General features: G+C 38.7%; 3 protein-coding genes across 6 annotated transcripts; 1 reads left to right on the top strand and 2 right to left on the bottom strand.

The window, feature by feature from the left end:
• Positions 1 to 20,859: 20,859 nt before the first annotated feature.
• On the top strand, positions 20,860 to 21,824 carry LOC139717950 (transmembrane protein 53-like). Its single transcript, XM_071629433.1, has one exon. It carries the CDS (start codon positions 20,934 to 20,936, stop codon positions 21,822 to 21,824), a length of 891 nt encoding a protein of 296 aa, XP_071485534.1. The 5' UTR covers positions 20,860 to 20,933.
• Positions 21,825 to 38,720: 16,896 nt separating this feature from the next.
• Positions 38,721 to 64,768, bottom strand: LOC139717974 (ceramide glucosyltransferase-like). The gene is made up of 9 exons (XM_071629457.1): positions 64,340 to 64,768; positions 55,130 to 55,268; positions 51,361 to 51,463; positions 48,886 to 48,987; positions 48,121 to 48,233; positions 46,972 to 47,150; positions 43,220 to 43,306; positions 40,309 to 40,498; positions 38,721 to 39,347 (listed from the first exon to the last, which is right to left on the bottom strand). The coding sequence occupies exons 1-9, from the start codon at positions 64,564 to 64,566 to the stop codon at positions 39,186 to 39,188; spliced, it is 1,302 nt and encodes a 433-aa protein (XP_071485558.1). The 5' UTR covers positions 64,567 to 64,768; the 3' UTR covers positions 38,721 to 39,185.
• Positions 64,769 to 81,562: 16,794 nt separating this feature from the next.
• On the bottom strand, positions 81,563 to 124,978 carry LOC139717997 (uncharacterized). Of its 4 annotated transcripts, XM_071629487.1 has the most exons (12): positions 124,790 to 124,978; positions 111,175 to 112,158; positions 103,226 to 103,315; positions 102,444 to 102,618; positions 101,047 to 101,498; positions 98,133 to 98,196; positions 96,450 to 96,745; positions 92,767 to 92,985; positions 88,539 to 88,811; positions 87,289 to 87,545; positions 84,486 to 84,588; positions 81,563 to 81,811 (listed from the first exon to the last, which is right to left on the bottom strand). In XM_071629487.1, the coding sequence occupies exons 3-12, from the start codon at positions 103,301 to 103,303 to the stop codon at positions 81,668 to 81,670; spliced, it is 2,061 nt and encodes a 686-aa protein (XP_071485588.1). In that variant the 5' UTR covers positions 103,304 to 103,315; positions 111,175 to 112,158; positions 124,790 to 124,978; the 3' UTR covers positions 81,563 to 81,667. The 4 variants fall into 4 exon arrangements, with proteins under 4 accessions (XP_071485588.1, XP_071485585.1, XP_071485586.1 ...); XM_071629484.1 differs by lacking the exons at positions 111,175 to 112,158; positions 124,790 to 124,978 and having other exon boundaries at positions 103,226 to 103,788; XM_071629485.1 differs by lacking the exons at positions 111,175 to 112,158; positions 124,790 to 124,978 and having other exon boundaries at positions 87,289 to 87,542; positions 103,226 to 103,788.
• Positions 124,979 to 144,179: the final 19,201 nt, after the last annotated feature.

Here is a 144,179-nt window from a genome sequence, read left to right as displayed (position 1 = left end):
ATACTTTTCATTAGATACTTTTGCAATGACTCCATGTATACTTTTAATCGAACTAGGTATACAATCACCAATGACTTGTACTTGAATAACGGCAGAATGATTCGGTGAGGAAAGTTTTCTGTCGCGTCATTAGGAAGAAGGGAACGTGTCAATATTATGCTATTTGTTCCGTAGTTATTTCTGAGGTGGTTAAATGTATTTTCCTAAAACATTTTTCATTTTATATATACCTACGTTGCATCCAGATGCCTAGTCGTTGAAAAATGTGGGCAATGTATTCAAAGGTCAAATATCATACATTAATGGGCCTAGGGTATACAACATTTCAGTAGTTGTTGTTGTCGTTGTTGTTGTTTTCTTTGGGGGGGGGGGGGACACGGTTCAAAGTGTCCTGAAACCTTGTATAATACATGTATTTAGTTATGTATGATGCCAAACTGTTCCCGCTCATACAAATGCAACCTTTTCAAGGAAATAACATAAGATTATTCTTATACTCCATGATTTGGTAACGCTTAAGTGGTTCATAAGAGTCCAGTGAAACTGTGTATAGAACAAAAAGTGGATTTGACAATGATATACGATATCCGCAATTTACTCTTTGACGGGGTCTGTCATCCGATTGATATGTATAAGCACGGTAGTCCCCTATTCGGAAATTACAAGTTAGATAAGCTGCATTCATTTTGCACGCGACCATGGCGTTATAGCCAAATCACTGTGTGCCTACAGAGGATTGGAAAACGTAACAACTTTCTGTGTATAGAACAACGACACAGAAACTGGTGCATGTATTATTCTCGGTCACTTTGTTAGTCATTATGATGATTTGCTCATTGCAGTTCCGGAATCTCAGCTCGAGGGACTCGAATTGATCCCAAATCAGTCGGAATGCGTGTATCACCCAAAACAAAATCTGAATACATAACTGCGATTCTGCCTAGTCTCCATTGGTAGCCCATAAGGGCTGGTATCAAGTTCGATTTTCATATTATAATCATACCTTGTATTTAGATGTTTTCATCGAAATGCCTGTATACCTGTATACGGTATGCGAATGTCAATTAAGTATATCTAAACCATAATAAATTGTAGTCGTAATCTAAGTGCCAAGAATCTCATGATTTAAATAAGTGTGAACCCCAAGACATGTCGTGATAAGGACTTTAAGACAATTGGCATCGTCATTATAAAACAAACTCCTAATTGTAAGACAAGTTTTAGATTTTAGATAAATTCATGTCTATGCTGGAAACATATCTTTTTGATGATTCATGATGACGTCACTGTTACATGAATATTGTACGCATGGAAATATGTATAGGCCTATTCGTTTAAATGCATACAAACAACTTGTTAAATCCTCTTACATATTTTTTATTTTTAGATATGGTGCATACTTTAGAAATATAAGCAGCATGCTCTTGTTTTTGAGGCTTTGTGTACTGGTAAGAAGCATGTCGTATTCTTATAGATTATGTGAATAAGTACGTATTCAAGTACGTTTTGAATAAAACGTATCCAGACAAATGTATATCATATTTTTACCTCTTCCTTTATATGCAGATGTATACTCTTGCCTATAGAGGGTTTGTTTGATAGATAGTGATAGTGCTCACCTTATTGGAAAGGTAATTGGGTAAATATTTGGTTTTAGTATGTCATTCAAACACAACTATAAGTTGACTTCTACATTAACATTTCAAAACTCACAAATTACACACACACATTTCATGATTCACAGGATCCAAATTACGCCAATCCTATTAATACTTTGCAGAGTGCAACAACAGCATAAGTTTGATATACTGAGCTAACAGGCTTGCATTAGTTCGCACTATTCAAGGTTTAAAGTAGTTAAGTAAACAAATTGTACCCTGTTATGTGATGCTAAGTATATATACCTTATAGGTATAATGTTGCAAATATGTGGTGCTTATTTCATCCATAACTGCTGCAAAATTGCTTCTTTAAGGAGCCAATCAGTGTCACTGCCTGTTCCTCTAGAGACGCAATATTGCCCAGTAATCTCAAGGTGCACTTGAGGTTACTGGGCAACATTGCGCCTCTAAAGGCGTAGACAGTGACACTGACTGGCTCCTTTAAAGAAGCAATTTTGCAGCAGTCATGGATCAAATAAGCACCACATACATGTAGGTGCAACATTTTACCTATATATACGGCACAAAATTGCACCCTTAACAGAGGCTACAATCTTGGAACTTTGGGTGCTTCTTTGCACCCTCACGAAAGGTGTAAAGTTGCTCCAAAAGTAGAGGCAAGAAAGGGTGCAAAGTTGCGCCGAAAATTAAAGGGAGAAAGATCGCACCCTCAAGAAAGGTGCAACTCAGCACCAATTAGTGTGGGTGGAAAGATGCACCCTCAAGAAAAGGGTGAAACTTAGCACCACTTAGTGTGGGTGGAAATATGCACCCAAGGGAAGAACTTCGCACCCTCAATAAAGGGTGCAATGTTGCACCCTCTATGGAGGTGCAAAGGTGCACCCACAGGGTGCAAAATTATACCATTGCACCATGGCGCCACTTTTGCACCCATTTCTTGAGGGTGCAAGATAACACCCATAGGGAGCCACCAGTGTGACATCACTTTGCACCCTTAAAAGGTGCAAGAATGAATCATTTTTTCTTAGTGTGAAGATTTACCTAAAAGTTTCTCACTTTAAACGAAATCACTTTCATTCATGCCCGATGTTACTTCACAAATTCAGCCTTCTCTATTTTTTGTTTGTGATTGATTTTTTTTTCAGATGTTCTTTATAATGATTCACAGCCGGATGAACGTTGATTAAAGGCACATAATTATTCTTCATTGAACTCATCCATTGTATTTGAAAATCCTGAAGTCGGACAACTCTATTTTGACTGCATTCAGAATATCAATGTCAGCAATACAGTTTTCAAGTTTGGACATTGACTCAAGGTTTCAAGCAGTCTCTATTTTCTCTCAAACAGTTTCTGTGATACATCAAATCAAATGCATCACATGACAGTAAGATGGCTCATTGAGATTTCCTAATGTTATTCGACCCTTGACGTCATGGGTTTTGATTTTGATGGCTTCTATTGATTGTCTCATTTTCAACTCAAAGTTCACTCATAACTTTTAACCGGTGAATATCCAACAGTTTATCTCTGCCAATGCGCAGTCATAACATATAAAATATACTTCATTGCCCCATGATAGCGAATCTGATCAAGGCTGCCCTTTTTACTGGTAAAACCTACAACTGTATACAGTGTACTATAGGTGATAATGATTATGCATGCTTCCATAAATTTTGTTCAGAATTCTGCAGTTCCTTAGTATTTACAACAATCTTACAACAGCCATGATAGTAAACTGACTGAAAATCTTGCTTTTCCGAAAGACTTGTTGTCCTCTCATAGAGGGGTGAGAATTTTTTTCCCCCCAAGAAGACGATGATCTTTCCGACCTTGAAACATATGATGCGTTTTCTTTTTGATTTGCCTCTCACCTTTTCACCTGAAACACAGTATTTGCATGGTAAATTCGGGGAGACTTAGCAAAGTAGTTCGAATTTGTTTTGCCTTTGTGTCTTTGACAAAATTAATGGTCATTCAAACCAAATTGCCTGTGTCTTGCAGGACCAATTTGCCACTTCTTGGACCGCATCTGCCTTCTCTGTTGCTTGCGTTGCCTCCTCCAATATACTTTTGGAGGGCCATGTTGGCATTCTGCAGCAACGTACTTTACAGGAGGCCTAGCGGATCGAAACGTGAGGAAAACGACAAAGTACAGTACATATACAGGAGAAAACGTGCAACTAAAGGACAAGGGTCGGATCGCGCTATCCGTTTTTGGCGAGGAAAAACTTTGTGCATGCACAAAGTTTTCTGGTCGCTTTGACGAACATCACCGGAAGACAAACGTCCATCCAAAGGATAAAAAGGACATGAAACGCATTTTAACGGATATCAACGGATGCCAAAAATCGACCTTCGGTTCCCATGCGTTTGCCTTATCCGGCAAAGTGTGACAGGGGCATTAAGCATACCTGATGGGGACGCTCCACAGCATCTGTACACGGACAGAGCCGAATGGAGGACTTTTGTTTCTGCCCTACTTGCCTTTACGACATAATGGGCAGTACAAGTAAATGGAGAGCATTCAAATTCGCCACCGTTACATGCTGTTGTACGCGGGGAAGCGCGTATCTTCGAGCATTCGATTTGAGCATGCATTTTCAGGGACTTTTGTTCTTACTTGTCTCTTAATAGTACAAAGAGATTAAACTATGTACGCATGCCCAAATTCTATTCCAGTCTTTTCCGAGAACTTGCAAATCAAGTAACACCAAGTTTGCATTATTTCATCTTATATACAATATAGTGGAGATAGTCCCTTTAATCATGGACCTACTACACATGAACATTCACTACTCGTTAATGAATTCGTGCACATGACTGTTTCTGTCAAAATCGTCACAATAGGCGTTTTCACATCAGCCCGATAAAAATCCAAGCTCCAGATATTTTTCGCAGAAAATAGTCAGCAAAATAGCGCGCTATTTCGAAACATCGGGCTGATGTGAAAACGCCTAATAACATTTTAGACATGCTTTTCTGCTTTTATCTCATACATTACCATAACTATGCACCAACAACCAGACTGGATAAAAACAAGACCGTGCTTTGAGAAATTTCAATTTCAATTTTTCATTTTCAATTGATAATGATGACAATGAAAAGGTGTGCGCCTAGCTAGGTAGCCCCTTCGTTTGTGCTCCTAATGAGTTGGTGATTGTGGCGTACATTTGTGACTTTTTGTTTATTCTACTTGAGAAACTTGTTCGGGATGCCCTTCTGACAAGATGGGACAAATTCTGCTCTATATTTTTGCGGATTTAGACGGTAGAGAGAGATGGAACTTTTTCTTGGACCGAGCTTGGATTTTGAATCTTGGCCACCATTACACTACACAGCCCAATGTTTTTCTACACCTCTTCATACTCTACTGATCATCTATAGCTTCTTTACCATTACACTGGACTGAGGTCTCTGGAGCACAATGGGGTGTTTGAAAGCCTGGACTATCTTCTTCATCTTCCTGCTGAGGAATGCTTTGTCCAGTGAACTTGAATATCACTACCAGCCTTACTGTTCTGCTATTCAATGGAAGGAGATCCAAGAACCAGCAGCAAGTGTTAAGCATTATGGGGCGCCAGTATCCTATTATCCGAACTGCACAGCTGTACTTAACTCATCAATACTGGTATGCGGTGATGTTGATCCAAACCCTGGACCTATTCAGAAGGAGGACAGTGAATTACCTGTCAACCATGATGAGATTCCTCACCGTGTGTCTCAACGAATTACGTATGACCCCCCTACACTACATCTTTTGAACACGAATAACCAGTGTCATAGATTACAGCCTGATGTATATGGAGACGAATCTGCAGTCTTCGGATTGGACGACGCAAAAGAACACATCGCGGTAGACGGGCCAGAAAAAGAACGCTAAATCAGAATACAAGTAATTTTTTGGAAAAAGCTAGTGATACTGCTGATGAGGAAAATGATATGAATGAACAGTCTACTGTATCTAATTTACATTCATGCACTCTAAAAATTGCGGGGTTGGATTTTGCGGGGTCAAAATAATTTGACCCCGTTCGGGGTTGTTTCGTCTGATAAAATTTTCGATCGATTCACTAGTGACCAGAAAAAACGGGGTTATTGCGACCCCGCAAAATCTCTGGTCGAATATTCGGATATTGATAAACAGGGTCACAATGCTTGCGAATCTAATTGCAGTTAGGAAGTAACAAGATGATAAAAAGTACAACATAAAGTTGTTTCATTCAGTAATTCAGAGAAGCAATATGTCAAAATTATGATTTTTCTTGGGACTATTTAATTTCGCGTCAGTCATGGAATTCTATATGCAGCGCGCAGTGATACATAATGTATGTGTGCTGCACGGAAAGATGAGGGGCCGCGACGCGACGCGCCTCGCGCAGTTACACATGTATGCAGTTGATGTACTGTATAGTGGGCCGGTGGGGCATGGTTTGGGGATGAGGATCGTGTGATAAGAAGAGCAAAGTGAAAGGTAAGCCTGGATCTGGAGTGAATCTTTTAGTTTTTTAATGACTACTATGTGTTTAGAAAAGTAATTATCGGTACTATTTTCCTCTTATATCTCTTTCTATGTTGTTCATTCACATTAACTGGCGTATAATGCCTAGACCCCTTGTCTATATTATTTATTTTGCAGCGTTGGTGTTAGGGTTTTTAGGCTATGTATGAAACTGTAATGGTAGCTAGGGCCTATAGCTATATACTAGTGGTAACACGTTTCTATAGCATATCGCGTGACCGAATTCTGATCGCGATGACCGTATTCTGGGGGATTTTCAAGGTGATATCTTATGGGATTTTGTGAAATTCTGTGAGATATTTAAAAAATGAAAATTGAGATTAAAAAAGTTGATATATTTCACATACGTTGCTGTAGATATGATGTATGTATGTATTATTTTAGTTTATAAAATATTGCAGAAAAGCTTAAATGACCGAATAGTAATACTGGGGGGTTTTAACGTTACCCCCGTAATGTGACTGACTCTAACTTGTTAGATAATCTGAGTTTGAGATACTAGTATAGGCAGGTATCCTATTACCGAACAGTATCCTATTACCGAACGCGTACATTTTCAATGGAAGCCCGTTAAAACAACTCGTATACGCGCGCATCCATTGCACTGTGCACGCGCTGTTATCTCACAAGGGAGGCCGGTGCAGAAAATTGCTAAACTGCAACAAAAAACGTTATATACAGAACAAATTTTAGTAATAATCGCTGAAATGTTGATGTTTGTTATTCTGCGTTAATAACATTGACCGAAAATGCAATGCCTAAATTTCCCCATACAGAGGGGGCATGTTCGGTAAATACAATACGATTTGCGTCGGTAAAAAGACACGGTTTTTGTGGAAGGGTTATTTGAAATACAGATTTTGATAAGTGCGTGGCTTAGTTTTCAAATAATACTGTTACAGCTAAATTTATCAGAATTTTAATTATCTTCTGGGAGATCTTTAGCTAAATTGAAGCATAATGTTGCCCGTTTGGAGAAATGAAATAAAAATCGTTCGGTAATAGGATACACCTCCATACATGTACTAATAGGCCTACATGACCTTTGTTATTTGTTCAATGTAGCCGGCCTACATAAATGACTTGGAAGATCTATGCCCCGGCAAATAAGCAGAGATTGGTGCTTTCTTGATTTTGTTTGTAGGTATTCTTTTTGGCCTAGCCAGGCAGACCAACACTGCAAAAGTTCAGATGTAGAATATATCTAACGTTAGGGCCTAGATAACTAGGCCCACGAAGAAAAGAAATTCTAGAAACTCTCTAACTGTAAGGTAGGCCTATGGCTATACGCAACGTAGCAAAAATTCCCTCTATATTCGCATTGCGCTGTACACCATTGCGCATTTCTAATTCTAACGTTAACATTATAGTTCCAGTGCTGGAATGCGTGAATGAAAATTGGTGCTTAAAAAATTAGAGTTCTAACATTAGATCTTTTTAGATCTGGAAAATCATGACACAGCTCTATTTACAAAGTGCAGATAACTCAACTTTGGTTTTACGGAACTATTGGGCTCCTATTCTGATTTGGAGTCCTATTAAACGTTAGACCTATACCATACACATTTGTGAAAATAATTCGTTATTTTTGGCTGCCCATAAAAGGTCGGATTAATGACCCCGCAAGTCATGCGGGGTTATCTTTTAAATGACCCCGCAATCACGCGGGGTCATTTTGAAATGACCCCGAAATGGTTCGGGGTCATCTAGAAATGACCCCGCAACGGGGTTGAATTTCAACCCCGGCGGGGTTAAATTTTAACCCCGCTGCAGGGTCATTTTGGGTGACCCCGCAATGCGGGGTTAAAGTGACCCCGCACGGGGTTAGTGCATAGTTGACCAAGTATGCGGGGTCATTTTCAACCCCGTTCGGGATCATTTTTAACCCCGCATTTTTTAGAGTGTGTATTGAAGTAAAATCTAAAGGTTTGAAGTTTGCTCATTTAAATATTTGTAGCCTTTATCCCAAAATTGACCACATTAGGGGTAAGTTTGCAAATAAGATCTTTGATGTGCTAACTTTTTCAGAATCCCATCTAGATGGAACAATAGGTGATGCTGAATTGTTTTTGGATGGTTATATGATTGAACGTACAGATCGCAACCGCCGCGGAGGCGGTGTTGTGGTGTATGTAACAGATAAGCTTTCATATACTCGCAGAGTCAACCTTGAACAACCTGGTTTGGAAAGTTTATGGGTTGAAGTCAAACTACCATGTACAAGGCCTATACTAGTTGGGACATTTTACAGACCCCCTGACTCTGATGTAGATTATTTCAACAAACTCGATGATGCAATATCTTCAGCCACTCAAACTGGCTTTGAATGTTTTATTTTGGGGGATTTCAATTATGATGTGTTAAGTGGTAGAGGATCCCGCTTTGTTAACCAATTATGTAATCATAACAGTTTGCATCAAATGATCAAAATCCCGACTAGAGTAACTGATAGGAGTACAACATTAATTGATCTTGTTCTGTCAAACACTCCCCAAAATGTATGTGAATCAAATGTTGTTCCACTTGGTTTAAGTGACCACCGCCTTGTGTATGCTGTGCGTAGACTCTTTCGACCTTATGTACCACCAAGAATGATTACCGCACGAAATATCAAACAACTTAATGAGAATATGTTTCTTACAGACCTAGCAGAATGTTTGAAAGATATTGTCTGGTCGCAAGATATTCATGGAATATGGGATATGTGGAAAGATATATTTGTTCAGTCATGTGACAGACATGCTCCACAAGTCCCAAAGAGAGTTAGAGGGAATAAGACACCTTGGGTTTCACCTGAGTTCATATCTCTGTCAAGTGAAAGGGATCGGTTACGAGAAAAGGCCGAAAAGTCAAAGACCAAACTTGACTGGCAGTTGTACAGAAATTGTCGTAATTATGCTAATAACCTCCGCTTCAGATTTAAGAGAGATTTCTGTAAAACTCAAATAGTTTCAAATAAAAACAATCCAAGGCGATTGTGGAAAATTTTGAAAGAAATAGCGCCCACCAGTGTGAGGTTCACCCCATTGAGTCTGTCACTTGGTGATGAAGTAGAATGTGATCCCCTCAAAATTGCAACTATGTTCAACAAGTATTTTGTATCAATTGGGAGAGAACTTGTTTCAAAGTTCCATTTGCAAAATCAGTCACCTGTTTTATTGTCAGATAGAGGGCATGCTATGAACACATTAACTTTGACTGACATTGATAAAGAATTTGTTGAAAAGGAACTAAAATCCATTGAAGCAGCCAAATCCTCTGGTCTAGATGGTTTTAGCAGTCATTTGCTCAGGTTGGCAGCACCTGTCATAGCACAATCAGTTACAGAGATTTTTAATTGTTCCATTCGAGCAGGTGTTATCCCCCCTTGTTGGAAACGGGCAAAAGTAACCCCAATTCACAAAGGAGGAGACAAGACTAACATTGACAATTATCGACCAATTTCAGTACTACCTGTTATTGTCCAGATACTTGAAAAAAGTGTACACAACCAACTCCATGATTACTTTGTTGACAATGGTCTACTTACCCCCCATCAGTCGGGTTTCAGAAAGGGCCATTCCACTCATACTGTTTTGACTTTTGTTACTGACCTCTTATTGAGGAATATGGATAGAGGAAGTTTTACTGGTCTTGTCTTCCTTGATATAAGGAAGGCATTTGACACAGTAGATCATGCGATATCACTTAGGAAGTTACAAATGTACGGTATTGAGGGAACAGCTCTTAAGTGGTTTACTTCCTACTTAAATGAGCGAACTCAGTATACTGTTGTTCAAAAACAGAAATCTGCCATTCATGAAACAAAGGTTGGAGTACCACAGGGGTCCATATTAGGACCTCTGTTGTTTACTATTTTCATGAATGACCTGCCAAGAGTAGTTGATGAGTGTGATATAATGATGTATGCAGATGATACTGTTATGATGTTCAGTGATCCAAATCCTGAAAGAACAGAAATGGTTTTAAACCGAGAACTCAAGAAAGTGAAGTCTTGGTTAGATGAGAATCACCTCACACTCAATGTAGATAAAACACAGGTACTTGTTGTTGGCACACAACAGAAGTTTGTTCAGTCCAATCTCAATATGGTCTTTAAGGTGAATGATGTAATTATCAAACAGGTCCAAAGTGTGAAGTATTTAGGGGTGTGGATGGACCAGCATCTTAGCTGGCAAGAGCAAATCAAATATACCTCAAAAAAGATAGCAACCAGATTAGCATTACTCAGACGAGTTAGAAAATATCTAACTCTTGACAGCGCTAAATTGCTTGGTAATGCATTGGTCTTACCTTACTTTGACTATTGCTGTAATGCCTGGACGAATTGCAATCAGCGCAACAGGTCGATACTGATCAAACAACATAAACAAATGGCAAGGATAATACTGAAAGCAAATCCTTTAACACCCTCTTCTCAAATGTTCAAAACTTTGCATTGGATTCCCATGGAGGAACGTTGGCGGTTCCATCGGGCTAAGCTCTTATAATTGATGTAATTAATGGTTAGTGCTCCATCCGATTTGATTGATCGCTTCACGCTGTGCAGTAGTACACATCGGTACAGGACAAGAAGGGCGGGCACCCATGGTCTTGTTTTGCCCAGAGTCACCTCTGAGAGTGGGAAAAGGGCTTTTTCTTTCTCTGGAGCTATGCTTTGGAATGCACTTCCTGCAATTATACGCAGTTCTCCTTCAAAAGCTACATTTTGCTGTAATTATTTGAAACATTTCGCCTCATAACCTGGGTTATTTGTTATCTGATATAATTATGTAGATTTTGTTAGATCCATTTTCTGTAATCTCTGTTGTATATGTCTGTGTGTTATTTGTCTGTTTCGTTTGACTTTTATGAATGAGTTTGTGACACAGGGCCTCTAGGGAGAACAGTGCATTGACTACTGATAGGGCCACCCTGTATAAATATGACTAAATGAATAAATAAATGAATAAATAAACAACTTACTTAAATCAAGAAAATGCGTGTTCAGTTGTAGTGCATTGGGGAATCATCGCTCAAACAATTTCATTTGCGAAATGCATACGTGTCACAAGAGAAAGCAATATTTTGGCAGGTTGAGTGTAATATTATGTACTCTATAATATTATTTTCCCATTGTGGCACATTGTTTCAGAATAAACATGGACAGCCGTAACGGTAGACGACATGTATAATAGGCCATATACTGCCCTATAACGTCTAATTATCATTAAGCAACGTTACATGCGTGTCCACAAGCAGTGTCCACTTTAGTCATGTTATAATTGCCAATTTTGTAACAACAAATCTGTCATGTTTGTGGTTTACTGCTCCCTATCTTTGGTGCTTAGTCAAAGGCATGAGTCTGAAAAGACATCCCTCTTCAGCCAAAAGACCGAAATAGAGGAAACGGTTCTTTGTCAGTGACGATGCACGACTACGCAGTCGTCATTGTCCAAACATAATCAGGTGGCGGCGGTGATGATGGATCAAAGGAAGACCTCCATTGTAGCTCATTCTCCTCAGCAGGGTGACCAGGGCCCTGTTGCATACAATTACCGCTGGACTTACCGTTCCTTTCTAGTGGTAAGTCTTCAAATTAGCGGTAAATTTTAAAATCCTTGATGCTGATTGGCTGTGACACCTAATTTTGACGGTAGTTACCATTGAAATTCAACGGTAAGTTTTATGCAACGGGCCCCAGATGTCCCGTATTTCCCAGGATCGTCCCGTATTTTGCTCCTTTGTCCCGGTGTCCCGAACAACCCTTCCCGGGACGCCTGTTTGTCCAGTATTTCGCTCCATTTTCATCGTCTATTTCTTATGACATGGATTTAAAATCAACCAGCGAAGTTACTATTGATCGGGGACGTTTTTGATTAGGATCAATGGCAACTATGACGGAGTGTATACATAAGGACTTCGGCTGCTAGCAAGCGCGCCCTGGCCCTGCACACAAACAGAAAAGTTCTTCCAGAACTTATCATTCTGTATCTAATTAGGCCTACACCAACAAATTTTCCGACACCTTACCCTTTGTCAAGCGATTTACAGACAGAAACGGAGTGCAATGATATTGTTTGACCAACACGTGGGCTATATACGAATTACTTAATATTTATGATAAATGCTGTGTTCAGAATGAACGAATTAAGGAGAAAAAGATGAATAAAACTCAATAAAAACGCACAGACAAAATAAACAAAACAGATAAAACGTAGAGCTATGCAAGCAATAGGCCTAAACGGCACTGATATTAAGAAATAATGCATTGTAACGGTGGACTCAAAACCCCTTAATGTGATAAGCATATCGTGCCAAGCACATTATAAACAACGAACAAGTCTAATAGGGCGGATTTGACCACCAATTGCTTGCATGTCGATCGAGTATGCTGCCCTGTCGTGCGGTGCACAAAATGGAAGCAAACCTCTAGGTCGTTGTTATACATATACATTTACCATTTGCTGACAACACCAGAAGTGAAGCCACGAATTCAAAAGTGCTAATAATGTTCATGACGACATTGACTCCTGTTGGACACTTCTTCTCCTTTATTTGAATCAACTCGTGTGTCACTCAAGATGATTTTATAGAATAATTTTGAAAGTCCACTGCCTGGGTGGGGACTTCGTAGTTGCAACGCAGCCTACTGTTCGACTTCAGCTTGCACGGGTTCCGGGCATTGGTTTACAAGGCTTTAAACTCTATTTATCAAGGGCGCATTGACGTGTAGTGGCTGTCAGTCTGATGTCATGTGACGGTACACGTACGGAAACAATAAGCCTTCCCTCGGAGGCAACTTGAGCGCTGATCTAATACATTTGGTTTATGTTGTTGGTTGTGGTTTCGATCTATGCTACCTATTCATTACATAATAGGCTCACTGATAAGTGGATAGATACGCTTTAACTCATCCGTTTACAATGACCTAAACCATGTACTCACACCTGTCTATGTGCGTAATACAATAAGTAGGAGAGAATTTAAAAAAAAAAAAAAAAAAAAAAAAAGGTGGACCGGCAACATACCAGAGCGGGGACGTGTGCTACACTGAAGAGAGGAGCAGCTATACAGAGAGAGGTGCTCTCCCCCCCCCCCCCCCCCCCCATTAAAAGCGTACGCGAGATTTCAATATTGTGCGAGTAAAAAAAGTGACAGAAATACGTGACACTTTGCAGCACTATGTTAGCATGGAGTCCTAAAAGGTAAACAAATACTGTAGGTCGTAAGTCTGCATGTGTATGAGCTTATATAGGTAGGCCTATACCTCATCTCCTTGACCTGGAAGATCAGTGCCATTGGGCATCACTAACCCACGAACGGACGCTGATTTTTTTTTTCGGTAGTATTCATTCATTGCCATTCAAATAATAAAAAGACAGAAACTGGTGCTGTTGTACAAAGTCACATATTATGGACAAAAGTAACAAAAGTTATATTTTCCTTTCTGTGTATTTTTTTTTTCACAGAAGTAGAAATTAAAACTTGATATAGTTCTGCAGCTCTCCGCAGCTGCCCCTCCTAGCCCGGCATTCAATTATTTTGTCCAATCCCCTTCGTCCTAACTTTTTCCTCCCTTGCACACGTCAACTCCCCTCCCCCCACCTTTCAATACATACACACACACAACACACACACGCGCATCATTCACTTTTTTTTTTTTTTTTTTTTTTTTTTTTTGTGGTGGTGGTGGTGGCCCCCGGCAGGTTGGGGGCATCTGGGCGCTGCTCAGGTAGTTTCCTAAATTCACATTTACAGAAACAAAACAAAACAAAACTAAACAAAAAAATTATGCAAAGAAAAATGCATTATACAAACATTGTACATTATGTCAATCTTACATTATGACTCATTTGACCAAAAACGAAATCCGGTTTTCTTTTTTGTTGTTGTTGTCTTCTTTAGAAACATTAAATATTCTCCCAAAGTGCCCGCAAACGGGGACACGATACTGTAGTTTGCTCAAGGCAACTGGGCACATTCCACTACTTGCTTCCTTCCCCCCCCCCCCCGAAAACCAATCAATTAAAAACCGAAAAAACATCAGAAAATAGAATCAAAATCTAAATTCAGTTTAACACAATCATAAAAAAAAACAAGAACCAGGCTCCACACACGCCACAAACACACACACACACACACACACACACACACACACACATACACACACACACAAATTGGTATATGACGTAAAATGGACTGCTTCTGCCCGCACTTATCAGCTTACAAGTAATAATATTATGTATTACGGATATCAGAGGATCCCGTGCGAAGAAAAAATTGTAAAGAAAGAGAGAGAAAGGCAGACAAAAGAGGAAGAGAGGGAGAGAGAGAGACAGCCCCGCTCTGTAAGCAACCATGTCTCCTCCATTTCCACCAATTTTAATTTTATTAATTCAGTGTAATCACAAAGGCCTCAGGATTAAAACATTTCAGTTTACAGTATCTTTTTAAACAACATTGCACTGATTCGTATTACTATAGGTTTTCCCGGCCAATTTCGCACTTTTTTTTCAATCCAATTCCTAATTGCTGCATTCAATTTAGCACGATTTAGCCTAGATGGCATGTTCGGTATTTCAATTTTATAATCTTTTCATTCAAATTCATTTTGAAGCATTCAAATTATCATTCGAATCAGCACTTTTTCAGTTCAAATTCATAAGACAAGCACCATTTCGAAAATCGTTCATTCAATTTAGCATGATAAAGTCACGTGATCACATATATTACGCTGCGCTCGTTCATTCGAATTCATTCTTGAGCATCCAATTTCGCATTTACTGCAGTCAGTTTAGCAGACACGTTTATGCTTTTATTCTTTTTTTTTCATTTTCATTCGTCACAGGTGTTGTTTGCAAGCATCATAACATTTCAAATTTTCGTATTCATTCTTTATTCTGATATGATCTTTGCAACAGTACTTTCAATATATGTGTATGTGTTTATAATGTTCGATAGCATTATTTCATTCACATATACATTAATCTTAAGTTTGTTTTGACATTTATTGGGAGAAGGAGGTTACAGTTTACATCGTGATTATATCTTTCATCTACATGTTTCATTATTTTCATTTGGTGCGGGTGCTATATGGCGTTAATCATCATTAGGAATAAAGTTCTTGGATCAGCTCTAGCCACCAATTTGTCAAGGTTATTACCCTCAAATGTTTTTATGATTCCTTCCCTGTCTTCTTGAGTGATACGCCTGTATCTAACTCGTGCTGCCATGACTGGACATAAGAAAGTGAAATGAATCTATGATACTGGTGCATGTATAGTTCTGATGACATGTATGAAACTAGATATGTCGCTACGGCGACTGATGCCTCCGCCATAATGCATGATTCTCCCAATAGGTGTATAGTACAATGTCTTCACAATGTGTGATGACAGTTTCACATTACTGGCAAAATATCGAAATAACAGGTTTGTCAGAAATATCTTGAATGTTCACTTTCCACGAACTGGGTTTGCTATAATTGTCTATTAAAGAGTGCAGGTACACATATTTGGGGAATTGAAAATTTTTACTTGACTTCTGACCGACCTTATTATAAGTTTATGCATTGAGTATAGTTTTCAAGGTGTGAAGAATGAGTGTAATTACAGTACAAAATATATCTTTTTTTTAAATTTAAACCTAACCTTTGACCCTTAACCTTTGACCTTTGACCTTCTGGCTGGAAATTTCCCGGAGAATCTCCATTGAGTAATACATGTACATATATTAAATTTTAAAACTAATAATGCAATCATTGCATATACTATGAGGGAAATAGTAACATTTTGAGGAGTTGACCTTGACCTTTGACCTCCTGACTATTGACCCATGACCCCTAAATTCCCTAGATAATCCCTGCCAGTCAGTACATGCATATGTACCAAGTTCCATGAAGATACATTGAACCATTTGCGAGAAAAGTGATATTGCAACATTTTTACCTAACCTTTGACCTTTTGACCTTTGACCTTATGACATGAAACTCTGTTTGGAGAATCTTTATGCAGTAGTACATGTCTACACTAAGTTTCAAGAAAATAACTGCGGGCATTGCATAGATATGGGGGAAATAGCAACATTTTTAGCATTTGACCTTGACCTTTTGACCTTTGACCTCTTGTTAATGTCACTAAAATCTACTCAACTAATTGTCCCATCATACATCATCCTTGGACCAAGTTTGGTGAAAGCTGCTTCATCCAGTTTTGAGTTATCACGTAAACAGATAAATTTTAGGATTTGACCTTGATCTTTGACCTTTGACCTCTGTTTGATTTCACTGAAAAACTGATCACGTAATTGTCCCATCATACATCATCCTCCAACAAAGTTTGGTGAAATTTGCTCCATACAGTCTTGAGTTATCGTGTAAACGGATAAATTTCATGATTTGACCTTGACCTTTGACCTTTGACCTTTAGCCGATTTCACCCAAAATCTAATCAAATCATTGCCCCATCATACTTCATACTTAGACCAAGTTTGGTAAAATTCCAGTAAATATTACTCAAGTTATCGCGTAAACGAAAGCGGACGGACGTACGTACGGACGTACGGACGTACAGACGTACGTACGGACGTACGGACGGACGTACGGACGGACGGACGGACAACCCGAAAACATAATGCCTCCGGCACCACTTCGTGGCGGAGGCATAAAAACAGAGGGGCGTTACAGAACGGCTTGTGCCGAAAGGGTGGGTTGGGTGGTGGCGCTCCGCGTTAATGGGAACACCACCCTTCGTCCAAAGCCCCCCCCCCCCCCCCCCCCCCCCGGTTTTGCCGAAAGGGTGCGTTGGGAGCGTTGGGTCGCGTCGCGTTGACTGGAACCCCACCCTTCGTCCAAAGCCCCCCGGTTTTGCCGAAAGGGTGCGTTGTTACTTTTTCTCATGTAATATTAAAAGACGAGTTTTGAATTTATATTTAACCTTCAAACAACCATTTCAAAGAGACTGTGTATCGTCCGGATCGGTTTACACTCTATTACCACTTGGTCTATAGCCAGTTGATCTAATAGACTGTTGAATATCAGTTGGTCTAATAACCAGTTGGTCTAGTCATCATTTCGTCCAATTACTGTTTGGTCTAATTGTTATTTGGTTTAATTACTATTTGGTCTACAGTCAATTCGTCTAATAATAGCCATTTGGTCTATTTTTGGTCTAACACCAATTTATATCATCAAATACCGATTTGGTCTATTATGAGTTGGTCTAATTCCATTTCGTCTAATCATCAAATGGTCTAAAATAAAACCAAATTTGTCCAATGTAAATTTGGTGTACACATCATTAATCTTGGTCCATTGCCCAGTTGGTCTAGCCTCTGTCTATCATCATTTAGTCTACACCCAATTGTCATTTGGTCTAATAGCCAGCCTCCTGGTCTAATCAGGTACCATTTGGTCCAATCATCGTTTCATCTATATGACCAACTGGGCTATTTTTTTTTTTTTTTTTTTTTTAGGGGGGCCTTTTTCTACGACTACGGACTACCCTCTGACCTGCATTGAGGGAGAAAACAGATGTTCATACACATGAAGTAAGATTAGGGTAAAGTTTAGGGTCCCTCGCCCCTTCCCCATGGTGCCAGGCCAGCACCCCCAGCAGCTGGACTATAGATAAGTCACTGATTATCCACATGATCCATGCCCTGTATAATGTAAAACAGAAACGGATATTACACCAAATGGATATTGGACCAAATGAACATTGGACGAACTAAATATTAGATCCGGACGATAGCCTCTTTGAAATGGTTGTTTGAAGGTTAAATATAAGTTCAAAACTCGTCTTTTAATAGTACATGAGAAAAAGTACCAACACACCCTTTCGGCAAAACCGGGGGGGGGGGGGGGGGGGGGGACTTTGGACAAAGGGTGGGGTTCCAGTCAACGCGACGCGACCCAACGCTCCCAACGCACCTTTTCGGCAAAACCGGGGGGGGGGGGGGGGAGGCTTTGAACGAAGGGTGGTGTTCCCATTAACGCGACGCGCCACCACCCAACCTACCCTTTCTGCACAAGCCTTACAGAACAACAAACTTGAGTTATTCTTATTATACTTAGCAGTGTGTGGATGAAACAAAAATTCACATTTAAATACGTATAAATTACGGTTCTCACCTTTACAAAATAGAAATAACATTACGCCAATTTGAATGAACATGTTCGGAATTTGACTGCCCATACGCGAAATTGAATGACTGAAATACCGCTTTCCGCCACTGTACTGGCGAATTTGGCTGGCGAGAGCACGTGTCAATTTGAATGACCGTTTTACAAATTCGAAAGGCACATGTGCGAATTTCATTGATCGAAATGCTAAATTGAACGAACAAGTTGCAATTTTGAATGACAGAATGTGCAGTGACGAGGATTTTCGCTAAATTGAACGAATCTTTGATCAAATGGACTGACAAAAGTGCGAAATTGGCCGGGAAAACCTATATTTGTATGCAAATTTCTTTTGCTGTGTGAAAATGCAAAAAAAAAAAAATGAAATGAATTGAAATAATAAATAGAATACATAATGGAAATACCATTTATGACAAGCGAAGTACCAAAACATTGTACTATACATAAATTATCATTTCCACATCGTTGGAGGGAAAATGTCTCCTTTTAGTTGCCAGGAGCACCACTGGCCATGATTCCAATGAAAGACTAAGCAGTCTTTCGAATAAATTGGTTCATTTTGGCAGATTGTGTAAAGTTTTCTACTTTTGTTGGTAAAATAACTTCACAGCTTTGACCGCTAATAATTATTCTTTTCCGTGTTTATCAGCTCGAAAACTAAAATGCATCGGTTTTTTTTTCTCTAGTTGGCGTCTTTTTGTATGCGTCCTAAATCCCAAAATTGTATGTTTCTTTAACATTATCAAACTGTTTACACATCCACTTAAAGGTCCTGTTTACCTTTGGGAGCAGTGATTTAAACAGTTTTCAAGATATCACATTTGATGCATGTACGTGTAGGTCTGTTGTATCACAAAACATCCTACCATATATAATGCTCACAATAAAGCCTAGAATATAAGGAGATATCAGTAATTTTCTCAATGAACCATAACTATAGACGGTTTAGTCAGGAAACGTTTTTTGTTATAACTATTGTTCACATTCTGTGTATTTATTATACGGATGCAAATTTTTACAGTGGTTATTTTTATCCCTAACTCACATTTTAGAACTATTTCAAAGCACTAATGCTGGGTTTTTGTTTCATCTGCAAACGGTAAATTATGCCTTTAAATCTATTTCAATAACCCGAAATTCCAAAGAATATAATAATCTCTCTTGGATATGTCTTCACAATGTTTCAAATGATGAATTACAAAATATTCCCAAAAGAGTGTTAAGCGCGTACACACACACGCACAGCGTCAAGAGAACAAAAAAAAAAGTAAAGGCAGACTTTCCCTGCTCAAATTTTAAGAGTTCCAAGACTTTTAAAACGGAGTAGACTTATTTTTTAAACAGGGTCATGATGTACATGTATTATGAGAGAAATATATTGGCTACTGTATTTGAATGAATTTTCTCCACTGTTACAATGTGTTTGCTGCCCTCAATCGGCTCGATGGCCGGATCATAATTCCGAAGCTTCCCCAGTCATGCACTGCCCAGTAAGTGCATGCAGTGAGTGGACGACGACCTGTAAATATGTAGCGCACACCGCACCGGAGGACGGACGCGCGACGCCGCGGAACGTGCCGCTTGCATGATCTGAATTGCATAAACTATACAGTGTGCTCGAGACTTGTAGAGCTCTCAGTTTCTATTTTGATATGATGAATTGATTGCCAAATAGAATATAGAGTCTAGAGAAGTATGTGTGACTCCGTGTGGACAACATGATATGCCAATTTTGAACGCTGTATTTGGGATATTAGCTTCGAAAGGACCCGCCGACAACGTCTCATCGATCATGTCCAGCTAACACTAGCTCCCCGGGAAAGGCCCATGCAAAGCAAGATCGAGACCAGCCAGGCAAAGACTACGTTAGTCTAGTCAAAGACACATTTGGCGTCGTTAGAAACGGCCGGCTTCGGTTCGCAAGTGCAAGTCACGTCGGTATGATCGTGTAAATCCTCATCTCATTAGATCACTTGTCATCCGAAAGAGAAATAAACTGTTACGCCCTGAAGCAGAGGTATTCTGGCCATAAATCCACACCTATGTCGGTTTGTTACGTTATCGAATATCTTTTTGAATGCTCCTCCAACTTGCTTCAGCGACAAGATTGACGAGATTGTGCCAAGCCGAAGCAGCAATCTAACGAGAAGGTGTGGTGCGGTGATGGGGGCCGGTAGCACCGGCAGCATGTGCCATGTGGTTCGGTTTGGTTTCTACATCTACTGAATGAATGTCTGGCTTATCGTACTGAGCGAGGTCTCCGTCATCCCCTGTGTTTTCTCTCAGGAACCGGTGCCAAGAGTATGAATAGTCATCGATGCTGCAAGTCTATTGTGAATTGTCTGTACTGTGATCAGCCTGAACGTGAACAGTGCAGACAGTGGAGTGCCCTGTGCTGTGCCATAGCTAGTGCTGCCTAATGGAGTTCTCAGACTTGCCCTAGATCTAATTCCCCTGCAGCTGAAGTTTCTCAATTGTAACTGCAGAGCTGCTAGGTGCTAGACTACTAGAAATCAAGTACTACTGTAGTATTACAGTAAATTTAGACCCTCTAAGTACTATTGCATGCAAGCAGTACAGAAACTGTTTACTTGGAAGTGGGACTTGCAATAACCAACTAGAATAACAGTGAACACTTCAAAAATACAAGTAAGACAGAAAAGATATGGCTGACGAACTGGAGTACCATGTAACATTCCCAACCAAATTTTCAAATGTTGGGTCTCCTCGAAGTTGTGAAGCTGCAGCAGCTTGTGCGGAGGTTGAACTGACTGAAGGGGGGCTAGAGAAGGAGCCGGTTGTCTTTCTCCTTGGTTGGTATAATGCCGATGACAAGGAACTTGCCAAATACAGTGCCATTTACATGTCTGAAGGCTATGTCACCATCCGATATGTTCTACCAGGTGAATACCTGTTTGAAGGAAAGCTAGGAGGAGTGCACAGCGTTGCAGAGAAAGTACTTGAAGCATTTTTCGATTTGGGATTGGAGGAAAATCCCATCTTCTTTCATCTGTTCAGCAATGGAGGAACATACATTTACCGTGCAGTCACCGAAATTCTGAATGGGCGTGATCCTGGCCAATTTGCAGCGTTAAAAATTGGTGGTGTCATCTTCGACAGTGCTCCATGTCGACCAACATTCTTGTCTGGTTTTAGGGCATTGTCTCTCTTCTCTCCAAGTAGTGCTTCACGTTCCTGGCCAGTTTCCTATGTCATGACTGCTCCCTACTGGGCATGGCTGCTGCTGAAGCACATTGTCCTACCTAGCTACTGGGAGGCAAACAGGCTCATGGATTCCTTCCTCACAGCCATTGCTAGTGACAAAATGGAATGTCCCCAGCTCTTTATCTACTCCAAGAAGGACTGTATTGCATCATGTGCAGACATACAAGAGATTGTGAGGCAGCGCAGAGAGCAAGGTATAGAAGTAAGGGAGGCCTATTGGGAAGACACTGATCATCTTCAACATCTGGCTAATCACCATGACAAGTATGTTGATGCCTGCTTGGATTTGATTTTAGCAGGATTAGATCACTTGGAGCTTGGTAACGAGTAAGATTTACAGACACACAACATGTATAAATCATGTAATTCATATATGATGCTGTTTTTCCATGTGAATTTGATTCTGTTCTGAATTAATCAGCCCTGCAGGGTCTTTCACACTAAGAGGTTTACAATGTATGCCCCTAGATATTAAAGAGAACTGTGTAGGCCTACATGTGTATGTATTGCACACTGTTAATACTGCTTATCATTGTTTTGCTTGTTCAAAGCAAAATCATTCATTGTTGATTATGAGTTTATCAAATGCTGGTACCCTCTTCAACGTGTTATAATGATTCAGCTGTGCTATCTTTGTGTCAAGTGTACCAAATTAAGATACTGTAGAAACAATGTGCTGTTGTTCCCAAAATCTCAGTACAACTGACTCTCATCAAGCAATCAACCATGCTGACATTGTACAAGTGTCTGTACGTGCACCCCTTCTCAAAATCCCCTCAAATGCGTCCATACAGTATCTCTCTCTCTCTCTCTCTCTTAATCACTTGATTGATATTCCATATGTAACATTGATTTTTCTTTCATCTTGTAAGCTAAAATTATAACTTCATATTGTATAATTTGTATTCACCAAATCTTCTGATACTGAAACAGGCTATTCAAACTGTTTATGCACACAAGACTGTGGTAGACCAGTAAAATACAAAGCATGCTTTTACCCATGACCTCAACTGTGTAAATACTGGTACTCTGTATGTTATGGTGTAAATTGATTGTTCACAAAACTTTTTGAGAGATACTAATTGGAATTTTACATCTTTATGTAGGAAAGTCAAATGCTGATGAAATGTTACAGCATTTTTGGCAATTTAGTATCATTTTACGAGTGAAGAATGAAAACATGAATTCAGTGTTACCACTGATAAAAGAAATAAGGAGTATGCTTCTCTAAGCCATACTGCATGTCTGTTTTTTCCACTGTATTTCAATGAGATAGCATTCCTGACTGCTTAAATTACATGATATGAATCTCATAAATCTAAACCATTCTCTTTTGTGATTTCCTTGAATATTTTACTCAACACAAAAGAAATAGACTGCTTTTTCTTTTTCATTACAGAGCAGTACATGTATGTTTACAGCTATACTTTGATTTAATCTTAAAATGTGTTGAAGAAAATATCATTGCAATACCACACACAATCATATGATTCATGACCCAAATTAGGTATCACCTAAATGTATATTATGTACATGGTGTACATAATGTGTTAACACTCGGATGGGTTTTGTTGTGTATTCATAGTTTCTAAAGCTGTTGATGGCAGATTTGTTTTTGCTGTACTATACTTGTGGAAATATTCTGTGATTGCAAATTTGACCACAATCCTTTGCTGTGTTCAAGACAGAAAAAAAGAAGAAGACTATTTGTACAATATTTCTTGTGTCCATTCCTGTGTATTACAAGAAGTGTCAAGATACAGTGATTTCCACTATGCAAAGGTTTGTAAGTTTCCAGTAATGTTCACTTACAGGTCGGAGTTTCTGTATTGGATACATCTGTATGCTCATGATTGTTACTGTCTACATGATATAAGGACTGAGAAGTAATACCAGTATGTCATATTCATAAGTATGACTTAAAGTGACAATCAATGTCATGTTTAAATTCACCTGATTTCATCATGAAAAGACATCTCAGGTATGCTGTATCATGAGGGTTGCAGTGTGCAGTTTGCATCTACAGTATGTACAATATGTACATGTACTTCCCAGTTGATGTCCTTTAAGGTCAAAAGTAGGAGAAACCTCATCACTCCTTAATCTCACATTACATGATCTGTATTTAGGCTTTCTTTCAACAATACAGTGTATATATAATGATAAGGATGTTTCATTGCCTTACATTCTTCAAAGGATCTTAATAATTGCTGTAACATCACAATGTTATGTTTTCTTTAAATCAGAAAGCATACATACAGTAGAGCATAATAATTGGTACACAAATGTATGGAAATTAGTTCAGTAAATACGTACAAAGTTGTACAACTTAATGCTTTTCTATTTTATTTGGACCACAAACCTATTGCTGGAAAACATTGTTGACATTGACTAGAGTCATCATTACGTGTTTGTTATTACTGTTGTTACTTATGATGGATATTATAAAACTGACCACATGTGTGTCATCAGTGCTTTAAAAGTGCTGTCGCACAGCTGTAAGTACACTCTATGATAGCCTGATATGAGTTGACAAAGGGTGGTACAATCTTAATGAAACCAGGGTAAGTGATGCATAATTGCAGAACATTATTGAGGTACTTCAGTGTGTACTTCAATGTATACAAAAAGATTCTCCATTTACAGATACAATGTACATTGTAATCCATTTAATGAGTGCTGCACATTAATTTTGAAGCCTGTTACAATAAATGCTGTTTCCCTAAAAGTTGAGCAGAGATGGCATGCTTGTAGAAACCTAGTTCTGTTTCTTTTTTATTTATTAGTGGAAAAGTGAGCAAAGAAAATGGGATTAATTTGTTTTTTTTTGATACTGAGTGAAAGCTCAGCAAAGATTGACCTGAAATTGTGAAAGTGTGCAAGTTGAGAAAGTACCTGCACATATTTTGAGTCAATTATGGAAGAGTCAAGGCAGTTTTTACAGAGTGAATTATTATTTTCCAGTTAAAGTGAATAAAATCTGTGCTGAGAACTTGGTTTTTTGAAGGTATCAAGACGATCTCTATTTTTGCACTACTCAGCAAATGGCTGATGGCTAATTGCTGTGTAGTTGCCCGAAGGTGAACACGCAAGTCCTATTTACGCGCAGCCAAGTTTAGGCCCTGTCATACCTTTCTGGACAAGCTACATGGGCTTGTTGTGTGTATGGATTTTCCAGCATGCAGGATAATTTATGCGGGTGGACAAGGATTTGGGTGAGTTTTGCATGTGTCTTACCTGCTTGACATGTGCTACTTACATTCTACTTGTGTGTATTCCTTGTGACCTGTGTGTCGGACGCATGGGTGGCGCGTGAGGGCTGACAACTCAGTGAAGGAATCCCTGAGAAGGACTTTCCATGTGGCAGAAGTTCTCACAAAATTGCATTATCACCTTGACCGCAGCCAACTCTCAACTACATAACCAGCAGAAAGGCAGTAACTGACCCTCAGCATGCACACAATTTGCTCGTTTGTAGCTTGTTCCATGCCCACAGAATTGACCAGCTACTTGGATATTGGCAGTATCGACATCATTCCTTACCAGTTAAACACCCATATTATGCTCATAAAACACCCGCAGATGACACACGTTTCCTGCGCATAGGCACAAATCCATGGACAACCTACATACATGTACCAGTACTTCAAGAGGGTTAACTGCCTGTGACTTGCGGGGGTTGCGGGCTTCATACAGTTGTACTGGTGTTCTGCATGGACCTCTGCAGGTAATCCCCTGCGACTCACCTGGAACAAGTTTTGACCATGCTTAAACCTTGGCTGGGTAAATCTGACTTGCATGTGCACCTCCAGACAACTACAGACAAGATAGCTGCTACAGGTACTGTCAGGTGTGGGCTATCTGCAGGAACCTCCAGGCAGCAAAAATTGCTCACTGCAAGTCGCAAACAACCGTCAACGCTTGCCCGGAAAGGTGTGATAGGGCCCTTGAGCATGCTCAAAACTTGTTCTGGATGAGTAGAGGAGGATGCCCGCAGAGGTCCATGCAGAACACCAGTAGGAGGCCTGTAGCACCCGCACCTTGCTGCCCGTAACTAAAGACGGATCAGTCTCAAAGCTCTTACACGCCACCCATACACCTGACAAACAGGTCGCACATGCAAGTAGGAACATAAGTACATGTAGCACGCATCCAGCAGGTAAGACGCATGCAAAACTCACTCAAATGCTTGTCTGCCCGCAGAAAATTATCCAGTGTACTAGAAAATCTCTACATGCAACAAGCCTGGAATGCGTGACAGGGCATTTAATAATAGTGAAACGGATTGGCCACTTTCAGGGGTACGTTAATTGCTTATTAGTAGTGTGGAATCTTATTTTCCCAAGTTGAAGACTCCAGCAATATGACTCTACTTCATGATATACATGTAAATGTACCCCCCTCAAGGCCAGTCTATATTATACATTCATTGACATTGCATTATACAGCATGCAAATATGTAGTTCACTTGCTTGTATTTTCATGGCAGTTTCATGTCGTACTACAAATATCCACCCTGCAAAAGTTTCCACTTTTACAGTACATGTGATTAGTAGCATACTGTCGCACCCTTCCTCGTCATTATGTTGGGATATGACAGGTAGAGAAATTAAATTGTGGAGGGTATTTTAATGTGCATTTGAAGCATTACTGTAAAACCAGAAATGACCGCATGCTTTTTAATTTCACAAATTTTGCGAGAACCAAGATTCATGAAATTAAATGTGCCCCAAAGTTCTTGTCTACACTACGTATATATGCATTGTAATGTCCCACTTGGTAATATTAGTCAATTTAATGACATACATGTAACTAAAAGCTTTCAATTTTTTCATTTCTCTCAATATAACTACTGTACTGTATAGCATAAACTATTTTTTTTTTCAAAACTAAGTCCAACAAATCAGCACCTTGCAAAAATCTTGCCTTTCCTAAACAGATGCATTGTTTATATACATGTATATTGTATATACACACACACACACACACATACACATACACCCACCATGTCTTGAGTAATTTATATAGTGCAAACTTCAAGTACAGTGTGTATTTCAGGGGTATCACACATCTGTTTTGACTTTGTTCCCTCCTCGGGTTCATTTTTCCCCCTTCTCTTTCAGTTGTACAATTCTCTGACATGGCAATAACAGACAAGGAACCAGTATGTACAAAAAACAAACCAACATAGTATATTTCCTTCCATGAGTCAAATTCATATGCCAGTAATAAAAAGGTGTGCTTCATATGAAGTGAACACATTGATAGCAATATATTCATGATAAAGTTCTCAATATATATACCATATATTACATGGAATTCAAGAAATAAATGTTTGTGTCAGCACAACATTGTACTATACACACATTCTACACAACATACAGAATGTCTTACACACATTTGCTCACCTTTGCACTTGACAACCTAACAAAACATCATTGATACAAAACTGCAAAAACAAACCACCTGGAAACCTGTTTAACCATTGTAAAATGCATGCACATACGGCAAAAATTACCATACTACAGTTATGTGAAGATAATGAAAAATGGGTCCGCCAGAATTCTCACCGTCTCATATTTTACAGCATCATGTCAATGCATTGCAGTTTAATGTATTGTCCAAATATAAGCAATTCAACCTTACTTATCTGGATATATGTACACACCATAAATAGCTAGATTTACATTAAAAAGTTGTCGTATATCCATTGCTTCCTCTTTTGACAGCATGCCAGTGCTGTAAAACACACATCCCACTTTCTGACATGTGACTCATGAAGCCAGTTACATGTAGCTACACACTTAACTATCAACATGCATCCATGACATCTGATCAATACACTGCAGCTTTCAAATAGATCACAAGGTGTAAAAAGGAACACAGAGTGCTCCTCCCTCCTTTTCATATCTTGTTACAAACAAAACTTAACTGTCCCCGTATGCACTTGAGACTCGAATTGAGTACACTTTATGCAAGCTACATTGTATACAAAGAGTAACAGGGAAATACATGTATCATCTGAACAACCTACTATCCATCAAAACTGATTTCTATGCTCTTGAAGAAAGGCATGGAAATCGTGTCCTTTGAGGCAGTGTCTTGTAATTCACCACTTACCCAGGTCAATCAAAAACCTTCAGTTTTACAACATTTCATGAGTGTGGGGCTCTTTCCTGCCATTTTCAAGTTATTAACTACAAACATGTACACAGTCAATCTCTCTTTCCCTTCAAGCTCACTCTTTCAAGGTGAAAGTTTATGAAGAAATATTTTATAAATCTTACTAAACTGACAATACTTGAAAGATAATACCAATGCAGGGCAAACTGCATTGCCAAATGAGCTATCATATGGTACTTTTTTCTATACCAGAAGCTATATCCAACATAAAATCCCTACTGACTTCAGGAATTGTAGGCTTTTCTTGTGAGAGTGCTCACATACAATTGTACTTCACATCAGAGCACGGAAGGTCTTCATTACTTTGGTCTCCAGTGGTGCTTAATACATGTACCATGCACTCAATAAAAGCTGGAAAGAGGCTCATTTTACCAATGCTGAATTATCTACCTCATCCTCCATTATGAAATACAAGAGTGCAATAGTAATAACTGTATCATTTTAGTTTATGTACCATATTACAGATTACCACAGCAGGGTCTAAGACAGCAGTACAGCGATCAGTTACACATCCGTATTATTTTCTCTGTCTGATAGATCACTTTTACACTTATGTGTGTCGACTGAATACTAGTATGAAGGCATGGTATTGGGTATTATGTACTGAAAACATACAGTGGACTCTCGTTACAACGAAGTCCTTGGGACCGGCAGTTATCTTTCATTATATCAAAATTTCGTTTTAATCTAACAAATAAACAATAAAAACACATAGGGAGGAAAATGTTTTGTTATAGCCATGTTTGTTATAACGGGAGTGCACTGTACTACCGGATAGGTTTTGGGTTTAGCATCTCATATGTACCAATGCATTACACACAGTAGAGTAAAGCGATTGCACCTATTAAACCTAAAAAAAAGAAAAAGAAAAAAAAGATGATTTAGAAATGTCGCTATGGCAACTAGTATGCCTCCACCATATGGCATTGTTCTACCCAACAGGTCTAGAGTATGTCTTGACAGTGTGAGATGACAGTTTCACATGATTGAAAAAAAATTGAAATGACATGTTTGTCACAAATGTGTTGTTTTACTTTCCTTTGACTATGTTTCATTTGGACAGATGGCTCAATTGTTTAAGAGAGCCAATATTTGAAATGTGAGCATTTTCATGTGATCTTTGATAATTGCCCTTCACCTTATGACCAAAAATTCTTCAAATAATCACTAAATAGGAACATCCAGTTTTCATTACAATACTTTGAGCTTTTTTTCTTTTTTTTTTTACAGAAAAAAACTGTGACATATTAACATGTCCACTTGACTTTTGACCTCATGGTCCAAAGTTTTCCCCACAGAATCATTGTGCAGTTATGCATGTACATACCTAGTTTGATTCTGTTTTATGCATTGAATAATTTCTAAGGTATGGAGAGAAAGTGTCATTTCAGCACTAAATAGTAGAATTTTAGCATTGACCCCATGACCCCAATATTCCCAAGAGAATCATTGTCAGGCAGTACAGGTATAATGTACTAAGTTGCAATGAAAATACCTTTAGCTATTTCCGATATGGAGGAATAAAGTTGAATTTTAGCATTTTCATTTGACCTCTGAGCTTTGACCCCATGGCCGAAAGCTTTTCCAACAAAATCTTTAAGTGCTAATTCCTCTCTACACTAAGTTTCAAGAAAATAACTTCAGGCATTACATATTATATAGATATGGTGGAAATACTGAATTATCAGAATTTGACCTTGAACTTTGACCATGAGCATGTGCCCCCCCCCCCCCCCCCCATACTTGATAGGCACAACTTCGTCACTCATACATACATATGCTAAGTTATATTAGGATGCCTCAAACTGTTTTTAAGTTACGCTGTCCACAAAATTTATTACGGATGGAAAGGCGGACAGACAACCCAAAAACATAATGTCTCTGGCGACACTTTGTGGTGAATGCGTAATAAAAACAGATACAGTGTTTTAGGGTCAAAAGAAACACACACAAGAACAGTTTTCGGTTTAAAGGGATCATATAGTTTTGGTTGAGACCTAATTTCAGGTTTCTCACATTTTTCGGTGAGATAATGAGAAACCTCTTATGAAATATGAAAGAGCATGTAATTCTATGAGGAATTCAACGTTTATTTGATGAAAATTGTTTTTAAATGGCTGAGATATCCAAAAAAAGAGCGATTCTAATAAAGTGTGGGACCCACACTTTATTACGATCGCTTTGTTTTACTTTGTTTTTGGATGTTTCAGTCATTCAAAACCCGATTTTCATCAAATAAACTTTGAATTCCTCTTAAGATGGTATGCTCTGTACTATATCATAAGTGTTTTCTTGGTATCTCACAAAAAGTTAAAAGCCCAATTTTCATCTCCACCAATACTGTACTATCCCTTTAATGCCTACATCTAACCACTCAAACACCCAAGGCAACAAACATGTACCACTGTCCCATAAACATTCATATGTAGCTGACTGCAGGTTAGATAGATGCATACATGAAGGATTTGGGGAAAGATGTGCCATCTAAAGCATTTTCCTTGGCATACCATAGGTGGCAGCATTCGCCTAAAGTTTCACTTGACACTGATCAAAAGATTATAAATTATGGTACTTGTTCCCATAGGGTTAAGCTGAATGAGTGGAAGTGACGTAAAAAAGTAACATCAAACACGCACAATAAAACCAAAAACATTACAATCTTTCCCAGTGTTACTGCTTACAAAATGATAACAAAATCTGATCACTTTAGCCTTTGCTGAGCATAATTTCAAACAAAACAAATAAAAAAAAAATAATGACAGCAAGGACTATACGACAAGTACTATGGATACCAGTAGTAGTTGAAGTAGAAGTAGTAGTGGGTAGTAGTAGTAACAATAATAATATGAACAACAATATGATAATCATGATTACAATAATTACGATAATATAATGCTAATCTTCATCATCATACCAAATACTGTAGATGCCAAATATTTCGCAAGTCTAACTTTTTGCGAATCAGGACTTCCCAACAATTTCACAAGTGGTTAAATTCACAATTGTGGAGTGCAGTGCTGAACAGAGAAATGTAGTCATGCACATTACATTCATGTCGGCAACAGAGTTCATATTTGTGAGTGTGTTTAAACTTGCGAATAGCACAGTCTAACTTGTAAAATACGTGAAAATAAAAACCTCCCAAAAATATTTGGCATATACAGCACATCAGACCAAGATCAATTATTCCACAAATTCTCACAATCTGCAAATGTATGTCTCACTCAAGAAATGAATCCACAAGCCATCAAGTAACAACTGCACAATGTCATCAGTCTTTCTGACTTCATCAAAAATTCACTGAACAAATTTAAATCAGATGTTTCTTTCATCAGCTCGTGAATAGAGACTTATTGGAAACAACCAAAAAGTACTTCTTTCTGCTTTAGCAATTCTTTACGCTTCACACTTGTGCCATAACAAGGAAAGACAACCAGGTCACAATGTATACTTGAAAAAAAAAAAAAGCACTAAAAGCTTACATCAAGAAAATTATGCAATCAACCCAATTAGTACTTTACTACAGCAGCTAAAAATTTAACAGATACATTGGAGGCAATGTTCTCTCCAACTTCTACACAGACACAGGAAGGCTATCATGCAGTCACCAAGGTGGAATAGTGATACATGGTAAAGACCATACAAATGGCTGGTGCAACCATTTGGAGTTATAGGCTGCAGATATCAGTGGTGATTTTTATGGTTAATATTTCCTTGAAGAACATCTGCCATGACGTTTGGTAAAGTTGTACTCATTTGTAGTTGCAAAATTAACTTAACCCTTTATACGTTGCATGCCTAAGCATTTATCCTGGCTTAACTTGCCAAGCTCTTCATCAGCATCAGCAAGCCCACTCAGGTGCAGCAATGTGCAAATCATCAGACAGGAAGACCATAGTGGCACAATAGGGACTAGGGGGATTAGTTAATATCAATCAACAATTAGAGTCAGAACATTTCCAGTGCCAGTGCCAATGCCAATCAGCAAAGAAAGCACTCCAGCTGCAGCATGTGTGCCAATTGTCAAACAAAGCACATTACAGGGCTGCCAACACTGGAAACTTGTTGAGAGTGAGACTCCAATAGGCCAATGCTATAATTTAGGAGTCAAAATGAGTCAGATCAATAGAAATGCATGCAAATGAGATAAAGTTTTGGAGTGAGAAAGGACCAAAATGCGTGAGTCTCACACTCAATGCGTGAGAGTTGGCAGCCCTGACATTAAGGTCAACAGCCTTTTCTTGAATAATGTGAGGCATTGTAAATACGTGTACTACACTCTGGAAATACGGTAATGCTTTATCAGTAGCATTCCCACGGAAAACAGTGCTACACTGAACATTACAACTTGACTATATAGGATGGGTTGCAAGCGTTTGCAGATTTGTGCAGTTTCACATCAGTATGTACACAGACACTTAATTATTTAAAATTCGAATGTTTGGTCATGTTCTCTATACATGAAGTAATCCACAGAAAACTGCAGAGGTTATTTTGACAATCATAAATCTGGGTTAAAGCAGACTTCATGTCAAAGTTGATCATAGAAAGAAACATTAGAGCTCGCCACATCCAGTCATGATATACCTGTGTCATTGGCCAGTCTCATTATAATACACTCTGTCACCAAAGGCTGAATGGTGAAATCTAGCATACACATTAAAAAACAATAAACAAGACTCCAACTTACTGACTATTCTCTTGTCTGAGGCCTAACCCCTACATATTGTACCTCTGATACTTCCCTAAGACTTGCACTAAACACACATCGTCGCTGGGGCGACAAGACCTCTTATCTGAAATTTTGGTGAAAATGACTTTTTTTGATTAATGGTTAGATTATCAGGTAAATGTTGTCCTGTCCAAATCCTAGCTGTCTTACCCCAAAAATGAAGCCACCACAGCATGTAAAAGGAAAGGCTCTCCCATTTGATACAGTGCTTTGGCTGCCATGATTTTCTGCTCTCCTGAACATTTGTCATTTTGTAGATACGAGGTCTTGTCGCTCAAGCGACGATACAGATTACTGTAAAAGTGGAAATTTTCGCGGTGTTGAAATTTTCGCGCATTTCGCGCCACCTGAAACTAGCACGAAAATAAAGGCACGCGAATATTTTTGCTTCCCATATGTTCCAGTAGTTGATGCCTTGATTCCGCGGGATTAAAAACACGCGAAACTCTTCTTACCCCGCCGAGTGCGAAAAATTAGTCGCGCGAAAATATCCACTTTTACAGTATACCTTTTGCAAAATTCAGCTGTCAAATAAATATCGCAAATAAAAACTAGTTGAACATCCTCTATCATCAGCAAAAAGTTTGAGTATTTCCCAAATGAGCATTAACAAATGTGGGATGAACGGCAAGCACAGGTAATAAATGGGGGCTTGCTTTATGCCTTTTTCCAAACAATGATACATGCTACTCAGACTCGGCATTCAAATCTGAGTCAAAAATTATGAAGCAAGGACATTGGACTAAGAGTCACATAGTACATAGCCATGTGAGTACAGTGGACTCCCGTTACAATGAAGTCCTTGGGACCGGTATTTTTTTTTCATTATATCGACATTTCGCTATAACCGAACAAATAAACAAAAAAAAAAAAACCAAGAGACCAAGGGGTCACGCGCTCACCTGAGTATCGCAAGTTCACCTTCCATGCATTCTTGCAGACTCTTACCTGAGAACATTGGAAACTTACGGTGGGGGTAGCTTTGAGAGCTGGGGGCATGGTGTCCATTTACATATTCGATCACACTGATAAAAATACCTGCCAAGTACACTGTACTTTATAGAATGTTGGATTATGCAGCTTGGGGAAAAAAAAGACTTAAAGCCCTATCACTTTTGATTAGAACTAGAGAAAAATATTATCGAATATTCATTAATTTAGCAGGTTTGGAACCCCTGGGGCCCCCAAGGAAAGCATGGTGCCCATTCAAACACTTTGAGATCTTATCCCCATGGGAATGCTACTTGCCAAGTTTGATGAAAATCCATGATGTTGTTTTCAGCAAGAAGATGAAAATTTAGGATCGCATTTGGACCCCCCCCCCCCTCCATCCCATTCCGCTTCCTTGGGTCCCAAAGGGGGGGGGGGGGGGAGGGCAACCCTGATTCTCCCATGAACAAACTCGAAACAACAGTCATCAATATATACTGACTCATTGTATTAACTTAACTCAATCACTTCTGGTTCTGAGAAAATCTGTAAAGATTCCTTACAGGAGGGGGGGGGGGGGGTGGGGTGGGACCCCTGGGGCCCCCAGGTTGGGCATGGTGCCCATTTGATAGAATTGAGATTCTATCCCCCTAGGGATGCTACCTGCCAAGTTTGGTGAAAGTTTGTGATAGAGTTTTCAAGAAAAGATGAAAATTTACAATTCCGGTCCAAATTTAGGCCCCCTGGGGCCCCCCCAGGTGGGGCATGGTGCCCATTTGATGGGAATGAGATTCTTTCCCCCTAGGGATGCTACCAGCCAACTTTGGTGAAAATTCATAATGGCATTTTCAAGAAAAAGATGAAAATGTACAATTTGGGCCCCATTAAGGACCCCTCCCCACCCCCCTCCCCTGGGTCCCATGGGGGGCACTGCTGATTCCACCATGAACAAACTTGAAACTACTGTCATCAATATACTAATTCATAGTACTACCTTAGCTCTATCACTTCTGGTTCTAGAGAAGAAGATTTTTTAAGATTCCTTAATTTTGGGGGGTTTGGGCCCCTCTGGGGGGCCCCCAGGTGGGGTATGGTGCCCACTGGAACAAATTGAGATCCTATCCCCCTAGGGATGCTACCTGTAAAGTTTGGTGAAAATCGGACAAGGGGTTCTCAAGAAGAAGATGAAAATGTAAAAAGTTTACGCACAACGGACGACGGATGACGGACACCGGATGAAGAGCGATGGCAATAGCTCACTTGAGCCCTCCGCTCAGGTGAGCTAAAAAACCCCGTAGAGAGGATAATGTTCTGGCCTCAATTTTTATTTCGTTGTAACTGGAATTTCGTTACAACAGTGCTCATCATAATGGGAGTGCACTGTACACATCATACATAAATTTTGCACATTGCATCAATGTAGCAGAATGACAACAAAGTCTTGAAATGCCATCCAAAAACACAACCCTTCCCGGATATATTTTTGTGTCCACATAATAAATACACAAATAGTTCAAATACTGAGAGAGTAGGTAAAGTGCTAAATGTGTCTCTAAAAGCATCTTAAATCAGTCCCGTGATATCTCCTATTAGGTACACATTCATTGAAAAGAATAAGCCCATCACAATTACTGCATATCAATGACACAAGGAACAACTAATCCTCCTTTATACTTATCAAGAACACTTAATCATGTCAACATAGCCAGCACTAGGGGAGTATATCAGGCAAATAAGAGTCATACAAAACATGTGTAGCAAAACTGTCATTAAAAATTTACATTCATCATGTAAAACACAAGATAAATAATCTATTGGTCTTACTCATTTTTATATACACATTTTTGACAGTGAGCATGTACATGTATTTATAAGTTACAATGTTCAACTGACCTCTTCAGGTAATATCATTCTTTAAACTACAGAATTCAAAATCTGTTTTCCAGTGAGAAAAAAAAACAAAACATTGTATAAATATGCAAAATCTATTACTAAATACCACAAATTACGTTGTTCATAAAACATGAAAGCAGTAAATATGAGCTTTGGCAAGACAACACAAGAGACCAAGGGGGTCTAGCGCTCATCTGAGTAAAGTTCACCTTCCACACATTTTTGCAGACTTTTACCTATAAAGAAGAACATTTTGGGGCAGTTGGGAGGGCATGGTGTCTACTTGTACATTCTATCACACTGGCAATAATAACTATCAATTTTGAAAAAATCTGACCATGTGTTTTCAAAAAGAATATCAAAATAAGAAAAATGACCTCAAATTTGGTCCCAGCCCCAAGGGGGCCACAACTGGATAAGCCATAAAAAACTTGGTAGAACACTTACCAATGTATACACTCACACCATTCTTTTTTTTAAATATATATATGTATCATTATTCTTAAATTTGGGGTTTTGAGGAAACCGTATGACCAAATACATATTCTATCACCAGCCAAGTTTATGTGAAAATTTAAACACGTATCTTTAAAGTGAAAATGGAAGCGTGAAAATTGGCCCTTAATTTGGTACTCCAAGAGGGCCAGCCCTGGTTCTGTCATAAACAAACTTGAAAGTACACTCATTTTGATATCTATTTTAATAGCATAAACTACCTCTTTCAATTCCAGTTTTAGAGAAGAAGATTATAAAAATTCCTCAATTTGGGGGCATTAGGACCCCCTTGGGGCCCTGGGTAGGGTGGGGGTGGGGGTGGGTACATTGTGCCCAGTTAAACAAATTGAGATCACATCACCTTAGGGTTGCTACTGTTATGTTTGGTGAAAATCTGTCATGAGGTCTTCAAGAAGCTGTAAATGTAAAATGTTCACACACGACACAAGGCGGACGGCAGATGATGAACGATAGCGACAGCTCACTTGAGCCTTTGGCTCAGGTGAGCTTAAAAGATTTGCTTAAAAAGAATGAAAGTCTATTTTAATTTTTTCCAGGATAATGTCAATGTTTTTTTATTAATGGTTTTGTTCAAAGATTATAAGGATTCTGGTGGGGGGGGGGGGGGGGATGGGAAGGAGAAGTGGTGTATTCAAATGACAAAGCAGACATCTTCCATAAAAATATCTCTTTGATTACAGCTGGATGAGCAGTGATATGGTAAGATATCTTTTGGTCCTAGACCCATGTACTCCTTTGTACACACATAAACAAAAACTTTATATTAAGATTTTAATACCAGTACCTTAATCAAGATACATTTGTAAATATGGAAGGTAAATCATAATGACTATGACAAGTGACATGTAATCACAACTACACAGGATGGTGATTGTATCTGGATGTTGAGTGTGGACATTTCTGACAGATGCACAACATTGAGGTTAAACAGAGTATTTTCTATCAAATATTTATGGTGAGAAAAAAAAATCCCCATAAGAACAAAAGTAGGATCTCTTGCAAATGTAATGTACTCTAAATATGTGTTATTTTCATGAAAGAGATATTGCTATGGTCTATCAATATCTTTCTCTCTCACATAAAGCTTTTCTCTGAGCATCAACTATGTACTTCACAGTATTCATACATGAATACCCATGTATACAGCAAAACCTTTAACATAAAGTTTCCATCACTCGCACTTTCCTAGATGTGCCAACTAAATGCTTCACATTCTTAGGGATAGGCAGGCTTGTTAAAAACAAAGTCCTCCCATACAATACTCTTCTGACTTAACACAAACATCATTCTCTCCAGAAATGATGCCTGACAAGAATCACAAAGTATTACATAAGCAAGTTTGTTCAACCACGTACCAGAAGAGGCTGAAGTTGTGTAGAAGAGATAGGATCATTGGGAAGAAAGAAGCCAACATGTGGCATGTATTGACTGATACACAGCTGAAGACAAGTGATGGTCATTGCCCTAAATTAAGATGCCCAGCAGAGGAGTCATCTCTTCAGAGTCTACATAGTGGATACCAAGAAGTCCTCTCACCAGAAATATATATCACTAAACAGAGGACGTAAGTTGTCATTAACAGCATGTCGGTGGATCTAAATACTGTGAAATATTCTCTTCAATATCATCAATAATATGAAGACCACAGAAAGATCACAGTGGCCACTTCAGTTATAATTCTTGTTTCTTTGTAAATGAAGTTGATGATTCAAACATGGCACTTCAACTCTTCCTCCTTTGAACATGAAATGCATATCTATTCATTCACTGGATTGGGTGGAATGTCACAACACATCATCGGGTGAGCAGTTCAGAGGGGAGTGTTATATTCCTTTTCTCTATATACACACATGATTTGCAGTTTATGAGTTCACAGAGTTGTGCAGAATTGTCATACTTTATCAAGAAAAAGTATGTTTGAAACCTTGGAGATGGATTTTGATGTTAAAACTACTTTGAAAAGCAGACGCATTCATAAACAAAAATAGAAAATCCCCTTTTGGGAAGCATTGATTCAGTCTGTGGTAAAGAGTTGACAATATATTGCAATCCCTGAACAACAACAACAACAACAACAAAATATTGAATTTTGGTATTTGGCTTTGACAATACTGTCAAAATAGACAAAACAGTAGTCTACACATTATCCTGCTCAGCGAAAAACAAGGCAACTGCCATAATGTGTCTCGCCCATTCTCGTACGAGAAACTGTACGCGAATGGGATATAACAGATAAAAAAAGAAATATAACAGATAAAAGGAGATATAAAAGGGTAAAAATTTATGGCAAAAAAGAAACAAGCCAAAAAACTTAACATTGGGCCCTTAAAGTTTGTTGACCTCTGCCTGTGACCTTTGACTTTGTGGTGATCATCCACTCCCCAAGGGACATCTAACTATCCAAGTTTAGTCACAAATGGAGTTATGGATCAAAAGTTATGACCCATAATAGAAATGCACAATAAAAACTTAACATTGGGCACTAAAAGTTTGTTGACCCCTGCCTGTGACCTTTGACCTTGTGGTGACCATCCACTCCCCAAGGGACATCTACCATCCAAGTTTGGTCACAAACGGACCTATGGATCAAAAGTTATGACCCATAATAGAAACGCGCCATAAACACTTAACATTGGGCTCTAAAAGTTTGTTGACCCATGCTTGTGACTTTTGACCTTGTGGTGACCATCCACTCCCCAAGGGACATCTACCATCCAAGTTTGGTCACAGACGGACCCATGGATCAAAAGTTATGACCCATAATAGAAAAGCGCCATAAAAACTTAACATTGGGCTCTAAAAGTTTGTTGACCCATGCTTGTGACCTTTGACCTTGTGGTGACCATCCACTCTCCAAGAGACATCTACCATCCAAGTTTGGTCACAAACGGACCTATGGATCAAAAGTTATGACCAATAATAGAAACGCGCCATAAAAACTTAACATTGGGCCCTAAAGTTCATTTACCCCTGTCTTGTAGCTTTGACCTTTATAATATAATTAATGGTAAAATGTGAAACTTTGTGTGACCCCTCTTCCCTCAAAGTTTGATTGCAATTGAAGCCCAGAGTAAAGAGTTATTGAAGTTTTTGTAGCGTTACGGACAGACGACGGACGGACGGACGGACGGCCAACGGACGGACAGACGCCGCAGGCGATCCCTTAGTCTCCCCTCACCTCCGGTAGGCTCGACAAAAACCCTGTATTGCCAGTAAGAACAAAATGGGCGTTTTGACATGACACAAAATGTACATAGGCAAATCAATGAATATTGATAACAAACATGCATTTCTCCCAGGTTCTGGAAAAACCTCATTGAAAAATGTCAAGGGCTTACTGAAACAGATCAGACTAGTATTCTTCACAAAGACCAACCAGCAGAGTGTCCCACTGCAACCAAACACTTGATGTGGTCTACAGACATGACAATGCTCCTGTCAGCACTCTTCAAGATAACCTCCCCATCGCAGTCGATATGTGCCAGTCCGCCATGTGACATTCTGACTAAAGGCACCTTCCCAGAAGTAGAATATTGTCATGACCTCACGATACAGCCATGCAAGTGCATAATCCACTTTGGTGAAGTTGAGCGGCCCTCTCTGAACATTAGAAATTGAAATACAAACATTGACTCTGCTTGATTCCACACTGAAATAGGATATCTTACTGTAAATCATTTATTCATCTCAATACAGCATCCAACTTTTTATACACCTCATTGCAATTTTAACAATTGAATTATTAGAGTAAATAAAAAACATACACAATACTGTTTATAGAAAACTGAAATGATATTATGGCACACATTTTAACATCTGTATGAGTAAAAGAAAGAAAGAAAGTGAGATAAACCAATGAAGTGAAAGGAGAGACAAACACAAGAGTAAAAGTGAAAGAGAATTCAAAGGGGAGGGAAATAATGATAAAGAGGTAGTTGGTGTATTGTTTTCAAAATGTTGCTGTGGATGCTACATTCATCCAGAAGAGAGTCAAGCATGAATAAACGTCAATCTTACAATCAGTAGCAACAGAGAATAAAGCAAGGCCATGAGCTGGTCACTAAAATGTGGGCACGGGAAAAGAGCTAGTTAGTGTACTATATGTGTAAGGGCATCTCTCATGAAATCCTGGCTCAGTTTCCTTTCTTCACTTTTAATGTACAATTTATTCCATTCAGTATGGAGTATGATTAACTTCAATGTTATGCTAGATATCACTAGCACAGTACTGATATACCCAACATTAAAATCCTTTAAGGTCTGTCACAAGGATTCTAAACATGCAAACATGAGAAAGATCTTGACACATTATTCCACTGACACTGACATTTATCAGTGGGACATACCGGTATATCTCTACTCCTATAGGATGGCGAACCCAAAATCAAAATTTACAACTGATGTAAATGCCGGGATATTTATGTAGTATGCTAAGTTTCATACTCAAAATATGAAAGACCTATCTTGGTTTCACAATCTCATTCAAATGACTTAACAGAGCCAATGATCATACAGTGTAGTCCTACACCATCAATGCTGTGTCAGCACATATAGCACAAACCTGGAGGACTTTGAGTTGCATGTAGTCTAGAGCGAACCATTGCAGTATATGGCATATGAAGAAGATGATGGGATCCCAGCTGAAAAGATAGGAGGCTGCCCAGGAGGCAGCCACACCCAAGACGAGGCACTCCGTAAGGGGTTCTAGGATGAGGGTAGTTGGAACAGTAGATATGCGCACCATAGTCCACCTGCCATCACAAGGAAACATGGCAAATATTAATAGTATTATACTAAATGAAATATATCCATCTGACACCGAGGATTACATGACATTTGCTCCAGCGACAATTGTTCCCATGGAATATCTGCACCTGAAACCAAACATAAATTCCATCCACAAACATAACCCTAACCCTAACCCACTTACGACATGTTGTATAAAAAAGAAATAAACTTACAATTGGCTTTACCATCTGTTTTTCATAAGGAAACCTAGTGTCATCTTCATACAGAACACAGACATCTTTGAAGCCCTTATATGAATGTGTGTTGATTCATTGCACATATGTGACCCGCGACGACGGTTTCAGGCAAAAGTCGCAAGAGCAAATTCCCTTCTAAGCGGGTTACAAAGATTTTGACGATTATTTTTGTCGATTTTGGTTTTTTGCAGAAATAGAATCCTTGATATGTTTTCTACGTACACTAAATCTCATAGCATAATATTAAGTTTTTCCAAGCGAAAATGGAATTTTAAACACCCTATATTGGATCACACTCGTCAATTTCGATCTTCTTTCGAACGCCGCGCCAATGTGCCCAGTGTTGCTACGGCGTGGCGTGGCGTGTCGCGTGTGATTGGCTAGTGGGTTGCACACACATCCTTCTCAGCAGCTGCCCCACGCCTATGGAATCAGCTCCCTCAAAGTATCAGGGAATCACCATCTCTGTCAGTTTTCCAGAAGTCGTTGAAGACTTTCCTTTTCAATAACTAATTGATTCCTTATGTACTTTTTTTTTCTTTCTCTCCTTGTTTGTTGTATTGTATTTTTTCTATCTTTCTTTTAGATTTGTGAAGCGCTGTGATACATATGTACTATTTGTAAGAGCGCTATAGAAATACTAATATTGTATTGTATTTGTACATAGTCTGGCTTTCGGAGACACGTCTCGCAGCATTTTGGGAATGTTTTGTCCACGCGTGCAAGCTCCATTGTTGTTGCTACAACAGATACGCTCGCTCGCACAGTGTACGCTCTTAGCTTTTACTTTCCAAGCTTTTCTACCGCTATGTTCGACAGCGGAAGTGAAACAAAAAGCGAACAGCAACGCTAACTTCCAACGTGAAAAGAGATACATGAGGAACATGGTTTGAACCCATCAGAGTCGCAAATGGCCACACAAATGGTGCAACATGCGATCGAAAATTCACATTTCAATTGCAGCAAAATGACATAATCTTGTCAAAAGAAAACGTACAATATTCTCGAAAATGCGTGCTAGTGGTAAATAATTATGACAGAAGATTGACTCAAGAGACAGCAGAGGAGAGAAAAGGAGTGGTAATAAATGACCAATATAAATTCTAAACGTCAAGATTGCGCCAAACTAAGTAGTTGTGTGTGCGTGTGTGTTTTTTTAAATGATAAACACCATCGCACAGTGCACGACTTGAAAAAAAAAATAACAGGAGGCATGACCCTTGTCAGCTCTAACTGTTAGCAATTTTTTCTGCCTTCGAAAGGGTCCCCAATGATAAAAGTACAAATCAACCAAAATGAAAACACGATTTATAAAGATGTGGACACGAGTGCGCCACCCACTCCTGTTATGTGTACACACACTGGCGGGGCGTGTGGATGCCATTGGGTAATGCGTGCACCATACACACATACACCAGCAGGCTTGCAATTACCCTATCCGCCATCTTGAAAGACGAAGTTGTAAACAAACCCGAGCGAAACCCATTTGTGTTCGGCTCCGCACGCTGAGTTCCAAGAAAGGTGAGCGGGAAATTTGACTCTCTCAGTGAGCCAATCAGAAGGCGCTGTGGTTGCTAGAGGCGGAGCTTAATCTCGATTGGCACCATCGTACGGATGGGTGATTCTCACCTTGCATCAGTGCTCGGACATTGTCTTTGAGCAAGAGGTGAATCTTCAAAGCCCGTTTTCTCGCTATTTTGTCAGGTTTACAAATTAAGAAGTGCATTATATTTCGCTTTATATGCCCACTTACGGTATCGGAAAATACAAGTGTTTCATATCAATGCAAAGCTTAGGAAATGGGCAATGTGATTCAATGAAAAACTGGATTTTCAAAATTCCTGACTTTTGCCTGAAACCGTTGTCGCGGGTCACATATTTTCTATGACTATCATGAAAAATTATGATTTACTTTTCAGTTGGTGATGATACCACCAGTACCTCTAATACATGTACAAAATTATTACTACTATTACTACTACTACTACTACTACTATTACTACTACTACTACTACTTCTACTATTACTACTACCAACTACTACTACTACTACAACTATTACTACTACTATTACACTACTACTACTTCTACTACTACTACTACTACTACTACTACTACTACCAGGTACTACTACTACTACTACTGCTGCTGCTGCTGCTGCTGTATTGCTACTAGTGATGACAATAATGATAGACCTAATAAGAATGATATAACTGTACTTGACAGAGACAATGACATCTGGTATCAATCCTCTTAGTGTTTATAATTTGAAATATGGCCAGCAAGTTATGAAATTTATGAATTATGAACATTCCTTTCTACGTGTCAGCCCAAATACACTAAGGCCGAGACCAGAAAAGGTAAAAAAACATTTCTTTTTTTTTAAATTGGAATTTGTACTTTTTTTTCTCCTGATTGACATAACATGGTTTATACAGAAAGTCTCAATATTGTAACCGTGTACAATCACACATACATACAACCATACCTGACCATTCTTTTCCTGAATGACTTCAGGGATGAGCTGCCTGAATTTTGCATTGCAGGGAAGGGGCTCAATCTCTGTACATATCCACTGAAGAACAAAAAAACACACACACAAAAGAGAATGCTAAGGGGATGCCATATGAAGTTGATCTTGCTTTAATATCTTGCACAACATTTTCATTTATTAGTGAAAGTATGGACATAGGTCCCATTTCAAAACAAGAGACCTGGGGGTCTCGTTCACCTTCCATGCATTCTTGTACACTCTTACCTGAGAACAGTGGAAACTTGGGCCGGGGGGGGGGGGGGGGGGGGGGGGGGGGGGGGGGGCTGGGCAACTTTGAAAGCTGGGGGCATGGTGTCCATTTGCATATTCCATCACACTGGTAAAAATAATACCTGCTCAGGACACTGTACGTTATAAAATGATGGACTAAGTAGTTTGGAAAGAAAAAGACTTAAAGCTCTATCACTAAGTCCCAATTTGGACTCATCCCATCCCACTCCCCTGGGACCCAAGGGGGGGGGGGGGGGGGGTCACCCTGATTCTGCCATGAACAAACTTGAAACAACAGTAACCTGGGCAACTTTGAAAGCTGGGGGCATGGTGTCCATTTGCATATTCCATTACACTGGTAAAAACGATACCTGCTCAGGACACTGTACTTTATAAAATGATGGACTATGTAGTTTGGAAAGAAAAAGACTTAAAGCTCTATCACTAAGTCCCAATTTGGACTCATCCCATCCCACTCCCCTGGGACCCAAGGGTGGGTCACCCTGATTCTGCCATGAACAAACTTGAAACAACAGTCATCAATATACTGACTCATTGTATTAACTTAGCTCAATCACTTTTGGTTCTTGAGAAAATTGAAAGATTCCTTACTGGGGGTGGGTGGGCCCTCCTGGGGATCCCCAGGTGGGGCATGGTGCCCATTTGATGAAATTGAGATTCTATCCCCCTAGGGATGCTACCTACCAAGTTTGGTGAAGATTCGTCACAGGGTTTTCAAGAAGAGGATGAAAATGTACAAATTAGGCCCCATAAGGACCCCTGCCCAGCCACTCCCCTGGGTCCCAAGGGGGGCACCCCTACTTCCGCCATGAACAAACCTGAAACTTCAGTCATAAATGTACTACCTGGTAATTCATGGTATTAAAGGACAAGTCCACCTTCATATACATAAGGATTGAGAGAATGTAGCAATATTAGTAGAACACATTAGTGAGAGTTTGAGGAAAATTGGACAATCCGTTCAAAAGTTACGAATATTTTAGGTATCTGCACAGTCACTGCTGGAAGAGAAGACTACTACAGTGTATGATGTCACATGCGTACAACTATATAAGGAAAATAAAAAGAGAATTTCACAAAACTTTACTTTTTTAACAAAGTGCACAGTTCTTCGACTTGAACCTGACGTATGTTAAGGGTAATATTATTCCCCCTGCTTTCTGAAAGAGAGAAGTCGAGTGTTCTTTTGTTATGCGAGAAAAATGGAAATATGTTGAATTTTCTTTATTCTTTCTTTATATCGTTGTACTCATATGACATCACAAGCTATAGTAGTCTTTTCATCCAGCCGTGACTGAGCTGAAACTTCGAAAATTCATAACTTTTTAACGGATTGTCCGATTTTGCTCAAACTCTCACTGATGTGTTCTACTAATATTGCTGCATTCACTCAACCCACATGTCTATGAAGGTGCACTTGTCCTTTAACTTAGCTCTATCACTGTTGGTTCTAGAGAAGAAGATTTTTTAAGATTCTTTAATTTTGGGTGATTTGGGTCCCCTGGGGGCCCCCCAGGTGGGGCATGGTGCCCATTTGAAAAAAATTGAGATCCTATTCCTCTAGGGATGCTACATGTACCTGCCAAGTTTTGTGAAAATCGGTCATGGGGTTCTCAAGAAGATGAAAATGTGAAAAGTTTATGCACAACGCATGCCAGACGCCGGACGAAGAGCAATCGCAATACACGTATCAGTTAAGATAGCAAATCTTGCTGGAATGGCAACTTCTCATGGCAACAGCCAATCAGGAAGCTGGATTCTTGTCATTACCATGACTGCTGCCATTCCAGCAAGAGTCGCTATCATATCAACTTTTAATGAAATGGAAAAAAAAAAAATCTACATGTAGCTTGTTGGAGTCTCTGGTGTCCATTTAAAGTTTTGGGCTCATTGAGATTTTTAAGCAGTACTCTTGTAAGTAATGATTCTTAAAATCTTTATAAATGAATGCCTACTGGCCAAGAATATGTTCATCCTGTTTTTGTAACTTCATGACCACATCTTATGAAGTTTGATGAGTACCAAGGCTGGTATTTAAGATGCAGTGATCAAACCTTTGTATCAGACCATTCATGACATTTTGACTAGTACCAGCACTATTAATGAAATCCATAAAATATACACTAGTGCATGAGTACACAGTGGCACACAATATGTCTGAGTTTCCCTTTCCTCACCTACAAACACAGTGACAAAAAAGAAAAAAGAAATAAAGTAGCTGGTGCTAAACGTTGATTAATCCTAGACTTGTTATAATCAAACATCATTGGAAAGTGGAAGAAAGTTTTTCTCCAGCCAAATCATGAAGAGCAAGATGCAGCTTCAATTTCAAGTATGAAATTGCATTTTCTGTCATTTTGTCTCCTGAGGTGTTTCTATTCATGCGTGTGGCATGTGTTAGAATTCCATACATCACCATATGTTTCCTTGCGAGATTTTTAATGCCATGATCAATCTTACCTAGACAGGCTTTCACAGCTTATACTCTAGTACAAAGTGAAATATGAAAAAATGGATAAAACATCTCGAAAGCCCTCATTCAGCTCTGTGTATGCAGGGAAGATGAAAGCACATTTGGCTCCAGTCATCATGTGGAAAAGATCAGCCATTCAGCACTCTGATAGGCACAACTATCATTGTATGTATCTTATTTCAGAGTCACTGCTTTCAGAGACTGAGTTGATTCCTTTATTCTGAAGCTTTTTATTATTATTTTTTTAATACAAACCACATACCAAGCATGAACATGGCAAATGCAAAATGGCCAATTGTTTAACACGCAAATTGCATTATTTTGCAACTGAACATGAATGACTTATTCTACATTAGTTATCAGCTAGAAGACAGTTGGGCACTAGCAAATGTTATTCAGCACCTAAAAAGATTTTAGCTATAAATCCCATTGGTTGACAACTCATGATGTGACATGCAGTTAGAAGTACCACTGCATGCTGTCGATGTTGAATCGTATATGCAATTTTTGTCTTTCAAGTTTTGGATATTGCACTCTAACGTCACCCACTCATATGTACTCCCATGAAAAAATTGAGGCTCATGGCCAATTCACAGTTTTGTACCATCACACTCCTCTGATATCCTAATAAAATCAGACACACTTTTGCTGTGCACTCAATCATGTATTCACTGCCAACAAATTCAACAGATTGCTAAATTTGTGTATGGCTGCTGTACAATGATACAGTAGTACAGTTCTCATTGCATTCAAAATAACATTTTAGGTTGTGATCAGGATTGTGACTCAAATTTTGAAATTTTTACCTGGTTTGAACAGAAACGAAATGTTAGGCGTATTATTCATGTACATGTGCGGGTCAGCTCTATGCATTTCTTGTTGATGTAGTTTGTCAGTGAAAAGCACCAGAAATGACTAAAACTTTTCTTGGAGAGATGAATACATTCAAATAAAAAACAAATCTGATCTACTCACTACTCACCTTTTAAATGTAGCAATGCCCATGTAGTAATCTTCAGAGATGTACTTTGCAAACTGGCTCATTCCCCCTGCCTCTTCAAGAATTGATTTCCTGATGATATTTAGCATGCCAGAGACACAGTTCACTCCAGCCACACATGCTGTGATATACATCCTGGCATGAGCACCACCAAAATACACCTGAAAGAAACCAAAATTTAGATCAGTACTTTATGTGATAATTCATTACAGTACCTCATGTGCTCACATCATCATTCATGATTTTATGGGGTAATAGCTCTGTCTAAGGGATTCACTGAAAAAAAGAAATCAGATTCATTTAATACTGCTTTTGATGATTGAGGTGTTTCTGAGCAATCTGAAAATTCGTTTTGAACGCTAACATAATGTCAGATATATTTTCTAGTTTACTTATTAAATGAAATGAAATTTCACATAATGATATTTAAGCATATAAAACTAAAGTAAATCCTGTTCAAAAATATATGCAAAAATGTGAATCCGAGATTAATATTGTGAAAGTATTTGAAACTGGAAGTCCGATTTTATCATTTTTGCATTCACTTCTGACAAATGATACTGTTATGGTATAATTTTCAAGCATACTTTTTTATTCATTGGAATCTCAGATTACTGCAAAAACATTTTAAGTCAGGTAATTTTGATTCCTATTTTATCAATTTGCTTGCATATCCCCTTGTCTGCAGCAGTATGTATCATGCAACTTTTAGAGCTACTAAGTGGGGACGGCGAAAAGTAATTACCATTTGTACCATCACAGAAACATCTTCCTTCAAGAATGGCTGGTTATAATGCAATGATACATGAATCAACTGTCTTCCTATCTGTGGGACAGCTGCAGGTTTTTTTTTCAATACTTCAAATTCTTTATCTTTAATCTTTTTTATGTTTTTTTTTTTTTGTGGCAGCTTCAACATGGATCACAGGGAATAAGAAAGTCTTGAACCTCCTTGGGCTGGTAGAAGACATCAAGAAGTCCTTGTTTCGAAAAATAGTCATGAAGTATTCAGAAAGCAGAATCCCCCAAAGTTAGTTGTTAGATAATTTTAGGATTCTCTATCACAATTAAATAATGTTAATTGATCTCTAGAACAACCTGACATGAGTGAGAACATACTGTACCCCTTACCTTGTCTAATGTTGATGAAAATCCAGCCCTATCATGAACAAATGGTAGCCCATGTACCATGCCAACCTTTGGGGTCATCCTTGTTACCATTTCAGTCAGTGTGGTTGGTGAAACTGATGTACAAAATTGAAAAGAATAATCATCCATCATATCACACTATATACATTGTGTAAGTAGCAATACTTTTGCATGCATACATCATCTACAGTCTAACGTAAAAATTCTTTAAACATTTTGGCATGTTTAAATCAAACATGAGAAACATGACAAAACATTTCTGTCAAAGGATACAATACATACCAGGTGTCACTTTGCCAGTATAATTAATATATGCTGTTCTAGATACTCCTTGCTTGTGAAGTACGGGTGCACATTCCTTACATAATATCAAAAGATCACATTACAAGCTTCTAAAATCTTTAGGATACATGTACAATTTGTATATTCAAAGAAGAAAAATTCCTATCTCTTACTGCATTTACAATTTTTAATACCTGGGCACTTGCAATCATTGCTACAACAGGTTCTAGTGTGTGAGGATGTCAAAACAGGAACACAGGACCCTGGTGTACTGTACATATGCATGTAATACATCCCCCTCCCCTTGTCCAGGCTTAATGTACCACAATCTTCAGTCAAATTATATCAATGATGATAAAACCTTGTACACATTGCACCCTGGAGTAATCTCGTACCTGACAGCAATACATGGGTACTGTGATCACATCATTATTACAGCACCCTAGTTATATCAGGTTTACTTACTTGAAATACCACTGTCACTAATCATGATGATGTCATACTTGGATACTTTGTAGCCTGGTAGCATATTGTTCACCTTAGGGTTGATTCCTACCTTTGAACCACCTACATATGCAGGCAAAAGAAGGTCAAGTAAAGGAGGAAACTATGACAACACAGTATAAAAAAAGAAGTTTGCACAGTACAATGTATACCAACACTCAGTAATATTATACACAGCATTGAATAGCATGTGAATGTATATTTTACTGCATACTGGTGTTTACTGTCTCATCATTAAGAGATAAGTCTTATCAAAGAGCCAAATAGAAACAATTTCATTCACCTGCCATAAATCAACAGAGTACAATGTAATTTACACATTCCATTACAATAACAAAAAATGCATTTGAAAGCATCACAGAATAAATGAGATGTTGGTTTCAGATATGCCATGTTAAAAAAAAAAAAAAAAAAAAAATTCAACAAATCAGGTGCCAATCTAAACAGTTAGCTATGATTCAGGCAGTGAAGCTGCATGATATGAACACAAGATCTTGACTCTGTCGAGGTAAGTTGACGTGTATGAAACCAAATCAAAACCAGTACAAGGTTTGTGTTCACTCAAACGACTTATTTGTGTACTCTGCCCTGTCGGTGATTGTACATACATTATTGGTGATGAATGATGTGATTGACGTTGATCACAAGTTATCAAGAGTAAAGAATAGAGATCCATAAATACATGAACATAATTCGTCTACACTCGATAGTTGTGACCATGTAAAAAACCATGGACCTACTACACATGGACATACAATGTACCTCGCTCGTTAATTAATTCAAACACTTGTTTCAGTCAAAACATCATACATAGAATAGCATTCTAAAGATGCTTCCTGCTTTGATCTCATTGTGCACCACAGACAGCCAGCCTGGATTAGAAACAAGACGGCGCTTTGACGTATCTTTCGAAAGACTACACGCGCAGAAGAAAATAACTGCAGTTGTAGTATACATTAGGAAATCATCGCTCAGTTAATTATTCAATCAATGTATTTATTTAATCAATACTTTGGTCATTTCTCGTAATTTCTTTATTGTTGTTGTAGTCAGTTGTATTGTATTACATATGTATTTTCTCATTGCATTGTTATAGAAATTGTTGTAAAGCGCATAGAGACTTCAGTGTAACATGCGCTATATAAGCAGAATGTATTATTATTATTATTATTATCAATTTCATTTGCGAAATGCACATAGTTTACAAGAGAAAGCAAGTATTTCGGCAGGATGGTTGTAATTTGTAATCTAATTTTCCCCACTTTTTTGCATTGTTTCAGAGTAAACATGGACAATTTGTCATGATTTGAGGTTTGCTGCTCCCCATCATTGTTGACTTTTCAAAGGCAGTAAGCCTTAAAAGGCACCTCAGCGTAATAAAACCAAAATGAGGGAAATAGTTCTTATGTCAGTGACGATGTACGATTACACAATCCTCATTGTCCAAACATCTGAATGTACTCATCAAGATGCACATAATTGGGTGGCGGTGATGCAGGTCGGATCAAAGAATTACAATAAAGACCTCTTTTAATAGTCCATGTGAATAGTAGGTCCATGAAAAAAATTATAGTGCTTGGATATGCAATGCATTTCAATTTGAACTTCACAATTCTTTTTTGGTGAGATAATGAGAAACCTCTCATGAAATATGAAAGAGCATGTAATTCCCCTGAGAGGGATTCAATGTTTATTTGATGAAAATTGGTTTTGAAAAGTCTGAGATATCCAAAACAGAGCAATCCTAATAAAAGGTGGGACTCACATTTTACCCACCTTTTATTAGGATCACTTTGTTTTACTTTATTTTTGGATGTCTCAGCCATTCCAAATTGAATTGTCATCTAATAAACTTTGAATTCCTCTAGAATGGTATGCTCTGTATTATTTCATAAGTGGTTTCTTGGTATCTCACAAATATTCAAAAGCTAAATCCTCATCTCCATCAATACTAAACCATCCCTTCAATGCCACTCTTCATAATTAGAGGCTTAATAGGGCCATAGCCTTCCTGCTGAACTGGGTCAATTGATCAATATCTCAATGAGATATCCTGCATGATATAAAGAACACATAAAATGCTCTGCTAGTGACTTCTAGCTGGTCTATTCTGCAAAACATTAGGTATAGAGGACTCACATTATAACGAAGTCCTCGGGACTGGCAGTTTTCTTCGTTATATCAAGATTTCTTTATAATTGAACAAGTAAACAATAATAAAACACAGAGCCGATAATTTTGAGACCTGGATTTTCATTTCGTTGTAACCAGAATTTCGTTATAACCATGTTCGTTATAACGGAAGTGCAATGTATTGACTACATTCTCAGATGGTGACCTGTAGTTCAAATTCAACACAGGTCAGCTTACAGTAGTACACTTAAGTCTAAACTAACAATTCTGTTTCTGATGACTAGAAACAGGATGTACACTTGCCTAGAAACAGTCTTGCATCAATGTGAGGGTATTTTTCCATAAGTGGCTCCACAACTTTTATTGCTGGGTCCCCTTCATCTTGGATGCAGATGAGAAGTTCATACTGCTTGCATGAAAAGGAAAACAAAAAACAGCATGGATTACAGCATACAATATTGATTGATTTGTGTGTGTGTGTGTGTGTGTGTGTTTGAACATTCCCAATGTGTTGATACTACGTATTCCTGGCAACTGCAATGTGCTGCAGGATTTTCAAAAGGGTACGTAAATATTCTGTGATGGCAACTTTGGGAAAATAACAAAATCATAACAAAACTCATTCTCATTACAGTGCCGAGCTGGGGAGTACTATCTTAGGGCCATAATGCACTACAGTGAAACCCCGTTATAACGAGTTCGGTTATAATGAGGAACCGCTTATAACGAGGTGATCGCATTGGTCCCGTTTTCCTTTGCGTGTAAACCTATGGCAGAACGACTCGGTTATAACAAGTTCGGTTATAACGAGATTCCGGTTATAACGAGGACAATTTCAGAGCATCACGATAAAGAAAAACATAAGCAACCTGATCGGATATAACGAGGTTCAATTTTTAGACTAAATTGCCGCTTTCAAACACGCGACAAACAAAACACTGACAACCGAATTCACGCTATCCACGCCTTTTTCCCGTTTTGCAGAGAACCGTTCCTTCCATGTTTTCTTCTTAATCACGCGATAAGACACAGGAATGCCTTCCGATGTTCCTACTAAATCATTAAACATAATCATTCGATTTTTTTTTTTCGCGAGACACGCGTGCGTGATATTAGGGCAGAACACAGCGCAACGAGAAAAAAAAAGAAAAAGATAATGCACTCAAAAACTTTTCATGTAGCGACACTTGTGGCCAAAAATGGACAATTGGAATGCGTGTGCAACTCATCATTATATCCTTTCCATTTTTAGTTCCAACTTCCAGGTCTTTTGCTGGTTAGCAAATATGAGTGTCGATGATTAAAGCCGAAATAATCAATGAAATCATCGCGATCTCGCCAGGTGATAGTAGCGTAAAAATAGTTGAATAACGCATGTTAACCTACTTAATCGGTGTTCAGAAAAAGAAACAAACGCATTTATTAATTTGAAAAGATCTGGATTTGTTCATTATCATTCAACAAATGATAATTTAAATATGAGTGTGTATGATTAAAGCCGAAATAATTAATGAAATCATCGCGATCTCGCCGGGTGACAGTAGCGTAAAAATAGTTGAATAACGTAAGTTAACCTATTTAATCGGTGTTCAGAAAAAGAAACAAACGCATTTATTGACTTGAATAGATCTGGATTTGTTCATCATCATTTAACAAATAATACTTTAAATATGAGTGTGTATATTAAAGCCGAAATAATTAATGAAATCATCGCGATCTCGCCGGGAGACAGTATAGCGTAAAATAGTTGAATAACGCATGTTAATCTACTTAATCGGTCTTCGGAAAAAGAAACAAACGCATTTAACAGTTCAAGGATGTACAACACGCGAAGAGATTTTCGAAAGAAAATAAAGAACGCATTTTTAATCCCTTCGGACGCAACGATCATACATCGTATAAAATTACGGCCGAAAATGATTCATGAAATTATCGAATTCCCGTTGGGCACCAACAGCGTAAAATACCTCGCAAGTTAACAGTAAACAACGCATGTATTGTACTCTAAAATCATCGCGATCTCGCCAGGTGACATTAGCGTAAAAAATGGTTGAATAACGCATGTTAACCTAAATCAGAAAAAGAAACAAACGCAAATTTATTAGTTTTAATAGATCTTGGTTTGTTCATTATCACAATTTTAACACTGCATTTCACAATGAAGATTTTTCTTTCTTTCAGAATGGTCTACGAGGTACAGATTTGCGTAAAAAGGATCTTAACCTTCCACCTTCAATCCTGTCGCATATTTTTCAAGAATGGATGTACAAAACGCGAAGAGATTTTTGGAAGAAAATAGAGAACGTATTTTTAATCCCTTCGAGCGCAACGATCATATACATGTATTGTACAAGATTACAGTTGGAATGATTCATGAAATCATCATTCCCGCTGGGCACCAACAGCGTAAAAATACCTCGCAAGTTACGGAAAACAATGCCTGTAATATTTGCGCTGGTATTAGAAAAAATTAACGAACAAGAACTACAATAAAGAATTAACTCATTTCAACCCTACTTTTTCGTCTAATTCACAAATAATTTCCCTTTATTATATCTCAATAATGATGATCCATAGTTGTGTAATAACAAAGTAAAGATTGTTCTACAGTCTGATTGATAGGTACAATGTATATGATTTCGTGCTTATGTTTTTCTTTGTTTTTGATGCGTACGGTTATAACGAGGTACGGGTAATAACGAGGTAATATCGCCGGTCCCACGGACCTCGTTATAACGGGGTTTCACTGTATTCCCACAGCAACACATTTTCTGCTACTCTCAGAAATTGTGTCGAACACATCCTCATATGAAGTCAAATGTGTGCCAAAATTCATTTGAATTGCATCAAAAATTGATAAATTCTATCTTCTTATCATAGCTTGGGGGCCGTAATGTGATGTTTCCATGGCAACATACATTCTGCTACTCTTTAAAAATATGTCTCCCACAACTTTACACCACAATCAACATGTGTGCCAAAATTCTTCAGAATCGCTTACAAACTGAAGAACTTAAATCTGTGCACAGGAAAATTATTTCAAGAATCTACAAAACCAGATGTACAGTGTATAACACAATTGACACAATATGAGAGTCTTTCAAAGAGACATGACAGTCTGCATCAAATTGCTACTCATTACTTGCCTGTATGACCACATCATTCGCCCAAAGTCTCTCTTCAATGTCAGTTCAAAACAAATTTGGTATGAACTTGATGCAAAGTTGTACAGGGCAAATTTTCAAGAGTAGTGAAAAGTACATTACCATGGCAACAGAGCAGTATTGCCTAAAAAGCCCTGTAGATTAAAATTCTCTTCCAGTTTGCAGGTTATTCACACATGGTAATTGTGATGTAAACTTATGCAAGACATATTGCGAGAGTAACAGAAAGTATGTTGCCATGGTAACAGCACATTTAGTTACTATTGATTACTTATGGCAGTGTACCAGTACAGACATGTTAGGCTGGGGTATTAGTCACCTTCATTGATATTTCTAGTCTCATTTTATTTCATTTCATTACAGCTCATTCACAAAATAAAGCCACAATTGCACCAAAGATCATCATCTCCCTGGGTCAAAGCCTCACACTATGGCATTTTAATCACACAATTGGGATACCATATTCCTGTTTTAAATTGAATCCAACTTGTACTTGACTACAAGTACATCTAAAATGTTGAATTAGAAATATATGTATGCCTTTCAAGGGTTGTGAACATAAATAAACTCAGGCTCTCATCATGTATTGGTATTTGATTTATTAAATGTATTCTTTTTTATAGATAGACACTACACATTTCTAGTCTTCACAAGCATGAGTCTTTTGGAGGTTAGACTGAGAGTATTAGATGTGTAAGTACTGTGACAGTCTCACCCTCAATTGTTATAAGCCTTCAACATGACACAGAAGAAGTAAGAGTTTACAACAACCAGAAGGACAGGTTGCTAAAAGCCCTGGAGGTCCAAATGACCACTCCCTGATACATTACGTCTCTGCTAAAATGGGTCTGATCATGTCTACAATGGTATACATTTGTACATTGCATAAGGTTTCTTTTGCCACCCACCCTGGGATAATCAAGTTGGAAGTAACTTTCTAGATTGGAAGGAAGGTTGACATCAGTGCCACACAGGGGCTTGAGGATGGAAATTCCTGGCAGCTCATCCCGCAGCACATTGGTCGGTTTCCTGAACATGAACAGCTTCCTGTATTTCAGAGAATGCATGACAAGATAGATATGTTAGATGTAAACAGCTGTAATGAGAAAAATCCCTGTTTGGGTAGTGGAGGGACACAAAGACAATTTTTACAAAACCTCACGCCCTGTTGCATAAAAGTTAAGATCAAACCTACAACATATTAAAGTCAGAACATCAAACATACAATGTTAGTCTGTGAATACTCAATTTTGATTGGCTGATATCTGACACAGTATGTTTGATTTTCTGACTTTTTGTTATGTCTGATTACATCTTCTCATGCAACAGGGCCCTGCCCTAGCCTATGTATTAGGCCAAGTAAAAAAAGAAAGTAGTTTCTCGTCCGGGTTTTTTGAGCAAGGCGATGAGGGAGGTCCTTACTATTTGATATCTTACTATTTTTTCGAGGATTGTCAAAATGAAAGTAACATGTGTTTCTCGTCCGGTAATTTTGAGAAAGGTAACGAGAGAGGGCTTTACTATTTTCTATATCCAATTTATGAAGACTCTGGTATGCGGTAGCTGTGTTATGAGAGACCAGGTCCCAAGTGTATGTCTTACCAGCACTCTGTGCATTTTCAAACAAATAGATATAAATATGTACCATACTTGAAATGAAACTTCATGCATGCAGAAATACATTTGCTTTTCCTTTCCACTACAGATGTCAAGGGAAAATGACCATCTTGATACTGGTACATGTATTTAGTGTTGTAATGGCATTTCTGATACCAGTGTACTTGCAATTCTGATGTATTGTGCTATTAATTGAAACAGGTATAAAACACTCTATCAACAAATGTACGACTGAAATAAATTCCATGATATTCAAAAGACTGCTTTATTTATCATTGGTGTTTGTGACTTTTTGTGTCCACACAGCTGCGCTGTAAGCCTATCTGCATCTCTTCACAGTACAATTGTAGCACATTCAACCGGAAACTGGCCGGTACATGGATGTCAAAATGATACTAATATGGCATTATAGCATTAAACATTTAAAGATGTTTCTTCATGTTCTAAAAAGACATTTGATAATCACTCATCATTTGGATGATGAATGATTCAATCACACTTCAGGTGATAGGCCTACGACTCACGGCCGTGTCTATGAATTTACATCGTAAAGAAAAGTATCCCGCAGAAATACAAGACAAACCAGAATCCGTGGAAAAGTTATTCATTTTGTAGATACACCCATTTAATGATTCTACATTTGCTGGAAAAGCGCATTCATATTCTCTTCAAAATAGAATACAAACTAGTATATCGCTGTCAGATGCAACGTTTGTACAGAGCAGTGTTTGGGCCTCTACACATTCGAATGTGTTCATGCGTGCGTGCAGATAGCTGAAAGACCAGGGGGATGGGACCAAAGACGCTTAACTAATAAGACACGAATCGATAAAAAGCTAAGATTATAATTTTTAAATCTTTTTAAGATAACAAAAATACCACTACCTTTGGAAATGAATGATGTTCCTAGGTGTACTGAGTTTGTACTTAGCTCTCTTTTGTATCGTCATGTAGGGTAGCCATTTTGTGTCCATTGTTATCGCGCGCCTTCGTATCTTGTTATCTCTACTACTTCAGTATCTTTGGATGGGACCCTGACAGCTACAGACACGCATACGCGGCCGGCACGGCCAGCCACTGCACTGGCACCGTACCTTCCGACACTGCACACACATGCACATAGTCACAATGACATGAAAATGTATACATACAAACTCGATACAATCCTCACAAGCATTTGCACAGTACAATTCATCCGCTTAAAATATGAGAAACGGGGAAAAATACGAACAATGCGCGAAATATGCGTGGAATATCAGCGATTGTTCGAAAAAAATGTTGCCGCTATCGCGTTCACGACGTACCGAGTGCGCTGTACATATACATCACACAGCCAGCCCAGGCCCGCCGCGCGCCCATCCAACTACAGTTCGAAGCTTCTTGCCGAGCTCGCATTGCAGTGGTGAAATGCATGCGTTATATTACATACGCACTACATAAGCTACAGCTGTGCTAAGTAGAGGACGCAAGGCGTATTTAGCAATGAGAAATCACGATTGGCGGCCGAAAAAATAGTACATAAATATCAAAAAAAGTCAATGCGGCAACTGAAATTCGATGCGGGCGGGGAGCGGGCTGGGACGAGAATTATGAATTTCTTGGTATTTTCAGCGCCATTTTGAAAATAGTAAATAGTAAAAAAATCGATGCGGCGGCCAAAATCGATGCGCGCGAGGACGAGAAACTGGTTTCTTTTTTTACTTGGCCTTATGTATACTCTACACGTGACAATTGTGCTACAATTTAATTTGTTTGTACAGGAAGCAGTGCATTGTTAACTTGGCATACAAATTTATTGCAGCACATGTGTTCATAAACAGGATGTAACATGCAATGTAACATTTACTGTATGGTACCTAACTATCTAGTTTAGTCTACCCTCTATCAAAGTCACACTTTATTATTACCTCTGCCAAGGAGCTGTATGTCTTTGCCAGAGCTGGTTTCTTTGTCTATTTGCAAAATAACTAAAAAAGTTGTGAACAGATTTGGATGAAATTTACAGGTACAGGTGATAATGACACAAGAAAAAGATTTATCACCTTTTAATAACCATCCAGATCACAATCTGGATTCAGTGATTTGTTTTTTTAATTCTTTGAATGATTCTTTAAAATTATTGGAAAGTAGGATACACAAGAGGGAATTCAAGCTGCTCGTATTTCAGGTGCACTTACTGTACATGCACTGCTGAGTGCCCACTCCAGGCACAGACAGCAGAAAGCTCAGGTCGAGACACTAGAAAGGGTCTTTATCATTGGGAAAAAGTTGTAAGGACCACTTAATAGCATACAGGCTGTAGGTGATCTATACGCTACAAGGCTGCATATGGGTGGAAATGAGCTGCTTGGTAGAGGTCTATATGCTCTCTGAGTGCTTTACTAGTTTCTAACTGGACTGGAAAATGGAAAGTTCTCTAGCTTTAGCCAAAACACGCTAGCACAAGGCTGTGGATGTTCATATTCACTATCTCGTACGTGGTGGCAGGGTGGCGGTATTTGACATGAAATACAAATGTATGCTTCACAAAATGCATTATTTTTAATTTGAATAAATAAAGATTTAGGTCATATTGTAAGTCATGACAGGTAAACTTTGGTTCCTCCAAAAGTCCTTTACTGCCTAAATAAACAAATTTTCTTGGTTGTGTCAAATATATTACACTGTAAACCACCATGATATCTTCACACTTTGACTGTGTGAAATAAGTGGTTTGGAAACTACACAATTGTACATATACATTCGCTAGCCAATCATGGCTTGTGCTATAGCACCAAAGACATGCCTGTGGCATACAGGCTTTCTGTTGACTATCAAGGGTCGTCTGGATTTGTGAGTAAATTTTAAGTTTCTGACCCTGTTTTGTGTGCATAAGTCGTGCCTCTACATTAATGTAGCTGTAGCAGCACACTGAGTCATGCTTTCACTTTCTCACTTTACTATTCCAAGAATCAATTTTTTTTCGTCCACCCATATCCACTCATGGTCACACTACTTAGTACAAGCACCATTTTATGACCGCTCTGGTCCACTGCATTGCGAACACTCATCTATCTGAAATTCTTCGCGACCAACGTAATTACACCTCCAGTCACTCCTCCGGTCACCATAGCAATGTAAGATGGACATCCTTTCCAACCAGTCTCCTTCCTTCGCTCCGTGTCTTAAAGAATTTTCACACGCCTGTTACAACTATTCATTCAGAAAATTCAATAATTCACACTCACACCCTCATTGACCAGCTTTTGATGTGAAAGCACGGAAACGTCAAGTTGCTAACTCACCCAACGTCGTCTAAATCCAAACATCGGACTCACAAACTTCCCTAGATCTCTCAATCGATCTATCCCTCTGTGCCTGTAAATTCCATCTCTAATATCGCCATCTCATGGACCATTCATCATTGTGCCACTGTAAAGTACCTTATTTGCCAGAATTATTTGTGTCACAATGTATGTTCATGTGTGTCACCTACATACGGCAGAAGTGCAATAATTGAACTTTCAATTGGAGGATCATTTCCAGTAACATCAGTGACTACAGATGCAGCCCAAAAGCGCGGAGTATTTTATCATGTATTAGAAATGAGTGCTGAGTAGATGGATAAATTATCTACAATTTACTTGTGTATTTGACATCCTATTACGAAATCCCTTCATAGCTATTGGCGTGGCACTGGCACCAAGGTTTGACCTCCCATGCCAAGGTTTGACAGTGTAGATTTGTCATACAATTTACTGTATACGCTATAATTTTCGCGTACATAAATTTTCGCGAATTGCCGCTGTCACACATTTTCGCGAGTGGTTAAATTCGCGATTGGGGGACCAGAGAAAATATGAAGTGGCAAAGAAAGTGTGAATTTTCAACTTAATAGCATATAAGAATGATACTAGTTATACACTGCATGAAAAAGACTTGGCAAACTCTGCGAACTAGTAAGTTAGAATTCAACATTTTTGAAGTGGTTAAGTCCATCGTGCTAGATTTCTGACGAGTGGTCCCCTTGCGATAATGGATTGGCTCTCTACAGTATTCGTAAGTAGACGTGGACGTGCGTAAACAAGCTTTAGTCAGTATGGTCTGTTCGGTAAGCCGTGACATGTATTGGTATTCTAGTACTGAAATGTTCGTATCATCAAGGCAAGGGATTATTTTGGAAGGTAATATTTTCGCGTGTTGTTAATTTCGCGAATAGCTCCCGACTCGTGAAATTCGCGAAAATAAAACCCCCGCGAAATATATAGCCTATACAGTACATGTGTACATCAAAGCAAAGCTGGGCATTTTCTCTACAACTTTGCTCATTATCCACAAAATTAACAGACATAGATTTGAAAAACAGAACGCTTTCCCAAAGCTTGACAAGATCTACTTTGCTTTACCTTTACCCTTACCCGAGATTCTGGAAGAATGCTGATTGTTACAGCAGACAGGCTTCCAGTTTCTGCTCTTGGGAAGTTGTGATTTTAGTTTAACACTCCTTTCTATCCTTTTCATTTCTTTTGGTGTTATTTTCTGTCTGTTTCTGGCTAGGGTTAGGGTTAGGGTGTCTCACTACTGGTCTATTGACTCCATTGGTTGCAAACAATTTATTTTAAATAAACAGTAACTGCAGGATACCATCCACAAACTTAAGGTCCGGTCCCGGACATGTTTTTACGTGCTTTGCCTATTGGAGCGCGGGTAACGAGTTGCGGGCCCCTTTCTTAGCGCACAACTATATTCTGCATCGTTCGCGTTTGAGGACGATAGCTGCAAATTTCCAGTATCGATCAGTGAACTTGTGGTTCTACTGGAATCTTCAGCATTTTTCCTGTATGTGAGTGGGATTTCATAGAATTTCAGTGATAAAACGTGAGTCAAACATGCATAAACGTTAACTATGACATCGTCATGGGTGACTCAACCATCATACTTAGTACATAGACTGACGGTATTTTTCTCTTCACGTTGGGCTTCTTATCTGAAGTGAATAGGACATCAGGGTCATCTTGATCTTGATCTTGATGGTGTACGTTGATCAGCCCTGGTAGAGCAACACTCAACTTTGGTTCATAGGTCATGGTAGAAGGGACATTACTCAAAATGTTTGAATAATGTATCTTTAAATGAACGTGGATCAGCTATATTGGTTATTGCTTGTGGTAAGGAATTCCAGTATCTGGTGGTTCTTGGGAAGAATGAGTGTAGATGGAGATCAGTTCTGGAAGTAGGGAGCTTGATTTGAAGAGGCTTCCAACTCCTGGTCCTTCTAAGTGGTTCAGGGTTGAATTCACCATGTCTTTCGAAGGGCAAATCAACCAGGCCATAGATTATTTTATGCATGGATATGATACTGTTCATGTGACGCCTATGTTCCAGGGTAGGTAGTTTGATATTCTGGAGCATAGTTGTTACAGAGCTTCCATAATTGTAATCGTTGGTTATGAAACGGGCAGCTTTCCTTTGTATAGCCTCTACTTTTTGGATAAGCCTCAAAGTGTGCGGGTCCCAAACAGGGCTACAGTACTCCAGGTGAGGGCGGACTAAACTCTTATATGCTTGTACTTTGACATTAAGAGGGGCTCTATGGAGGTTACGCCGTAGAAATCCGAGCATACTGCTTGCTTTGTTGGTGATGTTGTCAATATGTGTATTCCATTTTAGATCCGATGACAGGGTTATTCCCAAGTACTTGTGTTGTGACACCTCTGCAAGGCGATGGCCGTAGAGTGTATATGAAGTTGGGATAATGGTACGCCTTTTTGTGAAGTGGATCATCTGGCATTTTGGCAATTTAAATGACATTAGCCACGTTTTCGCCCACTTTTCTAGGCGCTGGAGGTCATTTTGGAGAACAACACTATCTGACGGTGAGCGGATTTCATGGTATAGAATACAGTCATCGGCATAAAGACATACTTTGGACTCAATTCCAGATGGAAGATCATTGATGTATATTAGGAATAATAGGGGTCCAAGGACTGTCCCCTGTGGGACACCTGAAGTTACCTGAGCAGGACTGGACTTTGCCCCTTCGATAACTACTGATTGCTCTCGTTTTGTAAGAAATGCGGATATCCACTTGTGCAGACTCCCTGTGATTCCATAGTGGGTGATCTTCTTCAATAATCTACGGTGTGGCACAGTGTCAAAAGCTCTAGCGAAATCCAGTAAGATAGCATCCACTTGCTTGACACTTGGGTTATCACAGGCATCCGAGATGCTTTGGATGGTGGTAATCAGTTGGGTTTCACAGGATCTTTTGGATCTAAATCCGTGTTGATAATCAGATAAAACATTGTGGTCCTCAAGATGATTTATAACATGACTATATACTATATGTTCCAGAATTTTACAGCAGACTGATGTCAGTGATATCGGTCTGTAATTTGTTGGATCTGAGCGCTTCCCATGTTTAAATACTGGGGTGATGTTGGCCCTCAGCCATCCGCTGGGAAGTGTACCTCTTTGGATGCTAGTATTATACAATTTTGTGAGTATGGGTGTTAATTCTGGAGCACACTGTTTCAGCACGAAGGGTAGAATTCCGTCAGGACCAGGGGCCTTGTGTGGTGATAATCCCTCTAGTAGCTTCAAGACTCCATCAGGATTGATCAGGAGAGTTGTGATGGGTGGTAGATTCGCACCTCTTAGTCCAGGGATGGGTCCACGGCCTTCTTTTGTGAATACTGATTGGTATTCTTTATTCAGTAGTTCAGCTTTGCCAGCAGGGTGTGTGACCAGATTCTTTCCTTTTTGCAAGGCAGGGATTCCGCAACGATTGCCACGTTTGGTTTTGATATACGACCAGAATTTCTTAGGGTTGGAACGCAGTGACTCATAGATGGTGTTCGACATATACTGTGCTTCTGCCTTGCGAAGAGCCTTACGGACATCTGATCTCAATGTTCTGTAACGTTTCCAATTGACGAGAAGATCTGTTCTTTTAGCTGTATGGAAAGCTCTTTCCTTTCTGCGGATGAGGCGTTTAAGTTGAGAGTTCATCCAGGGGAGATTATATCTTGAAGAAGATAGTTTGGAAGGTATGTATTTGTCAGTGATATTCTGAATAAATTTTTCGAGGCTTTGCCAGCTTTCCTCAATGGAGTTAACTTCACAGTTTTGGATGAAGAGATCTTGAAAGTTTTTGATATCCTGCTTCATACTGGTAACATCTGCCTTGTGGTAAAGGTAGACCTTGTGTCTGGTATGGCGTTGTGGAGAATGGTCCACATCCGCTTCTGCAAGGAGGATGGAGTGGTCACATAAACCAGGGGCTGTGAGAAGTGGCACAAAGATGTCTGGGTTGGAGACTAAAAATAGCTGAAGAATGTTTGATACATGATGCACTTCTGTCTGATGAACATGGTTGACTTCTTTAGCCATTTGGTGCAGTGAAAAGTCATTGATGATGTCCAACAGGGAGGTGGATATGTCTCTGGGATACGTGCAGGCATTTGCAGATTTCCGACACATACTGTCCCAGTCTATATCAGGGATGTTAAAGTCACCCCCCAACCAAATAGTAGGGTTTTTAGAGAAATCAATCTTTTCGAGTGAGGCACGCAGCTGTTGCAATGGTTCAGTACCAGAGCTTGGGGGTCGATAGAAGACTCCAATATAAATTGGCTTCCTATTAAATATCTGTATTTTTATCCAGAGGATTTCAGCATCTACATTCAGCTCTTCGATTTCGATGGCGATTAGGTCATTTCTGACCGCAATCAAGACTCCACCACCTTTCCCCGCTCTCCTGTCTTTTCTGTAAGCAGTGTAGTCAGCGGGAAGAAACTCACTTGTGTTGATACTAGGTGTCAACCAGGTTTCAGTCATGATGATAATGTGTGGTTTGTGAGTAATCAGGCTTTCATGTAAAATACATGACTTATTGACTACACTCTGACAATTTAAATGTAATTAAATGTATGGTCACCTCCCCCCCCCCCAAACAGGGGGGGGGGGGGGGGGGCTGACCAGAAGTTTACATCATGTCCCAACATCAAATAAGCCTGCCGTGAAGAGAAAGATACCATTGGTCTATGTATGGAAATAGGAATACAACAAATTTAATTCAGATTGCATAAACTGACCATCCTGTGGATAGAGTCTAACCCTATAATACGCTATATCACATGGAACTCCTCAGGCTAAGGATTGAATCCTAATTTTAATGACCCTCTATCTTCTTCGTCTTCAACTTACTGGGCATCTGAATCAGTCTTGGTAATTCAGGTGATTGCCTACACTACGCTGTAATTTATGCTACATCACACAGCTAATTTCTGGCAAGAGTTGCTATCCTATCAACTTTTTTGATGAAATGGGGCCCTGGTCTGCACTACTGCACTGCATGCCTGCATAGATTGTTAATTTATACTGTTTAGTGTTACAGGTTTTACTCGTTAGTGGATTGTTACAGACAGTGTTAGGCTACACTAAAGTTAGTCTAGTAAAGTAGGAGGTAGTACAGAACTCAGAAGTAGGCCTACATCATTGTACATTGTACATGTACTTACGCATAGAGTATGCCGATAAGGTGGAATGTCAATAGAAGCATTTCGATGAACATGAAGACGATTGCCAAGCCCGTGATGAGGTAGCACCAATATGACATGTCCGGGAAATAGACCATAATGGTAGGTGAGTAGAAGGCAAGCTTCGACGAAGATGTCCGCAAAAGAACTGGAATTCCTATTTTACCACTGGCACTACTGCTGATGGGACAATCGCCGCTCAACAACATGGCGATGACATATTCCGTACCATGTCCATGAAATCAGGCGTTCTGCAGAGTTCTTCGGAAGAATCCAGCCTGGATATTTGTAACACACTGTGGGTAATCTTTCAGGCTATGATTATAACTATGCTTGGGTGATGCTATTCGACCTGAAAATGGTAATTTTACAATACATTCTACAGGTGACTTGGGGTAGTGGTGAGCCAATATTGACTGTAGCTAATCTGCATTTACTGAAGCCAGCTCCTGACTCGCGTATGTATCGCGACGCCGTGCCCGGTCCGTAAAAACTTTACACCGTTACGTACTACGCGCTGTTGGTTCTGCTGGGTGAGGCTGTGTCCGTCGCGTGCGAGCGAGCACTACAGTCCCCATCCCAGTGCGGTAGGAGCTCACATGATCACTCATTCACCAAGTATCACATTCGCAACAGCATACAAATACTAGTACGAGAGGATCTACGAGTAGATCGATGTTTTTCATCGCATCACGCATACCGGACGTGTTAGTACACAGCTCCTAGAGTACGGTATAACTCACGTAGGTAAGGCACGATACCACCTATGATCACCAAAATCGCTCCACTTTAATAGGGGCGGGCGGGACGCGTTTTTTTAAAGACGGCGCAGATTGGGGCTCGGCGCGTGTTAAACCTGTGGGAAAAACGTTGGGTTAGGGTTTTTGGTTAGGGTTAGGGTTAGGGTTAGGGTTAGGGTTAGGGTTGGGGTTAGGGTTAGGGTTAGGGTTAGGGTGTGATGGTTAGGGTTAGGATTAGGATTAGGGTTAGGTTTAGGGATAGGGTCCCCAATAGATTTTTAGGGTCCCCAATCTGCGCCGTCTAAAAAAAACACGCCGGGCGGGACACTCGTCCGTCCAATAACAGCAACAACAAAAAGAAGGAAAAAGAAGAAGAAGAACAACAACATTAACAAGAACAACACAGGGGCGGATCCAGGAATTCCGTGAAGAGGGGGCCCGTTTACAAAATTAAAGGGTGGTGCACGCACCCCTCCACCCAGTTTTTCTTTTTATTTCTTTTGTTTCAACAAAAAAAAAAAATAAAGGGGGGGGGGGGCGTGCGCCGGTTGCGGTCCTCCCTGGATCCGCCCCTGCAACAACATCAACAACAAAGAGAAGAAAAAGAACAACAACAACATCAACAACAACAACATCAACAACAACAAACAAAAACGAACAACAAACAATGAAGAAGAAAAAACCAAACAAACACGTAACAACAAAACAGACACAAAGTAATACCAGGACAGCAACAATGTACTCGGGCGCAAACACTATGTAAGGCACCTGTACAAGCGGGAGTAGGGCCTACTAATTAAAGTACTACGTGTATTAAGTACACAGCTTGTCGAATAATTGTGATATACTTTCTTTGATATGCACAGCGTCAAAAAAAAAAAAGCCCCCCCCCCCCCCCGGGGGGGGGGGGGAATCTACCCCCTCGGCCTCGACAATTTTCCACGACCATTCCGCCCCCGCCATTTTTTTTTTTTTTTTGACCGCGCCGCGCCACGTCGTATGACACCATTTTCGTGAAAATCAGGCATACCGTTACGACGCTGCATGAACGGCTTTACACATGTTCGTTAGACCGAAAATGGCTCAAAAACATGATTTTGTGTACAAAGTCAATACAAATGGGTCTAGACAAAATCACAATTTTGATTATTTTCACTTTCATTGGCTGAAATCAATCAATTTTAACATAATAATGCTTGAAATAGGTTCTGAGATAAATTTTGCGAAAAAAATAACTAAATAGATTGAAAAACAAAGAAATAAATAAGAATATAAAATACATAAGAAATAGATTTTTATCAATTCAAGCGCATTGTTAGGAATGCTACAAAGAATATTTACACCAAAAAATTTGGATTCTAGGAGTTCTATTTTCTGATTGAGAGCAATGTAAATGTATGATTTTACGCATATCAACATTATTCATTAATATAAAATGTAACAAAAGGGAAATGTTCATTTTTGTAATAGTTTGGTATACCACAGGAAGCACGTATGTGCAAATTTTTATGGAGATTGCGCGATCGACGGCCGATATGGGGGGGGGGGGTGGAAGGGTGGTGATTCAACCCCAATCCCCCCCCCCCCAAAAAAAAAGATAATAAAATAAACTAAAATCCGGCCACAGAATTTTACAGATAAAAAGAAAAAGGCCTGCCAGCTGGTTATGGTTAAAGGGACTGTACAGTACTGGTTTAGGTAGGGATTCATGTTTTGAACATTTATAAGTGAGATGACGAAAAGCCTCTTATGAAATATGAAAGAGCATTTAGTTTTAAGAAGGATTCAACGTTTATTTGATGAAAATTGGTTTTCAAATGGCTGAGATATCCAAAAAAGTGCTAATAATAAAAGGCGACATGCCCCAACTTTATTAGTATCTCTTTGTTTCACCTTGTTTTTGGATATCTCAGCCATTTCAAAACCGATTTCATCGAATAAACTTTTGGTACCCCTTAGAACCGCATGCTCTTTGACATCTCATAGAGTGGTTTCTGAATATCTCACAAAACGTTAAAAGCTAAATCTTCACCTCGACCAGAACTGTACACACCCTTTAAATCCAGCGTTAAGTGCTTTCATAATCTTTTTACAGGGGCGGATCCAGGAATTCCTTAAAGGGGAGGCGGCTTTACAAAATTAAAGGGGCGCATGTGCCCCCCCCCCCCATTTTTTCTTTTTATTTCTTTTGTTTTAACAACAAATAAAGAGGGGGCGCGCGCCCGGTGCGTCCCCTTCTGCATGGATCCGCCACTGTTTTAGTTGTAGACGGCTCGTTGCCAGTCCAGTACTTGAAATGAATAGGGCCTATGATAAATCAAGTGCACTGCGGAACGGGGACGTGGGCTCGGCTAGACTGCAGCTCAGTCAGCTCAGCTCAGTCATAGAAAAGGTCATTTGTACAATCAAGCATATTTTCTTTTTAATTCAGTGAGATAAGCATCCCTGATGTAATGATTATTCATGCTGTAATCCTTATAAATGGTGCTTACTAACATAATATCCACCTGACAACAAGCTATGTTATTTAGCAATGTTGGTCGAAAAAGTTAATTTATACATTCTACACAAAACAATATGAATGCCTGCCGAAGTCTCAATTGACAAACCATTCTTGCCACCTTTTATTATAAGTATAGTATTAGTATTAGTATCATTATCATTTTTATTATTATTATTATTATTATTATTATTATCATTATCATTTTTATTATCATTATTATCACTTTTATTATTATTACCATTGCATATAATCGGTATAATCATGTCATTAGCATAATATCATGTGCAATAAACCAGTTTACCGTTCCACTTTGCGCATGAACAGAAAAGGACTGGTCATTTGTACAATCAAGCATATTTTCTTTTTAATTCAGTGAGATAAGCATCCCTGATGTAATGATTATTCATGTAATCCTTATGCTTACTAACATAATATCCACCTGACAACAAGCTATGTTAGTTAGCAATGTTGGTCGAAAAAGTTAATTTATACATTCTACACAAAACAATATGAATGCCTGCCGAAGTATCAACTGACAAACCATTCTTGCCACCTGCTCACCGTAAGTTCATTCTTTGTTTGAACATGAATTCCATAATTTTATTGTGGGCATGCTTATGCATCATGCTGCTTTAAAAGCGAGTGAAGTGCCTAACCAACTGATAAAAAAGAAAGGTCATTGTACCAATGCGCCCATGAGCTATCTGTGAACTGGCTTTATGTAATACTATGTATATTGCAAATTATATTGTCCAGGAAGCCTGAAAACAAAGAAAATAAAATCTTTTAATTAATTAAGGGTTTTCTAGAATGATGAATCCATAACACCAGTTTCAGATGTTTAATGCTTAATGGCCCCCTCCCCTCGACATCTCGGCCATGAATAGCCCGATTGCCTGAAAAATTTTGCGCGAGGGTAAATGATGAAATCCATGGCTGAATTTCCTTTTCTTTTATCATAAATGACTTAATTTATGCTAATTTATGCGAGAAATCTAGCTTTGTTTATTTTTCATGTAATAAAACTTCGGGAATAACAACTTTTGGTACAATATATTAGTAACTTCCTTTCTTATTCTTCATAGAAAATAATTAAATAGGTTGTGATTTTCTTTTCTTACGTATTTATAGTTAGTCCAATTTTCTTCGGTTTTATCTTTGCTTTTTTCCCAACCTATTTTGACTGTGTGAGTATGTGTGTGTGTGAGAGAGAGAGAGAGAGAGAGAGTGTGTGTGTGTGTGTGTGAGTGATTTATTTGCTGTACACTTTTTGAGAAAGTAACGATACTTTATAGAAAGTATCTACACAATTTTGAAAAGTTTCTGATTTTGCACAAAGGTGCAGTCTATGTTTAGCGAAATTTCAGCGACATGCCTGTTTTAATAATGGCACCCGTATACTGTATGTCTGATTACCATTGGTACCAAGACATGCAGGAAAGATCACAGAAAAAAAGTAATGGAATTTCGTTTCGAAATATTAAGGCATCAGGAATCACCGACAAAAATTCGACAAGAGGGTGCATTACTATAATAAATAGGCAAAAGTTCAGTAGATGGCACCGTAGGCTATGCCTCGCATGTATGACACGGAAAAGTTTTTTCTTTATTTATTTGTGTTTTAGATGGGTACTATAGTACTGCAGTAAGCTCGGTTGCCACCTTGTCGGGGGCATCCCACGAGACCGACACCCATACGGCCCACGAGTTCGACATTGAAAATACAATAGTGTATAGGTCCATGAGTCTGCAACGAGTTATACAGCCCACCAGTCATACAGCCCATGAGTTCGACACTGCATGGGCAAATAAAGCCTATAATGCAAGAGTTCGACACTACACTCATAAGAGGCTCACGAGACAGACACTATGCAAACATAGTCCACGAGTTTGACACAACGAAAAAGGGGAACACGAGATCGACACTCTAGAAGGCCCACGAGTTCGAGACACGTTCGACAGGATACAAAGCGCCATTTATAAGCCAACCATGTATCTGTAGAGGTTGTTGCATTTATCACAATTAAAGAGGAAGATACACTGTATCATACGCACTTTCATCACACTATTTTTTTTTAATGATACAGTGCATGATATTGTATCATAGTAGGCTTACTCTTCAGTAAATCCCCCCCCCCCCAAAAAAAAATAGATAAACAAGAACGATGTTAAGGGCGCTGTGGCATAGTGGTTAAGACTCTCGACTCCCGATCGGAGGACCAAAGTTCGAATACCGCCCAGTGCTTACGTCCTCGGACAAGATGCTTTTACCCACCCTAATTTTATGTCCCTCTCGACCCAGCAGTATATAAATGGGTAACTGGCAATGCTAGGGTAATAATAATGGCAGGGCCCTCTGGTAGAGCAGTGCCAACACTGAAAAGGTTACCCTGGGTAAATAAGACATTATGATTATGATTATGATTATGATTATGTATGGCTTCAAAGTTAGGTCTTTGATAATGACATCATGCTGATTTTAATATACTGCAAGACGAGTATTATAATGTGCTCCAAAATTGAGTTTCTAAATTTGGTTTCGCTGTTGATAACTTATGCTCCTTTCGAATAATAGTCAAAGCCCATCAACTTATTCACGCTCATCTTGGAATTGCGCTAAAATAAAACAATTTTGGCAGGATATAACTGAGAATTTTGAGGTAGAAGCGGTACACACAAGAGGCGAGGTACATGTAGCAGATTGGTAAGATATACACGTGGGTGTTGAAGGAACTTCTTAAAATTGGGATCTGATACGGTTATCTTAATAATATAATTTATGATAATGAGTATCCAAGGTAAAGTCACAATCGACATCGTCATTGACAGAATTAAAGAAAATATTAGTCACACATTGTGATGAAGAAAAAAAGAAGAAAATCTTTACGTAGAAATAAACTGGAATTGTATACTTACTGATATGGGAATGGTTACGTAAAGTTAGTTTCACACCCCATGCATTCTTGTGTTTAACCCTTTCTGCCCATCATAACAACGGGGACACATTTCTTTTATTAAATAACTCCTCACGAAAAGTATGATACTATAGGGTCCCCAGTACAAGTTTTTTGTTTTTTTTTGTGTTTTTTTGACATGGCAAAGTGCTGTGTATTCATCCAGAATGCCAGTAGCTTTTGTTTACAGGTACATGATGTATATAATTATGTGTATAACAGCATTTTATGAGAGTATGTCTTATAGGTCAGCTTGCACATAGGTATAGCGTATAGTTGTTGTGGTTATGGTTGGATTGTGAATTGTGGAGGGAAGGGAGGATAAGCGAGTTAGGGACAATATAAGTACATTAATGTTTGTGCTGATGGACGTGGGTTGGGGTTGTTTGGATTTGGAATTAAAGAAGAAATCCACTCCAACATTACATCAATCTAATAAAGAGAAAAACTCTACAGAACAGTGTAAAAAAAGGGTCAAAATCGGATACAAAATAAGGAAGTTATAACATTCTGAAATTTCAAAATTTTTCGGAAAACGCTTCTTGACCAGTCTTTAGAATATTCAAGCTGATCAGTTCAGTTCAGTTCAAATCAGCAAGTTGACGATGTATACGTCATACTCTCACGATTCCTTATTCATTTCATATACAGAAATGATAAAATTTCCTATCTCAGCTGTATGAATATAAAACATACCTTAAAACCACCCAAAATGAAAAAAAAACCCACAAATGTTAAGTCTAATATATTTTGGTATGGGAATATGCTTTTACCTGTATTAGCTAAAAATGACATTTTATTCGAGATTTATATTTTCATAGCATAAATGAAAAATTGTAAGGGCATGACATCATCAACTCGCTCATTTCAATATTCGTATAAAGGACTGATCAAGAATGTTTTCCACAAAATGTGAAATGTCAAAATGTCACATCTTCGAAGTTCCTTATTTCGCATCTGATTTTTGTTGTTTTTGGAACGTTCAGTAGAGATTTTTCCCGATTTTTAAATCTATCTTTTTAAGAGTTTTTTTTTTTTTTTGGGGGGGGGGTGGTGGATTTCCATTTTAAAGGATCGTACTGTTTTGGTTGAGACCTAATATCAGGTTTCTAACATGTTTTGGTGAGATATTGAGAAACATCTTATGAAATATGAAGCTCATGTAATTCTACGTGGAATTCAATATTTATTTGATGAAAAATTTGGTTTTGAAATGGCTGAAATATCCCAAAAAGAGTAATTCTAATAAAGTGTGGGACCCACACTTTATTACAATCGCTTTGTTTTACTTTGTTTTGGGATTTTCAGTCATTCCAAATCCGATTTCATCAAATAAACTTTGAAGTCCTCTTAAAATGGAATGTTCTGTACTTATCATAAGTGTTTTCTTAGTATCTCGCAAAAAGCCCAATTCTCATCTATTCTCATCTCCACCAACACTGTACCATCCCTACCCGTTGAGGACGGTTTGATTTCGCTACAACACGCAATTCCCATAGACACCTGCCCGAGTATACTCGGGACTCGTCCTCAACGGGTTAAAAAGGTGGATAGAGGAATAACAAATGTCTGTCTGGTATTGGGCTGGATATAAAGAGGAAAGTGTTTTGATGTTTTGGACAGTTGTAAGGGTCATGATGTTATAGGAAGGGGGGGGGGGAGGGAATGTGATAGCTGTAAAGATATATTATTAGGAAGGGTATAGTTGTAGGGGAAATTGGTTTAGGTATGGATTTTATTCTATAGACATACTTCCATTTTTATTTATTTTTATTCTATTTATTTATTTTATTTATTTTTTTTTGGGGGGGGGGGGTAACTACTTTTTCATTCCATCTGTTGACAATGAAAAATGAGGAAATGATATTTCTCAATTGTTACGGTTGTTAATTTCTACTTCAAGTGCGGAAATATTACAGTACAGAACTTTTTTGTTACATTGTACGGTACATGTAATACCAAAAGTACTGTAAATTGCTGTTTTTGTTATCATTGAATGAAAGTGAATACTAGTAGACATTGGAAAATGCATTTATGTGTGTGTGTGCGCGCGCGTGTGTGTGTGTGTGTGTGCGTGTGTTGTATAACTTTGAAAGGAATATAGAATCTGCGTTTGCAACAAGTCGGGCCTACTGATTTACATTGTATTTAGCCTAATCCACCCTGACGGAAGAAGCACAGTCTATACTCGTGTCCTCGTGCCGGTGATTGAGCGTATTGCAATCATCATAGCTTATCAATATCACTTGCTTGAGCGGTATCGTTTGTTGCACACCGGACGTGCGTGCGTACACGTACAAAAAGTTGTCCCCCCGTTGCATGGAACGTAGCTCCATGCTTGAACGAACACGTGGATTCTCAATTGGATGCCACAACGATGAATCACCACGGTTTATCGATGCACGTGATCCATTATCAGTTTGGAGGGTTGGACCTACTACTCATCGACCGCCTAATGTTTACTTGCTTGCTAAGAATATTTAACACTGAAATTCACGTAAAAACTTGACCTACGTGATTGAGAAAATCCAGCTCTATCAAATGCCGTTGTTCCCTTTTCGATTCGAAGTTTCAGTGCAAAAATATCGCCGACGAACTTGCGTGGCCTCGTTTCAGCTCCCCGCGGTAAATCGTGTTAATAGGATCGACCGCTGTTTTTGCATTGGCAATGCACGCAAACCGAGTTGTATTGAACACCGTGTTGTACGAAGCTTTTTAGAAGCCTTTTAGAAACTTCCATAGACATTACATTGTGCCCTCATTACGATTCGGTGAAAATATTCATTCGAAATTTTGTCCTTGATTAAAACCATTAATGAACAGTGAATTATCGCGTTTTAGAATTCCCACACCATCCTCATCTACATTCAAAGCCAATCCATTTTTATGTGCTTTGCGCGCAGAGAAGTGCGTACTCAGTGTTCAGTGCGCGAATTATACGCGGTCGGTTTAAAAGAAGGTGGTCGATATGTAGTAGGGCTACCATACATGTACATGTACTTTGAAATCAGGGAGGTGGAAAGAGGCGGAAAAACTCGCACTTAACCTATATTCTTCCTTTCATTTCATCAACTAATGAGGGGGGCCCTGCTTCCCTTCATGAACTAGCATCATGTAAATTCTAGCCAAAACTGGCAAAACTGGGGGGGGGGGGGGGGGGGCTCCCAGGCCCCCCCCCCCCCCCCCCCTCCGGATCTCGGCCATCAACCGCGCGATCGCGACGAAAATTGGCACACGCATTGCCTATGATGTAATCTAAAGTACATGTACCATGAAGTTAATTTTTTCCAAAAATTATCATTTACACTAAATTATGCTAATTTATGCATAATGATGCATGAAATCAGACAATTTGGTATAAATCACAAAATAAAGCTCAAAACAGGCACATTTTTGGTGTAAATATTCCTTTTAGTGTCCTTAGCAAATGTCAGAGAAAAAAATTGCGCAATCAGACAAAAATTTCCCAAGTATTTTATTGTTTTTTGAATTTCTTATGTATTTCTTTGTTTTTTTCGATGAAATTTGTCCGTGACATTGTTCCGAACAAGAAAATGTGATATTAATTGATTTTAATCAATAAAACCCCCAAAATAATCATGCCTTTATGAAATTTGCCTGTAAACACAGTTTGCATTGAAATTGTACACAAATTCACGTTTTTGAGCAATTTTTGGTCCGACATACACATGCATATTTATGCGCAACTTCGGAACCACGCACACCCGGGCATCGCAAATTTGCTGTCAAAAGATGCGGGAGACTCGAAAGAAAAAAAGTCATGAAACGTCGCGGCAATAGCTTCTCGCGATAGCGATACATCGCGCGAAACATCGAGGGCCCCCCCCCCCCCCCCCCCCCGGCCTAGTTAGGGTTAAAAAAAAAGATTGTTGGCCACAATTTAACACTGAGAAATTTGCCCGACTCTTATCAGTACATTAATGCCTCATGTAGCATACCTTAGCCAAGGGGAAAAAAAATCTGAGTGTTCTTTTGAATCTGTGATATTGCAATACAGTACTGTAGTATCCGCAACACATGGGCAGACATCCCCAAACCAGTGCTACATGTATCCTTCGGGCAGAGGTGTATAAAATGGCAAGTGTAAAGCAGTACATTTGGACAATGTAACTGACACTAAACAAGTTCATACTAATCAATCTTAAAGCAAACAACAAAGTTGTACTGTATTTGGATAGGCCTACTATGTTTTGCAGGAGCTTTAATTTTTAATTCATTTCATTTAATCTATTTATTTTTATTTATTTATCTATTTACAATGTATTTATTTTTTTTTTTCTTCTTCTTTTTTTTTTTTTTTTTTTTGGGGGGGGGCAAAATTCACAGGTTGTCTGTGATCCGCTCTAACCACACTAAAGTATATCTCCTATATGTGAATGGGATAATATACTGTATCTAAGGTGGAAAACCATTAAAGGTGCATAGTCCCGGTAGTGTAGAGGGCGCTGTTGATGATACTGCCGATCATCATTAGCATTGATACGAAGATTGCCAAAGTTGAGCTGTCATCAAGAGTAAAGCGCGTAGGTGTTGCTAAGTAACGTTGCCGTCATTGTCTTCTCTGCACACCACGCAGTCTGTAGTAATGCCAGGGTGCGTGCATGTGTGCTTCTTATTATGACATCACAAAAGAAGTTTGCTAAAGCTGTCATCCCTATTCAGCCGAACTGTGATTGGACTACTGACTACAGTGGATCGCACTTCTTCCGACTCGGCGAAGTGGGTCACAGCGTAAGCACTAAAGAGGAGTCGATAGTGTAGGTCTCTATGGGAAACTTGCGCCGTGCGCCTGTGTACGCATTTGACTAAACCACTGAGACCATGTGCCTTTAACATTCTTTCTTGAAAAGGGAAAACACCCATATCTCATTCAGTCACTGTGGACAAACTCCACCACTCATGAAATTTCATCCAGATTGCCAGTATCTAGTACATATAATACTCTTAACAACATACAGCAATGCAATACAACCCTTGCAATGGCATGGAAACAGAATGAAATAAGGGCAGAAAGTTTCAAGATGTAACAAACTTTCTTTTTTTATTGAGACACTTTTTCATAAACAGCAAAGAATTTATTACATCATGCACAGATCTGCTAAGTGCAGTACAGTTTTGTCAATACTTTTATCTTTCTCATACCTCTTAAATCTCTCCCCTTTCACTCAATCTCTCTCTCTCTCTCTCTCTCTCCCTCTCTCTCTCTCTTTGTAGCCCACAGTATCTCTGCTGTCGGTCTTACATCAATGCTACTTGTAGGTTGTAAGATATGGAAAAATATGCTTATTTGCTTCACTTATGTCATGTCTGTATGCATCAACATTTCTGCTTTTAATTTAGCTTTCAGTGTAAAATCAACAAAACTTAAATGAAAAAAACCATATAAGTGACATATTCTTCGCAGTTTGACACAAGTTCCTGTACATCAGAAGAGTTTTGAGCACAGCTCTTCACAATGTGGGAAAACAACAAGATTAATATATATATGGTATTCTTTTTTAATCATTTTCAATGAGACAATCCCATTTGTGCCAATTAAGTATTCATTCTGCTTCTTTACAAATAGTACAAAGAATGATACTTGAGTACAGATCGATCTGAAAACTGTTTTACCACGACAGCAGTCTACAGTGCAAACACAAGTAGCACAGAGTAAGATAAGTAATAAGGAAAGTGCAGGAAGATCTCAAAAATTTTACCGAAAACAAAGTTGTCACAAATACAATCTTGTTGTTATGAAAAACAAAATGAATTCAATGTAGGACCAACTGACAAATGGATGTCTGTATAAATATCACAGATGTAAGCGGATCACCTGAGAATATATAAATGCCAAACTTCCCTTTCTAAGGCTTTCCTGACATTCCTTACGAGCTTTAAACATGAACTTCTAAAGCAGAGCTCTGTGCTGGGCATTGTGCAGTCTGTGCAGACTTCAGAAGATAGAGAGGCACAGCCATCAGACAACTATGGAATCAGACATGCATCAGGTATACCTGACAGAAGACTTGACAGGGGGTGTGTAAGTAATATTTGACATCTTGACACAAAAATGAAATGATATTATCATATTCAAAAAATGTTTGCTAACAAAAATACACAAGATAAAAGTAAATCAAAGTGCTACATCCCAGGCGAGGATGTTTTACCACTTGTTGTTGTTGTTCAAAATTTTTACATTTTGACGAAAAAGTTGTTTTGAATTTCGCATCCACGATTCTCCATGACCATACAAGAACACTATTCAAAAGAAACAAAAAAAATGCACTGTATTAACCAGGGTACACAGCTCCTCCCAGTAGAACAATTGCGAAGGCATAGGATACTAGTGTCTTGTCATAGACATGTGACACACATGCATGAAATAATCCTCACTCCTTCCTCTCTCAAGATGTTGCAACAAACACAAAACTAACTTCCCTTAAATGTTTATTAGCCTCCATTCATATTTTCCTGCTGTATAATTTCCTGTTGCACCTAATAACAAATTTTTGGACTACAAACCTTTATCAAGGGAAGGAAAACAAGAGACCCGGGGGTCACGCGCTCACCTGAGTATCGCAAGTTCACCTTCCATGCATTCTTGCAGATTCTTACCCGAGAACATTGGAAACTTATGGTGGGGGTAGCTTTGAGAATGGGGGCATGGTGTCCATTTACATATTCCATCACACTGGTAAAAATACCTGCCAAGTACACTGTACTTTATAGAATGTTGGATTATGCAGCTTGGGAAAAAAGACTTAAAGCCCTATCACTTTTGATTAGAACTAGAGAAAAATATTATTTAATATTCATTACTTTAGGAGGTTTGGACCCCCTGGGGCCCCCAAGAAAAGCATGGTGCCCATTCAAACACTTTGAGATTTTATCCCTATGGGAATGCTACTTGACAAGTTTGGTGAAAATCCATTATGTTGTTTTCAGCAAGAAGATGAAAATTTAGGCCCACATTTGGACCACCACCCCCCCCCCATCCCATCCCGCTTCCTTGGGTCCCAAGGGGGTGGGGGCACCCCTGATTCTCCAATGAACAAACTTGAAACGACAGTCATCAATATACTGACTCATTGTATTAACTTAGCTCAATCACTTCCAGTTCTAGAAAAAAAATCTGTAAAGATTCTTTACAGGAGGGGGGTGGGGCATGGTGCCCATTTGATGGAATTGAGATTCTATCCCCCTAGGGATGCTACCTGCCAAGTTTGGTGAAAATTAGTGATAGGGTTTTTTAAGAAAAAGATGAAAATTTACAATTTCGATCCAAATTTAGGCCCCCTTGAGGCCCCCAGGTGGGGCATGGTGCCCATTTGATGGGAATGAGATTCTTTCCCCCTAGGGATGCTACCTGCCAACTTTGGTGAAAATTCATTATGGCATTTTCAAGAAAAAGATGAAAATGTACAATTTGGGCCCCATTAGGACCCCTCCCCACTCCCCTCCCTTGGGTCCCAAGGGGGGCACCCCTGATTCCGCCATGAACAAACTTGAAACTACAGTCATCAATGTACTAATTCATAGTATTAACTTAGCTCCATCACTTCTGGTTCTAGAGAAGAAGATTTTTTAAGATTCCTTAATTTTGGGGGGTTTGGGCCCCTCTGGGGGCCCCCCAGGTGGGGTATGGTGCCCACTTGAACAAATTGAGATCCTATCCCCCTAGGGATGCTACATGCCAAGTTTGGTGAAAATCGGTCAAGGGGTTCTCAAGAAGAAGATGAAAATGTAAAAGTTTACGCACGACGGACGACACACGCCAGACGAAGAGCGATCGCAATAGCTCACTTGAGCCTTCGGCTTAGGTGAGCTAAAAAAAATGCATGCAACCCACAGCATCTCATATAATTGTTTGGTGAACTCTTCTTTTGCTTGTTGGCATTTACGGCTAAGTGGCTAAGTTAAAACTGCGGATCATCAAGAGTGAGATTTTTATCATTTTTTTTTTTCAAAACAGTACGTCAAGAATTTATTACATTCCCCATGCCCCAAATCTTTGTGTTATGTGTGAAGTGAGTGTGATGAATTGTTTCCCATCCATTTTGCTATGGCTAGCCAGCATTTGCTAGTTATGGTAACTTTCCTTGCTCTTCATCCAGCTGGGAAGACATTGACATATAACAGAATCAAGTGAGCATAAATCAAGGGAGTGAAAAATGGCATGAATAAAGCATGTAAAGAGTGATCTACTCTCAGAGTCAAATACTGTAGGTGCTGCAAACATTTTTTTAAGGGTTGCGTTGCCTCAAAAGAAGTGGCAATAGAAAAACATGTAGTGCCTTACTAGTGATCAAGGTGAAGATTTTAGATTAATACAGGCACTGCTTCTTTGTTGCCAACTGAAAAAACCCAAAACGATATACAAAACTAAGAAAGAATAAAAGGATTGCAGACTGAAATTTTACACACACACAAGAAAAAAAAAAACGACCAGTTTTCCAAGTAAATCTGTAGAGAGCTGTTTGTGGTATTCTCCCAAATTTTCACTCACAGCGAAACTACCAAGAGTATAAATCATTCCTTCAGATGAAGGTGTAAGGCACAGCTACTGCAGATACCACTCTCAACTAGCCCTGGAAGCTGGAATCTCTCAAGTCAGTAATCACTAATTCCTCGTTCAAGACAATCACAACCACACAGATATAGTTTTGCTGTTTGTTTAATTCATGCTCTAAAACCCATTACATAAATCTCACTACATACTGTATGTTAGGCTATTTTGGTGAACCAGACCAATCTCACTTGCTAGATCTCAATGTTGTCCTTTTGAAAACTAAAATCTCTCATGAAATCCCAACTCCTGCAAAGTGGTACATATAATGTATGACAGAGAAATAAAAACAAAATACAAAAACATTACAATAATGAAAAAAATAATGATGGTAGACCTGCATTATGATCAGTGATGTCACTTTGTTATGTGTATTGAAATTTGGTAATATTAGGGTTTTAAAAGGTAACAAAATACCAAGATATTTGGACATTGAGAGAAGAAGTTGATGTTTTATAACCAGTTTGTTATATATGTGTAAAAAAGGTGTCCTTGATAAGAAGTGTCCACTGAAATAATTGCATGGTCAGTAATGAGCTTGAAGCTCATTGTACGGGATATCTCTTCCCCTAGTACCTATAAAGGTTGTGACATATACATGTGTAGACCCTGAAATCAGCATTGATAGTAGGACAAAGATATCACATTATCCATCTTGTGTTCTTCATAGTAGGCATGCTCGCCTAAAAAGGTATGAGCATCTTGAATAAGAGATATCACAGTACTTGTACTAACTAGTTGGCCTAGCACAATGAAAGCACAATCTTGCACTTTTTCTGTGAGGAATAACACAATTGGACACATGCCTGTATACAATCCTGCTGCAGAAAACACCAACATGAAAAAAACAATACAAAATGTTTTAAAAGAAACACATCTATGACACAAGATCATGAATAATGTGCTAGTGATGTGACAGTTGTGGTTTGGGAATAAGTTGAACACATGACAAGGCTACAGTTTACATTACAAGCCCTCTCACTACAAGGCTGCCAACATTCAAACACCAAATTTATGGAGCTTTGAAAGAGTAATCACAGAGATATTTTTTGTGTTACAAGCATCTCTAAAAGGGCAAAAAAATACTTCATAAATCAGGGAGATTGACATGTTGTCTTGTCCAGACATCCTGATATTCCTACAAAATTGGGGAGACTTTGCGGATCTATGGCTCAGTTAACTCAGAGAAAAATCATAGTAGTATGGAAATTTGTTAAGTGATGTATGGTGTTCTTTCCTACCGAATAAGCATGTTCACATATGACACCAAGATTGCTAATCCATGACATCGACTTCGTCAGTTTTCATAGAAAAAAAGGTTTACTGGCATTTATTGCCAATTACACTGAGGAAATCAGACAAGGTCTACTCTGCATGAATCACTAATTTCACGGTCATTTCAACTTGTGTGGCTTGCTCTCGCTGGTCTGTGTTATCACTCGTTCATGGCCTCTTGAACAACTTTCACAGCCTGAAGTGGACCAAATAATGAGCCTACTTGTGCAGTACATAGATATGTATCAAGATTATGAAAACATAATGGCACACCTTTAATTTCTTTTATTGCAGACTGAATCAAATTCTGGGCTTTGTAGAGCCTTGCATATACCTAGCTTAAGTAACAACTTTGATTTTCTTTTGAAGATATTGTAATGAATCACAAAACAAATATATGAATAGGAAAAACATTGATTGTGGTAGAAAACTCACTTCTTGAATATTAAGATAAAAAGTTTGTATTTGGTACAAAAAAGACACACGCAACAGACTGGAAGTACAGGTATATATACTCATCGTTGTGGAAGATAAAACATGATTATTTTGTCACAATGAAACAACATTTGTATATCACACCTGCTGTCTTTCTCCATTCACACCTCCCACGCATTTATATGCCTTTTAATAGCATCTGCAATGAAATGTACTTATGATAAAGATATGAATTTATCCACACTCTAACAATGATATGTATATCTAATGTTCTCACTTGTGAAAAACAAACACATGTCAAATAATGTCTTTTGAATGACAATAAAAATGGTCTTGGCTCATCAGACCTCATTCATTTGGGAAACACTATCACATTGGTATTATTCAGAATACAGCTAATACAGCCTAATTCTTTTAATTCTTGAGGTTTTCTTGAGAGAGAGATTACTGTGTAAGGGGACAGATCAGCAATGCTATACTCTTCTGGTGTTTGCTTTGCAGCTGTAACATAGACATTGAATACCAGTATGCATGTTTGTGTTTGTGTATGTGTGTGTGAGGATGGAATACCTTTCGTGTGCACTATTTTAGCTTTATGAAGGTGTTAGATTCAATGAGTGGACATGGATACATTGTGCAAGGGAGTCTTAGACTTACTGGCAACATGGCTGGTGGCCAAAGACTCACAGTCCCACTTAGGACATTTAATCCTGAAGAAGTACATCTCAATGAGTAGTGTGGTACCATACCACAAAAGGAAAGAAAGAAAAAAGCAAACTTGGTGGCTTGGTGAGGGATGCAGGCATTCTGAACCCCATCACATTCAGCTGGATCCTATAAGTCATCATCTGAGGAATCATCATCAGAGGAGGTAAGCTCTGCATCCTCTATTGTCATAGCAGTTATTGCGCTCATGACTGGGTGGGGTATGTGGTTCAGGATGAAAGGCTGGGGCCGGTTGAAGCCATTCCTCTTGATCTACAAGTACAAACAGCAAACAAATGAAGCAAAGAGAAATTGCAACATGGAATAAACATAAAACAAAAGGACAGAAATAGCAATGATACATTACTTTGCAGTAAAAGGCAAATAAAACTAAGGAAAAGATTTTCCACTTTTCACTTTCAAGTGCTTGGTCACATATGCACGCAAAGATTTAAATATCACAGAATAACATTAGAACAGCAGATGAGGACACATTACAATTCTTCAGGACCTAATAATTGAAAAGTATTATTACTTGTCAATCTGATTTGGTTTACATTAGTGTCACAATGGGCTGTGCATTTGGCAGGGCAGTCTTGCTTTGGTTTGTGAATTCTTTCCTTATAATTTTCATCAGCAGTTTATTGCAAAAGATTATCTTTACAAGTTTTTTATGTTGACTTGTTTTTACTGCAACTTGATAAATTGCCCTACGTCGACATAAATGAGCAACAAACTAATCAGTGTTTTAGTAGTAGCCATGATAAAAAATCATGGGCATACATACTTGAGCAGGATTCAATCTTACGATCTCCTGATCAATATCACCAGACAGACATCTTCTCCACTAGACCACCGAGCTTCCGCCTGACAAATTGACACACGAATTTCATTAATTTGAATAATTACACAGTACCCACTGCATGCTAAAGGTTTAGAACCAGCACCAGATGTCAGGCGCTAGCTCGGTGGTCTAGTGGAGGAGACGCCTGTCCGCTGATCAGGGGGGCATTTCATGAAGCATTTTGGTCGGATATTTTTCTGACAAACTGTTACAAGCTACTGAAATCCTTGCATCTGATTGGCTGTGAGAAAATTTGTCTGACAACTTTGTCAGACAAAATGCTTCATGAAATGCCCCCCAGGAGGTCGTAGATTTGAATCCTGCCCAAGTATGTATGCCTATGATTTTTTTTTTTAAGGCTACTACTAATTACTGATTAATTTGCTGCTCATGTATGTCAATAGAAAGCAATTTGTCAATCAGTTGCAATACAAAAAAACAAAAACAAAAACAACTAAAAATGTCACTATGACGACTGGTATGCCTCCGCCATAATGCATGGTTCTCCTAAAAGGTCTGTTGTATAATGTATTGACAATGTGTGATGACAGTTTCACATAACTGGCAAAATGTTAAAATTACAGGTTTGTCACAAATGTGTTGTATGTTCACTTTCCTTGAACTAGGTTTAATTGGACGAATGGCTATATTGTCTGAGAGTGCAGGTATTTGGGGATTTGATGCATCACGCGTTACCCCGGGGTACTACGGTACCCCGGGGTACCACGTTGTGTAGCGCTACCTCACGTCCACTCGAGGACAGCTGCAGAGAAATGCTGCACTATGTGTGTGTGTGTACATAGTCATTCCCATGCCACTGCATGTTATACTATGCATGCATGGTACGCTGTGCTAGCAATAGCTTGTGCTTCAGTGCAGTGCAGTGTGGTTTAGTGCAGTGGCTAGTGCGCGCTAGCTCCAGCACCAAAATAATTTCCACTTTTTGGCAACCCAGGGTACAACCTTTAAAAAAATAATAATAATTCAACAAAATGACTGATTTTTATTTGGTACGCGGGATACCATTTATGTCATCATTTCAGGATTTTAACTTGACTATTGACCCTTTCATAGGTTTAAGGAAGAAGTGAAATTTAGCACTTTTACTTGACCTTTGATCTTATGGCAAGAAACTTCCAAGAGAATTTCTATTGGGTAATACATGCATACACTAAGTTTCAAGAAAAATTGTGCAGGCGTTGCATAGACCCATGACCCCTACATTCCGTAATAAATCACTGCCAGTCAGTGCATGCATATGTAAAAAGTTCCATGAAGATACCTTGAACCATTTGTGAGATATGGAGAAAAAAGTGAAATTTTAACATTTTCACTTGACCTTTGACCCCATGACCTGAACTCTTTCGGGAGAATCTTTATTTGGTAGTACATGTACACACTAAGTTTGAAGAAAATACCCTCAGGCATTGCATAGATATGGGGGAAATAGTGAAACCTCTACCATTCTGTTCATCCATTTAACTCTGTAAGAGTCAACAAGATGCAGGTCATATCAATTGTACTATATGCAGATTATATTGATGAATTATTAAATTCAAATTTTTATCAAGATTTTCTTGCAAAAATTTGAATCTGTCAAAAAGTTGAGCAATCTGGTGAAGAAGCAGGATATCATCATCAACAGCCCTTGGATGATAAAAGACAGTGATCCTGGAGGGGAAGATGAACTCATTCTCAATATCAATGAATATGAAAATTGTGGGGATTTTTATACACTTTACTCCCCCTTCCCTCAATTTTTTTTTTTTTTTTTTTTGCAAGCATACAATCCATACTACACCATCTACCTTTTCCTCTTAAGATCAATTGTTGTTTCATAAGGCTAGTGAAACAATGAGGAGACCTGGTAGATATACACTTTCATGCTTAATCCACAACTAGGAGTCATTCTGCACTGATCTACACAGGGCTTTGAATCCATGTCAACATGTGTTCATGTGTTTGTTTGTTTGTTTTTGTAACGACACTGCATCTGTCCTTTACCAATTTGCTATAATCAAAATTTTTGTAAAATGTGATATCTAATCTTCAGCATAGCTGAAAACCCTGTGATATTGCTTAAATGACTACATGCAAAAGTACCTGCTGTGATCGAAGTTTGAATTCTCTAAGTTCATCTTCTGTGATGGGCGCATATCCCTCTTCGTTGTCACTGTGCTCGTGCCAACCCATTTCTTGAAGAAACCTATAGAACAAAAAAAATGATAGAATGTAATATCTGCAAGTAAAATGACAGAAGTAGACCACACATATTCCAACAAAAATACATCAAGCATGCATACATCCTTAGTTTGGTGAATATTGGATCATGTATCTTGAAGAGATTATGGCAATGTTAACACGACAATTGTGTCCTACTCCACCTTTGCTTTAAATAGTATCTTTAAGTACAGTACTGCTGGATCTGGAAAAGGTCTTCACAATTTACATAGCTGAGGTCTTTTGATTTTAAGGTCATGCATGATGCCAACATGAGCTTTGTGTTATCATGATAAATTTTTAACTGAATAGTTCTTGTATTATATTAACTGTGAGAGTGTTAAGACTATACATTTCTTGCTATACCGTATGTCCCCAAAAAATATCACATCGGGAACCTTTGCAATGATAACTTTAAAAATGGTGAATCAATCCAAATACAATTTCAGGGTATGAAACTATTTAACTAATTACCCACGTCTTACAGAAAACCCAATCCGATTTGCTTCAGTGGTCAAAGAGAAATGAGGAATTTTGAAGAGCATGTCAGGAATCCCTTCCCTCCAAGTTTTGTCCATTGTCTTCACACATTTTGCAATTCCACGAGCATCCAAGTGCTAAACTTGGAAGAATCAGACCCATGACATGTTTTACAACAATCCTCATTTCTATGTAACCACTTAACCAAATTGAATGGGGTTTTCTGCAAAATACAGCTAAGTTATGTTTTTAAGACCCTGAAGTAGCATTTAGACAGTTTAATCATTTTAATAGTTATCAATGCAAAAATCTGATTGTAATTTTTGTGGGGACATACTGTAGAGTTCAGTTTCTTCATATTGTTCTCAAAACTGTAACAACTTTCAGTATAAAAAGTGAATCTGCTGGTTCTCACAATTTCATTATCATAGGAGTCCACTGTATACATACATATCATTAGAAACCCTTTAGATGAGTTCTAGAAACAAACTTTTTCAACATAGACGAACAACAAAAAAGAATTTAGAAATTGTTCATTTGCCAAATATAAAGGCCACATCTAATGGCTATGATGACCATCTAATTGCATAAAATCTGCTTCACAGCATGCATCCTTATTTCCTAGCATAATGATGCCGATGCTGACTACTAATGTAGCAAGATTATCAAACACTATGAAATACAAGCACATTTAGAGCATTCATCACATTTTATTGAAACTGTTCTGCTAAGATGGCACACTATACACCACTCCATATGCATGCATCCACTGCAGTACAGACAGGTTTGCCTTGGCATACTCTATACCACACTGGGATGTGGTTCTGTGGAGTGTGCTTCCTGGGTCACAATGGTTTGCAACACTTTGCTTCAGTAGTCAAGAAGTGCGCTTCTGACCACTCTCAGCATTAGTATGGTAATAAAAACAATAGACCTGGGGGTCTTGCGCTCACCTGAGTATTGCAAGATCACCTTCCATGCATTCTTGCAGAATATCATCTGAGAACAATGCAACCTTAGAAGGGGGTGGGGGGCAGCTTTGAAGGCTTCCATGGGGACATGGCAACCATTTGCATATTCTATCACACTGGTAAAAATTTGTACAAATATATTTTCTACACTCTAGTGATTATACCTGTCTTGTCAAGTAAAAGATGAAAATGTGAAAATTGGGACCTAACTTGACCCCAAACTCCTGAATCTGCCATGAACAAGCAAGAAAGTACAGTCACTGATCTCTTTATTCAAAGCACCAAATTAGCTTTATCTCTTCTGGTTCTAGATAGAAGGAATGTAAAGATTTCATAAATTTGGGGGCTTTGCCTCCCCCAGAATATTGTGCTCCTTGGAGCCCCCAAGTGGAGAATGATGTCCATTTGCAGATACATATTTGATCATCCTAGCGATAATCCCTGTCAAGTTTGGTGAGAATCTGACCATACATTTTCCAGAAGATTTAACTGTTAAAACTGGCCCCAATTATGGTCTCCCCACCCATCTCCTGATCTGCCACAAACAATCTTGAATCTACTCTTACTAATCTAACTTAGTCATGGCACTACCTTAGCTTATCACTTAAGGTTTGAGAGAAGATTTGTTAAGATTTCTTAATTTGGGGGTTTTGTCTTTCCCCTCCCCCATCCCTGGGTACTGTGCCCCGGGACCCCCAGGTGGGAAATGGGGCCCATTTGTACAAATGTATACTCTATCACCCTTGCGATAATACCTAATATTTGGTAAAAATCTTACCATGCGTTTTGAAGAAGACAACATACAATTTAGGGACCAATTTGGACCCTATAGGGCCCCAAGGGGGGTACTGCTGGATCCCCCATGAACAAACTTGACACTACAGTCATCAATGTATCAATGTATTAACTTAGCTCTATCACTTCTAGTTCTAGCGAAGAAGATTTTCATGAATATTTCATTTTTTGGGGATGGAGGCACAAGGTGCCCATTTGAAAGATTGAGATCCTATCCTCCTAGGAATGCTAACTGCCAAGTTTGGTGAAAATATGTCATGGGATTTTCAAGAAAAAGATAAAAATGTATAAAGCTAACACACTACAGACGATGGATGATGAACGCTGGACGCTTGATGATGAGTGAACGCAATAGCTCAGGTGAGCCAAAACTTATAGGTGAGCAACATTTATTCAGTATGTAATATAAAAGCCTTAATTTTTGAACAACTAAATGTTACCTTTTCTCTGCTTCCAAGCTACTGGATAGTTCCATTGGTTGACAGTCAAGATTGGTCTCATCTGTTGGCATGCTTTCCCGATGACCTTTGCTGGTGATGAAATCTGTTTCTATGGCAGCAGGCTCCTCCTCTTTGCCCTCATCCTCATTGGCTGCCTCCTCAGAGAGATGCCCATTGCACATGCTAGATTCATCTATGGAGTTCCTAGTCTCATTTGGAGTTTCCTCTACAGCAGTATCATCAAAAGGGTCTGGCTGCTATTGGGGTAAAAGATATAATGCACATTTATTAACTGCACTCACAGAATAGCAATAGGTATGGCTTGCTTGTTTTAGCGCTTGGTATGATTTTTGTCTGGGTTATCCTACTTGGTATCATTGACATGATCTTCTCTCTTGGAAACCAACTAGACTTGAGATTTCACAAAAATACAATGAAAATTGGTCTAAAACCTTTTACTACATTGGACTCCCATTACACCGAAGTCCTGGGGACTGGCAATTTTTTTCGTTATAATAAAATTTTGTGATAACCGGACGAATAAACAATAAAGAACAAAGAGCCAGTAATGTTGCCTAAATATTTATTTCGTTGCAACCAGAATTCTGTCATAAACGTGTTCGTTATAACAGAGTGCACTGTACTGATAATCTTGTCAGTGCCACTATGACCCAAATGAGCAATGTAATGCTGAGATGTGACAGCATCACTTGCGATTCTTGTTTTCATGGATGTTTTCATGGAGTACTTGCAGAAAAAAAAATTGAAAGTTTTGTAAAAAAAAGTTTAAAGAGCATTAAACTGTGAACATTTCAATCCATTTGAACTGCAAGATAAGTCTGAAAAGTGAGTTTTGGGAAGAGTAGCAAAAGTCTGGTATCTGATTAAACTGCACTCTCACACCCCTGTGTTTTGTTTTGTGATGTTCTCATACCCATCTTGGAATGGATTGAACGACAGTGACAGTAACAGCAAATCACTGGTTCAAGAGTCTTACTCAGTTTGATATACAAAATCAATATCAAATGTGCATTTCAACTAAATCCAACCTTACAGATATGTACAGAGAAATGTTTTGTCTTGTTTACATCCACATTACCAGAAATAGACTAATCGTGTATAAATATTCCAGAATCAGAAGAGTTTACTACGAATATTCTTCTTAACCTGACCTAACTTTGTTGTTGGTCAAAATATATTTTCATTTGAAAACATTTAGTCTTACAATTCCACAAGAATTTGTAGTTTACCTGATATATTGGGGTTGAGTTTGATTTGTTGTATTGCTTAGTGGAAGACCTGTGAAATTGGTGTTGGTTGTGATGGTGGTTGTGATGGTGATGTTCCTGGTCCAAGCCATTGATAAGACCACCCTGAGGAGGAGAAGTTGATCTTGGGGAGTCCACGCTGCCAGAGCGACGAAGCTCCTTCAGGAAATCAATCTTCTCTGTCCGTTTGACCTTGCCCGTTACCATACGAGGGGTGGGAATGTCAATGGCTGGGCTGGTATGTGGGAAAGCCTGCTGTTGGTGTTAATCACATAAATAGTGTATTCAAACACTCTGACAAGCCAAGGTATGAAAAATATACCTACATTTGCCTATCGAAGTCTCTGCTAAGCACTGTTCCTCTTTTATTTTTCATATCTATTGGTACATACATGGGATAGGTAACTTTCAAACATTCTTCTTTTTTTTTCCCACAAGGGACATGAAATAATGCTTGTTCATAATGTGGATGGGTTCTGATGGACATCAAAAGTGCACAAAGACTGGACTCATATGGTGTGGCATTCCTTCTGCTACTCAATGAGAAACATAAACAAGAGACCCGGGGGTCACGCGCTCACCCGAGTATCGCAAGTTCACCTTTCATGCATTCTTGCAGACTCTTACCTGAGAACACTGGAAACTTATGGTGGGGGTAGCTTTGAGAATGGGGGCATGGTGTCCCTTTACATTTTCCATCACACTGGTAAAAATACCTGCCAAGTACACTGTACTTAGTCCATGGGCCAGGCCAGATATTGGTACCACCTGAGGTGGCAAAACCATTTTGGTATCATTTTGTTTGTCGGGCATAGATATGCTTGTCAAGCTACGATAGCATTTCCAAATGAGTAGCTTAGTCATAATAAATGAATTTTTAACCAATTTGGTCTCGTTGTTATATCCCTATACTTCTTAATCGAGACTAACAGCTATACAAAGAAGAGCACTGTCTTCTGTATGTTCACAGGTGTTCTGTTGTAAATGCGGTGCGCTTAGCCTTTATTCAAGGCAGCGAAGGGAATATCCAAAGGTTATGATATCGAAAGCGCTTAGTCTTTATTCAAGAAGGCGAAGGGAATAACTAAAGCTTATGATACAGTGTATTTCCCTTTATCTAAAAACAACAACAACAAAAAAGCAATTCCTTGTGAATTTTACTGTATTTTTCAATATTCATCATTTTCCTGTGAAAACGCTACGGTGAAAACGCTAATACCACGCCAATGTCGCTTTGTTTCCATCCAACAATGAAAGATAATGCAAAAACTATGTACTGGTACACTACAATACATTATAATAAATAATATTGTACATGAACAGAGTGATTTTTGTTTAAAACTGATGTATTTGTTGAGAGGGTAGTATAAAAACAGTACAGATCATCCCTTTTATTAGGAGCTTTAGATATGATAACGGTACATTGGTTTAGATAAAGACTAAGCGCACCACGTGACAGCTGTGGACATCATAACCCTTTGGATATTCCCTTAACTGCCTTGAATAAAGACTAAGCGCACCGCGTTTAAAACAGAACACCTGTGGACATACAGAAGACAGTGCTCTTCTTTGTATAGAGGTTAGTTTCAATTCAGAAGAATAGGGATATAAAAACGAGACCAAATTGGTGAAAAATTCATTTATTATGACTAAGCTACTCATTTGGAAATGCTATCATAGCTTGATAAGCATATCTATGCCCGACAAACAAAATGACATCAAAAAGGTTTTGCCACCTCAGGTGGTACCAATAACCCATTTTTGGTCTTGGCCCATGGACTAACTAATAGAACGTTGGATTATGCAGCTTGGGAAAAAAGACTGAAAGCCCTATCACTTTTGATTAGAACTAGAGAAAAATATTATTTAATATTCATTACTTTAGGAGGTTTGGACCCCCTGGGGCCCCCAAGGAAAGCATGGTGCCCATTCAAACACTTTGAGATCTTATCCCTATGGGAATGCTACTTGACAAGTTTGGTGAAATTCCGTTATGTTGTTTTCAGCAAAAAGATGAAAATTTAGGCCCGCATTTGGATCCCCCCCCCCCCCCCCATCCCATCCCGCTTCCTTGGGTCCCAAGGGGGTCGGGGGGGTTGGAGAGGGCACCCCTGATTCTCCCATGAACAAACTTTAAACAACAGTCATCAATATACTGACTCATTGTATTAACTAAGCTCAATCACTTCCAGTTCTAGAGAAAATCTGTAAAGATTCCTTACAGGAGGGGGGGGGGGAACCAATAGGGCCCCCAGGTGGGGCATGGTGCCAATTTGATGGAATCGAGATTCTATCCCCCTAGGGATGCTACTTGCAAAGTTTGGTGAAAATTAGTTATAGGGTTTACAAGAAAAAGCTGAAAATTTACAATTTTGGTCCAAATTTAGGCCGCCTGGGGCCCCCAGGTGGGGCATGGTGCCCATTTGATGGGAATGAGATACTTTCTCCCTAGGGATGCTACCTGCCAACTTTGGTGAAAATTCATAATGGATTTTCAAGAAAAAGATGAAAATGTACAATTTGGGCCCCATTAGGACCCCTCCCCACCCCCCTCCACTGGGTCCGAAGGGGGGCACCCCTGATTCCGCCATGAACAAACTTGAAACTACAGTCATCAATGTACTAATTCATAGTAATAACTCAGCTCTATCACTTCTGGTTCTAGAGAAGAAGATTTTTTAAGATTCCTTAATTTTGGGGGGTTTGGGCCCCTCTGGGGGCCCCCCAGGTGGGGTATGGTGCCCACTTAAACAAATTGAGATTCTATCCCCTAGGGATGCTACCTGCCAAGTTTGGTGAAAATCGGTCAAGGCTTCTCAAGAAGATGAAAATGTAAAAGTTTACGCACGCCGGACGCCGGACGAAGAGCGATCGCAATAGCGCTTGAGCCTTCGGCTCAGGTGAGCTAAAAAAAGGGTGAATTCTAGAGTGTAGAATACTTTTGTCACATACACTAATATACACTAGTTCAAAAACTTTCTTCACCTTCAGCATCACTCTAATAAATTTAATTATCCTCCACCCCCACCATGATTCCTGCTAAATCTCAAAAGAATGCATTTTGAGAAGAGAGAGAGAGAAAAAAAAAAACCCACAAATCAAATGCCCCCTGAAATCATGTTCCTCCTATACAAGCACACCCCTCACCGTCTGCATTATTGGTGATTATTCAGCCAATGTTGTTCTTTTTTTCTCTGCGTTGAGATTGCATGTCTTTTTACTCTCCAATCGTGCACAAGATTAGACAATATTTGCAACAAACAAAACACAAAAAACAAAAAATAAAACTGGATGTAGTTATGGTGTGGCGTTACAACATGTCACGCTTCAGGCCAGTCTTTTTTCCAAATGCTATTACTTATAATAATTTTTTTTTTCTTTTTCTTTTTTTAGAGACTTAATCACATTATGAAATATATATGTGAAACATCTATGGATAAACCTGAGCCCCGTTTCATAAAACTTGTTATCAGTGACAAGTTGTCACAGTTTTTATAAGCTAAAGAAATCCTCGCATCTGATTGGTTAAGAGCAAATTTGTCACAGAAATGTGGCAGTTGTCACTGATAATAAGTTTTATGAAATGGGACCCAGGTTTGCACTCTTACTGCATTCATAGTTCATTAACAAATCAGAGGTCAATGCAAGGTCACATTAAGGTCACAGGTTATAGATAGATGTAGCATTTCTTTATGGTTAGGAGTGCAATTCATATGATCAATTATCCATTCCTATGGTCACTCTTAGCATGATTTGTTGATGTGCTGTTGTGGGACACTTGTATACATATCTTCTGTTGTTTTTTCACTTTTGAAAGACAAATCATGTAATGAATCAAAATATCAACAATAATACAAATACAAATTCAGAATAACTTCACTAGCAAAAATATTGTAAGAAACCCATGAAGCCTGAAAAAATTGCACATGTCCCTACTTAATTAGCAATCACTTGAACATCATTAAATGTGTGTTTATGAAATTGTATGTGTTACTTGATATGCATGCCAAATTTCATCTCATTTCATTATTCATCTTCCAAGAACCCCCCCCCCCCCCCCATAAACAGTGAGTTGGGTCCAAAAGACATGGCTCTTTTAGGGTTAAGCTCATAGTCATTGCTGGACATAATGCATGTCATACGCAATGCTGGTGGACACTGGTCTTTCTGAACATTTGATGACTTGTTTTTTACATTCATATATACTCACCTCTATGGGTGGTGCAGATGACGAAGGCTGGGACAAGGCCACACCTCCTGAAGGTGATGTTGCAGATGGGGATGGCGCTGATATCGAAGTAGATGATGATGACAATGATGATGCTGATGATGATGACGGGACTGGAGGGGTGGGCTTCTCTTTGCTGCTGATGACAGGAGCCGGTCGCATTACAACTTCCTTAGCAATAGGTTTTCGAGGCATTGTGGCCTGTGAATTATAAAGCAGTAAAAATATCAGTTTCTACATTTCATATTCCCCTCAAGCATCATTTAACACTTAAGTGACTTTCCATGCAAAGGATGAATTATAGACAACCGTAAACAAATTTTTTGAACACTGTCACATGATGATATGTTTGTCACAAATGTGTTGAATGTTCACGTTCGAGAGCATGTATTGGGGGATTTGAGGACTTTTACTTGACTCTGACCCTTTTATAAGTTTATGCATTGAGTAATTTTCAAGGTATGGAGAAAAAGTGAAATTTCTGTATTGAATAGTAAATTGTTACCATTTTCACCTCGCCTTTGACCCTATGACCCTAAATTCATAAGAGAATCACTATCAGGCAGAACATATGTACAATCAAACTAAGTTTCAAGATAACTTGAGCCACTTCCAATATATGGAGGAAGACGCAAAGTTCAGCACTTTCACTTGGTCTTTGACCTTTTGACCTTTGACCCTTTTTTTTTGGGGGGGGGGGGAACTTTCCAGAGAATCTCTATTGGGTAATACAAGTATACACCAAGTTTAAAAAAAAAAATCCTGCCGGCATTGCATAAATATGAGGGAAATAGTAAAATTTTGAAGAGTTGACCCTGACCTTTGACCCCATGAATCCCAAATTTCCTAGATAATCACTGCCAGTCAGCACGTGCATATATACTAGTTCCATGACGATACCTTGAACCATTTCCAAGATATGGAGAAAAAAGTAATGTTAACATTTTACTTGACCTTTTGACCTTTGACCTCATGACCCAAAACTCTCACCAAAGAATCTTAATTGGGTAGTACATGTGTTCACTAAGTTTCAAGAAAATATTTTCAGGCATTGCATAGATATGGGGAAATAGTAGAATTTTGAGCATTTGACCTTGACCTTTTGACCTTTAACTATGAGCATGTGCACCCAAAAGTTGATAGGCACAACTTCACCCCCTCATACACATACATTGTACATGCCAAGTTCCATGAGGATATCTCCAAAGGTTTTTTAGTTACACTGTCAACAAAATTGATTATGGACGGACGGACGGACAACCTGAAAACATAATGCCTACGACACCACTTTGTGGCAAAGGCATAAAAACAGACTACAGTTAAGAGCAATGTGGCAGCACAGCACATTTGGGATGCCTCCTCCTTCTCACACAATCTCTATTTCTGCCACAATGGTCCTTTGTGGTCCTTCATTAAGATGTACAAAGTGTAGATGCAGCTTATTGATTGTGACCACTGGCCTTGATGCTTGACTTTCAACCTCCTCTGCAAAATTGAAATATGTCTCATCCTATTTACTTCCATCATGCCAAATCACATTCAAACAGGACTTTCCTAGCTGAGATTTTGGCTGGAAATGAAAGTTTTAGTAATAAGTAGTGACCAGCAACTTGCATCAACAGGGATTTGCTAACAATCTAGCCAGCACATTTATGGCACATGCAGCATACTAGGCTAAATACCCAGACCATACCCTACAGTGCTTTCTTACAGAAAAACAAAAACCAAAACAAATCATACAGTAACTAGAAAAGTGATCTGAGAGCGCAGACCTCCGCCAAGTAGCTACTTTCCACCGATGATCTTGCTCTTCCCAAAGAGATTTTTCTCCTCTCCACAACTTGGGAAAAGCTCTTTGGGCTCTTTCATAGAGATCAGTGATTTCCACCCATAGGTATACATGCTGAAAAATTGCCTGATTACCCACGCCGATGAAAATCGGCAGGGGGTTATGTAAAGGGTTCCGTATGTTTGTTTGTTTGTTTGTTTGTTTGTTTGTTTGTTTGTGTACAAGATAACAAGAGAACGGGTAAACGGATTTGCACGAAATGTTATGGGGATGTTTGGATAATGGCAGGAAAGAATCGATTAGATTTTGGTGATAATCGGTTGACCCTTGCAAATTCTGTGTGACCTTGAAGTTTTGACCCCATGGTATAGTGACCACTCCGAAAATTTCCCGTTTCTCACTTTGCGATTTTCCGCTACCATACGAAAACGTAAACTCCCAAACGATCCGATTTCGCTGCTCAAATGTTCGTAAGAATTCCGAAATTTACGCTTAGGCCTATTTGAGGGACTATGTCCTTCTAGATTTATGAAAGTTCGTTCTCCGTCATCACAAACTGGCCCGTATTTTGATGATTTTTCAAATTAACATTGATTGTTTTTTTCGTTGGAGGAGTATTTGCTCGGTCGCAGTCACACTGCACGATATGCGCGCTCAATGTCAATGCGTGTGCAAGGCCGCTGAAAATGCATCGCGCTCTACACTGTTGGTGCAAAATTGCATCGGGGACATTGCGGCGCTCGTTGGTGGCCGAATACTGGTGCAGTAGACATTTGCATTCAACCCTTGCATTGAATAATTCCCGTAGACACTAATCATAGGGGTAATTGCCTAGGGGGTACGTAAATTTTGTTTTTCTTTTGCGCTTTTGTGGATACCATCAAAGATCGTACACTCATACGACCTTTGATATCATCACACTCTCGGCTTGCTATAATCAAAATATCCCGCAAGAAAACGGCGTATTTCTCGATTTTTAGCGCTTTTTCGGCGACCCGTCGCGTAGACAATACTCTTAGTCTTAAAACTGGACTTAATTCGCGCGCGCTTGGAAAAGTTCCGATTCTGCACTTTTGACGATGGAATTTGGGATTTTCGATGGATTTTTGGAGGAGACTTAAGGACTTTCCTGTACGTGAATGAGTGTTAATACCGTATGTGTAATGATGTGATTTGCGCGTGATGTTACTGTAGAACCAAAGATCGTACACTTCAGTGTAAGATCTTTGGTAGAACTCACTGGCTGGTGATGAAGCACACTGGCAATTAAGTGGCCGAATTCTGGTAGATGACCGAATGCACATTATGTTTACCCCGACTTTGTACTTAGGCGTGGGTCTGCCGCCTTTGACGGCCCCTCTCTAGTTTCCCAATATAGAAGCCTTTGTTACGTCATAAACCCTCAGCTGTGCGGCGCGCCTCGCCCTAGCAGAAACTAGAGCATGCACTTTAGTGCACGTTTGAAAACCTCAAAAATGTGCAGCTTGAACTCCCAAGTTCATTGACCCTACCTGTCAAAATATCAAAAATCCTTCATGAATTCCACAAAATTCCTCGGATGACTACCAAAATTTAATTATTTGTTACTTGTGTCATTCTCAACCTTTCCTGTAAGTTCCATCCAAATCCGTTCTCTACTTTTTTAGTTATTTTGAACACGGACAAACAAACAAATAATGCCTCTGGCACCACTTCGTGGCGGAGGCATAACAAACAAACAAACCAATGGTAACGAAAACATAACCTCCTCCCTTGGCGGAGGTAATAATGAGGTCTGAGGCGTACAGATGAACACACACGGATGGGAGGATGGACAACCAACAAGCATACTGCCTCAGGCAGTCAGTGGTTGCAGAAGCATGAAAAGTTATCTCACCTTACTTGGAGCTGTTGTCTTTGATGGTATCAGTGATTTGTACACGCTGGTGCTGGTGGATGAGAGACTAACAGGAGCACGACCAGCCTTTGGACCTTTGCTGGGACTACTAGTCTGTGCTGGGGCCATCTTAGTGGCTGTGGACATACTGCCAACACCATTGATGCTGGATGGAGCAGACATTTTGCTCGGAGTCTGGGTGCTGCCGGCTGTCAGCGAGTCGCTGGCTGTGGTTTTCTGCACGAGTTGAAGCTTCTTTCCGCCAATGTTGATTTTGGCAGTTCCTGGCCGCTTCTCTGTAAGCATGAAATAAAACTGGGATGATCATGTCACTGCTATGTCGTGCATGCACTTTTCAGACTTTGTTGAAATTCTTACTTTTCAGTTTCAGTTTGGTGGAGGGGACAGGAGGCAAGATGCTAAACCAAGTTTCATGACACATTTCACCTTGATGCAAGTAACCCTGGATGGTGCATCTCTCAATGAACTCTAGCAACCTGTTCAGTTGCCCTTCAACAACTATAGGAGAGAATACACACAATAAAATGTACCTGTATTACTAGATAAAGAAAAGGTCCCAATGGGTATCACATGTACCCTCTGTATAGTTTTGAATTCCCTACCCCACCTGTGATTCCTGCCAAACCTGATCAGAATTCATGCACAGGGATGCCAACTTTGTAAACAGCATCGCAGTATTCTAAGGGCTCAATAGGCAAGGTGGTGGAAAGCACTATTTCTACCTTTCTTGCCATAGACATGTTTGGTACCATAATACAGTATGTCTCCCCAAAAAGTCACAATTGGATTTTCACATCGATAAGTTCCAATATGTTTAAACTGTCTAACTGCTACTTCAGGGTCTTAAAACATAACATCTTTAGCAATATTTTGCAGAAAACCCCATTCAATTTGGTTAAGTGATCACAGAGAAATGTGGATTGCTGTAAAGCATGTCATGGGTCTGATTCTTCCAAGTTTGGCACTTGGATGCTCTTGGAACTGCATAATGTGTCAACACAATGGACAGAACTTGGAGGGAAGGGATTCCTGACATGCTCAACAAAAGTCCTCACTTCTCCTTGACCACTGATGCAAATCAGACAGGGTTTTCTGTAAAATGTGGGTAATAAGTTATAGTTTTTTACCCTGAAATTGTATTTGGATTGATTCACTATTTTTAAAGTTATCATTGCAGAGGGTCCCGTTGTAATTTCTTTTTTGACATACGGTACAATTTGGGAAAAACAGTACTTTTTAAAATGAAACCAGCAGTCAACAACAATACAAATCATTTCAACAAAAAAAAAGAAAAAGAAAAGAAAGAGTCAAACTAAAAAAGTAATAGTTGGTTTCTCTGACTGAGGAAGAGAAAGCTGACAAAATTTTATCACTGAGCCCACCAATAGAAATGCCATGCCCCAGTTTAGATATGGATGCACTGCAACACATGAGTATATTGGTTGATGTGACACAGATGTTATTCATTGTCACTACTTTGGATCTTGGGACTTTGAGGTGTTGCTTCAAAGCCCTGCTTCTAGGCTCAATATGAAAGAAGTTAATGATTCAGACAAGTTTGTATACTTGTATACCACCATCAAAGAATGTAAGACCTTACCACCTTGTGAGAGTAAGTTTTGATACACAGCTTTTGATACAAGGCAATCATGAAACTCTTACCCCACGCTCCTGAAGGCTTTGACGACTCGTTCTTGACATCATCACCTTCACCAGATAAGGAAGGCTATCATGGAGGGGGTGACATGTGAGAAGCAAGTCAATTTCTTTATTTTGAAAAAAGCAAATTATCAATATATATCATTATCTTTACAAAATACCCCAACTTTACAATAAAATTCATTTACTGATGAGGTGTTGCAATATATGTATAACCTTATTGTTGCCTGCCTGCAATCATCCAGTTGATTTCCATGCCTCCTATAAGTACATACAAACGAGTTCAATCTAAAATAAGAAACAAGGCAAGTGCCATAATGTGTCTCGCCCATTCGCGTACAAGAAATTGTACGCGAATGGGATATAACAGATAAAAAAAGAGATATAACTGATAAAAAGAAATATAAAAGGGTAAAAATTTTTGGCAAAAATGAAACGTGCCATAAAAACTTAGCATTGGGCCCTAAAAGTTTGTTGACCCCTGCCTGTGACCTTTGAACTTGTGGTGAGCATCCACTCCCCAAGGGACATCTACCATCCATGTTTGGTCACAAACACACCTATGGATCTAAAGTTACGACCCATAATAGAAACGCACCATAAAAACTGAACATTGGGCTCTAAAAGTTTGTTGACCCATGCTTGAGACCTTTGACCTTGTGGTGATAATCCACTCCTCAAGGGACATCTACCATCCAAGTTTAGGCGTAAATGGAGTTATGGATCAAAAGTTATGACACATAATAGAACCGCGCCATAAAAACTTAACATTGGGCTCTAAAAGTTTGTTGACCCCTGCTTGTGACCTTTGACCTTGTGGTGATCATCCACTCCCCAAGGGACATCTACCATCCAAGTTTGGTCACAAATGGAGTTATGGATCAAAAGTTATGACCCATAATAGAAACGCGCCATAAAAACTTAACATTGGGCTCTAAAAGTTTGTTGACCCCTGCCTGTCAGCTTTGACCTTGGGGTGACCTTCATATATGGCAAAATGTGAAACTTTGTATGACCCCTCTTCCCTCGAAGTTTGATTGCAATTGAAGCCCAGAGTAAAGAGTTATTGAAGTTTTTGTAGCGTTACGAACAGACAACGGACGGACGACGGACGGACGGACAACCGACGGACAGACGGACGACGGACGGACAGACGCCGCAGGCGATCCCTTTGTCTCCCCACACCTCCGGTGGGCTCGACAAAAAAGCCTTAAAAAGCTTCAAATTTCTTCCCAACAATAAAATTGATTGTGGAAAATATTGACCACCTATTCTATTTCAATGAACCCACAATAAACAAACAAGGCAAGTGCCAAATTGTGTCTCGCCCATTTGGGTACAAGAAATAAATATTTTTCTAACTCTCAGAAGTTCATCGACCCGCCTATGACCTTTGACCTTGTGGTGACCTTCAACTCCCCAAGGGACATCTACCGTCCAAGTTTGGTCACAAACGGACAAAGGGATCAAGTTATGAGCCACAATCATAACGCGCCATAAAAACTTAACATTGGGCCCTAAAAGTTTGTTGACCCTTTCTGTGGCCTTTGACCTTGTGATGACCTTCACCTCCCCAAGGGACATCTACCATCCAAGTTTGGTCACAAACGGACAAAGGGATCAAAAGTTATGAGCCACAATTGAAACGCGCCCTAAAAACTTAACATTGGGCCCTAAAAGTTTGTTGACCCCTGTCTGTGACCTTCGACCTTGTGATAACCTTCAACTTCCCAAGGGACATCTACCATCTAAGTTCGGTCACAAACAGACAGATACATCAAAAGTTACGAGCCATAAACGAAACGCGCCCTAAAAACTTAACATTAGGCCCTACATGTCATTGACCTCTGCCTGTGACCTTTGACCTTGAGGTGCCCTTCATGTTTGGTAAAATGTGTAACTTTGTATAACCACTCTTCCCTCCAAGTTTGATTGAAATTGAAATCCTCAGTAAAGAGTTATTCAAGTTTTTGTAGCGTTATGGACAGACGACGGACGGACAGACAGACGGCGGACGGACGGACAGATGCCGCAGGCGATCCCTTAGTCTCCCCACACCTCCGGTGGGCTCGACAAAAACTAGGAATTATTTTCAATATGTTGTTGTGTTTAAAAGAGAAGAGAGAGAGAAAAAAAAAATGGGGGTAAACAACAAAGAATTTGCCCCAAATATATATTTTTACCATGAATACACTTGGAGAGAGTTAATTCTGTCACTGATGAGCACTACTACATTGTAAGAACTTGTAATTCATGCAAATGTCAACATGGATTTAGCCTTCTTCAAGATGATTTGATCCAGTTATAGAAATTCTGCTCATGCATTTCCCAAAGAAAATACAACAGGGGAAAAGACCCACATGTTACAATGACTTGATAATTAGAAATAATCCATCATCTTGTGTATAAAGACAGAACAAGCAAGAGCACTTTTCCAAAAAGTTACAGGCAGGCAGATTTTTAAATAAACCATGATGCTTTTGAAAAAACTTGATCTAGCAATGTGCATGGTTGAGTGCATACAAGAGCCTTTGACTCTGTAAAAGGTGAAACATTGGGGGAAGCATCACCACAAATGATAAGGGTTAAGATTTGACTGAGATTATTCTACATACTAAACAAAATCCATTCAGAAATGTGCCTAGAAGGGCGCTGACAAGCAGACCTTAAAAAAATCAAACCTTTTGTGTATTAAGACAGAACAAGCGAGGACACTACCACCAACAGTAATAGGCATCTAAATGCTAAGATACACCTCCATGCTGAATAAGAATAAAATCCATTAAAAAAATATGGCCAGAATTGCCTAAACACAAAACGTAATGAAATGGCAGCAGTTAACATTGCTGAATCATAAGTATCCTCTGGTACACCTAACAGGGGATACAATTACAATACATGCATAACTCAAACTTACAAAGTCATGACTTGATAAGGCACTTTTATCTCCCTCGCCATCCTCACTCCCTCCTTCTCCCTTCTTGTTGCGACTTCCAACCTTTGCCCCACTATTCTCCACTGCACAGGACTCCCCAGGTTCAGGACCAGCCTTGTCATTGAGGCCACCACCACGGTGCTTGTTGGCCCCTCCACCTCCACTGTACCGGCTTCTGCCCCCTTCACCTCCATAGACATTACGCCCATGATAGTTGTGGGAATCAAGGCGGTTGAGATTGTGGTGAAGGGGGGAGCCACGCTTGCCTCCATGAATGTGCAGGGCATGGTGGTAATCAGAGGAGGGGTAGTAACCAAGGGAATGGGGAGGTGGTAGAAAACCATTGTTTAGTGGGGCATAGGCACTGGGGAACTCAGAGTGACGCATGGGATCTTCAAGAGAATGGTAACGTGGTCCAGGCCTGATCCTCTTTTCTGCAATAACAAATTGAAAATGACCGCATCTCGATTCAACGTATCTTTCATCATCATGTGTTCTCTTTACAAATCACAGAAACAGCAAATCCAAAATGCATTTACTGCATCACACACAAAAAAAGGGCAAAAATGGAAAAAAATATATATGACTTGCTGCGGTACTCACTGCAAAAACAGCAGTGGTAAAAGCAATACTGTATACGCCGAATATTTCTTTTTTATTTTTGTGAGTATCGTGAGTCAGGTGCTATTCATTGCTTAAACATTTAAAGTCATCTCGAAAACAGCTTATGGATTATTTGTTTGAAATATAAATTACGCTGTGTAAGAAGAATGAAACTTCTCAGCTTTAGTTCTACATAAAACATGTACACATTGATTTAGATTACTATTGATATACATGTACAGATGTGCTACAGACAATGAGTTCAAGGGATCAGTCCTTACTAGCACTTGTGCTATCTTTGATCCTTTTGACGACTACATCTTGTAATATATAATGTATCATTCTTATTCTCTTCTCTTTCTTACTTTTTTCTATCTTTTATTTTTGTTTTATACCTTTTACAAGTAATATGCTCTCTCCAATGAAAACCAGTTTAGTTCTAATGTTTACGCATATGTGTATTTATCTCGCTTCACTTATGAACTTGTGTATCCATTCATGTATTCATGTACTAATTTAAATGTTGTTGTTAATAAACTTCAAACTTCAAACTTTCATCTACTGTAAATAGCAATCTATTCATCTTGACTGACTGACCTCAGAGACTACCTGTAACTCTATTAAGCTTAATTTCCAACCAGTGACCTTTGACCTTGATAAACAGACTAAAACCTCCGATACATAATGTCTCCAGCATCCTTTGAGGCTGAGGTTTGAAAATGTGGTCTATGGCCTTTGACATATTGAAAGTCATGAGTAGATACTTTGATTCAAACCTTCTCTGCTGCGGTATCCATGGATGTTGGGTTGCGGAGGATGACGTGCTGGGAAGCCCTGGTATGATGACTCATTGGAGAAATGTCGACTGCGTTGGCGTCCACTATCTGAATGCTCCGCATAGGAAGGATAATTGGACCCTGCTCTTTGGTCTGAGTGTTGTTTAGCTATGAGCTATAATTTGGAGAAAGCAGAGTAAAAGATGAGGATCAAAATATTTGATTGCATGTGTAGCAACAACATAGTCATCAGATACACAAGCAGTGACAATGACAAATCTCAAACTAAACACACATTCAGCATTCCACACTACTGAAAATATACACCTGTATCTGCACATGCATAGAAATGCAGTACTGTACTGTATCATCATTGCCATAATCCTAGTGCATATTCAAGGAACAATGAAATCCTTTTACTCTACATTAGAATCATACACCAAAATACTCTGATTGTGTAGAATGTACAGTACACAGAAGACGAACTACTTGTGTAGTGCAGCTGAATATGGGCATCCAGCCATCTTGTCGGATGGAAAATGAAAACAACAAACATTTTGTACACTGTACATTGTAAAATGTACATGCAGGTATTCAATACACTGTATCAAATACTGTATTTCACAAGCAGTGCTTTATAACGTCAGTGTTAGCACATGATGCAGTGATACAAACATGGGAAATTTACAGGAGGCCTACTGCATCAACGGGATGTCAGGTTTAATAATAGGTGACAGTGAGAGAATGTACAGGTACATTATCTGATCTAATGTGACACTCACCCGATTGTCATTAGGGATTTTGAGCCAAGATGGAGCAAAGTCATGCTCAGGAGGGTTGGCCATGGTAGCCAGTGGCATACCATGCTGTTCCTGGATTTGCAAAGAGATAAACATGAGTCCACCATGACAAAACTTACAACAATTATACAAAATAGCATCATGTATGCTCTGGTATGCACTAAATAGCAGGATGTCATCTTCTATGTGAAACATCTGTGTCTAGAAAGTACATTGTAGCTCCTACACATTGAAATTGTCAACAGTATATTGTGCAAGTCTCCTATAAATGAACCTTTTGACTTGTGGTAACATGTAGACTTCCTGCTTAATGTTTGTTTGTTTTGTACTCGTTATACATTTGTACATGTACATCGTAGTGGTTGCACCACTTACACATTTGTACAAATATGTACACAATGTAGGTCAAGCATAATGTGTGTGTGTGTGTGTGTGTGTGTGTGTGTGTGTGTGTGACACCAAACACACCTATATGTAGTGAGTATGGGTACATGTTTAAGGAAACCAAAACCCAAAGAGAAATGTGGATTGAGTGAAAGCAGCAACATTAGTAGAACACATCAGTGAAAGTTTGAGGAAAATTGGATAATCGATGCAAAAGTGATGAATTTTTAAATTTTTGGTGTTGGAACCACTGGATGAGGAGACTACAGTACTTGAGGTTATGATGTCATGTGTGGACAACAATATACAGAAAATATACAGGGATTTCCACAAAAATTCACTTTTCTAGCATATGAAAGAGCATTTGATTGTGTTCTGAACCAGGGGGAACAACTGCTATTATATACTTCATTTCGAGAATCCTCTCATCTGATTGGTTAAAAGGGGAGTCATGAAAATAGCTGTGCCCTATTTTTTAGTTACTGTGACTGGGGCCCGGGCACAGTTAGTAAATACATAGGTTTGGAGACAGTCGCGACCCCGTACACATAGATCGCTCATATGTACGCACCAATGATATGACCGCCGTGCATTCGATCAGCGTGCTGTAAAAGAGACTAGCGGACTGGTTTAGAGATAGTCGCAACCCCGTACACTGTACACATAGAACGATTACTCATGTACGCACGCACCAATGATACGACCGCCGCGCTGTCGATCAGCATTGATTACGAGTGCTGTAAAAGAGACTAGAATCTATATTTTCGGTATCTATATTTCGGAATCTATATTTTCGGTATATAAAACAAATAATGACTGCTTGATATTCGGGGCACAGTTAAAACTATGTAGGCCCTCGGTGATGTGAAAACTATAACCATGCCCTCAGCTTCGCTTCGGGCATGGTTACGGTTTTCACATCACCTTGGGCCCATAATTTTAACTGTGCCCCTCATAGCAGTCATTATTTGTATTATACCATCAACATACAGTGTGTCAGTTGATGGAATGTGTAATTTTCATGCTGTTTTCACTCAATCCACATTTCTCTTTGGGTTTTGGTTTCCTTTAATTGTACACGTATGCATATTGAAAATCTTTCATACAGCGTACCATTATAGTATTTTTTTTCAGCAGATAGAATAGTGTATAACCATACTCAAAAGAGATTAATGCTTTTACACTGTATACATTGTATGCTTCACTTTCTATAAAGTGAACTATATGGCATACAATTAAAGGCACATGGTCCCAGCGGTTCAGTCAAATGCATACGCAGGTGCACGGCGCAAGATTCCTATAGAGACCTACGCTATCGACTCCTCTTTTTAATAGCGCTTACAATTTGACCCATTTCCCCAAGTCCAAAGAAGTCTGATCCACTGTAGTCCGAGGTTCGATCACAGTTCGGCTCATGATTTGGCTGAGGGGGTTGACAGCTTTAGCAAACTTCTTTTGTGATGTCATACTAAGAAGCACACATGCACGCACCCTGGCATTACTACAGACTGCGTGATGCGCAGAGAAGACAACGAAGGCAACGTTACCTAGCAACACCTACGCGCTTTACTCTTGATGACAGCTCAACTTCGGCAATCTTCGTATCAATGCTAACGGTGATAGGCAGTATCATCAACAGCGCCCCCGCACCCACCGGGACTATGCGCCTTTAAAGTCACCTTGATGAGCAAAACTGCTAAATTCTCACCATGAGGAGATTAGAGTAACCAAGCATGTACTGTACACTGTAACCATCGAATGGTACGGCAAGCAACAAATCAGCAAAAATGTCAGCATAAACTTGTATGCCTCACACAGGTTGAAGCCCTCAGTGCTACAGGGAAACTTTTAATTGCACTCTCCTACTAGAGTCCAACCTGAATTATCTAGACATCACCTTTCCCTATCTCTTTATTTTCTGGACACGGACTGGCACACAATTGTCTTCACGTTTTCATTGTGGAAGTCTACTAAAAGTATGAAACAAAAATTATCTTGGTCAATAGCACAATCAGGGTATGCAAAAATGTTTAACAGGAAAAATGAGAAAACTTGGTAAATATATGTGTTTTTTGCTGTTTGTTATACCTGAGTGTACAAATACTTCATTTCAAGTAAAAAGAAAGGTCTAAATTTACATTAAAATGCGCGTAAATGAGCACTTTAATTAGGGGTGTCAAACTACGCGTACATCAAAATGACTGATATTAGAAAAAAAAATCATTAAAAAAAAGAGATATGTTTTTTTTTCTCCTGAGATTGCTTTTAGATATTCCTGATTGTAAATACCGCTTTCATTCACCACTAGCACATAACCATCACAAAATATGAATTAATGTCACATTTTCACAACTCAAAATGGATGTTCAATTTCATACTTGTAGGCATTCCTTTGAAGTCATGTAATACCACTTTCATATATTTCATACTGTTTCTCTTTTGCCAAAGAGTGAAGAGGTGAAATATGCTGGCCATTATTAAGAAGTTTTATGAAATTAGGGCTGGTACAACATTTGTATGTTGAAAGATATGATAATTTTCATCAAAAATTTATCTTTACAGTTTGACCTTGAGTACAAGTTGTTGTATGTGCGCAAAGTGTTTGGATCCATTCTCAAATGTAGAATGTACGTGTATGTATAAACATACAGTGTAGATGGAGTAATGAATATAATGACATGTATGTTGACTTGAGTTGATATCCAAGATGTGACTCTAAAACAATAGCATATTACACCAAAATACTATGTTTTTGCTTATGATAATATATTTAAAAAATGAAGAAAAAAAAAGCATTGGAATAAGAACACTTTTAAACACTCATCATATGACCTTGATGCAGTAGAAAGTGGGCATGGATCAGTCTTATTCTTCCTCGGCAATGTGTACCGGTAATATATAAAAACATATTAAAGTTCTTATTGCTCAAACCTGCTAAAATTTTCACACAATACAGTGCGTATAAAAAAAAATGCAACAAGATTTAATTTCGAATTTGTGAAGGTTGTATTAACTTTACACGAAAATGAGTAGCAACATCTTACAGCCACATATCTCCTCTTTCCAATGATACCTTATTCATTCATACGCGGTCATGGATGGCTGAGTAATCATTCTTTTTGGACAATGGGTCAAATTGGACTTGGGACCAAGTTTCAGTTTCTGCATTTAACTATGACGTCGATTTTCGTAGAGAAAAGCTGAATGTCTGGGCTGGATTTTGTGGAAACGGTTTGTTCCTAGGGCCCTTCTTATTTGAAAACAACATGAACGGAAATGGATTCTTACGAATTTTAAATGAAAATGTGATTCCTGAATTAATGGAAAATTTTTCTGTACAACAAAAGGATGTGTTCAGATGCCTATGGTGGGCACAGGATGGCGCACCAGCTCATCAACTAGTTGCAGTAAGAAACAGATTGGCTGAGGTATTTGGAAATTGGGTGATTGCCTTGTGTCATGATGTGGAGTGGCCACCACGATCTCCCGATCTGACTTGTGACTTTTTTCTTTAAGGTTATCTCAAGAGCAAAGTGTTCATTACCCCTCCACCTGACATTGCAACTTTGAGACAAAGAATCACTGATGAGTTTGAAGCTCTACGCCACCAAGCCCCAATGATTCGCAGGGCTGTGCGTGAGATGGAGAAAAGAGCTCTGTGTGGAAAGGAATGGTGGCCATGTTGAGGGGCATGGAATGTAATGTTAAAAAGAGATACTAGTATCTGAAAGAAGACAATGGTAAGTTCCGATCATTAGTTTCATCAATTTCATTAATTGCGATCATTAATATCATTAAAATCAATTTCATTATTCCATTTGTTTAGTTAATTTCTAATAAGGTGCATTGATTCTTGCAGTACCTAAACTTGGTCCCAAGTCCAATTTGACCCATTGTCCAAAAAGAATGATTACTCAGCCATCCATGACCGTGTATGAATAAGTAAGATATCATTGGAAAGAGGAGATATGTGGTTTTAAGATGTTGCTACTCACTTTGGTGTAAAATTAACACATTCTTCACAAATTTGAAATCAAATCTTGTTGCGTTTTTTTTTTCTACTACGCACTGTATATTACCACAACGAACAATTCGTGGCTAAAAACCAAGGATATTGAAGAAAAGGAACTGATTCTTTCAAGTTGTCAAATTAGGATATATACCTCACTGAAAATACTAAAATTTGGCTGCATTTATTTTCCTCAGCATTTGAAGATGGCGCAAAACTAAAAACTGGCTTAACCTTTATTGGCAAACAGCACACCACATTGTAGTGTGTCTTCAATACATTTAGAAAAAGCAGAAAAGTAAGCTGTTTCTTCTGTACAGCATGGGTTAAAAGGTCACAATGTCATGGAAATAAGCCAGCATTACACTCCTACCATGATGGGACTTAGGACCTCATAACTTTCTCCAGCAGAAAGGACCACTATTTTTTATTGCATGTAAGCAATGCCAGGGAAAAATCCATTAAAGGAAGGCAGTCCTGAGATTTTCACTGTGCTGATAATTAAGAATAGTAAAAAATATAACCTTTCACCAGTTTATTGTACAGTACACGTGGAAATTAAAAACTGTCTCCATTCGCGATTTTTGAAAAATAATTCCTGCAAGCGATCATGTAAGAGCCTGTAAAAAGATGCTACGTCACTGACGCCCTACTCTCAAGTTGACAGCCGTGCCTATAAAAACCAATTTAAGTGTTCAAATGATCAGTTGTAATTTTATCATAAAATGTGAAAATATGTGATTTTATTATTTTAAACAAAATATTTCAAGCTTAGTTACATAAGTCATGTAAATTAATATTGTAAACATACATTTATACATATTCTAAAAATCAAATATACCATGTACTTGACATCAAATAGGCACGGTCCTTTTCTAGCTTCTGTCCGTGCTGCATACTACTTTGCGTACAAACCACTCACGCACGAGAATTCTTACCATACTTACAATGTATGTACACAGTACTCCGTCTACACATGTAGCTGAGTTTGGCGTTCAGACCAAAGATTACCATAACAATTAGCGTACGCATAACGAGCAGAACACAGCTGGGAAGAGTTGTGCTTGGTGACGTCGGACTCTCCGCCAAGACTTGCTCATTAGCATATTCACCATGTAGATTCACACTTTTTCAACAAAAATTTACGAGCTTATCTGGTGATTTGAAAGTTTGTTTTTGGTGAAAGTAGTTCATTGGAGGTACCAACAACAACATATTTTTTCAACATTTATGACTGCCTCACTTTAACTTGATACCAAACACAGGGGTAGACTTACAATGTAAAATTTGGGCCTCAAATCTTAACTTTACGTGAATTGTGAAACATGCCGATACAGTTGTATCACTGGTCTAAAGTCATCATAGTTAATAGTAAATTAACAATGCCTTCAACGTATACCCAAATACAACTTGCTTAGAAGTGCTGTGCTTGAGCATATCTCACTCAAATCCGACAATATTACTTACATGTACATCTTGTAGAACTGCAGACAGGTGCTTGATTTAGTACTTCAAAAAAGTAAAAATTTGAAATCACCTCCATAGACTACTGTGCTAGAATTATTCTCGGACCAAGAATAAATGCAATTATCATAGATATCTTCATAGTTAATGTGTTACTTTCATTATTTTTGCATTCTTGTGTCATCCATCTGAACATAATTAGACTGGTCAGGCAGCTCAGTTTTAGAATTTTTTAAATCGATCAAACACAATGTTAATCAGTGGCTTTCATGGGTCTAACATCTGTAATATTATAAAAATATTTTATTTTTGTTATATCATAAGGACCTTTGTGACCTTTGACCTTTGACCCCAAAATACCAGTGAATATTTGTCTTGTCATACTCTACCCTCACACCAAGTTAAACGTTTAAGTCTCATAGTATGTAAAATACTGTACCAAAAGTTTTTTTTGTTCACAAAATAACCTGTGACCTTTTGACCTTTGACCCCGTGACACTAAAATCCAAACAAAGTATTATCCCCCCAGGATATACCCTCATACCAAGTTTGATGTAAAACCACCACACGGTTCTTAAGATATCGACAAAAACAAAACGAGACGGACGTATGGACGGACGTACGGACGGACGGATGACCCGAAAACATAATGCCTCCGGCCACTTCGTTGGCGGAGGCATAAAAATCCGACACTTATTTAACCATCGTACGGAGTTGAATATTGTTTTTCATTTCCGAACGTCAAAGCAAATATTTGACATTTCTTTCAGCGTCTTCCGGAGCGGAATGTTATTCTTATTCATTTCCGAACGCAAAATCAAATATCTGACATTAGTTTTAGCACCATACGAAGCTGAGTCTTATCGTTTTTCATTTCCAAAAGTATGAGCAAACATCTGACATTTATTTTAGTATCTTACCGAATCGAATATTACCGTTATTCATTTCCAAAATCAAAAGCAAACATCTGACATTTATTTTAGCATCTTACGGAGCCGATTGTTACCGCTGTTCATTTTCAAAAGTAAAGGCAAACATCTGACTTTTTTTGGTGGCGCGATAGGGCCACCCAAATCTTTTCTAAAAATTTTTCTGAAATTTTGATTTCAATTCCGATTTTAATTCAATTCATTCATATAAAAGTCGATTCAATTCCAATTGACAGGCATGCAAACAATCGGTAGGCACTACGTATAACAGATACCATGTTGAACATCGATAGACGTCAGATAAGTCGAAGAAAATTCGACGTACGCATACCACGAATTTCGCGTACGTCGAACCATTTTCTTCAGTCCCAACGAATTTGACGTATCCGAAGTTGACTGTATTTTAGAACTATTTTGAAGCACTACAGTTGTATATCTGGGTTTTTGTTTCATCTGCAAATGGTACATAATGCCTTTAATTCTTATGTTATGCAGCAAGAATTTCTCCTTTGGAGAGAAGAAAGACAAGAAATCATTCAAAAAATGATCAATTACATCTGATGCTTTTCTTCCTCCAGTCTAGCAAAACAGATGGTCACATTGATGCTGTTGATGGAAGAAAAGTCATTTCTACAAGCTACAATTGTACGACATGAAAAGACCGCTCTACCACACAGTTTACCAATAAATAAGCTCGAATTCACATTACACAACGCTGCACACTGGCACTGGTCCGAGGTCCCTGACCAGCAAAAATCACTGTCGGACCAGTAACTTTTTCAGGGATGGACCAGTAAAAAGTGGGAAAACTGGGAACCTATTGGTCAGACAGGTCGGACCAGTTGAAAAAATGGGTTAGTGTGCAGCCCTGCATTACAGTGCAGAAAGAAATTGTCCTAAGATACATATAGACAGAATAATTGCCACTGTAGGTTTATACTTATTTCTGGATAATTCCTTTACATAACTTCAATTTTAACAGTCATACACATACAAATACCAGCATATTCAACACATTGGGTAATAGATCTGTAATTAATGTAGTTTGTAAGGCAAACCAGCTTCATTCAAGTAAAACCAACATGGTTAGTATCATTTCTTACAGCTGATAAAGAATAAACAGCAAAAAGTGCAGTGCAACTTACCTCCAGGCGAGAAAGCAAATTAGCAGAATGGCTTTGGAGACACCAGAAAGTAGGCAGGTGGAACTGACAACTGTAGGTCTATCACACGCAGAGTGAGTTCTTCCTTCTGGTTCTTGCCTTCCAAATATCCTTATTCTTCTCCTTGTGGATACCTCCCTTCCCTTTTCTACACAGAACGTGTCTTGATATCTCCTTCATGCAACCAGCCTTTTTTTCTCCTTGCCTTACTCTACTGCCTTTCCAACCCCATTCTCACTGGGTTACCTTGCCATGGTAACAGCTGGGGAGTGGAGCCAGCAATTGTAACAAAAATGGACACAGTGTTCCTTTTCTCCTTTTCTCTTGCAAAGCTTTGAACAGAAAAAAAAGGCTAAGTCTTCTGCAGACTTCCAATGGCAGTTCACGTTGAATGCTCGACGTCCATCTATGCTGTCGGAGTTGTGCTATGCTATGAATGCATCATGCTCTATGCAATTTTCTAAAAGTGAAATGTACCTGTACTAATTTGTTTTGCATCAAATTCCTTTCTAGTCATGCTGTAATTTGTCTGCCATGTGGTAGCTTGCTTTAATTTTCAACGCAATATGTAATATGTATTCACAGAATAACAACACAAAGGCCTCAGGGTTGTCCGTAATTTATTGTTCCATGTTATATGTCTGGACAAAGTAACTACAAGTTGAAAATATCTCCATAGCCCATTATTTGATTGACAGCTTATAAAATCCTCATATCAAATTTGGTTGATCTAGGCATTTATGATGAAGGTTGCATTGAATATTCTGGCAAATTAGATATCTTGCCTCGGTGCATAAAATCACATATGATTCGACGGATGAGATATATTGAGAGAATTCACAATAGCTTGTAAACACTCGTCAGAGCCTTCTTTCCAAAATCATGTGATCAGTCATCCTTCACAGTCGGCATAGCATATCCAACACATGAAAACAGGAGGTAAGCAGCAACTCTGTGAAGTGGTGTCTGAAAGAGAAAAGACACAAATATCCTTCAATTTACAAATTCATGAACATATCTGATGTTGATTCCCTTGCTTCTCACAACCCCTCTTATTTTTTTTTTCATGCTTTTGGGAATAAAACTCATCAGACAAGTAAATCACCTTATCACAGCCCACAACTGTACCCTATTTTAAGTTTGACTCAAAATCATTACTTGGTATTTTGTTTGTTTGTGTTTGAAGGGATTATCATTAAAATCAGTGATTTTGACCAAATATCATCAAAACTTTGCACCAAGTCAACTTGTTTATCTTTTCATCTTCAAAAGATACATAAGTGTACATGTACTGATACCTCATGTGTTGTTGCCTTGAACTTATTGCTGTATTAACTAGAAATGTCGCTATGGCAACTGGTATGCCTCCGCCATAATGCATGGTTCTCCTAATGTCTATAGTGCAATGTCTTGACAATGTGTGATGACAGTTTCACATAATTGGTAAAATATTACAAGGCAAGTGCCATAATGTGTCTCGCCCATTCGCATACAAGAAATTGTAAGCGAATGGAACAGATAAAAAAAGAGATATAACAGATAAAAAGAGATAAAACAGGGTAAAAATTTATGGCAAAAAAGAAACGTGCCATAAAAATTTAACATTGGGATCTTAAAGTTTGTTGACCCCTGCCTGTGACCTTTGACCTTGTGGTGACCATCCCCTCCCCAAGGGACATCTACCATCCAAGTTTGGTCACAAACGGACCTATGAATCAAGGACCCATAATAGAAACACGCCATAAAAACTTAACATTGGGCTCTAAAAGTTCGTTGACCCATGCTTGTGACCATTGACCTTGTGGTGACCATCCACTCCCCAAGGGACATCTACCATCCAAGTTTGGTCACAAATGGAGTTATGGATCAAAAGTTATGACCCATAATAGAAACGCGCCATAAAAACTTAACATTGGGCTCTAAAAGTTTGTTGACCCCTGCTTGTGAGCTTTGACCTTGTGGTGATCATCCACTCCCCAAAGGACATCTACCATCTAAGTTTAGTCACAAACGGACCTATGGATCAAAAAGTTATGACCCATAATAGAAACACGCCATAAAAACTTAACATTGGGCTCTAAAAGTTCGTTGACCCCTGCTTGTGACCTTTGACCTTCAGGTGATTATCCACTCCCCAAGGGACATCTACCATCCAAGTTTGGTCACAAATGGAGTTATGGATCAAAAGTTATGACCCACAATAGAAACGCGCCATAAAAACTTAACATTGGGCCCTAAAAGTTCATTGACCCCTGCCTGTGAGCTTTGACCTTGAGGTGACCTTCATATATGGGAAAATGTGAAACTTTGTATAACCCCTCTTCCCTCGAAGTTTGATTGCAATTGAAGCCCAGAGTAAAGAGTTATTGAAGTTTTTGTAGCGTTACGGACAGACGACGGACGGACGGACGGAAGGATGGACAGACGCTGCAGGCGATCCCTTAGTCTCCCCTCACCTCCGGTGGGCTCGACAAAAATGACAAATTTGTCAAAAATGTGCTGAATGTTCACTTTCCTTGAATTAGGTTTAATTGGATGAATGGCTAAATTGCCTAGGAGTGCAGGTATTTGGCAATTGGAGGATTTTTACTTGACTTTGACCCTGTTTTAAGTTTATGCATTGAGTAATTTTTAAGGTATGGAGAAAAAGTGTAATTTCAGTATCAAATGGTAAAATATTAGCATTTTATACCTGGCCTTTGACCCTTGACTTTATGACCCTAAAGTTCCCAAGAGAATCACTGTCAGGTAGAACATGCATAAATATGTACTAAGTTTCACGATGATACCTTGAGTCACTTTCGATGCACGGAGGAAGAAGTGAAATTTAGCACTTTCACTTGACCTTTGACCTTTTGGCAAGAAACTTCCCAGAGAATCTCTATTGGGTAATACATGTATATTATATCAAGTTTCAAGAAAAATCCTGCAGGCATTGCATAAATATGAGGGAAGAAGTGACATTTTGAGGAGTTGATCTTGACCTTTGACCTCTGACCTTTGACCCATGACCCCCAAATTCTCTAGGTAATCACTGTCAGTCAGTACACGCATAAGTTCCATTAAGATACCAAGAACCCTTTGCGAGATATGGAGAAAAACGTGAAGCTTCATTAGACTTGACCTTTGACCTCATGACCCAAAACTTCATATGGAGAATCTTTATTTGGTAGTACAGTGGAAACTCGATATAACGAGATGGTCGGGACCGAGTCATTTTCCTCGTTATAGCCGATATCTCGTTATATCAGTAGGCATAAAAGAAGGCATAAAATAATGACATTAATTTGCACATGTGGGACTACCCATCATATTTCAATCAATACTGAAAACTTGATATTGTGTGTAAGGGAATTACTCACCTTTATGGGTAAGAAGATGTTTTTGCCAAGGAAATCCAATATCAAGAATGTATTTCTTATTAATTGTAGATGTTTGACTTTGTAAATTTATATAGCTTGCGATTGTATCAAGATCTGTGGATTGGTATGTGGTTATCGTATGGGTGTGTGTTGTGTGGAAAGCTTGAATATGGTCTGCACAATGCTGTGTGTGTATGTGACACATTCTGTATGTACATTATGACTGCGTGTGTGTGAAGACGGGGAATTCCCTAAGTAGAAGGCCAATCACAGCATCAGATTGCCTCACACCTGCTAAACGTCATGATGATGTCATGTATACATATGGCCGTCCCACCACATTTTCTGCATGTATCAGTGTGCGTGCACACTTCACACGTACAACATGCAGTGCTAGCTGGAGTGCATTGAAGAAAATGATTATGTGTGTACAAGACAGTTTTTGGCGCATCAAGCTTTACAATCTCGGAAGATGATAGCACAGGCGAAGTAAAGCTTTACTGAAGGCATTTTGCTTTACCTCGCTATAGCAGGTTTGATTTACTATGTTTTTCTTTGTTTGGAAGTCACAAAATTTATCTCGTTATAGCAGTTATTTCGTTACAGCCGATCTCGCTATAAGAGTAGCATTTTACATAGACTTGTGTGGAAGGAAATTTGGGACCGAGAAAATTTCCTCGTTATAACCGATATCTCGTTATAGCAGTGTTCGTTATACCGAGTTTCCCCTGTACATGTATACAATAAGTTGAAAGAAAGTACCTTCAGGCACTGTGTGGATACGGGGGAAATAGTGAAATTTTGAGCATTTGACCTTGACCTTTTCACCTTTAGAATGTGCACCTAAAAGTTGATAGGCACAACTTTGCCCATACATCCCATGCCAAGTTTCATTAGGATACCTCAAACGGTTTTTTTAGTTACATTGTCCACAAATTGATTACGGACCGAAGGACGGACGGAAGGACCACCCGAAAACATAACACCTCCGGCAGAGGCACAAAAAAGAAAGGCACGGTAAGTACAAGTAGACAGACAGACAGACAGCCTGAAAGCACATTGCCATTTGTAGGCTGTTCACAGGAATTTGCATTTTGATCTCTTTGGCATCATATTGTACCTGCAATTTACAATTTGTGTTCAAAATTTTGGCAAGTTTTCTAAGAAATCTTTTGATACATGATTGTTATATGCTCATCAATGGACCTTCATTAATAGCATTTACTCAGTCATTTTTTGTTCTGCAGATTCTTTTCCCCTTGTGGTTAAAATCTGACCATGTATATTTTTAAGGAGATAAGCATTGTGAAAATGTGGTACTGGCCCAAAGGGGGTCACCCCTGAATTTGCCGTTACCCCAACAAACCTGAAAGTTACACTCACTAATGTACATGTATTTACTCAAAGCATTCTTTTATCTTAGAGGGAAGATCTTTTAAAGATTCTAATTTGGGAGATGCTTGGCCAAATTGGGCAAGTAAAAAGTTTTGAAGCAAGCTTTTTTTTTCACTTTTCTCCCCTACATTGGTTTGTACAAACCTACACCTAAGCCAACTATACATAAGCCCAAAGATAATGGCTGTTTAGTGATGCACTGCACTAAATGTCACTTCAGCTACTTTCCCACACTTACGTCAAGAAGTCCCAATGCAATGCAATACCAACAGTCCAAGTATCTTACCCCAATGTGTTTAAGCATGCAGACCAATGTGTGCTGTTTATTCAAATGATTGTGTTTTAATCAGCCTTTGACTTACAAATGATTTTCTATATCAGTTTCTTATATTTTTGGACTTTATTTTTGGGCTAGTAAAATTCATGTTCTGGCAAGAGTTCTGAACCAATTTGAAAAGAATTTGAAAAACTTGAAAGTTAGGTAGCACATTCTGCAAGAAGGTGTGAAAAATTAGGTTATTTTCGTTGCTTCAAAAGGTGCAATGTACCAGGTACACAATGTGTGACGTTCATTGCATGTCTATGTGGCTTTAGCCAAATCCAGCCTCCTCTCCTCTGTTATAAACTTTGTACAATCTAGTCACACACGTGTGGCTCCACTTGGGCTATGATGGATACAATCACAGGCATGTACTGTAGCTGTACACAGTTTTTTTGTTTTTGTTTTTGTTTTGTTTTTGTTTTGTTGTTGTTGTTGTTGTTGTTTTTGGCTTTTTTTTTTTTTTTTTTGGGGGGGGGGGGGGCAGTGTATACAGCCACATGTGTGTGTCTTTAATACCATCCAGCCACATGCATGTGGTTGTATTCATGGCCCAAGTGGCTTGATACAGCCACATGCATGTGACTAGACTGTATTCAAGCACAGGCGTCTACTACAGTCTACTGTAGGCTTGATATCGCTGCAGCCACGTCAACATGCAATGTGAAATCTACATCACACACCGCCTTGCAAAGTTAGGAAAATTACCTAAATTTTTATTCTTTCCAGACAACTTTGTTTACCAACAATATTATACTCTATTCTATTTCAATCATCTTTGTTTCATAATAAAGATCCCGGATCTGATATCAATAGCTACATCTTAACTGATTGGGGAATAACCGATTTGTGATTGATAAGGCTAAGGGGCAATCACACTTACGGATAAGCAATGATGGAGTCTTGATACATTTTATCGTGGGGACTTTGGCCATTTATACAGGATATGAACAGCACGTAAACGTGAACATGTGCACACTGAAGTGTGAGCATATTCTCTGAAGTACATTCAGTAAAAAAAAAACCTGTACCAAGGTTCGACCTCCCGGGCCAAAATTTGACGGCGCGCAAAGGCATAGGATTCTGCATGTAGCAGGTGGTCGAATTATGGACGGCTTGCTTTATTGCTTCCTTGTCCTTTGTGTACGTACAGCAGATCTTACAGCATACAACAGGAACACAAGGTAGTGATATCTACGTATCAGCATGCATGCTCTCGATCTCACGCTTGCAATGTTGGTGTTGTGGTGGTCAAACTCATAATAGAACGAGGGCATGCAGCGTGCGTGGGACTGCAAATGTACACAACTGCCTGTGTGGAAGGGTAGCAAGTTACCATGCGAGCATATCCACGCACACATCACATGCAGTGTGACGACACAGCGGGGGAGTGGCTTCTGCGCTTGTTACGCATACAGTGCACTCCCGTTATAACGAACACAGTTATAACGAAATTTCGTTATAACGAAGTAAAACTTCTGGTTCCAAAATTATCGCCATTGAAGTCTATGGTACGAAATTCTCTTATAACGAACACGGTTATAGCGAAATTTTCATTATAACGAAATCTTTTCTGAGCACCACTGACAAAGAAAAAATAAAAGAAATGTGCTCCGTTATAACGAAATGCAAATTGCTTCCGAAAATACGTAGCGGAACAAGCATTTATAGCGTCTCTGCATGGGCGAACGCTTCACATCACTGTGTACATGTTCGCTCCTTGTGTCCTGCACAGTTTCTGAGGGGGACTTGCATTATTGTAATACAATAATCTGAAATTAAACAAGGTTTATTTTATTGTTCCGAAGGTACTTTATTACAAAACACACAGATTCTTATACACCTAAATGTCCGTTGGTTCGGAAATGAAACAGGATTTGTTATTACGAACATTTTGGCGTTATTCACAGTTCGTTATTACTAAAGTTCGTTAAACCGACAATGAGATATGGTTCTTATTACGACGGTTCATTAGTCAGAAAATGATAGGAATTCTAAACTTTCGTTAATCGGAACACTGAAAAAAGTTTCGTTAATCCAAAGGTGAAAAAGGTGTGTTCACTAACAAAACTTAGGAATTGAAAACTTCATAATCGTCTTTAAAGATAACCGAACCTACGAAATAACTAACCTTTCTCATTATTATTTTTTTTTATTTACAAACCTTCTTCGGCATAACAAACCTTATTTCATTGTCGGATTTAAAAACCTTCGGAACAGTGAACCATTCTCATTTTTTCATTTACAGTGGAAACTCGATATAACGAGATGGTCGGGACCGAGTCATTTTCCTCGTTATAGCCGATATCTCGTTATATCAATAGGCATAAAAGAAGGCATAAAATAAAGACATTAATTTGCACATGTGGGACTACCCATCATGTTTCAATCAATACTGATAACTTGATATTGTGTGTGAGGGAATTACTCACCTTTATGGGTAAGAAGATGTTTTTCGCCAAGGAAATCCAATATCAAGAATGTGTTTCTTATTAATTGTAGATGTTTGAATTTGTAAATTTATATAGCTTGCGATAGTATCAAGATCGTCTGTGGATTGGTCACATACATGTATGTGGTTATCGTATGGGTGTGTGTTGTGTGGAAAGCTTGAATATGGTCTGCACAATGCTGTGTGTGTATGTGACACATTCTGTATGTACATTATGACTGCGTGTGTGTGAAGACGGGGAATTCCCTAAGTAGAAGGCCAATCACAGCATCAGATAGCCTCACACCTGCTAAACGTCATGATGATGTCATGTATACATATGGCCGTCCCACCACATTTTCTGCATGTATCAGTGTGCGTGCACACACACACTTCACACGTACAACATGCAGTGCTAGCTGGAGTGCACTGAAGAAAATGATTGTGTGTACAAGACAGTTTTTGGCGCATCAAGCTTTACAATCTCGGAAGATGATAGCACAGGCGAAGTAAAGCTTTACCGAAGGCATTTTGCTTTACCTCGCTATAGCAGGTTTGATTTACTATGTTTTTCTTTGTTTGGAAGTCACAAAATTTATCTCGTTATAGCAGTTATTTCGTTATAGCCGATCTCGCTATAAGAGTAGCATTTTACATAGACTTGTGTGGAAGGAAATTTGGGACCGAGAAAATTTCCTCGTTATAACCGATATCTCGTTATAGCAGTGTTCGTTATACCGAGTTTCCCCTGTACAAACCTTCGGAATGACGAAACTCATTTCATTTTCCGATCAACCAGCCTTCAGAAAACGAACAATATATTTATATCTAAACTATGAATTTTCGGAATAACGAATCGTCAAAAGAACGAAGCTTCAAAATAATAAACAAACCCTCGGATTCCTGGGAATGGCAAAACTTCGGAACAAAGAGTCTTTCAGAGTAACGAACTTTACTAAGAAACGACTCTTTGGAATAGCGAACTGTAACGGAATCCTAAACTATCATTTTCTATACGACTTATTGTGTGACAAAAACAACTTTATGCTCTCTTTTGAATGTAATATCCAAACGAAATTAAAAAGGTACCATCCCATTTCACATAGCTTTCCAGTGTATGATGAGTATTCAACAAACATAATATGATATATGCGTGGTTACCTTGTTTTTGTTATATACTGTATTTGTTCGGTTATAACGAAATTTCGTTATAACAAAAGAAAACGGCTGGTCCCGAGCATTTCGTTATAACGGGAGTGCACTGTATTTCCTAACCGCGGTACGCTCATTGTCTGATCACTGGAGACCTGCAAGCGTATGCAACTTTTTAGTGTTGTTTGCAAACATGATTTGGACATTTTTTTGTGCATACTTGTCAAAAAAGGTTGTAATAGTGCTGTAATCTGAAAGGTAAACTTCTTGACACAGACACATCATTTTGCCATGAAATTTGAAACATGTCTTAATTATCTAATTCTCTTTCATATTCAAAATGGTTCACTATCTATTTTTCAAGGAATTTCAAAAACTACAAAAACATTTCAGACACCCTAGAATTGTAGAGGGCAGGATAGTCACTGACACATAAGTAGATAGAAAGACTTAGAAAGTAGAACTTGTTACATTTTGCTGAGCAACTCCAAGCCAAGGTGTTAATACAGATGTAGGACAAGAAGAAGAACTAACAGGTGAGATCCTATCCTACTTGTACTACCGGTCCTAGTCTAGATTCTCAATGTCTGGAAACTACAGATCTAGGATATAGCCTAGAAATCTAGTCAAGATGTATCTACCGTGTACATACTAAACGTAGATCTAGACACTACATGATCACTGATGATGTAGAATGGTCTAGCTAGACTAGACCTAGGGCCCTATATAGACTCTAATGCATTAGTAGACATAGCGTTGACTAGAGCCAAGATAATCCACCCAGTCTCTGTACGGTAAGACCCCGTTTACAGTGCGAGGCTCGGCCGCGGCCGAGCCGCGGCCTGGCCCAGCCCCGCTTCAGTGTAAACGCGCAAAAGGCCAAATGCGAGGCCAAAATTGGCCTCGCATTTGGCCTCGCTCTGGAGGTGGTATCGGCCGCGGCCGAGCCCGGCCTTTTCTCAGTGTAAACGCAAACTGGGCCAAATGCGCGGCCAATTTTAGTCTGGCTTCCAAACCCTCTGCCTGTACTATTTCGCTAATCAGGATATTAACCCCCTCAACGTCGAAAACTAGTATAGTTTAAGGTGGTTTTGTCCTGCAAATGATTTTTTCCTTCGACAAAGGCCTTTGCCCGAACGGTGACTTCGTCGCCACGGTATTCAGTTGGCAAAGGGTCTGAAAACCAGACAATACCAAATTGCGTTTGTTTACAAGCAGAGCGCCACTACGACAAAATGTTGAAAGGTTTTAATTAAAAGCGCGGCCGAGCCCAGCAGTGTAAACGGACAAAATTGCGGGGCTCGGCCGCGCAATTGACGCAAGGCATGGCCGCAGCCGAGCCGCGGCCGAGCCCGGCCACGCACTGTAAACGGGGTCTATGTATGCTTACCATTATTCGGTCACCTACCACAATACAGTCACTTATCACTACTCACAAGCCAGCAAATTCTATAAGGGAGTTCATGGTTAGTGCATGTCTCATTTGACCCCTACACCACAGACTTTGAAATAACATGGACGCCTGTATGTGTTGTGATCAAGAATTCCTTCTTGAAGCATGTCATCTTGTATTAAATCATTGTAATTAAATCAACCGTGAACTCCCTTATTATCACAACACACGTGAATCACATAATTTCAAATACTGGCACTGTCGTTCACAACATGAAGTCCCTTAGTCACCTCCGACAATCCATCAAAAATCCCAAATTTTGCCATCAAAAATGCAAAATCAGCACAACTTTTCCAAAGCACGCGAGAATTAAGCCCAGTTTAGAGAATCAGGGTCACCTAAAAAGCACTTGAAATGGAGCAATACGCCATTCTCTTGCACGATTTTCCCCTTATTGCAAGCTCAGAGTGTGATGGTATTGGCAAAAATGCAAAAGAAAAACAACATCTCCAAACATGCTGATGCAGTGACTAAATGCATCAGGCAAGAATTCAGTCACCAATGGGCGGCGCAACATCCGCGAGCAATGCGACCTTGCACCAACAAGGTATGGCGCAGCACACTTTTTAGCGGCCTTCCATCATGTACACCGGCGCAAGCTCATCATTTTAGTCGTCCACCTGTTTTCCCATTGAAAAGCATGTAAATCCAGTGAATGAGCAAATATGTATTTAACAATTATTACGTGTAAGTACTAATGAGGATTTTCTTCAATTTATTTTTCCGCCTGTTTCCGGGGGATCCTGAGGTTATTTACCTGTATCCCCCTAATTTCTCTTGATTTGTATCATGTTCGAGTGTTCCAGCATACACTGTGTATTGCGCCCCATCCCACGAGTACTGTTGATTTTATAAGAGAGAAAGCCATTGCGCAAGGGTAGTCGATCTAAAAATAGGTGGTCGATGAGAATAGACTTCTACTATATCTTAGTTTAGACCTGCCGAGTCTTTCTAATCATCACGCTAATCCGAATCGTACATGTAATGAATAGCAATGTGTTATCACTACCAAGATGCATCTATTTACTGCACTGTAGCTGTACACTCTCAATTCATGGCCTCATAAGGGCGAATAGCAGGGGTCGCACTTAACTTTTTTTTAAACTAGCCAGGCGGACTACTTAGAATCAATTTTGACACTGAAGCAATATTTTGGCTAGCCAGACGGACTAGTAACTTCAGAATTTTATGATTTTTAGCTAGTCTGACGTGATTTTAGGTGGCCAATGGCCAGCGGACCATCGCCAATTTCGAACCCTGAATAGCCCCCCCCCCCCCCTTAACCTTGCCGCACATTTCTACATGGTACACTACCAAGATGGATGTGTGGTACAGAAAAGAAAAAAATTGGCACAAGAAGAGTAAGATTGAGACTGGCTGATGCCAAAGAGTTTTTCAAAATTTGATAATTCTACTGTCTTTTTCAACTGGAGCTTAAATATCTTTCTAATCTGGACCTGATTGGAGTAACAATCTCACAAAAAACTAGAAAATGCTGAATAGAATCCTGATCCTTTTTGCATAAACTACATAAGGAAGTGTCAGACCTCCCAATTTTGGATAAAGTCATTTGTAGCAATGGCTTTATGAAAAATTTTAAAATAAAAAGACTAATTGAGTTTCCACAGTACACTTGAAGTTACGACTCAATACGAGAATGAATACGAGACCTTCCATTTTTATCCAAATTAACATCAAATTATGAGACAGAGTACAACATTGCCTCAAAAAATAATAATCTTGGTATTTACTTCAATAAGTTCATGTTTAATGTATAATGCCTTGTTTGATATTACTAAAATGATAAATGCTGTAGAGTTTTTAGAGGTCTATTGTTTTGTTTATGTGTGTATGTTATGTTTTTTCTCCGATAAAAACGTTTAAAAAAATAAAAAGATGGATGTGCAGTGCTTCAGCTCAGTTCAGTAAAGAAAACACACGTAAATAGCTAGCGTCATTGAGCACTAGATGGTGCTCTCACGCAAGTACATCGTTTTCTACACACGCAGTGCTCAACTCTTCGCGATGATCGCTAGCTGTAGCAGTTATGACAGGGTGCATTGATATCATTCTTTTCAAAAGTAATACGGCCCTATGTCAAACGACATGTTCGAATCACAAACCTGAACTACTTTTGCCTTCCTTGTACGTTGGTTTGAGTCTGCTACGAACCGCTAAGGTAGCCCGAGGAGGACAATCTGTTAGCACGCTAAGTCGAAATTTCGCACTTATTTGTCTTGACATTGGTGTATTTTGTACTTAATCCACATTGCGCAAAATATGGCAGTGTCGAAACTTAACTTTTTTCAAAATTGAAGTGTTTTCTGATTTTTTGAAAGGAAGATTTATCGACCCCAAGTAAGCCCATGTGGTAAGAACGGTAGGCCTACACGAAATGGACCTTGCAATGCCTGTTTCAGTGAAATTGGCTGCCCGATCGCGCAGCCCGTGGAGAGCTTCGCGGTTGCTCCCACGGGAGTCGCTATAGGTGTTGTGTGATTTACGACTGCCCGCGGACGCCGCGGCCGTGCGCTGGCTCGGCCCTAGCGAGCTCTCTACTTATGAATATGATGATGGGCGAATCGAAGCCACCGCTACGACAGGCCTACGTGTACGCGAAAAGTTATTAAAATGCGAGATTTTTCCAAGAAAATGAAATGATGGACTGATTTGAACACTGTTTATGTGTATGTTACATATCAACCTACGGATAATTGATCTCATTTCATGGTTCAGTGAAAATCTGATTTTCTTAGGATGAAGGCTAACGTAAACAAACGCAATCGTTGACAGCCGAATCACGGACCGTATCACAGATCAGATTAATAATATTTTTGATGGTTGCTATCGGCAAGAGTAATTACGCTCTTTTCAGAGCAATTTGCGCTCTCCGTGTTTGGTTGCCGGTATTCTGTAATAATTTGTAATTATAAAGGAAGTCTAGAACATGTCTAACAGCATAATTGAGTAATAGTACTCAGTGCAGTAGTGGATGATATAACTATGACATTATAACGTTAGACTTAACAACCTAACTTGGTTAAATTTACTACACATAGACTTCTACTCTACTAGTTACTAGTGACATAGTATGCACCTTCCACCTTCCACCTTCCACTGTTGTCATGTCTTACTCGCGAGTCGTGTTATGTTGTTATGTTTATGCTATATTTATTATGGCTTATCAATTTACTGTTAGAGTCAGACGGAAATATTGGTTGATAATATTACTACTATTACACTGACCACTTATGACATTGCAAACTAACATTGTAGTAACAATTAGCACTGACACTGCCAAGTCTGACTGTCTCTTTTGCTTGCCTTGCATTGCATTGCAAAATGCAAGCACGCGAGGCAGCAACACAGCACAACATACTGACATACATGTACTCAGTACCGCAAGGATGCATAGCCATAGCCTAGGTCCCGCGAAAATTCACAAACCCATATCGTTACAACCACGAAAAACATCACGTAATTACCTTTCGAATCAATCCACATCAAAGTCGTGGCACTCTTGTGATGCTACCTTTGCGACATAGAAGACTCAGTTTAAAATGGTGGCTATAACTCTTGGTGACCAAAGGCAAAGCTTTGAAAGGTTTAATGAGGTTGAGGTTTCGTTTACTATTTGTACAGATGACAATTCCGCGTTCTACTTGTCTGCACTGATACTGACTGTGATGTGTATAGTTCTTCTTCATTCAAAGCGCGCGTGTTGAGGAAAGCAGCCAATATGGAGGACACAGTATCGTTGGATCGAGACGACACTTTTACAATCTCGCATTTTGCGAGAAAAAAGAAAACAACGAAAGGGAGACCTCTTGTGGCAGCGAAATCGTACTCAATTGTGTACTTTGCTCTGTGTACGTACTGGTACTGCTGGCACAACTCTCAGTAGCTAGCTTGCTTTGAAAATTAACTGTATTCTTTTTATTTTTCTCTGTATTGCATCAACTGAGGTACTCACATTTTGTGGCTTGGACGGTAAAAAGACCTTTTTGATAGATCGACGGTTTTCGTATTAGTGGAATAGCAAGTACGAGATACAAGTGTAAATTATAGGGGATTTGCTGCTTTTGTATCGCGTCTCAGGTTCAAAACCACTAAATATGTACAATTTAGTGAAATACTTGTCGCAATAGTTTTACCAAAGAAAAAATAAAGCAACGACCGATTGTCATAAGTTTCGGGTAATAGTTATCGTAAGTACATTGTCAACTAGAACTGCCGAGAATTTGAACATCCAGTTATGATTCTTTCGGAAGTTATGCATTCATAAAGATGGTAAACCCGCCAAAAACAGCATGTCGCAAATTAATAATTTTGCCGATATGTTACTATTATGCAAATGAAAGCATGATCTTTTCTCATTATAACTTATTCTAAAGCAAATTAAACCATTTGCCTACACGTTAGAATAAAAAGAAATATAATTGAAAACTATTCAATTGAATTATTTTACAAGTCAAATTTGTCGCAAAGGCCTGTGAAACATACGTTACCTTGATTTCAAGTTTTCCTTTAAAACATTCCCTGGGGTTGAAATTTTGAATTATCCGTCCTAAAAACTTAGAAAATGTCTCGTCCAATGCTGTAAACAATAGTTGTGCCACCTGGTTATCTGCTGCAGAGAAAAAGCTTCACGTACTAACACGTTTCAGACCGTATGGTTAAGAAATGAAACATACGTTACCACCGCTATGGAAAATTACAAATGAAAATGTTACAAGGAAGTTACCAAACATAGGCATACGGTACCCCAATCTCTCCACTGAGTTTTCAATTATGAACCATTACTAATCGCTTGAAAAAGTCACATCGAACGTCAGATGTAACTTACGTTACCGAAACATACGTTACCCCCGAAAAAATAATCTTAATTAGATTCACTAACATTGCAACCATTCATCGATAACAAGTGCTATCTAGAGCCATCTATACTCCATAGTTGCTTAGAAACAGTCATTGCGACAAAATGGCGCATTACGTTGACGACTCACAGGGAATGGACTGCACGAGATCTTTCTCAGTATCTGAGCGAACGGTATATATATTTTCAAAGTCATGTTTAGCGTAATTACATTCAAATATTGGTACTTTTTTACTATAAGCAAGTTCTTTGGTGTTTGTTTTGTCGAGGAGAATAACAAGTTTACATCTCACTCAGATATTTATACCACATTAGGGTACCTAAACATAGGGTCAATATTGTAACGTAGGTTTCACTTAAGGTAACGTAAGTTTCAATTTCACATCTGCATGTTCACTGTCGCACTTTTCACCAAAGCTTTATCCTAAAAAAGACTAATATCCATAAATAAACAGATGAAAAACATATTTCGATTTTAGGCTTGCACTAACCATTCTTTTTGGCGATAATCATTGTCAATGAGGCCCTGAATACCCTGGTAACGTAGGTTTCAATCACTCTAAATCAAATCAATATGTATGTTAATATTTACTTAAAAATTATGAAAACAATGGTTTTCATTTTAATTATCATATCATTTACTTCAAAGTTATAGTGATTGTAGTGTACCAAATTCATTATGTGACACTTCATTCCTTGTAATTAGAGGTAACGTAATTACGTAATTATGTAAGAATATCTTATTACGGATTTGCAGTATGGATGTTCTTATTTCTTTGTTCAGGGAATTTTATCATTACTCCTTAGGTTCCAGGAGGTCAAAATGGGAAAATCAAGAGCCAAGATTCAAGCCGATTACTGAAGAAGGAAATAGGAAGAGATTGGAGAAGAAGCCTTCCTCACTCTCTAAAAAAAATTGAGTGAAAATATTCACTCTTAATGGAGTGATTACAAAAAAAAAGGAATTTAGAGCAATATTGGAATGAATTTTTAGTGAAAAAATTCATTTTCACTCATTTTGGGGTGAGCTCAGGGATCACTCGAAGAGCTAGGAGTGATCCCTGAGGTAAAGAGTGAAAATGAACATTTTCACTCTAAATTCACTCTTTTTTGTATTCATCCCATCAAGAGCGAATATTTTCACTCGACATTTTTTTAGAGAGTAAATCCGAGAAACAACGTGTAAAAAAGTATTACGTTCCTGTGGAAAATCTTAAGAGTTGGGAAAAACAAGAGCGCAGAAAAAAATGAAAGAGTCAAAAAGCACAGAGCCTTCGGCAAGAAAATAAAAGAAGGCTTAAACCGATCTCAGCAAAGGGTGAATGAAGGTGATAATGTCGACTTGATTGACAAGGATTGACATGGAAATTTATTCACAAATTTGAAAATTTGCTAATGATGTATACTTATGTATGCTGTACAATGAAAGGTACTGGATAAAAGTGTTGGCTTGTAGATATCAAATTGAAAGGATGAAATGTATGTAAATTTCCTTGTTTATGCACCGAAAATCATCCATAAGAATTTCTACCCAATCTAACTCTTCCGAGATATTAATGAAATTAGGAAGTTTAGCCAAGAAAATAGAAGAAAGCGTTATACTAACGCTCTTATACCAACTGTTATATCATTTCACTTTAATACAACTCGCCACTTTTGCATTCTTCTCTCCTACATTGGCTCTTACTCAGTATCTTTTATTGAAAGTTGCCTTTTGCAGAAAAATACCAGATTGTGAGTCTACAGTTGTCTTTTACAATGATGTAATATACATCAAAGACATTTTGTATGTCACCGAACTTTTCTATGTAATGGAAATAGAAGAATTGCAATTTGTTCTTCTAACATTTCCATGCCTTTTCCATTGCCTTTTTCCAAAAAAAGAAAAGAAAAGAGGGGGCATCCAAATTATGAAAGGGGCGCCTTTTTGTGTTTATCATTGTTGTGTTTATAGACTAGTGTGTCATATAGGTCAGTTATACTCTCAATCTAAAACCGTGAGAAAGATGTCTATTTACGTGACCACTCTTGAATTATTCTTAATTCTGTATTTTTGTGACTATTACCCAAACCATGCATCATTGTTGCTTAAAACTTACAGATTCCTTGGCACATTATGGAATAATGTGCCAAGAAATCTGTACGTTTTAAGCAACAATAATGCATGGTTTGCTCATTAATGAAACTCGTGATAATCATGCATTATTAATCGTAAAGCAGTGCTGGTGTTTGCATTTTAAACTTCATAGGCTCGCTGTGATTTATTTCACATTTTCACTCTTATGCCTGATGTACCTTATTGGTGTAAACTTTTATATGCTAAACAGTTAAGTGCTGACCAGTCTGAGCACTTACACTGTGCAATGTTGTTTAGCGATGTATCATTCCTTTTTAATGCATTTTCCAATGCATATCCACTTTCGAGTGATTAATATTTCAATCTGGAAACATGTGAAACATACGTTACAATTGTTTATACTACACACTGATACATTTTACGGCTTCTTGACAATGTCTTTTGTGACTCTTATATAAATGTATTCCTTGGGTTTTGAACACGGCACTTTAACAGGTAATTTTGCAGTGAAGCTCATAATATTCAGACAAAATAAACTCTTGAAATTTATATATTTTATTCCAATTTTTCATTTAAGGCCAAATGTATATACTATGCGGACGATAACATCAGACGACAATTAGATAAATCTGCTTCCAGAAGTACTGAGGGTCTTGCAACGCTGGTACTCTTGATATTTATTCGATTTCTTAATATTTATCTTCTTTTTTAGTGTTTAGTATATCTATGTAACATACGTGACTCATATGCGTAACAAACGTTACCAAGGTTTAAACCGTCACATTTTCATTTGTCATATGGTGACTAAGATTGTTTGAGAATATGTGTAGGACATATCCATCTAAAATGATTTGGCATTTATCTGCAAGTTCTATGTGTCCGAATAAAAACAGTATAGGAAACAATCTAACTTCACATGGTTAACAACCTCCATCATATCTATCAACATCTTAATTCACGGTTACAGTGCCTCATCAAATGAATGAAAAAATATAGAAGGCACATTGAAATAAGAATGGTCATATCTTCGAAACTATCCACCAATAGAAGGATAGTTGTATTGTCCATCCCTAAACAGAATGAATATGGTCAAAGAAAAATAAGCGCAGTAACGTAAGTTACAGTGGTGAAATTTTCATGTTCAGCTTCAAATATCAGAACATAAAAAGTTTGCAACATTTGTTGCTCATTTTTGTTAGAGTTGAAATTCAGTGTATCCTCTTGCAATTTTTCGTTGTTGGAATGTTTTTGAGAAAACTTTATTTTTTCAAAATTTCAAAACCTGAATTGTACATTTTTAATGGTTTTGGGCCCTCAGAGTATAAGTGATACAGTCATGCTAACAAGATTGGCATAACGACGCAAACATTAACATGTTTTCATTTCAATTCTAAAAATGCAAAAGCTCCCTCGTATGGGGAGGGGCGCATTGTTGGGGGACATCCCCTTGGACCGCACGCCTCCCCCGTTATAATCGCCTTCCCTCCATGTGTGGCTATAAATACACCTTTGTATTGACAATTTTCCAACAGCCCTATTCCATCAAAAGTGTGCAACATGGCAGATCGTTGAACTGCGATCATAAAAAGCAAAAGCTTCCTTGATTGTCGGAGGAAGATAAACCTACATACTTCTATGTATTTTATAAAGACCTATACAGTGGTGTCGCACATGCGGAACAAGAGCTGATACAGTGATTTAGCAATTCAGTTTTCGGTGAATATTTCTTTCTATTACTTTTTTGATAGGGAAAAAAAATCACCAAAAGTGTGCACCAGTCTTCTTCTTGTCTTCTTCTTGTGCTCGTCTTCAATCTATAGTAGTTCGTCCTTCCTCATTCTGGGTGATTTCAATTACTTGGCTACACGTGATCTTGAGATTCAAACCTCGCTTTCCCAAGTTGTTGCCACCCCCACGAGAGGTACAGCCATTCTTGACAAAATTCTAACGGATTTAAGTGATGAGTACAATGAAGCTGCTATCTCGGCTCCCATCTCGTCAACTGTGATCACAATGTTGTCTCTTTTCACCCAAGGACAGCTCCACCTCCTAGAAAAACTACTAAGTTTTCTTTCCGGCCATTAATTAGGGAATCCTCTGTGCGAGCATTTGGACAGTGGATTACTCAGACGGATTGGTCTGCCCTCCCAGACTCTGTAGATGCCAACACCATGCTAATGAATTCAACGATCTGCTGAACGCTAAATACAGACTTTATTTTGAACTCAAGACAGTCAAACGACGGCCAATAAATGATCAGCCCTGGATGTCTGACCGTATTCGAAGGGTAATATCGTCAAACGCAACAACAGTTTTTCCAACGGTCTTCATGATTTCAGGCAACTTATAATAGGAACCTTGTGCAAAGACTCATCAAACGCGCGAAAAGCACCTTCTATATCTGCGTAAGGTTCAACACTTGAAGTCTTCAGAACCTGGTAAATGGCATCAGCAAATGCGTCATCTTGCAGGGCTTCATAAGAAACAGCTTAGTCTTCCTTTTGCAAGCAAAACTGATGTTGAAGTATAGTAGCCGAAGATTTGAACTCACACTTCGTAGCCATCTGCTCATCGCTTTCTCCTCTTGACCTATCGGCACTACCAGCCTATCTTCCAGCAACGACCCCTCCGGTTATTGGACGCTTAGAAGTGCAGAGCTACCAAGTCTCACGCATTGTGCGTGAGACTCAAGCATTTAGGGTCCGTCTCACGATCTCACGCATGGCACCCATTTTTCTCACGCATTGGGTGAAATCTGCAACTTGGGCCTATTAACAATGAGCATATAGCTCAAAGGATTAAAGTGATAGTTGCAACTGAAGGTATATTTCCCTTTTGTCTTTCAAAATAAGTAAAAAATAGTCACTTAAGATGCTCCTGATCGCACCATTAAGAGCTAAAAATTTAAAAAGCTCCGTACTAACCCCTCCCACACCCTTGCTCGCGAGCACATGCGCGCGCCGAGACGTTGAGTCGTGAAAATCTCACTCATAAAAATCTTTCGAACTTGGCATCCCTGGAAGTGTATAATAGACTTCGTCGCATCAACACTTCCAAAGCACGCCATCCAAATGAATGTCCGACCCGTTTGCTGAGGGAATTTGCGTATGAGTTATCTGACCCTTTGACCCGAATTTTCAATTGTTGCCTTCAGGAAAGCTGTTTCCCCGACATCTGGAAAAATGCACCCGTGTGTGCCATTCCCAAAGTTAGTGCCATCACTAGTTTTGACCAATTACGTCCCATGTCAATAACTCCTACAATAGCATGCATATTTGAAGGTTTTCTTGCCAAGTGGATAATCAGAGACATCAGTGATAGAATTGATCCCAGACAGTTTGGCAATTTACGTTGTACTTCCATCATGCACTATCTTGTCAGTCTCCTGGACACCATCCACAGCGGAATTGACAAGTCTGGAACATACGTCAACATGTGTGCAATTGATTTCAGCAAGGCCTTCGACCACGTCAATCGTCACGATTGTGATCCAGAAATTGATTGACTTGGAGGTTGACCGTTCTATCATCCCAACGATCTGCAGCTTTCTCTTCAACAGATCACAAACTGTTCGTTACAAGGGCAAAACTTCACAGCAGAAGGCCATTACTTGTGGGGTCCCCCAAGGCACACGACTCGGGCCAATCCTCTTTTTGGCATTGGTTAAAGATGATGCTGCTTCTAATAACACCAGAAAGATGGAAATATGTTGATGATTTGACCCTGGTCGAAGTAGTGAAGAGGACACAGTCATCTGAAATGCAAGCTCATGTTAATTCACTGGTTGCATGGTGTAATGACAATGATGTACTTCCCAATGCCTCCAAATGTAAAGCTATGCAGATATCGTTCCTGCGGACGGAGCCGCAACCTCTTCACCTGGAAATCAACTCATCAAGGCTGGAAAGCGTTTCGTCGGTTAAATTACTGGGGGTCCTTGTCCAAGATGATTTAAAGTGGGATCAACAAATGGAGCGTATGATTTCAAATGCTTCCAGGAGACTTTTCATTCTCACCAAACTCAAAAGAAATGGCGTAAGTACTGATGATTTGGTTACCGTCTATCGGCTCTACATTCGGCCGACCCTTGAGTTTGCTGCCTTTTGTTTGGACGGTTACAGCTCGTTATTCCGAAGGTTCGTTATTCCGAAGGGTATTTAATCCGAAGGTTCGTTATTCCGAAGATTCGTTATTCCTAAGGTTCGTTAATCCGAAAATGAAATAAGATTCGTTATTCCGAAGGTTCGTTAATCCGAAAATGAAATAAGGTTCGTTATTTCGAAGGTTCGTTAATCCGAAAACGAAATAAGGTTCGTTGATTCGAAAATGTAATAGGGTTCGTAATTCCGAAGGTTCGTTGATCCGAAAATAAAATAAGGTTCCGTTGTTCCGAAGGTTCGTTAATCCGAAAATGAAATAAGGTTCGTTGTTCCGAAGGTTCGTTGATCCGAAAATAAAATAAGTTTCGTTATTCCGAAGGTTCGTTAATCCGAAAATGAAATAGGGTTCGTTAGTCCGAAAATAAAGGTTCGTGAATCCGAAAATAAAGTAAGGCTCTTAAAATTCCGAAAATAGAGTAAAATTCTTGTTGTGACGAAATATAGTGTTGTAATTACTGTCTTATGCGTTCGTTGATACGTGTGCGCATAATATGTGTGAGTGTGTGTATTGAGGTCAAGTAAATAGAACCTTTGAAATTACTGTTTATATGCCCATCTTATCCGCTTTCCGCACCCCCATTATCGTCGCCTTATAGCCTTACGTTTATCGGTAGTCTAAATTCATCATCATCATCATCATCATCACAACAATTCAAGAGAGGCATGTTCACTTTGAAAAGGGATGCCAGCATACTCATACTCTCTTTGGACACATAAACATACACGAAAACACACATTAATGTAAACAGGCACACACAAACACACGCAATTCCATACAAACTTTTATCGGCGTCGTATAGAATGCCGTCGTAATTTGTAATTTCATTTGTACATGTATACTAACGATGAAAGTAGAGGCATTTTCTCCTCCGGAGGATGAGCTCGCCCCCTCTCACTCCTTTACTTCTTCATCATTGTCAGGATAATACATTCATTATTTGAAATAATTACCATATTCTGCGACTCTAGCATGTCTCAAGCATGACAGGAAAAAAGAAATCACACATGCGTGGACTTGAAAATAAAGACTTTTAAACAAATAAACAATCAAATATACTCAACAAGCAGATTTCAAATGTAACATCTCTTTTAATAAGCTTCACTGTGAAGAGTGGAATGTAATAGAACTTGTCCTACCGATCAGTCACTAGGTAAATTATTTTTGCATGCATTCAATGAGAAGTTAAATGCAGTTCTCCACTATTTTGTGTGACATGGTAACGCATGGTATTCATGTCGTTATGGTAACTAACAAAGTGTAAGCCAGTGCTTTGTATCATTTCTAGCTCTCGTAAAGTTACGTAAATTGGGTTTTACACTCCGTTATGATAGCCTTTGCCATGACATTTTTGTGTAAAACCCGATTTTGGACACATATTTAGGTGCACTGTTTGGATATTCAAGTTACGGTACCCATTGTTAGAAGTGAAAAAAAGAGTTGTCAGTTTGCATGCATTTCACTTTCTTTAAACATATGATCTTTTTTTTTTTTTGGGGGGGGGGGGGGGGGGGGGACCGCGGTCACCATCTTAAAATAAAAGGATGGCATTCAAAATTAAAGGGATGGTATAGTATTGGCTGAGATGGGGCGTCAGGTTTCCAACTTTTTTTGTGAGATAATGAGAAACTTCTTATAAAATATGAAAGAGTACGCAAGATTGGTTTGAAATGGTTGAAATTTTTCAAAACAAAGGGATCCTACGTTGGACCCACCTTTTGTTTGGCCAAATGTTTTATTTTGTTTTTGGATATCTCGGCCATTTAAACCGATTTTAATACAATACACATTGAATTCATTTTAGAATTGTGTCCTTTTTAAATTTCACAGGAGATTTCTAATTATCATGCAAAAAGTTAATATTTGAATCTTCCATCTCAATCAAAATATATTATCCCTTTAGAATACCTCGCCTGTATGAAATAAATCTCTTTATAAGACACTAATAGCCCAGAAGATCGATAGACACCCCCACACACGGACACAAAATAAAAAGGGGACTATCTGCAAGCACCTTACAAAAAAAAAAACACCCCCCGTCATTGGATATTGGTACAATTGATTAAAAAACAAACAAACAAACAAACAAACAAACAAACAAACGTACGTATAGATGTTGGCAATTATATTGGTCGTTATCATTCATGATAAATATGATACAGAGTGCTGAAAATAACCATTATGTAGGTGGACGATGTGAGATCATATTTACACGGAGCCGCTGCATGTCGAAGATCCCGACTACAGTATTATGAAGGTGGGGCATAATGGAGCACTTCATTCCAAACTTGCAATATGACTTCGTTACTGTTATTATCATTAAAAATGTGAGGATGTCTGAAAATAGGCTATAGAAAAATCACACAGTCCCCTACGCTGTAAATCCAAGCGCTCAGGTAAATAATTGTTCAGACTGAATTGAAATCAAGATTCTTGATCTGTGATACGCCACTTCTTCAGGCAACACGACGTGCTTTACCTGAAATTAATTAATACACGTGTATCATCCTCCCCGAGACAATATCGAATTTTCATTGCGTCATATTCAAGCAGTTTTTTTATTACGACAATGTATTTTGTCATTACAGTGAGTTTATTTCATTTTCGGAATTACGAACCTCATTTCATTTTCGGATTAAAGAGCCTTATTTCGTTTTCGGATTAACGAACCTTCGGAATAACAGACCCTATTTCATTTTTGGATAACGAACCTTCGGAATAACGAACCTTATCATATATTCGGATTAATGAACCTTCGGAATAACGGACCCTATTTTATTTTCGGATCAGCGAACCTTCGGAATAACGAACCTTCGAAATAGCGAGCCTTATTTCATTTTCGGAATAACGAACCTTCGAAATAACGAAATATATTTCATTTTCGGATTAAGGAACCTTCGGAATAACGAACCCTAGGTCATTTTCGGATTAACGGGCCTTCGGAATAGCGAACCCTATTTTATTTTCGGATCAACGAACCTTCGGAATAACGAACCTTCGGAATAACGCCACAAATGTTCGGATTAACGAACCCTTTTTCATTTTCGGATTAACGAACCAGTGTAGGTATAGGGAATTTGCGTGTTTCGGATCAACGAACCTTCGGAATAACGAACCTTCGGAATAACGAACCTTCGGAATAACGAACAGCACCCGTTTGAACATCCGGCATCACCAATGCGCAGTCTATCAGCATTGAACGCGTGCAGAGGAGGGCTTTGAGAATTATTTTCTACCCAAATTTGAGACCTTACTGTGAATTTCTACAGATTGTAGGCATCCCTTTGCTTGAGGAGAGACGGCTTATAATTGAGCTAGCTATAAACTTTGCAAAGTCATTGCTGAGCTCCAAACATCGTCATTTTCTGCCTGAGAGAAGGGAATCCGCTGCCGGACGTCATCTTCGTAATGCCTCAAAACTTGTCATTCCTCGGACGAGAACAGAACGATATAGACAATCTCCCATTCCATATTTCATTCGATTATTGAATAGTTGCATTTTTAGATATTGCCCGTTTTCATCTCACTTCGCTTTGCATTCTTGTACCTGCTACACTGTAAAAAATGCGACATGCGACATGTTTATGAATTACTAAACACAGTGTTAAAAATCTAAACACTTTGTTTAACATCTAAACACCCGGTGTGTATAGCACGTGTAAAGTATTGAGAGTTAAAGTGTTTAGCTTGGAGTGTTTAGTTGGAGTGTTTATTCTGGTCACGTTATGTTAATCTCAATATGTCCATATATATATGGAGAAGTGTTGGAAATGGTGTGTAAATTGCAATTTCTAGTTTCCTTTTATCACGAGAAAGTGGAAACTGTTACGACATGAAGATGCACTATGAAATAATTCATGTTTTAGGCCTTTCATGGAAATGCCTAATCAATAAGGAAAAAGGATAACCTAAAATATGTAATACAACTGTAATAAATTTATATTTTGGTTTCGCATGTACAGTCCTATATTTTAACTGCTAGAAAAAAATGGGAGTTGCCTTTGTTAATGATTTCGTTCATGGTTTAGGGCATTACCCAAATGTTTGTTGGTTAGGCCTAAACACTTCTACTGTCAGGATTAAACAGACGCGTTTACATTTAGAACGCCTCGTAAACACGTTCTAAACACCGCACATGTTTAACATAAACACTTATACTCGTATTCTACAAGTCAGCAGCGCATGTATTGTGACAATATGACGGCCGTGGCCACAACGCACGCAGTGTTAGTGGTGCCCTGTGCGTGCGCTTCTAGCGCCCACTCGTGCTATGCATGATTATGACCATAATCAATGCACAATTGGCGGGAAAGGAGATGTGCGCGCGCGTACGTACCTGTACGGATGGATCTGTCTGATTGGCTGGCTGGTGTTGCGATTGCATGCCCCAGCAGCGTGATGTGCGTAGGCCTACGTACAGTACGTGCGCATTCGTTCTAGGCTTGGTCGTCCACACACTGCACTTACGACTCGATCGACTGCACTGCTGATGACTGCATGCACTTACTGCATAAAGGAGCGGATCCCATCTAGCTAAGATGGCGTCGAAGGGATAAAGTTCTAGCCTGGCCGGCCTGCATGAAAGCGGTGAGTCTGCTAAGTCTGCTAAGTCGGTGAATAACAAGATTTATTGCAAAATCGCCCTCGTTTAATGTAAAACTGTTGTAGGCGTGGAAATAAGCTACGCCCTTAAAGATTTTGCTCGTTACGACTAAGTTACGTTAGAACGGGGAACGCTCTAACTGTAACGTGTTAGTGTTGTTAACGTTGCAATATCTAGGCCTACACTCTGCAAATTACCTGTACCGTAGTTATGGGTAAACTCGGCCTAGCGGGTAAACTCACTGTATCTTTAATATTACGAAGTTATGAAGTATCTTTCATGTGAATGACGATGGGTTAGTGACTATATTTTGAGTGAAATTCAGTTTTATTCCCTGTAAATTCTTCACTCAACAGGTGGTGAAAATTGAATGTAAAGCCCATTAGGATGTCTTGGAAGGGGATGGCGATGGCACCAAAGTGGGTGACGATGATGTCCTGACGTGTACTGTATGAATCCTGTAAGACATTACCTCTGCTGGCAGAGAACGAGGCATGGTGTAGTCAGCAGAGTAAATCGACTGGGGATAGTACATCACTGTATACTGCCCATGTGGAAATTGGAAATCAAGTAAGTACTCAAAATTGCAGAGCCAAATCAATGAATATTATGTACTTAAAGGGCATGTAAATGAGTTTCTATAAAATGCAGATTTTAGATGCTTTAAGTTCTTCTGTGTGTGTGTGTGTGTGTGTGTGTTTAAGGGGGGGGGGGGGATTACCTACTCCCGACTCCCGAATTCAATCCATTAGCTGAAATAAACATGGAAAATTTATTTATTGCAAATATTGTTGAAAGTGTAAGTTACAGATGTGAAAATCTTCACCCAAGAGACAAAGGATACAGTATGGTCGTAACTCTGCTTGATAATGATGATGAATAAGAAAGAAGAAACAACAACAACAAAAAGACTTGAATTATTTCCAGAAAATTCAGCAAAGTAAGTAAAAACTGACGCAAGACACTACATGTGCTAATGTGATGAAGGGATTCTGTCATTCCTTTTAATTTGAACTTGCTTATGGATTCAGTCAACTTCTTTGCTATCCATTCATTTTCAGAATCTATGGGAGCAGTTAAGTCCATTGTATTGCAAAGCCAACTGATTTGTTTTCCTTGTGTAATCATTTCTTTTTACCAGCACCAGTACGTCATGGAAGAATTGATCGGGGATCACGCCAAACCTGTCTGGATTAGAATGAAAGATGTATGCGCTTACTTCTATACAACCCGTCTAAAAGTGCAAACATCTGAGGATTACAAGGACATCGCAAGATATACTGATATACAGTATATCTATAGGCCTACATGCCGTATGAAGGAAATGAACCATGGATAATGATTTTGAATGTTAATAATCTTTTTCCCGCTAGCCATGTGATGTCTCACATCGTCATGATGCACTACAGACCTATTAGGAGACATCCCACCTGTTAGAGCAACCTTCTTATTGTTTTTTTTTTCTTCACTGACAGTGTGCATCTAAACCTGTATACTAGAATAAAGTAAATCATATGGGGGTTGATAGGGTTTTGAATGCGCTGGGGCTTCACTTCTCCGTGTGCGTGTATGCGTGTATTACATAATGACGAACCTCTAAAGAAATATGAAGGTAGGGGGCCTATATAATTCGAAGAGGAATTCAATGCTTATTTGATGAAAATTGGTTTTGAAATGGCAGGGATATCCAAAACAAAGCGATTCTATTGTCCTCTGTGCTTACGATAATGGTCACCTGTATTCTTATTGCTCATAGATATGTGTAATTGTCTTATTTCAACAGCTGGTACGTAAAATTGTAATGTTATCTATTATGTAAAGACACTTGCTCGAAATCGTTTTGCATTACTAAGAAAAACAGTTTTATTCACTTCATTTTATTCATCAACCAGTATCCTTGTAATTCACTGTTAATATATTACTCAAGAACTTTGTTCGATTGGCTTTCTGTTATATTCTTGTGCAAAAAGGAATATAGAAATCAAAACAAATCAAATCAAAATATCAGCCATTTCATTTTTTTTTTCCCTCAGGTGCTTCAAATACAATCAGCAGATATTGGACGCAAATAAGAGGCCAGTAGTTGCATTTGTTTGGAATTCTTTGCAATTTTCCTGTAGACCTGATAGGAAATGCAGCATTCGGTAGTTAATATTTTCTTTCTGAGATATTCTTGAAATCGGTCACATGGAGAGGGGTATCAGAAATGTAGTACAACATGCATGGAGAATAGGGAGGAGTCTTGCAACTGACTGACAAATTGACAAGGGAGGAGTCTTGCTGATCACATCGCGTGTTCATGACAGCCTTGCATACCCTCCCGCCTCCAGTTGCAATGCATTATTTTTTCTTTGTTCATATCCTCTTGTCTTTACCAAAAATTCTGCTGTGTCGAGATTGAAAGTAGCCCTCCATACCATGATTATGTGGAGTATGATGAGACTGATTAGACTCTAATAGACTATTCATGTATACCCATTGAGTTTGACTTCTTTCTCCAAGGTTCTAGCAAGGTAGAAGTTTTTTCTCACTCACCTTTTGAAAACCACTAACATTCTAAGATTTCTCTCGAAATAGCAAAAGTGAAAAATCAATACACTACTGTTAGCCTACATGTACTATCAGTGAACGTCGCAGTGAAAAGAACAATATCTTGTATGTATTTAAGTTCCATTATTGGTACTGATCAGGGAGTGCAGATGTTCACCACAGGCTAAATACAGTGAAAACTTTTTTTTTTTTTTTTTTTTTTGGGGGGGGGGGGGGGTCTCTTTATGATGAGTGCATTATCTACACTCCCTGATCAGTACCAATACGACCATAGTGTTGTGCATGGTATAATTTGCCGTGAGCCTAATTTGGTTCGGGTACACCCCAAAGCACTTTGTCAATAATTGATGCAATCTTCAAGGTCGGCATCGATTTGTTCACAGACTGCAGTTATGTTCCTGGAGGTGTTACATACATGTCAAGCTTCCGAAGCGTTGAGTTGCAATTTACAATCAACAAGTTTATTCGTTTGTTTTACAATACTAAGAATTAGTTCTGAATACAGTAGAAAGACGGCAATTCTTGAAAGTAGGCTAAGAATTACATGTGACTGAAAAGTAATTGTTAAATGCAATATTTTTTTTTCTCCAAAATGAGTTATGTGTCATTTCCTGCAAATACAAACCTTACTGTGTGTATAGGAGAGAATTCCATTTACGTCTTCGTACAGGCCAGTGACTCCCAGGTATCTTGCATTTAACTCAGTATTGTGTCGTATAGCAATAACATGGCAATATTTAAAGGGGAAATCCATTCCAAATACAAGTTAGTCTGATAAGAAAGAATAAAATATTAAGAGTTCATTGGTAAAATTTTGATCGAAATCGGATGTAAAATAAGGAAGTTATGACATTTTGAAGTTTTGCTAATTTTTGAGGAAACAGTTCTTGAATGGTTGATATGAATATGCAAATGGCAACGTGGGCATGTCATTCCCTCACAACTTACTTAATTTCAAGTTTTTCATTCAAACGCAATTATTCCCGAGGCTCAAGTCCTGATATATCTAATTGATCACTTTTCTGAAGTTATTCAACCAGCAATACCATAATGTTTCACATTTCATTAACATAAACATTGAATTTCATCATTTTTTGGGGGGTACGCGATCAATGGAAAATTGTGAGGTTATGGCATGGTCAACTCACTCATTTGCATATTCATATCCACTTTTAACTGCTTTGCAGAAATTAGCAAATCTTCACAATTTGATAACTTCCTTATTTTTCATCCGATTTCATTCAAATTTTTACTGTTAAACTGGTAAGGTTTTACTCTTTTTTATCAGACTTGTTTATTGGACTCGATTTCCCCTTTAAAGGATTTTAACTTATTATTCATCAGATATTGCCCAAGCTTTGACTGATGTTTTGATAACTTGCATTCAGAAAATTGCCTTTAACTCTTGTAGCCAAAATGTTTGTGAAAGCTAACCCATGTCTTCCCTGGTATTATGCGATGTAAGTGTGCTGATGATTTGGTACATACTGGGTAAATTCTATATAATGTTATGCGTTTATCTTATTCCATGCAAAAACGTGGAAACAATCCACTTTACATTAATAAATACATGGAAATTAACATGCATGATGATATGTCTCATTTAAACACGTAGAAATTAGCATGTATGAATGTATGATGTGTAAACATGTCTCATATAAACACGTGGAAATTACCATGTATGATGTGTAAACATGTCTCATATAAACACTCAGCATGTATAAGGTGTAAACATGTATCATATAAACACTGAGAAATTGCGATGTTTAATATGTAAACATGTCACATGTTTAGTGTATGCAATTTTGTGATCGATCTAAAAATCAGACATGTGTTCTGAGAATAAACACTAGAATGGCAAATAAACATGTCGCAGTGTTTTTAATCTGTCACAGCGAATAAACATGTCGCAGTGTTTACATCGTAAACAGTGCGTCATGTTTATTTTTTGGTTCAGTGTTTAGATCTTAAACATTGTGGGTGATTATGTGACTGTGCGGTGTTTAGTATTTAAACACTGTGAGTGATTACGGTGTAAACGTTTGGTGTTTAGGCTATAAACACAGCAGGTGTTTAGTTTTTAAACATCAGAACCGTTTAAAACATAAACATGTGTGTGTGATAAACACCTAGGGTGTGCTGAAAATAAACACAGCATGTGTTTAGTTCATAAACATGTTTAATATATAAACACGTCGCAGTGTTTTTAAACTGTCACAGAAAAGTGTTTAGTTAGGTGTTTAGAAACTAAACAAATTTTTTACAGTGTACTGTGGTCTATATTTATATTGTCTGATGGGCGTTCATTTTTGTCATACAGCGCTGTACATGTGACGTTCTATGGTTTGCAGGTATACGGCCACCAGGTTCTTATAACAGGACCAGTGTATCACTTAGAGATTCCGGTTAAATGTGATTTGTTAATCTTGGTGAATTTCGACTATTGAAGGCCATACTGGTCAATGATCTTTATTTGTTGGGCAGTGTATACATGTTTTTGCTATTGTATTTGTAATTATCGTCCACAGTTTTAGGATTCGAATTTTAATTATACGCAGTAGGTATAATACTCAAAGATGTAAGTAAGAAATATGGGGAAATTTGGTGAATCTCAAAGATATAATGTGAATGTGAATGATAATTTACATGTTATATTGTGTGTTTCCAATGTACATGTACTTCACAGTTTTGATTGATGATAATTTATTCACTTTAAATATATAGTGCTGGGTAGGTTTGAATATTGGTAAAGGTGTTGATTTTGATTCAATGTATAATGTGCTGTTTAATGTGTATTTTTGTTTTTGAATGTAATGAGTATGTTTTTTTTTATTATTATTCCATAGCTCAGGATGTGTAATTTGCAATACGTGTGTGGCTATTTTTGAATGCTTGTCTTGATAATCTTAAGGTGTGTCTGTTTTAAGAGTGAGTGAGTGTGTGTGTGTGTGTATATATATATATATATATGTGTATATGTGGTCTCAACGATCAACAGGGTTATTACGTTATTTTTTGAAAATGTAAAGTTTTTATTGATGAGTATATAGGGACTGGTCAACGTAAATTTTGGGTAAGCTGAAATATTTTTGACGGACACAAACCTGTGTGGATTAATCTGTGTTATTTGAAATTCACGTAAATCGCCGAATGTTATCCATTCCCCTTGCGGATTTGACTAAAAGGAGAGGCTGATTTTGATATGAAATATAAACAAAGGAAAAATAGATGGAGATATAATTATGAGTATAAAGAGTATTATACAGTGCAAACTACAATGTATGAGGTTGTTAGGGTGTCTGTTTTATTTGTTCGTAGATTTTTGGTAACGATTGTTTACTATTTTAATCTTTGTTTAGTGATGCTATATCTTTGCATTGTACATTGTATAAGGTATCTTCACGTATTTATGTATAATTTGTTTTGTAAACGGGAATTATAAGTCTTCGAAGAGGTTGTTGGGGTGTCTGTTTTATTTGTTCGTAGATTTTTGGAAACGATTGTTTACTATTTTAATCTTTGTTTAGTGATGATAACATTCTTTGCATTGTACATTGTATAAGGTATCTTCACGTATTTATGTATAATTTGTTTTGTAAACGGGAATTATAAGTCTTCGGACTTTTCACCCGTCTGTGTGTTTTTTGGATGGCAATAAATCTGATCAATTTCAATTTCAATTTCAATTAAATACACCGTTAAATGATTAAATACACACTATCTATAATTATGAACATAAAAAGGGTAAAGTGGGGTAAGTGGGACACTTCAGCTTTTATTTGCAAGTCATCAAAAAATAAAACGCGCCAAGAAATATTCAAGCATCTCAGTTTCACCATAAACAAAACATAAATATTATTGTAGGGGGTGGGCCGAAATGTGGGGGATGAGAGAGAGAGATGGAGAAGGCAGGATTGATGTGAAGACGGTGTGTGTGGGTATGTGTGTCTATGAAGGAGACATGGTTATATGGCACGTGGGTTCGGGTGGGAGGTCGTGCAGTCAATAAAGACAAGCACTCGACAGGAGTCCTGTGAACAGCAAGCAGAGAGGTCTTTTTTATTGACTCATAATATAGTCATAACACAATTACAGCTCCTAAAATGCACTTTAGGAGAACCCATGAAACACTATGTGCACATCATCAAATCTGCACATGTTTAACACCAAAACAACTCATTCATAATAACACACAAATACCAAGTGAGTTATTGTCTCTAAAGCTATATAAATCCACAATGGAGTATCAATAATAATCTTATATCTAATGAAAGCATCTGCCCTCAACAGCTGAGTGTGACCTAGAAACTCATTGTGTTATTTCACTAGACACAACTGTTCAAAAACATATGCATACAGTACCATAAAGGAGGCACAGTATTAAAATACGTCCCAACATTACTACTGAGTCCTTCAAAATCTCCCACATTAAGGATCGAACTGCATGCAATGTATTGTGAGAATTATCACATGACATAAGAAGTATATGATACGTCAGACATATGATTATGGTACCATATCCAAATGTACCCTGGCTTAATCCAATAATTATTATATCTATGCACATCTAAAACAATTGGAATCCTTAAAAGAAAGAATGTCTCATCTGGG

This window comes from Diadema antillarum, unplaced genomic scaffold, assembly GCF_040938485.1.
Source record: "Diadema antillarum isolate AM-2024a unplaced genomic scaffold, OU_Dant_1.0 scf00000086, whole genome shotgun sequence".
Classification (NCBI taxonomy): domain Eukaryota; kingdom Metazoa; phylum Echinodermata; class Echinoidea; order Diadematoida; family Diadematidae; genus Diadema; species Diadema antillarum.
This window is presented reverse-complemented; position numbering and strand designations above follow the sequence as displayed.

Bases quoted from the DNA above. Each gene is read 5' to 3' on its own strand.
- LOC139717950 (XM_071629433.1), top strand. From the start codon at position 20,934: ATGGCTGACGAACTGGAGTACCATGTAACATTCCCAACCAAATTTTCA.
- LOC139717974 (XM_071629457.1), bottom strand. From the start codon at position 64,566: ATGTTGTTGAGCGGCGATTGTCCCATCAGCAGTAGTGCCAGTGGTAAA. The intron at 51,464-55,129 runs GTGGGTGGCAAA...TCATGCAAGCAG, and splicing joins TCCAACTTGATTATCCCAGG to TATGAACTTCTCATCTGCAT. The intron at 39,348-40,308 runs GTTTGTGCTATA...TCTAATGTTCAG, and splicing joins TGCAACTCAAAGTCCTCCAG to AGAGGGCCGCTCAACTTCAC.
- LOC139717997 (XM_071629484.1), bottom strand. From the start codon at position 103,438: ATGTTTCACATAGAAGATGACATCCTGCTATTTAGTGCATACCAGAGC. The intron at 98,197-101,046 runs GTAAGTTTGAGT...CCTCCATGATAG, and splicing joins CCTTATCAAGTCATGACTTT to CCTTCCTTATCTGGTGAAGG. The intron at 96,746-98,132 runs GTAAGAGTTTCA...TCATGCTTACAG, and splicing joins AAAGCCTTCAGGAGCGTGGG to AGAAGCGGCCAGGAACTGCC.